Source organism: Prunus avium, chromosome 1, assembly GCF_965620075.1.
Source record: "Prunus avium chromosome 1, drPruAviu1.hap1.1, whole genome shotgun sequence".
NCBI lineage: Eukaryota > Viridiplantae > Streptophyta > Magnoliopsida > Rosales > Rosaceae > Prunus > Prunus avium.
This window is the reverse complement of record NC_142284.1, coordinates 13,923,840-14,061,356: the sequence shown is the minus strand read 5'-3', so window position 1 is coordinate 14,061,356 and position 137,517 is coordinate 13,923,840. Positions and strand designations below refer to the sequence as shown.

The 137,517-nt window shown below is 37.4% G+C and overlaps 15 protein-coding genes and 7 pseudogenes across 36 annotated transcripts in view; 14 read left to right on the top strand and 8 right to left on the bottom strand.

The window, feature by feature from the left end:
• Positions 1-2,656, top strand: part of LOC148297385 (toll/interleukin-1 receptor-like protein) — a 3,654-nt pseudogene extending 998 nt beyond the window's left edge. Inside the window, exon 2 of the transcript XR_015836676.1 lies at positions 990-2,656. The product of XR_015836676.1 is annotated as a toll/interleukin-1 receptor-like protein (transcript). The remainder of the gene's footprint in view (positions 1-989) is intronic.
• On the top strand, positions 2,532-7,579 carry LOC110774422 (putative magnesium transporter NIPA2). 2 transcript variants are annotated; one of them, XM_021978965.2, is made up of 9 exons: positions 2,532-2,762; positions 2,881-3,091; positions 3,274-3,330; positions 4,052-4,142; positions 4,363-4,523; positions 5,114-5,241; positions 5,334-5,471; positions 6,329-6,435; positions 7,041-7,211. In XM_021978965.2, exons 2-9 carry the CDS (start codon positions 2,965-2,967, stop codon positions 7,072-7,074), a joined length of 843 nt encoding a protein of 280 aa, XP_021834657.1. In that variant the 5' UTR covers positions 2,532-2,762; positions 2,881-2,964; the 3' UTR covers positions 7,075-7,211. The 2 variants fall into 2 exon arrangements, with proteins under 2 accessions (XP_021834657.1, XP_021834649.1); XM_021978957.2 differs by having other exon boundaries at positions 2,542-2,762; positions 6,329-6,421; positions 7,041-7,579.
• A 708-nt stretch (positions 7,580-8,287) lies between these two features.
• On the top strand, positions 8,288-10,346 carry LOC110744376 (uncharacterized). Its single transcript, XM_021944346.2, has one exon. It carries the CDS (start codon positions 8,726-8,728, stop codon positions 10,064-10,066), a length of 1,341 nt encoding a protein of 446 aa, XP_021800038.2. The 5' UTR covers positions 8,288-8,725; the 3' UTR covers positions 10,067-10,346.
• Positions 10,347-12,056: 1,710 nt separating this feature from the next.
• APO3 (APO RNA-binding protein (DUF794)) lies at positions 12,057-15,640 on the top strand. 5 transcript variants are annotated; one of them, XM_021947323.2, is made up of 4 exons: positions 12,057-12,323; positions 12,484-12,554; positions 13,416-13,812; positions 14,428-15,640. In XM_021947323.2, exons 2-4 carry the CDS (start codon positions 12,497-12,499, stop codon positions 15,317-15,319), a joined length of 1,347 nt encoding a protein of 448 aa, XP_021803015.2. In that variant the 5' UTR covers positions 12,057-12,323; positions 12,484-12,496; the 3' UTR covers positions 15,320-15,640. The 5 variants fall into 5 exon arrangements, with proteins under 5 accessions (XP_021803015.2, XP_088111392.1, XP_021803014.2 ...); XM_088255266.1 differs by having other exon boundaries at positions 12,484-12,790; XM_021947322.2 differs by having other exon boundaries at positions 12,458-12,554.
• Positions 14,764-22,542, bottom strand: LOC110747115 (cyclic nucleotide-gated ion channel 1-like). Of its 2 annotated transcripts, XR_015836659.1 has the most exons (8): positions 19,134-22,542; positions 18,355-18,838; positions 18,064-18,261; positions 17,345-17,661; positions 17,062-17,173; positions 16,696-16,944; positions 15,848-16,363; positions 14,764-15,562 (listed from the first exon to the last, which is right to left on the bottom strand). XR_015836659.1 is itself a non-coding variant. In XM_088255236.1 (7 exons), the coding sequence occupies exons 1-7, from the start codon at positions 19,331-19,333 to the stop codon at positions 15,929-15,931; spliced, it is 1,995 nt and encodes a 664-aa protein (XP_088111362.1). In that variant the 5' UTR covers positions 19,334-22,542; the 3' UTR covers positions 15,841-15,928. The 2 variants fall into 2 exon arrangements, 1 of the variants encoding a protein (XP_088111362.1); XM_088255236.1 differs by lacking the exon at positions 14,764-15,562 and having other exon boundaries at positions 15,841-16,363.
• A 1,607-nt stretch (positions 22,543-24,149) lies between these two features.
• On the bottom strand, positions 24,150-27,120 carry LOC110773948 (wall-associated receptor kinase 2-like). Its single transcript, XM_088255222.1, has 3 exons — positions 26,117-27,120; positions 25,743-25,904; positions 24,150-25,594 (listed from the first exon to the last, which is right to left on the bottom strand). The coding sequence occupies exons 1-3, from the start codon at positions 27,003-27,005 to the stop codon at positions 24,351-24,353; spliced, it is 2,295 nt and encodes a 764-aa protein (XP_088111348.1). The 5' UTR covers positions 27,006-27,120; the 3' UTR covers positions 24,150-24,350.
• Positions 27,121-34,249: 7,129 nt separating this feature from the next.
• LOC148297384 (flavonol 3-O-glucosyltransferase UGT89B1-like) lies at positions 34,250-35,790 on the bottom strand. The gene is made up of 3 exons (XM_088246727.1): positions 35,633-35,790; positions 35,389-35,517; positions 34,250-34,475 (listed from the first exon to the last, which is right to left on the bottom strand). The coding sequence occupies exons 1-3, from the start codon at positions 35,788-35,790 to the stop codon at positions 34,250-34,252; spliced, it is 513 nt and encodes a 170-aa protein (XP_088102853.1).
• Positions 35,791-37,364: 1,574 nt separating this feature from the next.
• On the top strand, positions 37,365-39,288 carry LOC148297383 (uncharacterized; annotated as a pseudogene).
• A 5,056-nt stretch (positions 39,289-44,344) lies between these two features.
• Positions 44,345-46,744, top strand: LOC110773346 (protein FAR1-RELATED SEQUENCE 5-like). The gene is made up of 4 exons (XM_088255312.1): positions 44,345-44,905; positions 45,227-46,180; positions 46,414-46,481; positions 46,571-46,744. Exon 2 carries the CDS (start codon positions 45,243-45,245, stop codon positions 46,098-46,100), a length of 858 nt encoding a protein of 285 aa, XP_088111438.1. The 5' UTR covers positions 44,345-44,905; positions 45,227-45,242; the 3' UTR covers positions 46,101-46,180; positions 46,414-46,481; positions 46,571-46,744.
• Positions 46,745-48,357: 1,613 nt separating this feature from the next.
• Positions 48,358-55,675, top strand: LOC110773938 (uncharacterized; annotated as a pseudogene). Its single transcript, XR_015836678.1, has 6 exons — positions 48,358-49,173; positions 49,976-51,071; positions 51,211-51,492; positions 51,611-54,167; positions 54,298-54,851; positions 55,543-55,675. The product of XR_015836678.1 is annotated as an uncharacterized LOC110773938 (transcript).
• On the top strand, positions 55,435-57,616 carry LOC110773942 (uncharacterized; annotated as a pseudogene). Its single transcript, XR_015836668.1, has 3 exons — positions 55,435-55,675; positions 55,782-55,966; positions 56,164-57,616. The product of XR_015836668.1 is annotated as an uncharacterized LOC110773942 (transcript).
• Positions 57,617-58,389: 773 nt separating this feature from the next.
• On the bottom strand, positions 58,390-63,145 carry LOC110773941 (uncharacterized). Of its 3 annotated transcripts, XM_088255280.1 has the most exons (13): positions 63,016-63,145; positions 62,830-62,941; positions 62,686-62,749; positions 62,459-62,560; positions 62,299-62,363; positions 61,766-61,861; positions 61,508-61,587; positions 61,187-61,403; positions 60,639-60,694; positions 59,945-60,040; positions 59,630-59,813; positions 59,256-59,293; positions 58,390-58,689 (listed from the first exon to the last, which is right to left on the bottom strand). In XM_088255280.1, exons 1-13 carry the CDS (start codon positions 63,069-63,071, stop codon positions 58,611-58,613), a joined length of 1,245 nt encoding a protein of 414 aa, XP_088111406.1. In that variant the 5' UTR covers positions 63,072-63,145; the 3' UTR covers positions 58,390-58,610. The 3 variants fall into 3 exon arrangements, with proteins under 3 accessions (XP_088111406.1, XP_088111399.1, XP_088111401.1); XM_088255273.1 differs by lacking the exon at positions 59,256-59,293; XM_088255275.1 differs by lacking the exon at positions 59,256-59,293 and having other exon boundaries at positions 62,459-62,557.
• A 9,600-nt stretch (positions 63,146-72,745) lies between these two features.
• LOC148297382 (uncharacterized) lies at positions 72,746-81,113 on the bottom strand. Its single transcript, XM_088255316.1, has 6 exons — positions 80,967-81,113; positions 80,817-80,883; positions 80,315-80,364; positions 74,185-74,226; positions 73,299-73,574; positions 72,746-72,837 (listed from the first exon to the last, which is right to left on the bottom strand). The coding sequence occupies exons 1-5, from the start codon at positions 81,111-81,113 to the stop codon at positions 73,335-73,337; spliced, it is 546 nt and encodes a 181-aa protein (XP_088111442.1). The 3' UTR covers positions 72,746-72,837; positions 73,299-73,334.
• A 3,764-nt stretch (positions 81,114-84,877) lies between these two features.
• Positions 84,878-85,411, bottom strand: LOC148297381 (flavonol 7-O-rhamnosyltransferase pseudogene; annotated as a pseudogene).
• Positions 85,412-85,648: 237 nt separating this feature from the next.
• Positions 85,649-89,336, top strand: LOC148297380 (uncharacterized; annotated as a pseudogene). Its single transcript, XR_015836657.1, has 2 exons — positions 85,649-85,976; positions 86,050-89,336. The product of XR_015836657.1 is annotated as an uncharacterized LOC148297380 (transcript).
• Positions 89,337-93,663: 4,327 nt separating this feature from the next.
• LOC110770034 (TMV resistance protein N-like) lies at positions 93,664-100,736 on the top strand. Of its 3 annotated transcripts, XM_088255219.1 has the most exons (8): positions 93,672-94,576; positions 95,533-96,625; positions 96,764-97,045; positions 97,164-97,249; positions 97,865-98,165; positions 98,291-100,162; positions 100,327-100,366; positions 100,543-100,736. In XM_088255219.1, exons 1-6 carry the CDS (start codon positions 94,074-94,076, stop codon positions 99,050-99,052), a joined length of 3,027 nt encoding a protein of 1,008 aa, XP_088111345.1. In that variant the 5' UTR covers positions 93,672-94,073; the 3' UTR covers positions 99,053-100,162; positions 100,327-100,366; positions 100,543-100,736. The 3 variants fall into 3 exon arrangements, with proteins under 3 accessions (XP_088111340.1, XP_088111337.1, XP_088111345.1); XM_088255214.1 differs by having other exon boundaries at positions 93,664-94,576; positions 97,164-98,165; positions 98,291-100,057; XM_088255211.1 differs by having other exon boundaries at positions 93,664-94,576; positions 97,164-98,165.
• A 1,646-nt stretch (positions 100,737-102,382) lies between these two features.
• LOC110773943 (uncharacterized) lies at positions 102,383-106,005 on the top strand. 2 transcript variants are annotated; one of them, XM_088247427.1, is made up of 5 exons: positions 102,383-102,718; positions 102,838-102,970; positions 103,091-103,261; positions 104,176-104,856; positions 104,976-106,005. In XM_088247427.1, exons 1-5 carry the CDS (start codon positions 102,525-102,527, stop codon positions 105,834-105,836), a joined length of 2,040 nt encoding a protein of 679 aa, XP_088103553.1. In that variant the 5' UTR covers positions 102,383-102,524; the 3' UTR covers positions 105,837-106,005. The 2 variants fall into 2 exon arrangements, with proteins under 2 accessions (XP_088103553.1, XP_088103552.1); XM_088247426.1 differs by having other exon boundaries at positions 102,384-102,718; positions 103,088-103,261; positions 104,176-104,580; positions 104,958-106,005.
• A 1,230-nt stretch (positions 106,006-107,235) lies between these two features.
• LOC148297379 (uncharacterized) lies at positions 107,236-112,048 on the bottom strand. Of its 4 annotated transcripts, XM_088254861.1 has the most exons (13): positions 111,925-112,048; positions 111,712-111,823; positions 111,567-111,630; positions 111,340-111,441; positions 111,184-111,248; positions 110,650-110,745; positions 110,392-110,471; positions 110,069-110,285; positions 109,520-109,575; positions 108,874-108,969; positions 108,514-108,697; positions 108,143-108,180; positions 107,236-107,529 (listed from the first exon to the last, which is right to left on the bottom strand). In XM_088254861.1, the coding sequence occupies exons 1-13, from the start codon at positions 111,978-111,980 to the stop codon at positions 107,451-107,453; spliced, it is 1,245 nt and encodes a 414-aa protein (XP_088110987.1). In that variant the 5' UTR covers positions 111,981-112,048; the 3' UTR covers positions 107,236-107,450. The 4 variants fall into 4 exon arrangements, with proteins under 4 accessions (XP_088110987.1, XP_088110983.1, XP_088110989.1 ...); XM_088254857.1 differs by lacking the exon at positions 108,143-108,180; XM_088254863.1 differs by lacking the exon at positions 108,143-108,180 and having other exon boundaries at positions 111,340-111,438.
• Positions 112,049-122,123: 10,075 nt separating this feature from the next.
• On the top strand, positions 122,124-124,813 carry LOC148297378 (uncharacterized; annotated as a pseudogene). Its single transcript, XR_015836660.1, has 2 exons — positions 122,124-122,442; positions 122,516-124,813. The product of XR_015836660.1 is annotated as an uncharacterized LOC148297378 (transcript).
• Positions 124,814-125,953: 1,140 nt separating this feature from the next.
• Positions 125,954-132,183, top strand: LOC110773927 (disease resistance protein Roq1-like). Its single transcript, XM_088246532.1, has 5 exons — positions 125,954-126,349; positions 128,819-129,911; positions 130,051-130,332; positions 130,446-131,519; positions 131,656-132,183. The coding sequence occupies exons 1-5, from the start codon at positions 126,000-126,002 to the stop codon at positions 132,181-132,183; spliced, it is 3,327 nt and encodes a 1,108-aa protein (XP_088102658.1). The 5' UTR covers positions 125,954-125,999.
• On the bottom strand, positions 126,695-128,167 carry LOC148297377 (uncharacterized). The gene has a single exon (XM_088246545.1). The coding sequence runs from the start codon at positions 128,165-128,167 to the stop codon at positions 126,695-126,697; it is 1,473 nt and encodes a 490-aa protein (XP_088102671.1).
• A 1,571-nt stretch (positions 132,184-133,754) lies between the features above and the next one.
• LOC110773947 (uncharacterized) lies at positions 133,755-136,975 on the top strand. 3 transcript variants are annotated; one of them, XM_021978457.2, is made up of 4 exons: positions 133,755-134,067; positions 134,212-134,344; positions 134,468-134,635; positions 135,531-136,975. In XM_021978457.2, exons 1-4 carry the CDS (start codon positions 133,880-133,882, stop codon positions 136,812-136,814), a joined length of 1,773 nt encoding a protein of 590 aa, XP_021834149.2. In that variant the 5' UTR covers positions 133,755-133,879; the 3' UTR covers positions 136,815-136,975. The 3 variants fall into 3 exon arrangements, with proteins under 3 accessions (XP_021834149.2, XP_021834148.2, XP_021834147.2); XM_021978456.2 differs by having other exon boundaries at positions 134,465-134,635; XM_021978455.2 differs by having other exon boundaries at positions 133,756-134,067; positions 134,462-134,635.
• Positions 136,976-137,517: the final 542 nt, after the last annotated feature.

Sequence of the window (137,517 nt, the reverse complement as noted above, 5' to 3'; positions counted from 1 at the left end):
TTACATGGGCTTTCAATTTTTATTTATTTATATTCTTTATCCTGATTTGGTTAAACCAAACCAAATGTTCAGTGTGTTTTCTGGTTTTGCATTTTTCTTTTCAAAGTTCTGGCCTTTTTTTAATTTTTTTTGTATATATATAATTTTTACTTAGGGTTTGTTTTCTCCATTTGATATACTGGCAATATGCTCTATTTCTTTTTCCTGTTGTATAAAAATATCTGATATGATATTAGTTACATTCTCGTCATGGTTTTATTTCTACACTGATGCTTGTTTTTATTGAGGTAAACGTTTAAAAGCCACAAGCTTCGTGCAGATGATCAGATTTTGATTCTCAATGCATTACACTAATCACATTTATCAATTCTAGATATTATAATGTTTCAGTTTATCACACGATAGTTATCTTTAAATTTGGATTTTATCCCCAAAAAAACTACAATAGAAGGAATTAGGGAATTATGAGGTTTCTATTTCATTTATGGAACTGTAAAATGTTTGTTTCTTTAGTAGAGTGTTTTGCTGAAGGATACTTGGGGAGAGCCACAACCTTGACTAAGCCTCTAAGAAAGAATACTCAAACTCTTGTAATTGGTCATTAATCACATTAGCTTGTAAGTTTTCTCAAATATATGTGTGGGGCTTTAACTGCATTGTGGACACGCAGTTTAAGTTTTCCCAAATATATGCCAGTACTTCAGGCATTTGAACGCTTAGTGCATATTTTGTGTATCTGCACTTGGAAATTTCGAATATCATGTAGAAGGTTTTAGTTATGTAAAACGTTTTTTCTCATAATTATTATTATTTATTGGTATTTCTAGTTTGTCGTATGTAACAACAACATTGCTTGCCAACAAGCTCAAGACTCACGTTATTAGCCTGACTAATGCTTTCTTTCGTAGCTATGCATTTCTTAGTTTCTTTGTATGTGCCTAGATTTGAAGTTTGGAGCTTTAAAGATTAGAAAGTTTGCTTGTATCCAGTGTTTGGTGTAGTTTCCAATGGTGTTGAGGAGCCCAAGAGCCGGCATGTCTCTTCCTTCACCTTCTCAGTGGAAATATGATGTGTTTTTAAGTTTTAGAGGTGAAGACACCCGCATAGGTTTCACAGACCATTTATATGACAAACTGCGGTGGCAAACAATCAAAACCTTCAGGGACAATGAAGAACTTCAGAGAGGTAAAACTTTTGCTCCAGAGCTTTTGACCGCAATTGAACAATCAAGGTTTGCCATTGTTGTTCTCTCGCCGAATTATGCTTCTTCCTCTTGGTGCTTGGATGAAATTACAAAGATTGTTGAATGCATGGAAACGAGGGGTACAATTTTGCCAATTTTTTATCACGTGGATCCGTCCGATGTACGCAAACAAATGGGTAGCTTTGCAGAAGCCTTCACTAAACATGAAGAAAATTTTAGGAAAGACATGGCAAAGGTGAGGCAATGGAGAGAAGCTTTATTCAAAGTGGCTAATTTCAGTGGGTGGACTTCTAAGGATAGGTATGAAACAGAGCTTATCAAAGAAATTGTGGAAGTACTATGGAATAAAGTGCATCCCATCCCACATTGTTAGGTTCCGCCAAGAACATGGTTGGAGTTGATTTTAGAGTAAAGGAAATAAATTTGCTTTTAGATGCTGAGGCAAATGATGTTCGCTTTATAGGGATATGGGGGATGGGTGGGGTGGGTAAGACAACCATTGCTAGATTGGTATACGAGAGAGTTTTCCATAATTTTGAAGTTAGCAGCTTTCTTGCAAATGTAAGAGAGGTTTCTGCAAAACATGGTCTAGTTCATCTACAAAAAGAAACTGAAATTAGACCAAACCAGTTTGGTTTGGTTTTTGGTAAACTCAGTCTTGTTTTTGGTCAACTCGATTTTTTACTGTTTTTTTTGGGCCCAATTCGGCTTGGTTTTTCGGTTTGAATGCCCACCCCTAGTTTTTTTTCCTCCAATGTAACAAACAAAAAGAAACTTAATGCAAACATTAAAATTTAAAATTATTAATTAAATAAGAATAATATAGTAAATTCACATTTTTTAATATAAAAAAATTAAAAATTAAAAATAAGGGAGACTCACTATTATACCAAATATAGGAGAATGAACTTTAGAAACACACCCAAAGCACATTTACAACATAACAAAAAAGTTTTTAACTTCTTTTAAATTACAAAACTGCCATTGATTTCTTAAAACAAACCCAAACCCAAAACCTCATAAAAAAGCTTAAAACACTTAATAAGGCATCAAAGTAATTTAATAATCAAAATTAAATTCAATAGGGTCTGCTGTCATTTTTTAAGTTTGTTTATAGAAATTAAATTGTGTAGGGTTTATCTATATTATTAGTGCTAAGAATGGATATATGACTAAATATCATAAAATAATAGATCTTATTTTCATGTAACACAATTACCTATTGTCTTTTTTAATTCTAAAATAAAAAAATAAAATAATAAAAAGAAAACCAATTGGGGCTAGTAAATAATAACAGCACAAGGCATTTAAAGAAGAACGCGGGATGCGGAGGGCATTCGTTTCTGAGACGCCAATGTAACGGACATACAGTTTGCCTCACAATCCAGCAAAGACTCCCTCTCCTCTCTCTCTCTCTCTCTCTCTCTCTCTCTCTCTCTCTCTCTCTCTCAACACATCCCAGAAACCCATTTACCATTTTCACCAATTCAATCACATGACATCATAGTGGTGCTGGGTTTTTAACTCCCATTGCCTATTTTGCAGTGTGCCAAGAAAGGTATGACTTTGTATTTAACACCTTTAATATATGAATGTGTTTATATTTATGTATATGCACGTGTTTATTAATTGGGATTGTGTTTTGTGATCTGTTTTGCGTGATTCTATGGATGTAGGAAGTAATTTGGATTTGCAAATAGTATTTCTTGGCCCTGCAAGCTTTGCACTTTCCTTCTTTTTCTTCATCCCTTGTGTGATCAATGGGGTTATCGCGTGACAATTTCCATGGACTCACTCTGGCGGTTTCTTCAAGCATTTTTATTGGGGCTAGTTTTATTATGAAGAAGAAAGGTCTTATAAAAGCCGGCACTAAAGGAATCCGAGCAGGTTTGATCCCAATTCTATTTTGGGTCTTAATCACCATATAGTTTTGAATTCCCAAATACCTTGTAAATTGGCAAATAATTTTGTGTTCATGTATTTTTATTCAATTATGTTGTTATGGAGGTCTTGGAACATTGGTTTCATCGATATCTTGTTAACTGTGTTTGTGGCTCTATGGCAATCAGGATCTGGAGGGTATACGTACTTGTATGAACCCTTGTGGTGGGTTGGGATGATAGCAAGTAAGTTTAATCATCTCTTCAAATGCTTTGTTAGCATGGTTGCATTCCTTATTTTTTATCGGATTATTGTTGAATGTATTTCTAAATGCAGCCCTTCTTTTTGTCTCTCTCCGCCAATCAAATAATAAAGAAAATTATTATAACTTTCTCTTAACTACAGTTTTTTATGCTGCCGACCTTTTTTTTTGTTAGACAATTTTTCTTTTGCTTACGATGCCCGGCCACATCTGCCATAGCACAACCATGACAGATAGCCAAGGCATCATGACGATGGCACAGATGGCACCTGTGGTGTCTGCCATTGTCTAGCATGAATGACCATGGTTTTTTGTTCAAGGATTATAGTGAGTGTGGAGAGAGAAAAAAAAAGATTTTTTGTATGCAGACCCAAAAAATTAACAGTTATGGATCACTGGACCACAATGGGCGGTTGGATTACATGTGATCATTTTCTTTTCTTAAATAGAGGGATTCGATCTTAGAAACTTCTTATATATATAGCTTTTATCTCACTTATTATCCTTATGTATGAGTTTTCATAAGCATTTTAAAATGCAACTTCAGTCTAAGAGTCATCGTCCAACGTATTGTGCCTGTGTATGAACTGCAAGTCTAGGGTTTTTTCTAGCATAATTACTCAAATTAGCTGCCTAGAGCTATGTTTGGAATTTCTATTTCTCTTTTGCTCTTAGTTTTATGCTGATCTTATTTTCTTTTGTAGTGATTGTTGGGGAGATAGCTAATTTTGCTGCTTATGCATTTGCTCCAGCAATTCTTGTAACTCCCTTGGGAGCTTTAAGTATTATTGTCAGGTATGAAACACCTTAGTATTGCCCTTGTTGATTCAAGAGAAGCTTTCTTGGTATATCATTCTTGTACAGGTTCATGCATGAGCACACATTCTCTTGCACAGTAAATGCAATGCATGTTTTTATGCAACACACGTGGGAATGTGTGTGTGTGTACATGCATGTAGTTGTGATAGTGGTTTTTGTGGTAGAGTGTTTTTATCAAGATGACATTTTTATTCAGTGCAGTGCTTGCTCATTTTGTTTTGGAGGAAAAATTGCATATCTTTGGTGTGCTTGGTTGTGCTCTTTGCGTGGTGGGTTCAATAAGTATTGTTTTGCATGCCCCACAAGAGAAACCAATACATTCTGTTAAGCAAGTGTGGCAGCATGCTACGCAGCCAGGTATTTGCAGATTTACTGGTCTCTTAATTCAAATTTATTTTGGAACTTAACATTTGCTCTTGATTTGTCATTCACACTGAAACTACATGGGTTTTTTTTTCTTCTTTTTTGTGGCACGGTAATATATGTAAACTTGTTAGCTTTAGATTTCTTTTGCCGTGTTAGACTTTGCTTTAACATTATACATTGATTATCGATAAGGGGTGGTTGAGCTTCTTTATCCACTGCTCCTATATTATAGAACAGCTAGATAGGAGATGAGTGTGATCCGGCAACCCGAATGTGAAGATAGCACAGAAAAGCATTTGCTTAGAAATTCTAATATTTGTGTTGTATGGAGAAATATGAAATGCTGGGAATGTTGGTGTTTCAGTAGAGACTCAATCAGGCATGTTGGCTTGTTTTGAAACAACGAATTTTAAAATAAAATACCATTTTTTTACTGAAATGGTGTGCATGAGGAAAAATGAGGAGTACTATAAGAGTAAGTCAAAGGACACTGCTTGAATGTAGTATGCATAGTTCCTTGGACACACTCTATGCAAACATCCTAGACATGGTTAGTACAAAGCTAATTTTTTTATTCACAGGTTTCATCGTCTACACCTTTTTAGTATTGATTGTGGTTGCTGTCCTCATTTTCCGATATGTGCCACGTTATGGGCATACCCACATGGTCGTATATGTTGGAATTTGTTCACTCATGGGGTCTCTTACGGTCTGTTTCAAAATTTTGAGCTTGTTGATGTAATTACTTTAGGTTTATGTATACCTAAAGATATTCTTCGATTATCCTTGATTCGTCTGTAGGTTATGAGTGTGAAAGCAGTGGGAATCGCTTTGAAGCTGACATTTTCAGAAACGAATCAGTTTAAATACTTCGAGACTTGGGTTTTTGTATTGGTAGTGACAGTATGTTGTGTTTTCCAGATAAACTATTTAAACAAGGTAAATACGTACTGAGCAATAATATTTATTCTGTCCTATTCCTGTTAGGGAAAGCCTTTTTTATTTTTTGATCACCATTATATTCGAAGTCCATACCGATTCAGTATGTTGTGGGATATATGATTTTGCTTTAATATTTAATTTCCAAATCACACCAATAGTTACAAGTACTTCATTCTAGGGAACTTTCTGCTTAGGATTTTTAAGTCAGACTGGTATTTAATCCTGGAGGCAACTTGGTGCTAGATTTGAAAAAGTCTTGTAACTAATATGGAAGAGTTTATCTTACATACAAAGCTAATTAGAGCTGTTGGTTTAGTGTTTGGACAATTTGAAATTACAAAATAATCAAACTTTTGAACCTGGTCAAAATGCGGCGCTGCTAAATTGAGAACCACAGGCCAAAGCTTCAGAAGAAAATTTAGATGCTGGTTGGACTTGGAGAAAATTTTCAACTGTGGTTGACCTTTCAGAATATTAATTCTTGGTTCCGGCAGCTCTAAGAACCATTGATGGAGAAGCAAGCATATATAAAATGAAAACCTTTTCAAGTAGACTCTAAGATTTTCTGGCAAGTTGTGAAACGAAGTTATGAAACTTCATTTAGGGTGTTTACTAAGATGTGATATTTAAGGAATACTCTGATCTTTTAACCATAATTTTCATTCAATGGATTTTGCTATAATTTTTCATTCTTATGGCAGATAGCACATAACTTAAAACTATTTTTACAATTGTGGTTCTGAAAAACCGGTTATTTAGTGTTCAATATTGTGCATGTAATTGACTCTTAATTGTCTCTCTCAATATAGTTTTTAGGCGAATGCTTAATTTATATTGTTGATGCATTTTTGCAGGCTCTTGACACCTTTAACACTGCTATTATAGCTCCAGTCTACTATGTTATGTTTACAATATTCACCATTCTTGCCAGCGTGATCTTGTTTAAGGTGATTTACTACATGTACGTTTAAATGTTTGCGTTCTTTGGTTTTTTTTTTCCCAAGTACGGATGAGAATCATTTTCTATCAATGCTACATAAAGATCAGGTTTCTTTTCTTAGTGTTATGGTAAATGAATGGCTTTGCCGTAAATAACAATGCAATTTAAGGTCCAAAAATGACATCATTCAGAATGGAGTTTGTTATAAGATGACATTGGTGACCAGAACGTCTATGATCACTTCAAGGGTTTATATGCCTTAAATGTTTGAAGTCTATTGTTTGATCAAATATAGTTACCAAAACCTTAGTCATGGCTAGTGAAAATCTCATGGTAAAACTTGATTTCATTCTTTGTGAAGAACACAACTGCTTGCACTTCCAAATTCCAATTAATGCAAGCCTACTGGAACTGATAGATAACAAATACCAAAAAATAAAAGCATTAGGTTAATGGAAGTTGAAAATTTGAAATTTTGGAAAAGATAATGTGTAATTTGCTGTTCTCATTACTGTTTGTGCAGGCAGTTCCTTACAGTTTCATTGTGGTCATTATATCTTTTGAAACATTAGTATTATTTTAGGCTTCACAAATTCGGTTTTTTTTGTTGCTCCTTTTTTCTGCAGGACTGGGAGTCACAAAGTGGAGCACAGATTGTGAATGAATTGTGTGGTTTCATCACAATTCTATCTGGTACCTTCCTCCTTCACAAAACCAAGGATATGGGAAATGATGCATCTAAGGATAAGGACCCCCCTCTCGTCGAAAGTCCTAACCATGTTGATACACCCTCAAATACTGATAGCCACAGACAGTGAAGTTTATGCATCGGTACAGCGTCGTTGTTCAGTTATTGGCACCCTCTGCAAGTAATGCTCGTTCATGCAAAGTGGAAAACTGGGGGAATAGTATTTAGCTAAAAGATACTTCATTTTTATGAGGGCACATGAGATGGCAAAGTCTAAAGGGGAAAAGGAAGAAAAGAAGTGAAGCTGACCTCTTTAAGGCAAATATAATCAGGAATCAGGATGCAGTTTGTTATTTGTAGGGATTCCCCGATACTCGGTTTTTTTTAATTTCTTTTCTTTAACAGTGTTTCTTGTATGAGAGACAACTTATTGGGGGAATCTATTATAAATTATTAATGCAGAACAGTGCTTCATACTCCCTTCGGCCAAGTTCACTAATCAAGGTAGGAAGACCCAAATTAATTTGTTGAGAGTGAAAGCCAGAGAGGCAATTAAGGAACCTTTCCCTTATGTGGAAATGATGTGGAAACTAAAAAAAATTACAAATCCGTGCAAAGATCCAAAACAACCAAAAGCAAATAAGAAGAAAGAAGTGGTCAAGTGACCACTTACTGAAAGATAATGGGGTCAAAGTAGGAAATGGACTAGAGGGGTGTAAACCATCTTCTTTGATCAACATAACATAACGTTCAAGAACTCGATCTGTTCAAGAAATTGCTCATGTGTTCCATCAAGTTTTGCAACCAGGCACTGCAATGAGTCCGCAAGTTATAGCTTATGCAAGTTGGGCACGACAATGAGTCCGCAACTTTGAATAAAGTTGAAGCACAAACTTGAGGCAAAAGAAATTTAAGAACCAAATTGGAAAGAGTGGTGATTTTCCCACTCCCCTTTTATCCACCTACACTTCCATTTGTTTTTTAATACTTTTTACTATAAGATAAAATGGAGTGTAAGTGAATAAAAGAGGAGTGAGAACATACAATTTTAAAAAAATAGAGTGTAAGTGGATAAAAAAGGAGTGAGAAAATCAGTACCCAATTGGAAAACGTCTAAAAGTTTGGGGTGGTAATGTGTAATTAACCATTTCTTTTATTATTAATAACAGAAAAAAACTGAAAAAAATGAAAAAGAAAAGAAAAGAAAAGAAAAACGATTTCGGACAACCAAATCTGCTGTCCCTGTATCTACTCTGGTGGATTGCAAATAAAATTCTCAACTTCGCAGTTGGAACTATTGGTCCTTCTATCTCAAACAAAGGATTCACAACTACACTAACCCATCAACTTTCCACCACAACTTCCCCGCATTTTCTCTGCCAATTTTCCAAGAAAATGCCCACCAGAGATTTGCAATCTCCTTCTCAAGGTAAGTAAAGTACTCAACTTATTCTGTACTTTGATGAACAATTCTGATGCTTTCTCGATCTGGGTATGTCCAATATTAGCTGTTAGCTATTAGCCTGTAGGATTTGGACTTTTAGGCCTTTGTTCCATGCCACACAACTTGGTCTGAAATAAGGTTGGGATTGTTTGGATAGTAAAGATTGGTGCTTTAGCCCAATGATGCCCTCAAGAAGAAAGAAGTGGACAGAGGCCGAGGAGAGAACTCTGATTGACAAATACGGTGAGATGGTATCTGATGGGACGCTTGCTAAGATGAAAACCAGAGAGAAAAAGTTTAAACCCATTGCTTGTTATGTGAATTCTGTGCACCATGTTCAAGACCCAATTGCCTACCGTTGGCAATGGTCTTGGAAGGATGTTTCCACCAAGGTCCAGAACATGAGGCACCAGTATCTTCTTGTCAAGCAGAAGATCAAGAAACAACAACCCGACGGTGGTGCTAGCAGTGGTGGTGGTAGTGGGGAGTGTAGTGGGGAGGAGTTTGACTGGATGGAGGGCCTTACCCATTGGTCGAATTTCTTGAGATATAAGGAGGTTTTTGGGGATGTGGGGATCGTGAATAGCAATGGTAATGAACTGATGGCATCTGTGAATGGGGATGGTGAGAGTGGTGGGGTGTTTGTGGGGAGTGGAAGGGGAATGGGGCTTGTGGATTTTGGGCAAATGGGCCATTCCGATGGGGATTTCGGGGCAGGGATTGATGGGGTTGAGAATGGAGTGATGGGTTTAGGATTTGAGTATGATGGGGAGGAGGGAGAGGAGAATTTTAATGGCAATGATCGGGTTAGGGAGGATGGAGATGACAGGTTTGTGTGCGAAGAAGTGGAGCAAAATGGTCATAGTTTAAAGAAGAAGAAGAAGAAGAGGGAGGCGTCGATGGGGTTGAGAAAGAAGGCATGGGGATTTCTAGGTAACCAACTAAGCAAGTTGAAGGAAATGGAGGCCCGGTTGGAGCAACGTGAGGCGGAGAGAGAACGGGACAGACAGAGGAGTGAGAGTTTTAGAATGGAGTGTGAGCAAGAACGGGAATGGAAATGGGAGGAATGGGTAAATAAAAAGGAGGAGAAAGAAAAGACAAGGGAGAAGTTGAAGAAGCAGAGGATTCTAGAATGGGAAGCATTGGAGAAGGAGAGTGAGGAGAGAGAAAGAAGAAGAAAAGAGGAAGAGTTGATTCATGAGAGGGAATGGGAGGAGAGGATGGATAGGAGGAGATCAGAATGGAAAAAGAGGATTGACGAAATGTTGGGTCACCACCGCGCAGAGATGGGCCAGATGCAGACTCGTATTCTTCATGAGCAACAAAACCTTACAAGCCAGTTACTAGGGATTGTCTCTCAGTGGACTGCTCATCCAGCTGGACTGTCTGATCATGCAAGTGCTAGTAACCATTATTTATCACAAATGATGCAGAATTTGCACCATGTGAATAGTTTGGTTCATGAGGATGCTAGGGTTGAGGGAGAAAATCAAGATGATCAATTCATTGTTGATGGGTAACGTCTTTGCTTGAAGAAACTGCTCTCTGCTTAGTAAGCAAGAATGTTTGCAGTGTTGGTGAGAACTGTAAAGGTTAGCAAATTGTTTAATGCATATGTTGTGTACTGTGTTCAGTTAGGTATGGTTATAGACTGGTCTGTCGAGCTTGAAATCAAGTCAATGAGGACTATAGATTTCCCAATTCCAATTTTTTATGTAACTATCTTGTTTAAAATGAATAAAGTTTCTTTATCCTTCAATAATGTGTTGGCAATATGAGCGTGAGATCAGATCTTCTTCATCAAGTGTGTATTAATGTTTATGCATTTTGATATGGAGCTCTTTTGGCTGGCATATTTGACCTAATTCGGTGTCAGTAGAAATTAGCTTTGTTCTCTATGCTTTATTCATGTTTCTTCAAGTATTTGAGTCCAAGGGAAGTACTTGAACAGAGACTATTCTTCCAATGCTAACTTTAATATGGACTTTATGTAGTTGCTGCAACACAACTTGCCTTTAGTATGATTCTCTGTGTGAATTTGCTTGTGAAGGAGCATGCATGCATGTGCGGGTGTGCCCTTGCACATGTGTGAAAAGAGGAGGATTAGAATCATTATGGTTTTCAGTATGTAATACAAAAATATACTTAATTACATACTTGCATGCTTTAAGTGTAATTATCTGTCGAGCAGATAGAACTTGTCTATGCAGTTCCATGTAAAAGAAAAACTGGATGGATTTAGTTCTTGTTGGCTTCCTGAAATTGACATAAATCTTTTATTTCTCCAAATGGGGTGGCATTCCAACTAAGCCTTTAGCCCAAAAAATGGGTCGGCTATACGACTACTTCGCTTCTCCTAGATGAATGTAACTATTCTTACCGAAATACGTTTTTGATAATTGTATATTTTGTTGCTACTTATATCCATGTAATTTGGTTCTATTCTTGCTCTGGGGGTGAAATTATACTTTGCAGTTAAGGTAATCAACAATAAAGCTAAGCAACTTAAAGATGAGGGATTTCAGTCCTTTCAAATTGTTTTGAGGAATTGTGCTTTTGGAAATCGCTCGTGTTTCTTAACAGCAGATAATCATTTGCCTGCGCTTATTACAATATTGATTGCCTATTGACCTGGAAGTGCTGTTGTCTACTTGTAGTGGAATCTCAGATGCTTGTGAGATTTGATTCATGTATACTCATGCATATATGCATCTAGCTTTTATCTGCAGATCAGGTTGTTTTTACCAGGCTGTTGCTTCTTTAGGAGTAGGATATTTGGGTGTGCTTTTTTCCTAGTCTCTGCATAGCAGAGTAGGTTTTAAGAACAGACCTGGACTGCTAAGAATTGACCCATATGAAGATAAAAGCAAAACTAATTACTGTTGTGGTAAATGGTACATGATTTGTTGATGTAAATTGAAATTCTACTGTGTATGTATGTATGGTATGGGAAAAAAGTCCATATTGTTTACAGTGTGGAATATAACTCAGTATAAATTTAGAATCAAATTTTCACTTCAGTGGCATCATAAATTTTGGGTCTAATGCAGAACTTTTCTATAACTTATTTTGGCATTCTTCAACTACAATAGGCCCCCGGCCGTCCAAATCCATCCACCATCAGTCACCGATACAAAATATATGGGGTATACGTTAGAAAAATGTTACAAACTTATAGAAATTATATTGTCTAAGAATGTATATAATTTTCAAAGGCTTTGTAATTCAAGTGGTTAAGAGCAGTGACCCTATACTCGGGATCATGTGTCCCAAACCATCCTCCCCAAAATCGACTTGTGAAATTTTATAAATATTTCATTAAAGCCCCATTATTTCTCAATTGTATTTTTCTGATTTTCTAATGAATTTATATTCTGATGAAAAATTATAAATGTAAGAAATAGAACCCAACACTCCACAGCTAAGCCCGACTTTGGCAAAGCCTTTCGTCTCACCCTCCTGGACTGGAAGTGCTCGCAAGCCCAACCCAAAATCAGAATAAAACTAAAATAAAATAATTTCACCCAATTCACAGTCGCTTCCCATTTCCCGTTCTCCCCTCCCCTCTCTTCTTCTTCTTCCTCAGGCTCTTGTTCAGTTTCGTTTTCTTCATTTGATTGGTTCTTGCTCTTCATTTTCATTTTTCTCCAGTTCTTCTTGTGTATCCAGTTACCCAGCCCTCCCCCTTCTTCGGCCCTTCTTCTTCCTTTTCAGTTCGTCTTCTTTGGAAGTTGATGCTTGAGGTGTTAAATATCAGCATTTGGTCATTTTGAAGAGGTAAGCGCATTGTATCTTGTGTCCTTTCGATGCTGTTTCAATTTCTTGCTTTGAGTACATTTTCTAATAAGTTTGTAACATTTTTCTAACATTTGCTTTGAGTGTATAAATTTGAGAAAATTTTATAAATACAGATGAGATGCTGCTGAAATTTTGACAGATGTTTTCACTGAATGAACAAAAAATTGGCCAAAGCTTTTGCCCGAAAAATTGTGATCCTGGCGGGCCCTGGTTCGATCTCTCTTTTCCCTCTGACTGCTAATCTCAGTCGCTGTGTTTGGTTTGAAGAAACACAAAGCTACTCACTCTTACCCACTTCTTTGCCTTACAGCTAATGTCTATCAAAAGGCTGAACCTCCATCAGCTGCTGAGCTAATTTCTTTTATCTTTCTGGACTTTCCTCTCTGTTTGTCATTAGCTTTGACATTATCAATTCCCATTAGAGTGCTAGGGAGAGCTTCATTAAGGTGTCAAAAGGATCTGACTCAATTTCTTTTGTTGTTTTATAGAATAGAGAAACCTTTATTAAGAAAACAGACAATACGACAGGGGAACAAGGTGTTCACCGCTAAAGAGGACAATGAAAATAAATACAACTATTGCCAACCTTACAGAACCTAATTCACAGCTTCTTTTCTGTCTAATAAAATCATGGACAAAGATATACCCCTAAACTCAATGGAAATCGAAGCCGACATTGAGGAAAAAAGTCTGTCTCATGACTCCTACAACCCAAGTTCCTAGTAATCTTCAAATATGCTCATGTTTCTGTCCATCCAAATCATCCAAGTAACTGCCAGCACACTACAACTCCATAGAATTTTTGCCTCCTTCCCACCACCTATTTCTATTATAGGGCGCCTCTGTCAGAAAATGCTTAGCAAATCTTTTTGTTTAGATGATGCATTCAGTAATATCAGGTGTAATATCAGAAGTATTTCAATTGAATTGAACTATATTTTCAGTTTAGAAAGATGGAATTAATTGATCCTGATAGCCCAAAGCACTGTTAATAAATCTACTTTAGTTCTGATTTCTATTTCAAATCGCACTTTAGTTCTGATTTCTATTTCAAATTGTGTAATTGTGCAGAATCTCCACACAATATGCAGAGAAGAATAATATGGAAAACTTGCCATTTTACAAGATTTCATTGTCGACTTGATCAAAAGGCGTGTTTTGAATCGGAGAGAACCCTTACCTTAGTAGGTGATGCAGATGATCCTTTGTATGCGGATGTACCAAGACCTCCAAGAAAAATATCAGAGAGGAAGCCTTACTCTACACCTATGAAGGTTTTGATTCAAAGAGCGAAGGAGGAGAAAGAAGCCAGAAAGGCCCAGCCTTGTAGGATGCTTGAAGAACCTCCTGATAATGGATTGTTGGTCCCTGAATTGGTTGAGGTGGCTCATCAAGTTTACCGAGCTCGACAATCAGTCCTGTTTGGCTTGTCAAAGCTTCTTCAAGTTGTTCCTGTCCAACGGTGCAGGTAGCCAGAGGTTGCCTCTTTTATTTATGTTTGCTTGTGCTCATTCCTTTAGTTTGCTTACGAGTTCACATGTCAACTCTAATTTTCAGTTTCACCTTAGTAAACTAAACTTACTCGTCCTTATACATTGTGGTTCCTCTCTTGTCCAAATCTCTTGTAAGAGTGAAGTTTGTGATTTTTAGTCCCCTGTACATTGTGGGCATCTCTTTTGTCAATTATTTGGCTTAAGGATTTATATCCTTTTAGGGTTTTAACAGTTAGTTACTGGCGGTGACTTATGTTGATTATGTAGGCAGGATATGTTTTGTAGATGTCCATATTCTCTTCCTGGCTTGTAATCTCAATGTTGTATGTGTACTGCTTTGATGCATTCAACTTGCCCAAGCAATTTCCAATATGCACAGTCGTATATACAGCTAATTAGGGAAGATAATCAGAGTCTATGGAAAGAAATAGGGCACATTTTACTGAAAATATGAATTACTAACATAATGATGATTCTTAATCTGCCTTTTGTAGTAATTGGTTGATTTACTGAGTTTCGTTCTGATCAGAATATCTAACACTTAAGCTTGTTAATTGATTGTCTTATTGAAACAAGGCTTTTAATCTCAGGTTTTGCTCTGAAGTTCACATTGGCCATGCAGGTCATGAAATCCGAACTTGCACTGGCCCAAATAGTGGTTTTCGGAGTGCTTCACATGTTTGGAAGAAGGGAGGAGTTCAAGATGTGGTTTCCTTTCCTAAATGCTTCCATCTTTATGATCGTGTTGGAAAACCAAGAGTTGGGCATGACGAGAGGTATCGAATCCCACGGATCCCTGCCATTTTGGAGCTCTGTATACAGGCTGGTCTAGAGATTGACGAGTACCCAACAAAGAGAAGAACGAGACCTGTATATTGTATTGAAGGAAGAATTGTGGACTTTGAGATGGTTAAAAAAAAGGATGAAATGGATAGAAACTCATATCCGGGGATTGTTGATCCCCTAGTAGATCCTGATGTAGGAACTAATGTGGAAGAATTGATAAATTCAGCTTCACTGAGCCATACTAACTGTGTAAATAAATCAAGTGATAAAGTGGGGAAATCTTTGACCGAGTTGAGTGGTATTACAATGGGCTCATGGTTTGAGATGATATCCGGAGCAAAGAAGATCATGGAGAAATACAGTGTGAAGACTTGTGGATATTGTTTAGAGGTCCAGGTGGGTCCCAAGGGGCACAAAGTGAGGATGTGCAAGGCATCAAAGCATCAATCTCGTAACGGTTTGCACGCATGGCAAGAAGCAACAATGGAAGATCTTGTAGGTCTGAACTATGTTTGGCATGTCCGAGACGTTAATTGTCCTGCTCTGGATAACAACCTAAAGAGGTATTATGGCAAGGCTCCAGCTGTGGTGGAGCTATGTGTGCAGGCAGGTGCACCTGTTCCGGATGAATATAGGAGTATGATGAGATTAGATGTGGCTTCTCCTGAACGTGATGAGGTTGATCTTGTTGCTTGATATAAAGTTCCTGTATGCAGATGGATGTGATATACTAAAGGGATGTTAAAAGGGGTTCTGCTGCTCTTCCATATTGTGTCTGAAAGCTGCGAGTAAGTAAAGGGGAGGAAAGCTTATTCGAAGACATATCTACTTCCATATTGTGGCTTATGAATGTGAATGTTCTCTCTGCAGGTTTAGGTAGTCATAGGTTAATTTGATTGCACTGCCCTTACTTCTGTAGTTTCTGTTGCTCGAATTTGTCTAGCAAAAGAGAGAACTAGGATGAATTAGTAAAGAAAAATGTATCTGTGCTTCGGAAGAAGCCATAAGATTGATTTAGATGCAGTCTCAGAGGTGTGAGCATACAAATGTATGCATGATATGTGCATACAAAATATAATGAAAATTTGGTTAATCAGTAAAATTTTGCGGTTTTGTAGATTGAGGAGCTGTTGTACTTCAGTCTTGATAAGCTGATATCATACCCCTAATAAATCATTTTTTAGGTCATTAGGAGGGTAATTTTAGACATAAGAACGATACAACCTTTATGCATATAGTACAAGAAGTAGCATTTAACAGATGATTGTTTTTGGGTGGAGTTGGGTGTAGAAGGTGGGAGATCAATCAAGGGTCATTGTTTAAGTTCCACCAGCGTCGGCATTTGGAGGCTACACTTATCAAGTCCTTGGCTGAGAGAGCAAAGCCTTCTACTTTTGTATGACATTTCACAATTTCGGTGGAGGTAGGAAGCTTGTCAACCCTAGATTTGTTGGGCGATGCCCACGTCAGAAGCTCTTCTCCATAAATCTGCCCTCTCCCAAGTTGCTTGGTGGCAATTGATGGGGAGGCACCGTTATTTGTCGTCGTTTTTCCACCATGTGTACGACCAGGATCAGAAGTTGTGCTGTAGGTCAAGACAGTGCCTTCTATAATGAAGAGCATGCGATCAACTGGGTGCCGCATTTGAAATATGATTTTATCTTCGGGGAATGTCACTGGCGTCGCATAGTCGCAAATCATTTTCAGCACTTTTTCATCCATAACCTTAAGGAATTGTACCTGCATTTATACATAGTTTAGCTTACATTAATCCATCGATGCTTTTGGCACTCCAAATCTCATCTCCCACGCTCTACTCCTCACAAATGATGAGTGTATAAGACGGATTAAGGGTGATTTCAGAGTGCCTCTCAGGATACAAAAGAATTGTCCTACATCCGAAAGTTAAGAATAAAGAGTTGGATCACTCTCCTAATTGTCAATTGATTTTGAGGTTAGAAGCTCAACTTTCTTCAGTGATCAATATTTAAACACAAAGCAAGATTCATTCATCTATACAAGTACAATGTTGATAACTTATGAGAGAGAGAGAGAGAGAGAGAGAGAGTTACTTGTGATAGAATATCCCAGCAAAGATGACGCTTCAGAATTTTTTTGGTATACCAGGGAAGAACATCGAATAGATTCTCCAGATCGGCATCTTTGTCTTTTTCCAATTTTTGATGTATGTTTTTCATGATTTCTTTCTTCAAATCTTCAGGAACATGATTTTTCTCCATCCATGTTTCTAACACTTGCTCTTTTATTTTAATCTTTTGCCTTATGTCCTCCGATTTTGTGGTTGTCAACTGAATGAATGTCTGTACGTACATTTCACCACAAACAGTAAATTAGAAGCTCAATGATCATCAGCCCTGAAGCTGAAGGAAAATAAACGGGAACTAAACAGATATCTAGCAGAGAGATTCATTACCAACCTGCACATTTCCAATGAGATATACAAATAGTAGCACACCAGTGATAGAAATAAGGATTGCAAAGAAATTTTCCCACACATAATTACTTGTTGTGAGATTCGTGCCAAAGTTGCTGCAAAAATTAAGCAAAGGATCAAGCAAAATGTGGGACAATAAAGCAACTTATTTTCCCACATTAAGTGGTATACGAATCCGGCTTCGAACTTATGTTTAGTTTGAATATATATATACAAAAGAAAATGCTGAAATTGTCAAATAATTAATTATGTAAGTGCAAGCAAACCTTAGATTTCTCAAGCCCCACCAAAAAGAGAAGCATAACTTGGTTGGAAAATTTATATCCCCCGTGTTACCATCATTCTTAAGGGAATCAAGAAATATTCCATAATTAAATGGCGGCTTAGTGTCCCCTGGAAATTCTACACCACAATGTTCATTGAAAAATGTAATATTTCTTAAAGTAGTACTGCGATCATCACAATAAAAGGTACTCATGCATCCTGTATAATCTAGATCTGTAGTACTATTTCTTTCACAAGCTCGGTGCCAACATGATGTCTCTCGTTGAACGGAAAAGAAATACCAAAAGGCTCCAAGTACCTAAAAGTTAAACCAGTACATAAGCATTATAACAAACACTATGATACATTAAGGAAAACTCTCTGGGAGGAAGATGTTCATAATGAGAAGAGATGTATTTGGAAAAAAAAAAAAAAAAAATTTAAAATAACAGTACTCTTGTGGAGAGATGGGAATTTTCAGCTTAATTGCATTTCAGAAAATTAAAACAATTATCTAATTATGTGGTAACAGTAGTTGATAAGATGGAACTAGCTAGTGCTCAATAATTGAATTTTACACTCACTCTACTAATTATATATATTACCACATCAATTAAGCCAGCACCATATGGATATGGTCACTTTTATTGTAAATGAAGTTCAAGTTCATCAAGCATTTTATTACCAAAATAAATATTAAAATGAAAAAAGTAAAACTTACATGGCTGGCAAGAATGTACAAAAAAAAATTGAATATGGCTTTGACTCGTATTCCAGTTGTCTTTATAAGTTTCTTGGATGATAAGATAATTCGAAAAATCCTCGGCAAATACTGAATGAGAAGAAAAATGTTCAAAACCTTCCTGTGTTCCAAATATTCCGGCCCTTTCATTTTGAAGAAAAGCACTACTACTAAAATCTGACATAATGAATAGTATTGGGTTAGAAATCTATTTTTTAAACCTGGAAAAACCTACACACAAAAAATAAAATAAAATAAAATATCTCTTACTTGTGGCATGGGAAGAACAGAGAGAAGGTCAGTTAAGAAAGAGAGCCATGACAAATACCCAGCAAACTTCTTAGCAAATGGAATTATCTCATTTTTTTTCAACGTTGGTTGCCAATCCAATTGCCACTGTGACTTTCCTTTTGTGATTGCCTTGTAGGCCTTATTGCCAGCTTCCCAAATTTGATATCCAATATGCACTAAGAAAGTGATGTCTGTGAGAGATCGCAAAATAAGAGCCACATTCCTCAACTTTTTGTCCATTCCAAGACATTTGTTTTCCTTATCGATGAATGGAATGTAAAAGAACAAGGGATCTAGGGAAACTGCAATAACACATGAAATTACAATTATCTTATTCCACAGTGAAGCTGAAAGAAGTTTTGTTTCCCATTTTTCCTTTGGTCTAAGTCCTCCACTTTTGGATGTGGGATATTGTGCTTGCCCATTAGCATCTTCCGTATTGAAAGCTAAACCTGGTGTAATGCTGATTAAAAGAAAAATGCAATCTTAACTTAACGTAGAAATTAGAGTATCTAACCCAAAATCAAAATGAAAAGTAATACATATATATACTTGTAAAATCTTATGATACTCACTAGGCACCCCAATTAGTGTACAGAAAGAAAAATAAAATAAAGAAGAGAGAGATAATCATTTTAATACACGTGACAATTATAAATAAACATAACTGCTAACTTTTCACACAAATAGGATAATACTGTGATTTAAAATGTACAGTTAAATCCTCTTAAAATGATATCGGTATAAAAGAAACAAACCTTACAAAAACCATCGAATCATCATTTTCAGGCCATGTAGCCATAACTAGCCTTTTTATATGTTGGATAGGAGTGAATAGAGAGATTAGAAAAGAAGAAGAACCTTCTAGAAATAAGGATGATCTGTGAGGCAGAAACTGAATTGAAAGGGTTCTTTTGCTACCAAAAAAAAGTTGTGGGGGGTTACTAGGCAAGTTCATGAAATTTATAAGTAGGGGCAATGAGTTCTATTTCCCTCCGTTGACTATTTTTTGGACTGATTACGAACCCAAGTGTCCCTGTACCGGCCCGTCCATTTCTAATATCTTCTTCTGATGAATTCTTTCCATATTTTACAAGGAAATCGAGAGCCTATTTCTTATAGTTTTTTTATTCCTTACTTCCAGAAAATAAAACTAGATGTTTTATATCAATTAACTCCAACCCGGCCAAGGATTGCTTCTAGTTCGTTTTATTGATATGTTAGTATTTAGATGTTATTCTTGTGGAACAACTTTGGTCATTACGGGCTTATTTGGGAGTGTTTATGGAACAGATAAAAGTGCTTTCTAACAATTAAAAGCGTTTATAACTGCGCTTGAAACACCAATATATTTTTTAGTATGGAATATTCATAATTTTGAGATACATTTTCATTCCAATCCGATTCTTTTCAGAATTTTCGGTCATTGGATTTAATTTGGACATGCCAAAGTTGAAAATCTTTGGATCCAAATGGGTGGCAATAGGAATTTCCAATCAAACTTTCACCCTACTCATATCAATCCAAATTGGCGGCAATAGGAATTTTCAATCCAACTTGCACCCTACTCATATCAAACCACACGCATTAGGTAGGACATATATCACACTCAAGCACACAATAAAACCTTCTCTGAATTTTCTTATCCCTGAATCCAAGAAATCTCTCACTTCTATCAATTTCATTTCATTATACTCAAACATTCCAATTTCAATAAGAGACAAAGACCTTGACTCGAGTGCATGAAAAACGCCAAAAGTCTTTCTTCCCCAAACCGTCTTGCAATCAAAGAAAATTCATTGTGAAGACTTTTCACAATATGAAAGAAGATACTGGAAAGACTTTTTCAAAGTCTAAAATTTAGTGATGAAGACTTGTGAATTTATTGTGAAGATGAAAGAGACTTTAATGTATCAACACACATTTACACTCTCCCTTGCATGGATGGTGGAGATGAAAGAGATAAACATTATCACTGCTGTCTCGGATTTGTGTCGTGGCTACCAGATTTTGGGTCCAAGGTCAAATAGATGAAGTAGTGGGATTATATATCCCACCTTTTTGGTAGGATAAGTTATCCTACAAAAATACACATAATGGAAATTACGGCGAGATTATTATTTATCCTATCCACATTCATTATTGAGCACCAAACATGGCATTAGATTAAGCTAATACAATCCTACTACTTATCCTAATTACAAATAAACTTTTTTATAGTGACACACGCATGCACTGACTCAAGTAGCAAGTCAATTAACTGTTTTTTTTTTCTGCGGGAATATTTGAAAACAATTTAAAAAGTGTTTTCAGTTGTAGTTTTCATTATATGTAGGGCCAGTTTGGCATTGACGTGCTGTGAAAATAATCGCTGTCAGATTTGCTGTGAGAGAAATCAGTTGTGAGAGAAAGCAGTTTGGCGTTTGGTAAACTTTTTGTTAAAAGTGTTGTTGGTACAATAATCAGTTTATAAGGGCCAGTTTGGTATTGTTGTGCTGTGAAAATAATCGCTATCAGATTTGCTATGAGAGAAATCAGATGTGAGAGAAAACAGTTTGGCGTTTGGTAAACTTTTTGTTAAAAGTGTTGTTGGTACAATAATCAGTTTCTAAGTGTTCGGTAAATTTTTGTGTGGAAGTGTTGTGAGCTATGTATAATGACTAAAAAGGGCATTATGTTGAAATGACTTTCCGGTTTAATTGTTTGATAAAAGGGAAAGCACTTTCACTTTCACTTTCACTTATATATATATATTGTTAAATATGTTTCCATCACACCCTAAAAATTATTTTAATTATAAAATAAATAAATTATTATGTTGAAAATTAAATATTTGTATCCAAATGCTCTAAACTAATGTTTCAAGTTAAATTCAATATTTTCTATTAAAAATAAATATTGTGTCAAAGAAACAAAAAACAAGGACAGAAAAAAAAAAAACAAATAAAAACCAACAACAACAACTATTGAAGTTAAAACCCTAGAGATTAAAGAGAGAGTGAAGAATGAAATTTATAGTTAAAACCCTAGAAACCAAAGAGAAAGAGGGAAGAATGAAATTGAGAAGAAATAAACATAATATGCCTCTTACCTGAGTCTTGTGGCTTTTTAGGAGTGTGCTTAAATTGATTCAACAATAAAAAATAATAAGAAGAATAGAAGAGATTCAAGAGAATGAGAACTCTATGAAAGAGATGGCGTGAAGAAGCAAAGGAATGAAAAGGAGAAAAAGCACAAAGAGAAGAGATTGTGTGAAATATATTGGGGTATTTTCGAAAGATTGGGGTGTTTGAAACTGATTCCCGCATAATCAGAAAAATGTAAATCGCTTATGGTTTATAACATCACTTTCTGGAGAAGCACCCGTCAAAATGTTTTTCTAAGAAGCACTTGCATTTTTAACAAAAATTTCAACATTCTTCTAATAAAGGTGCTTCGAACAAAAGCGGTTATGAGCATAAGTACTTCTTATAGAAGCAGTCCCAAACAGTATATCATATTTAGTTTAAAATAAAGTTTAGTAATCCAAACTTGAAACACCAATATATTTTTGAGTCCGGAATATTCAGAATTTTGAGATACATTTTCCTTCCGATCCAATTCTCTTTGAAATTTTCGAACATCGTATTTAATTTGGACGTGCCAAAGTTGAAAATCTTTGGATCCAAATTGGCGGCAATAGGAATTTCCAATCCAACTTGCACCCTACTCATATCAATCCAAATTGACAGCAATAGGAATTTTCAATCCAACTTGCACCATACTCATATCAAGGACAAAGCTCAATAAACAACTAAAAAGATAACCACACGCATTAGGTAGGACATATATCACACTCAAGCACGCAATAAAACCTTCTCTGAATTTTCTTATCCATGAATCCAAGAAATCTCTCACTTCTGTCAATTTCATTTCATTATACTTAAACATTCCAATTTCAATAAGAGACAAAGACATTGACTCAAGTGCATGAAAAACTCCAAAGTCCTTCTTCCCCAAACCGTCTTGCAATCAAGAAAAGAAAAGTGACATGAAAGAAGATACTGGAAATACTTTTCAAAGTCTGAAACTTAGTGATGAAGACTTGTGAATTTATTGTGAAGACTTCTTCTTTTTTTAGGCTCTTACTTTGTCAACTTATGTTCTTATCTTTTCAAGAATCTTCCATACAATTGTGCGTTAAAATAGCTTCTTTGTTTTTGAGTGACCATACAAATGATTATGAGGGGAAAACAAAAGAAGAAATTATTGCCTGTATATATACTGAAACAGAAGATAATTAATCATCAGATAAGGAAAATGATAATTATAATTAATTAAAGACCATGTCTAGTTATCATCCAAATCATCAAAGCTGCAAGTCAATTAATTGTGCAGTAAAGACTGGTATAGGGTGGGTCATGAGACACGGACTAGTGGAATCAATTATGTTCTCGCGTCTACATTATCTGTTCCAATGGTCTAGTCTCCGGTGGAGTGATTGACCCGTATGCCTTAATAAAATATTTGGGAGATTTTTTATTTTTATTTTTTGCTAAAGTTAGAAAGTGTAGAGGAGAAAACTCACAAACAGGGGTACGACAAGGCTTGAATTGAGGACCACTTGGAAGCACACTAAAGACCTGGGCCAGTCCAATTAACACCCTTTGGCTCATACATCAATGAAGTTAATTACGACAAATTTTGTATACCTAACATTTATGGGACCATGGTAGAAGTAGATTTTTATGTTTAGCGGGTGCTACCAACTAAAAATTATAGGAATTTCTTTTAAAATCTATAGTTATGATCTATACATGTTTCAAAGAGTTATACATGGGTAAATCATTAGTTGGCATGTCATGCATGTTCACCTTGCCATATTATTAGGCCATATAAAAATGTTAGGGACACCAAATTTATTCCTTAAATTTGAATAATAAATTATGTGGTATACAACACATCATCATTTTTAAATTAATAGAATTTCCAATGTGTATTTAAAAGTGATCAGTACCACCTTATCTCATCAGCACCACCTAACATCCTTTTGCCGATGCGCTCCACCACCATGCAAGTCCGACTCCGACACAATCACAAGTGATAGTGTCTGTATATTTTTGCAGCTTCCCCTGCATAAATATATTTCACTACAATTCCCCCAAACTCACCACGACATGCTTTGACCGATGTGTCAAATTGTCACATGGACATTAAATAACAAAAATTGAAAGTTAAAGTTGCTCCAACCAAGTAGTCAAATCCTATATGGATTTGAAGGCTGAAAGAGATATGTCAAAACTAACATATCCAAAAGCTTGACGTCAAATATTATTTTAACATTTTTTAGTCATGGACTCCACTATCATTTACTCTCTTTTAAATTTTACGCATCATAGGCCCTATTTGCTTTTAAAAATATAATAAAATAATATGATATTTGACATTTCGAGTGGAGTTAAATTTGTTCCAAAATGTCAAATTGCCACATAAGCCATCAAATAAAAATTTAACATTTTGCATTTGACATCTCCTTGGATAATTGAAGGAAATGGGTTTAGGCCAGCACATTTGTTGCAAAAACTTGTGCTATAGAAAGAATGAAAATTGAAGACTAGAAAACACCAACTAGCTTTTAGTTTAATGGTACTTTTGGATCCTAATGTTGTAAGAAGCCTCAAATTCGAAACCCCGCAACCCTCATTGATTTAAAAATAAAATACTAAAACACAGAAGCCAGGAAACGTGGGTTATAGAAAGAATGGAAAATTAAATCTTCGGGTAAAACAGAATTTGAACATACCAAGTCTTTGTTATGCAAGCACAACATGAATATACACAACTTTATTTCATCGAAAAGAAAACGTACATAATGTTACGATCCAAACTACAAAAGTATGCTGGCAACTTTCTAACTTACAACTCCAAACTAAAACAAACTCATTCAGCAGTGCATCTACTGGGGTGGTAAGAAGGAACAAGTCACATACTAATAATTATCGCCCATTATCGTAATGCTTATGGATTTGAGTTGGTAGGCTTTTGTCGTAGTCTGCACTGGTTATAATGCCACTAGAACCACCATCATTCCCTTCAAGATCAACAATGTAAACAGGTGATCCAAGTAAGTGGTCGGTGTCTTTGGGAGATCTAGATGTAAAGTAATTAGCCTTCCCCGCAACTGGATGCCTTCCCTTGCTTATGATCTCTTCCAGCTCCATGGCTACTTGCTTCATACTAGGCCTTTCAACCCCTCTTAAGCTTAAACATCTCTTTGCCAGATCAACCACTTTGTCCACCGTCTCGAATTGCCCCTCCATTACTATTTCAGCATCAAGGATTGGATCCAAGCGACCCTGTTCCACTAAAGAAACAAACAAGTTTGCTAGGTTTCTCTCTGCCTCAGGCTTCTGAAAAGAAAGAGCCTTTTGGCTTGTCAACAGCTCCGCCAGGACAACTCCAAAGCTATAAACATCGCTCTTTTCTGTCAGTGTGTTTGACTGGAGATATTCGGGGTCCAAGTATCCCATTGTTCCTTGCACCAGAGTTGATACTTGATTTTGATCTTCAGGAACCAATCTTGAAGCTCCAAAGTCGGAAACTTTGGCCACATAATTCTCGTCTAACAATATATTCATCGCTTTCACATCTCTATGTATAATTGGTGTTCGACTGGAGTAGTGCAAATATGATAGCGCTTGTGCAGTTTCAGAGGCTATCTTCAGTCGTAACGCCAATGAAAGTGGTCGGCGTTTGCCGCCTTTTTTATGAATTTGATCGTAAAGAGTGCCATTGGAGACGTACTCGTAAACCAGTGAAGGCCTTTGGGTCTCTAAACAACAACCCAGGAGCTTCACAACATTTTTATGGTTGATTTGGGCAACAACAATCACCTCATGCACAAGCTGATTACTCTGGCCTGGGCTTGTTGGAAGTTTGGATTGTTTTATGGCAACCATTTTTTCATCTTCCAGTATTCCTTTGTATACGATCCCATAGGTCCCTTCACCAATTATTTTATCTTCATGGTAGTTGTTTGTGGCTTTCTGAAGTTCTTTATCCGTAAAGAGTCTGGGTGTATTATCAACACGTCCATTGTACCTCTTCAGTTGGTTTTCTAAAAATAAGCCACCATTTCTCTCAAAGTATTCCTTTTTAAGTTTACTGACCTTCCTCCTCTTCATGTAGTGCATCAATGAAACTACAACCGCCAGTAAAAAACCGAAGCTCCCAACAACAGCTGCACATGAAGATACAACCAAACTTATCTCATTACATTGACAAAGAAATTCTTTTTTAGCTAAAATAATCAGCTGGCTATATATGATCAAATATGTGAATGGATGTAATTTGGTAGGTAGCCAACTATATAGCTAGTGCGTACATACCGAATAAAACTTTTTTGGTTGTGTTGTCTGCTGCGGAATGTTTGACGCAGGTCCTGGGGTCTTGGTTTTTGAATCCTTTATTACATGAACAAGAGTAATTTCCAGGTGAATTTATGCACTTTCCATTGGTGCAGGGGTTTTTTCCGGCGCATTCATCAATATCTGAAAAAAAAATCAGCAAAATTCTAAATTATAATAGGAAGGGAAGGGGGAATTCTCATGCACATACACGGTGTCATGGAGACCGAACCGCAGACCACTGGCCTGCATGCCAACAGTTCTACCACTGAGCTAACACCCCATTGGAGTAAAATACATATATATTATACAGATATATAGCGTCATTTGAAGAAGCAGATATTAAAATATCTCACCTTGGCAACCATTTGGGTGGTACGGGTTTCCTTGGTAACCTTCCAAACATCGGCAAATGTAACCAGACTGATTGGGGCGGTTGGCACATGTGGCATTCGCCTTGCATGCATAATGCGGGCTCTTTCGAGCTGCATCACAAGGTTCTGGGTCATACCCAATTGCCCAATTAACAACAATTGGAAGCTTCTCTTTTGTGCTCAGCTCTTGAAAACTTTTTTTGGAGAATTTGAACTGGTCTTTCTCCACAACGAAGGCATAGCTGCAGGCGTTGACGTCCTTTACAAATTTATAATTGTTATAGCTCTTCAATTCGACTGTTTGATTGTACAGGCCACTGGGGATCTTAGTTTCACAACAACCAGCGCCAGAGCAAGAGTCCTGATCAACGCTGCCAAGGCCATCGCACCAGGCCGTGCACCCAGTGGCAAACATGGTTTGATTTCGGTAACCTTCGAAAATTACATAAGTATCACAACCAATGGCTACCAAATTGTTTTTGGTATCAGAGATTGTGAAAGGAAGAGGCACCTCGAGCGTAGCCATGAGGTTGCTGGTACTCTGACCCTCGGTGTCATAACAATCTTTCGCAACGAACTGCTGGGTTTGCATCTCGGCATCCGGAAGGTATATGTTGGTAACAATCACGTTACCCCAGTATGTTGTAGGGGGTACAGTGGACGTATTACAAGTGAGATTAAAGTATTCTCCAGCCATGGAACACCCTTCTCCTATGCCAAATGGGTATGGGATTGTGAGATTACCACATTTCTCTTGGCAACCAGGCAGGGCTTGAGGCAGAGCTGCTATTGTTGCAGCCGCTAATATTACAACTGCCACCATTTCCAAAGAGGCTTGCACAATGAGCAGCATCCTCCCATGCAAGGCCATAGCACACCTTAACTCCTTTTGGATATATTTGTATTGAGTATGAAAAGTGTATGCTACTTATGAGTAAAAGTAAAGTAGCAAGCCTGGATATTTATAGGCAATATACAATCAAATGACTAGTTAAGATGGGTATGCTCGCCGTGGCTCATGGGATCTAGACCTTGTATATATTATGCACGCCACAAAAGACAATAATTCAATACCATACATATGCATATAGGGAGCTTCAAGTGAGGGATTTATTAAAATATCTTATTTGAGGGACACTTTTATAACGCTCATTCCGTATTGTATTTCAATGATCCGAATTGTTTAATTTTCACGTATTCCCTCAAAGATTATCTATGCAAAAAGCCACTTATATATATATATGAAGCTATTTCACCATTCAATTATGTGGGGGTCATTTTTGTATTTTCTTGAAACACCATGTCAAAATATTTGAAAATAACCGGCTCCGGTCAATGAAGTAAAATTTGTAGTATACGACATAAGGTCTCTCAAATAATTCAATAAATGATTTTACGCCTTATCAAGTCTTTGTTATTTAAGTTTGTAGCTCAAGTAATCATGGAGCCACAATATATACTCATGTCATGGTTAGCTAGGGGAAGTATAAGGTCTTCCCCTTTACTGATTTGTCTCTTCCAATTTTCCAGTCTACGCCGGGTCGTCTCTTCTCTTGTATAGTCCAGCCAATATCACATTGATAGCACAAGTCAATATCCTACAAGATTCGTTGGCATGTGAGAGAAAAACTAAGATTCTATGGAGATACTGGAAAGACTTTCTTCCCCAAACCGTTTTGCAATCAAGAAAAGAAAAGTGATATGAAAGAAGATACTGGAAAGACTTTTCAAAGTCTGAAACTTCGTGATGAAGACTTGTGAATTTATTGTGAAGACTTTTTTTTGGGGGTCAAATTATTGTGAAGATTAGTGATGAAGACTTGTGAGTTTCAACATTAGTCCCAGTCAAGACTCATTGGCATATGAGAGAAAAACTTAAGATTCTATGGAGATATGATGACTGAATGGATGAGGACGTGTGTGGCAAGCATTTGTATATGATATATTAGTTTTGTCTCCATTTATGCAGAAAAACTTTTTTTCTACGGGAATATATGAAAACAATTTAAAAAGTTATTTCGGTTGTAGTTTTCATTATGTAGTACTCTATGAACACATTTTCTTTTACCTCTCTTGCACCATCTTTGGTCCATCTTTCTGAATATCTTCCTTTCTCCAATACATTTTCTCTGTACGCTTTAAAAATATATATAAAAACTGAAAATAAAAAACGAAAAGTTACAAAATGGGTCGTAAATCACCAGGTAAGTTGTATTATTTTTCCATATATCAACATGTATATACTTTTAGTTGATGATGCAGACCCAAATGGAAACAACCATTTATGATACATTGTTGTAATTTTTATGTTTTCCGAGGCTTTTACACTAAGAATCAATTAAAAAATAACAAATGGCTAGTTTTGAGTTTTTATCTCCAAATACATTCTATATGGATTTTTGTATAATATGTCCAGCTAAAATGGACTTAATTATGAAAAAAAACCTAAATATTTTGTCCCTTTGAAAAGTCAAATTATTTCTTCCTTTTTACTAATTTGTTTGTTCCAATGTTATCCAGTCTACGATGGCCGGGTCGTCACTGAACCAACGCCAAAGACATATAAACATATCAGCGTCAGCGTTTCTCATACGTTCATGTTGTCGTTTAGCTTCTATACATAATCTTATAGTTGTACATGGAGTCCACCCTTTGATAATGGTAGTCAGCATTCAGCTTGCTCCAGCACGTACTAATGAAAATTCCAACAGGACAGTAACTATGGCCAACATTAACTCACAGTTGGAGACAAACAACCAAGCAAACTAACATATATATATATATATTGCAACAGGAACAACTTCCCTTGGACATATAATTGGCGCGATGGAGAAGGGTGCATGTGGTTTAGTGTTCTATATCTCAAATAAATATTTGTGGAATCCCTTGTAAGGCTCATTCAGGGTTCTATTTTAATAATTCGAACTGTCTAATTTTCAAGTTTTAATGCATAAATCATCCTCGAAAAATATTGGACAAATCATAATTTGCAAATCATGTATGGTGAACATTGTTTCGAATGTAAAGAAACCAAAACACTGTTGGCGTGAGTCAACGTTCCTGTTAGGAATATAGTTTGTTCCTATTAGGAATAGAATTTATATTTTATTGTAATTATCTAATTTTAGTAGAATTAGGAGATTTTGTACATATTTCCTATTTGTACCCACTCTGTATGTAGTATATATATTCCTCCTTGAGAGAAGAATAAACATATCAGTTTAAACCCTAATTATTTTGAGTTGGTATCAGAGCGGGTTCCGATCCGTCTCTACAACATCAAAACCCTAATCCTGAAAAATACCTATTTCCGCTGCACCTAGCCTATACACCTAAGCCTGTGCCGTCTTATATCTCTTACTGTCGTCGTCGTCTAATCTTCTGTTGCCGCCGCCATCTATCACCATGTCAGATGTCACTGAATCTTCTTCTTCTACTCCTATTGGAACGGTTCATACCGAATCGTCTACCAATCTATCTATGGGATTCAAATTGAATGGATCCAACTATGAGATATGGGCTTCGATGATCGAACTCCATGCTACTACACAAGGCAAATTGGGTTACCTGACTGGCGACACTGATGCCCCTGATTCCCAAGACCCAAAATATGGGAAGTGGAAAATTGCTGATACTGTTGTGAAAAGTTGGATGCTACGAACTATGGAAACCCAGTTTGTTGAATTTATTTCATACTCTACCTACTGCTAAGGAAATTTGGGATGCTGTTAATCAAATGTTTTATGATGGCTCTGACATATCCCAACTTTATGAACTGCGGTGCCAGGCTACCCGTCTCAAGCAAGAGGGTCGTCCTGTCTCTACCTATTTTGCCGAACTTATGGCAATCTGGCTTGAATTGGACAAGAGACGTCCTTTTCAGATGAAGTGTGCTGATGATATGAAGACTTTTCAGGCTGCTGTTATGGCAAATCGTGTGTATAATTTTTTGGCTGGCCTGGACGATACTTACGACAAGGTCCGTAGTGATATTCTACGGAGTGATAAAGTTTCAAGTATCGAAAATGTATTTTTTATGGTCCGTCGAGAGGCTCAACGCCAGAATACTATGCTTGGATCCGGCACCAAGATTGGGGAACCTGCTGTTTTGTTTGCTTCCAAAAACACTGCTTTGGTTTCTCGGCATACAGGGTTTAGCTCTTCTGTTGTTCCGCCTCGTCGCCTGACTTCTACAGAAAAAGACAAACTGAAGTGTGATCACTGTGGTGAAAAGAGACATACTATTGACACCTGTTGGGCATTGCATGGGGTACCAGAATGGGAGAAGGAGCGGAGGCGTTTAAAGAAGGAACAACTTAACGGCAAAGCTCATGTGGTTGTTGCCCCCACTTCTATGGTTGACACCACCACTGGGCACGGCCACCTTCCTGCTACGCCTCCTCCGACCTTGACCGCGGTCTCAAACACTCCACCACCTCCACCTCCAGGTAATTTTGGCAAGGCTTTCCATGCCCATGACACACGCGATACAGGTTGGATTATTGATTCAGGAGCTACTGATCATAAGACGTATAATTCTGCTTTATCCTCTACTACTCTTCCGCCTCATCGTGATCATGTTCTGACTACTAATAATACTGTTGCTCCTGTCACGGGGGATGGTTCTATACTCTTGACACCTGCTTTACCATTGGACAAAGTGTTACTGGTTCCATATTTGTCTAGTAATTTATTATCTGTGCCGCAAGTTACTGAGCAGTTAAATTGCGTTGTACTAATGTATCCGTCTTCTGTCTTACTACAGGATATCCAACTCAGGAGATCTTTGGTCGTGGTACTAAAAATGGGGGGCTTTATTATGTGGATGATGTAGCAACTAGTCGGGTTCTTCATGCTGGTAGCGCCGAAACTTCTCAGCATCGCCAGATTTGGTTGCTACATTGCCGATTTGGTCATGCCTCCTTTGGATATTTACGACATTTGTTTCCAGCATTATTTAGTGGTGTAAACGAGTCTGCTTTCCAATGTCAGACTTGTATTTTAGCTAAGAGTCATCGGGTATCCTACCCTCCAAGTTGTAATAAACGATTTATGCCATTTGATTTAGTTCATTCTGATGTTTGGGGACCTTCTCCTGTTTTTATAGCCTTGGGAGTTCGTTGGTTTGTGTTGTGTTGTGGATGATTGCACTCGTATGATGTGGTTATATGGGATGAAAAATAAAAGTGATGTGGTCGAAATTTTTCAGCGTTTCTATCAGATGATTCAGACTCAATTTATGCTCCCTATCAAGGTTTTTCGATCTAATAATGGTGGAGAATTTGTTAATTCGGTGTTCTCCCAGTTTGTCCACACTAAGGGTGTACTCCATGAGACTACTTGCCCTCAAACACCACAACAGAATGAGGTTGTTGAACGTAAAAATGGGCAGATCCTTGCTGCTACCCGTGCTCTGCTGCTTGGTGCGTCAGTTCCAAAGCGGTTCTGGATGGATGCTGTTACCTATGCAGTCTATCTCTTGAATCGCCTACCTTCACGAATTTTGGATTTCCAAACTCCTATGCAGGTACTGACCTATCATATCTCTGCCTCTTTTATGTTGACTCTATCTCCAAAGGTGTTTGGTTGTGTCGCCTATGTTCAAATCCATCAGAATCAGAAGAGTAAGCTGGACCCTTGTGCTCTCCGCTGTGTCTTTCTGGGTTTTTCTCCTTATCAGAAAGGCTACCGATGCTATCATCCTGCAACCCGACGTCTATATGTCTCTATGGATGTTACCTTTATTGAGGATGAAATGTTTTTCTCTGATACACCCGAGCATGTCCTTCAGGGGGAGACTAGTTGTGAAGGACATAACTAGCTAGATTTACAAGGGGGTGTAGTATTGGATAGTTTGATACAAAGGGAAGAACCGACCGAACCTGTTGAACCAGCTGAACTTGCTACACTAGCTGAACCTGCTACACCAGCTGAACCTACTATTTTAACTGATGCCCCCCATGAAGCTTCTCTAATAGTACCCGATCAAGCTCCCCTAGATATTCCTGAGGTAAGTGCTTCTATTCATACTGCTGATAATTCTTATGTTTTATCGCCTAGAAGGAACCGTGGGGTTCCACCTGATCGTTACGCACCAGAAGGCAAAGCAAAATATGTTATTGCCCATTATGTGTCTGATCATAGGTTATCTCTTGAGTGCAAAGCTTTTGTGACCAGAATGGATAGTATTAAAATTCCAACCTGTGTTGAGGAGGCATTTAATGATCCAAAGTGGGCTAAAGCCATGAATATTGAAATGGAGGCACTGCAGAAAAATAATACATGGGACATTGTTGATCTACCAAAGGGAATGAAGCCTGTAGGATGCAGATGGGTGTTTACAGTTAAATATAATGCATATGGTACTGTGGAGAGGTACAAGGCAAGATTAGTAGCTAAATGGTTCACTCAGACATATGGAGTTGATTATCATGATACATTTGCACCTGTGGCTAAGATGAATACTGTCAGAGTTTTGTTGTCCTTAGCAGTAAACTTGGATTGAACCTTGAGGCAATTTGATGTAAAAAATGCATTCTTACAGGGTGAACTAGAAGAAGAAGTGTACATGAGTCTTCCACCAGGGTATAGCGTTACCGGTGGCACGGGGAACGTGTGTAAATTAAAAAAGGCGTTGTACGGGTTAAAGCAGTCTCCTCGGGCATGATTTGGCAGATTTACTATAGCTATGAGGAAGTTTGGTTACCAACAGGCCAATACTGATCATACTCTATTCATTAAACATAGGGCTGGTAAGGTGACTTTGTTGATTATTTATGTTGATGATATGATTGTCACTGGTGATGATACTGTAGAAATCGAGAAACTGCAGAAGCGTTTAGCATCTGAATTTGAGATGAAAGATTTGGGCAGTCTGAAATATTTTCTAGGAGTGGAAGTCACTCGATCTAAACATGGCTTATTTCTTTCACAAAGGAAGTATGTCATGGACCTGCTAGCAAATACTGGAATGCTTGACTGTAAACCAGCTGATACACCTATTGTTGAGAATCATAAACTTGGTGTTTATGTGGATTAGGTTCCAACTAACAAAGAAAGATACCAAAGGTTAGTTGGAAGATTGATTTATTTATCATTGACACGCCCTGATATTGCATATGCGGTAAGCGTTGCTAGCCAATTTATGCATTCACCTAGTGAGGACCATATGGCTATTGTGATGCGTATTCTGAGTTACTTAAAGTCTGCTCCTGGGAGAGGTTTATTATTTAAGAAAAATGGCCACTTGGATTTAGAAGGTTACAATGATGCAGATTATGCAGGGAATATTACAGATAGACGTTCTACATCAGGTTACTTCACCTTTGTTGGTGGTAACCTAGTTACGTGGCGTAGCAAGAAGCAAAACGTTGTGTCTCGGTCCTCTGCAGAGTCTGAGTACAGAGGGATTGCCCAAGGGGTTTGTGAAATATTGTAGTTGAGATGGTTTAGGTGGTTACTTGTTGAAATTGGGTTTAGACCGGATGCTGCTACAAAGCTCTACTGTGATAATAAGTTTGCATTTGAAATTGCTAACAATCCGGTGCAACATGATTGAACTAAGCATGTAGAAGTTGATCGGCATTTCATTAAGGAGAAGCTGGAGCATAAGTTAATTTCTATACCTTTTGTGCCTTCTTCAGAGCAACTTGCAGATATGTTGACCCATGCCGTGTCAAAGCGCCGATTTGAAGACTCACTTGACAAGTTGGGCATTACCGATATTTATGCACCAACTTGAGGGGGAGTGTTGGCGTGAGTCAACGTTCCTGTTAGGAATATAATTTGTTCCTATTAGGAATAGAATTTATATTTTATTGTAATTATCTAATTTGAGTAGAATTAGGAGATTTTGTATATATTTCCTATTTGTACCCACTCTGTATGTAGTATATATATTCCTCCTTGAGAAAAGAATAAACATATCAGTTTAAACCCTAATTATTTTGAGTAACACTTGCTCCTTCTAAACCACATCTTAATTACATGAACACTAAATTTACCAAGACTGGTAACCCCATAAACAATGGACATTAAACTTAATCCATTTCCTAATTCATTAGAAAATACATCATACTTAGTTTATTTCAATTCTGGCTCTCCTACATCAGCCAATTATGAGGCCGAGACTGCTTTAACAATTGCATCCAAATCATTGCAAGAACTCCCTCCTTCTTTAACGGCATCCAAAGCTTTCTTCCTCAGCTCCATCACTTGAACCCTCTTGGGCCTCTTCCCATTTACAGACTCAGCCAAGACCTTGCTTAAACTCACTGAGTAGGGAATTGTCCCCAATCCCTCACAAGCCTTGATGGCCACGCCAAGCTCATCCACCCAAAGCCTGGTGTTGTCAACTTGTCATAATGGTTAGCTTGCATGGGCTATGTGTTGTGAATTAAGAGAAACTTAACTCACACTCCCCTAATGATCTTGTTGTTGATGGACTTTGTGACAAACACAATAATGGATGAATCACACACACACATTTGAAAAACCAACCAAGCACAAAGTGACACAAGTATTTATAGAGGTTCAGCAATTGCCTATATCCTCTTGGTGATCCCCTTGAGAAATTCACTAATGAAAGAATAAGTTAAAATTTTGGTTTACAAAGAAACCCCCTTAGAACTCTATTCTCACCCCAAGCTCTCTTTTCACTCTCACCCCTTTACTCAACACTTTGATGCACTTGTGAACACTCTCACAACTCTTGGTGTTTCCCCCTTTTGGTGTCTAGACTTACAAGACTACAACTCAGCTATAACTTGAACTGATTTTCCTCTCTCTCTTCCTCCCTTGGTGAGTTAACCTCCTTTGAACATAATAGCTCCTAGCTACTTGACCACCTTGAGATTAACCACACCCTTGGTGAACTTAATCACACTTTGCTGTCTTGCTTCCTCTTCCCTTTAATACACAAGCCTTTGTACTTGAGAAAATACTCCTTCTTTTCTCCCACATTCTCCCCTTGGTTTCCAGACTTGGACCACAACTTGGGCAGAACAAAGGCTAGTCATTTGCAACTGCATCCTCAGCCACCCTATCTAGAGCTATAGGGTAGGTACTCCTTGAAGCAAGTCAACAAACATCATTCAATAGTGTTCCAGCTTTTCCAGCACCTTGCTAGACTTCCTAGAACCCATAAAACTCCTTGGAAGCTCGAGGGATTAGGTAGGGAACCGACACATGTGAAAACACCTCGAAAATAGCATGGAAAAAACAGCACAGCAACACTGACGACCGGTCGCGGATACCTTACGACCGATCGCTCCAGCTTTTCTCCAGCTTCTTCGACTCTGTGCAAAAATGCCCGGTCGCCCAAACCTTGCAACCGATCGCTGCCTCCTTCACTTGTAACCTTAATGTGAGCCAATTTTACAACACTATGCAACCATCAAAACCCCACCCAGAACCCCCTCCAGTGCTGAGTTCCAACCGCAGTGAGTCAAATATGATCCAAAGGCCCGATGCCTCAGTATTTCATTTTGCAGGGCACACCCTTTGATCACCAGGCCTCTCCCCGCCACACGATCTTCGAACCCATGTGGGATCATGCTCTGATTCTCTTCATCAACGCCTGTTCCTTTCATTGGGGCCCTCATGGCCCATATGAAGAGGGCCCCACTCTCCTCCAGTGCACTGGCTACAGCCTTCATCTGCCATCTATTTATTGTAGTGTTGTAAATTGGATTGGAATCCGATTCCGACGAATTCCGGATCGAAAATTTCCAAAAAAATTGGACTGCGATACATTCGATATCTGAAAGTGCTGAAATTCGAAATTTCCGATAAAATTCAAATCGGAATCGGAATGTATTTGTAAATTTTGAAAATTTCGAAATTCTGATCCGAAAATTTCTAAAGTTCTTCGAACCCTTTCCGATCCGATTTTTCCAATTGTTTCTGAAAAATTCCAACTTTATAATAATATTTTATGATTTATAATTTTAATTGCATTGTTTTTAGTTTATAGGTCCTATATATATTTCATTTCTTATTTGTTATATTCAAATGCCCTCCAACATACAAACATTCATATATACATGTATACTAAACATAGGAGTATATATTACTTTAAGACTATGTATTTTGGGCTAACATGTTTGTTTGAATATTACAAAAAATCATATGTGTGGTTATCATATCCAAACATACTATATAACAAAAATGCATGTATACTTATGTATTCTATATATGTGTATCTATTTTTTGTTATAATATATGTGAATATATAAAACACACATACATGTATACATCAGAATTATACACATGCCTATATATACTAAAGGTTTATTATATATACATATATATATATATATATATATATATATATATATATATATATATATATATATATATATATAAGAGTGCATATCACTTTAAGATTATGTATTTTTAACTATACTATATAACAAAAATGTATATGTGTGCTTGTTACTTATGAATCATGATAGGAGTATATGTGTGCTTGTCTAGAGCAAGACTAACACATTTTTTTTTTTTTAAGAATGAACAAATATACATATCACAAATTATTTTTCCATTAAATTGTTATTAGCTAATACCACGTGAAATACTTTCATTTGGTTTTAGATGTACGTGTGTATCTTTTTTTTTTTGTTACAATATATATGTATACATAAATCATAAAAGATTTCCCAAGTTATATTTATACAAACCAAGATTAAACATAAATTTAATTATATCAAATAGAAATTATCTCTCCCTATGTAAATTAAACATACATATAATCTATTATAAGTAATGGTGCTATCTACTATACTACTATTTCCTTTAAAATGTTAATAAATTTTTTTTAAAGATGAAATAAGATTTAATAAATAAAATTTACATCACAAAATATCATAAATTAATCAAGTGCATTCATTGTTAGTTAGTTTTAACATAATAAAAATTGTATAACATTTTTAATTGTGCAACTCTTATTCATGATAAGGTTTATATAATATTTCCAACAAAAACAGAAAAACAAAAAGGTTTAATATGCCAGCAGCCCCAATTACTTTTATCCCAGCCCATTTCCCAGCAGCCCAAATGCCAAATCCCAACTCTAATCCCCTATTTCTTCATATCTCCACTGCCGTTTATTTTCTCATCTTTGTTTCTGTTCCGACCAAATTACCGGCCCAAACAACACCAAAGAAAAGCCTCGAAAAATGTCCCTCGCACGAGCTCAGATGTCCAGGCCATATTGAACTGAGATTGACAATGATGAGGATGCTAACCACAAGCCCACGACCAGGTAATCGTTCTTTTATCACTCCCTTTCTGCTGAAAAGAAGTGAATTTCATTCTGATGGTGATAATAATGTTAGTGATATGGAGACTCTGATTCAAACACGGTTCAAATCTGGAACACTTAAGTCAGAGGAAGCATTGGGTTACTTCAATTCCATGATTCAAACGAAACCCATTCCCTCTAATTGGGCTTTTAAATGTTTGTTTGGGACACTTTACAAGATGAAGCAATATTCTGCCGTGTTATCTATGTATAAACAGTTGATGGGTTGTCGTCAATTCCAACCTGATAACACTACAATGAATATTTTCATGAATTGCTTGTGCCGTCTGAACAGGGGTGGACTTGGGTTTCTCTGTCTTAGCACTTACCTTTAAATATGGTCTTGAGCCTGATGCTTATTCCCTGAATGCTTTGCTTCAAGGGCTTTGCAAGAATAGCGCCCTGTCTGAGGCAGTGGAGTTGTTCCGGAAAATTGAAGAGAAAGGATACCCATGTGATGAATTCACTTATTCTACTATAATTAATGGGCTATGCAAAGCCAGGAAAATTTGTATGGCACTCAAGATGCTTAAGGAGATGCAGGAACACAGAAAGTCTAAGCCGAAAATTCGAGATATGATCAACAAAGGTGTTGGACCAAATATCGTCATTTACAATTCTCTAATTAAAGGATTATGCGACATGAATCATTGGGAAGACGTATTCTCTCTGTTTGAACAAATGAAGGATCACGGACTCACGCCAGATGTTGTCACCTACAATACTCTAATTTATGGATTGTGCCAATCAGGCAAGTGGGAAAAAGCCAAGAGCTTCTTGATTTGCATGGTTGATAGTGGAATTCCACCAGATGTATATACCTACGGTATTCTAATCAATCCTCTTTGCAAAGAAGAAAGAATTCAAGAAGCGCTTGCTCTGTTCGAAGACATGACTGGGAAAGGCATAAATCCTAATGTTGTCATTTTCAATTCCTTAATTTCTGCTTCATGCAAGTGTTGCAAATGGGAAGAAGCCGCACAGTTATTTCAAAACATGGTTGATAGTGGAATTTCACCAGATGTGTATACCTACAGTGTTCTAATCAGTGCTCTTTGCAAAGAAGAAAGAATTCAAGAAGCACTTGCTCTGTTCGAAGACATGACTGGGAAAGGCATAAATCCTGATGTTGTAACCCTTAACATTGTTATGAAATATCTTTGCAAGGACCGAAGGACCAATGAAGCCCTCACTGTGCTAGAGCTAATGACTGAAGGAGGTCTAAAACCTGACGTTGTCACTTACAACTGTTTAATATATGGCATGTGCCATACAGCTCAATCGGGAGAAGCCACAAGGTTGTTTGATGAAATGGTAGGTCGAGGGATCTTACCTGATGCCATAGTGTTGAGAACACTTTTGGATGCTCTCTGCCAAGTAAGGATGACAGAGGAGGCTCGCAAAGTATTTGAGGCAAAAATTAAGTATGGTATGGAGCTTGGCACAATATCTTGCAGTATGTTGGTTAATGAATACTGTTTGCTTGGCAGGATGGATAAGGCAAAGAAGGTCTTTAATTTCTTGGTGGCTCTGGGTCATGTGCCTGATATTGCTTCTTGCTATAACGCCTTGGTGAATGGTTATGTGCAAGATAAAAGAATGGGTAAAGCTTTGAGGCTTGCTAAAGAAATGATCCAAAAAGGATTGATGCCTGATCTAGAGACACAAAAAACTTTGAAAGGTTTCCGTTGTAGAAGGCATGTTGCATCTGCAGAATAAGCTTTTGACTCCTCTAATGCGAATTATTTCATGCTGAATCTCTTTACGTGGTATGAAATTTAAATTGTACATAGCAGTCATATGCCATTAAACTTCTAATTGATGTAATTGGATTCCCTAATTTGATGGAACATGTTAGATGGATTTTGATATCCTAATTTTAGGGATTATGCTGCCAATCCAGTCAGGATGCAATCCAAATAAAACCAATTCAACTATGCTGCAAAACGACATGCTTTATTTTCCTCTAACATTTCATACAACGCTAGTCATCATAGCGTTACACTCACAAGTATCACGAAACATTTTAAGCTTCAAATTGTTGTAAAGGTGAATCTAAAATTGGAGCTAATGAGAGAAGAACTCGAATATTGTTAATCTTTGCAACCAGAAATCTAGATAACCAACTCCACAAGTCTAACTGTATCCTTTGGCTACCAACGTTGCTTTATATATGGTGATGATCCAACTATCTTTTTTCCTATTGGAAGAGACATCAACTCTCATCTCATGTATTATTTTAATGCATAGAAAGGGGATAGAATTTGAGTGCAAGGGAATATACTGATCTAGCTTGACTTGTTAGCAGGCCTAACAAATAAGGACATGCACAAACAGAGCATTGGACAATTTTATTAATAAGTCAAGAGACAAAACACAAGATAATATTGCTTTAATGGTTCAACAACACAAGATAATATTGCTTTAAACAGAGCATTGGGCACTTATATCTTTGGTCACCAACCACCTAATATTGGTGCGAGTAATATTGAACATGATGAAGACTGTGACACAGAGTTTGATGATGCACATGAAGGTGAGATACAGCAAGAACATATGGAGATGTCTGAGGGACAAAATGAACCTTCACTTGATGAGAAGACTATTGAGAATAATCCCTTCATTATTGAAGGTATGCCTCTTGGCCTCTAAATCGGGTGTAGCCCATGGGATACGTATACTTCTGCTAGTGATTTATGGATTTAGTCTGCTGGAATGTTAGAGGTGCTGCTTGCACTAGTTTTCGAAATAATGTTGTGGAGTTGATTCGCACACATCACCTGGATCTGTTGTTTATTTGCGAACCGAGGATTAGTGGAAAGAAAGCTCTTGATATGGCCAATTCCCTTGGTTTCTCTTCTTTTGAAATTGTGGATCCTGTGGGCTTCTCTGGAGGTTTGTGGTTGCTTTGGAATGAAAACAAGATTAACATCCAGATTTTGGGCACTACTGACCAAGCTATTACTTCGTGTGTCTCCTGGCATGGTCAAGCTCCTTGGATTCTGACTACCATTTATGCTAAGCCTTGTGCAAGCAAAAGGGCTATGCTTTGGGATTACCTCAACTTTGTGGCTAGTTGCCATCAATTACCTTGGATTCTTGCGGGTGACTTCAATGAGATGTTATTTATGGAAGACAAACTTGGGGGTGCCAACCCGTACAGGCTGAAAGGCTTCAACAAGTGGTTTACGGAAAATGATATGATTGACTTGGGTTACTCGGGGCCTAAATTTACTTGGACCAATAATAGGGTTTTTGAAAGACTTGATAGAGCTGTTTGCAACCTAAATTGGAGGCAAATGTTTCCTGATGCGAATGTGTTGCATATTCCGAGAACCAAATCCGATCATTGCCCCATCAAAATTTGCTTACAGTCCCGCCAGATCTCCTCCCCAATTGCTAGACCCTTTAGATTTGAAGCGATGTGGATGCAGCATGGAAACTTCAAAGACTTTGTGACGCAGAAATGGGGACAGATTCCGGGATCTGCTCTTGACAAGTCCTATGGGCTTATTCCACATCTGAAACAGTGGAACCACAATACTTTTGGCCATTTGAAACGTAAGAAAACGCTTATTCTTGCTAGATTGGATGGTATCCAAAAAGCCTTATGCCATTGCCAAAGCACGTCTCTGTTTAAGCTGGAGGATTCCTTGGTGCAGGATTATAATGCGTTACTTGACCAGGAGGCATTATTTTGGCAACAAAAATCGCGGCTTCAATGGCTACAAGAAGGAGATAGAAATACAAAATTTTTCCATATGACAACTATAATAAGGAGAAGGAGAAATAAGATTGAGAGACTGAAAGCTGATGATGGTATTTGGGTGGAGGAGGCTAATGGCTTGAAAAACCTTGCTGTTAACTATTTTTCCAAATTATTTTCACAGGGCCACTTAGTTCCTACTCACATGGCCATACCTAATTTGTTCCCAGGTTTGGCACGTGCTGATCTTTCTAATTTGGTGAAGCCAGTTGATTTTTATGAGATTAAAGATAGCCTTTTTAATATTGGCAATCTCAAAGCTCCAGGAGTGGATGGTTTCCCAGCTGGGTTTTATCAAAATAATTGGTCATTTTGTGCCAATGACATTGGCGACTTGGTCTGCAATGTCTTCAATGAAGGGGTTGTGCCTACGAATCTGAATGAGACCCTCATTACCTTGGTCCCCAAAATTGACAGCCCGCAAAATATGACCCATTTCAGGCCCATTAGCTTGTGCTGTACTCTCTATAAAGTCATCTCCAAAATAATTGTTGCTCGGCTGCGTCCGCTCATGGTGGATCTGATAAGCCCTCATCAAGTCAGTTTTGTGCCAGGTAGGCAAATTTCTGATAACATTGTTATTGCGCAAGAACTTATGCACAAATTTCTTGCTTCTAAAGGAAAAAAAGGTTTCTGTGCTTGGAAAATTGACTTGTCAAAGGCTTATGATAGATTGAGTTGGAGCTTCATTGAGTATGTCCTGAATGAATTGTCTTTACCCCCGCAATTTATCAAATTGATTATGGCTTGTGTTTCTACTGTTAACTATAGAATTTGCATTAATGGGGAGCTTACTGAGGCCTTTACCCCCAAGTGCGGGATTAGGCAAGGTGATCCGCTATCACCCTATTTGTTTGTGCTTTGTATTGAAAAATTAGCTCATATTGTGCTGGATGCTGTGAATAGTAAAAGATGGAATCCTGTGAAACCTTCGCAGTCTGGCCCCGCTATTTCCCACCTGTTTTTTGCAGATGATCTACTTCTTTTCGCTGAAGCTACCCCTAAGCAAGCTCGGGTTATGAAACACTGCTTAGATACTTTCTGCAAAGCCTCAGGTCAGACAGTTAATTTTGAGAAATCCATGATCTATTGCTCTCCTAACACACGCAGTGTTGTGGCTAGTGAAATCAGCTATATTTGTGGATCTCCTCTCACTACAAATTTAGGCAGATACTTGGGCATGCCTCTGCTGCACTCCAGAATAAATAGAACTACTTATCATAGCCTGATCGATAGAGTTAATAAACGGTTAGCAGGATGGAAAAGCAAGTTATTATCTCTAGCTGGGAGGGCTACTTTGATTAAGGCAGTTACGGCCTCAATCCCTGTCTATGCTATGCAAACTATCAAACTCCCTGCAAGCACGTGTGATAGCTTGGACCGCCTAAATCGTAACTTTTTCTGGGGGGGAAGTGGGACAAAACAAAAGACTCACCTATGCCAATGGAACTTAGCTTGCCGCCCCAAGAACAAAGGGGGCCTGGGCTTCAAAAAAACTTCAGATATGAACCAAGCTCTACTGGCTAAAATGGGGTGGAGACTCCATCGAGGGGACCCGGGACTGTGGGCAAAAATTTTTGAAGAAAAATATATGAAGGGCCATTCTATCTTAGAGAACACTCTCCAAGGAAAAAAGGGCTGCTCCTCCACTTGGAGAGGTATTTTACATGGAGCTGAGTTACTCAGGCAAGGTATGATTTGGAGGATAGGTAAAGGGGACAGTGTCCATTTCTGGAATGATAGGTGGATCTCTAACATCCCTCTCATCCAGCATGAAGGTATCGTAAGGCCTGCCCAACTTGATTGTACAGTTTCTGAGTTCATGAAAGACGACTGGTGGGATGTTGATAAGTTGAGAACTATGCTCAGTGAGGATTTGGTCCAAAAGATTGTTAGTTACCCTATTGGTTTTGGTACTAACCCGAGGGACATTCATATATGGGACTCTACTGCTAATGGTGTGTTCACTGTCAAATCTGCTTATGATTTGTTGTTCAGAGACGTTGGTCGTTCTGATCCCTTCTGGGATGTGCTTTGGAAAATTAATGTTCCTCCTAAACTGAAAGTCTTCTTCTGGTTGGCGTACCAAGACAAAATCCTGACAAACGAACAGAGAACTAAAAGAAACTTAACCACAGACCCTTCTTGCAGCCTCTGTGGTTGGCACTCTGAATCTGTCCTCCATCTCTTCAGAGAGTGTCCTAATGCCATAAAGGTCTGGGACGCTGTCTGCACTCCTAGACAACTCTCTAACCTATCTACTACTAGTTTGCAAATCTGGCTTATGGGGAATTTGTGCTCTAAGGCTACTTGGGGGGCTGGTCTGCCTTGGTCCTCTGTGTTCTTGTTCACATGCTGGTTTATCTGGAAATGGAGGAACCATTATATATTTACTGATAAGAAGGAGTTGCCTCCTTATCCGCAAAGAATAATTCTCCACGCAATTAATGACTGGGTTGATTCTTCCACTGTACCGAGTGGAAAAAAACCCAAAGTGTTGATTTCGCTTGTTTGGGAGCTGCCTGCAAATGGCCTCTTTAAATTGAACATTGATGGCTCTAGGAAATCTCTGTCTGGAGCTGCTGGTGCGGGAGGGGTCATCCGGGACTCTATGGGAGATTGGAAGGGTGGCTTCGCTGTGAACTTGGGCAAGGGCCAGATTTTGGAAGCTGAAATGTGGGGTTTGTTCTTTGGTTTGAAGCTGGCTGTTGATAAAAGGCTTTTCCCTTTGATTGTTGAGATGGACTCTGCCATTGCCGTCCACTTAGCCAATAAGGCTGCTGTTGATGAACTACATCCTCTTGCTGGATTAATTGCAAGCTGCAGAAACCTCATGAATATGTTGAATATCTGTGATGTCAATCATATTTACAGAGAGAAGAATCGCTTAGCGGACTGCCTGGCCACTTGGAGCTATAATATTGATCTGGGATTATGCGTATTTGATACTGTGCCTCCTTGGGCTGCTACAATCCTAGTGGAGGATATTGTAGGGGTTGCCCAACCCCGCTTAGTTTGTTTGTAGTCCTTTTTGTTAGGGGCGCTGCCCCTCATCCTTTAAAAAAAAAAAAAAAAAAAAAAAAAAAAAAAAGGTACTGTTTCTATTCAATATAATACTACTAGGGCACTAAATCGAGAAAAACTTCCCTGGCACGGGTATGCCAGGGTCAGCTATCCACCTCAGTGTCCCAGCCCAATGAGATCACGCCAGCTGTCAACAACTTTGACTCTATCTTTTATTCTTTTTTTAAATGAAACTTTCCATTTAATATTTTATCAACACTTTTAGTGGGGACAAAATCTCCAGAATACCCTCCCACTCATTCCAATCTCCTCTTCTGACCAAAAACCCACGTGATTTCTCCATTTTTTGGTTAGGAACGAAAATTCTTTCTTTTGTTGGGATATCTCTCCCTAACAAACCAGCCACTTGGTTTCTTTGGTTTTTTTTTTTTTTTTTTTTTTCTATTCTTAATCTTTTAAAGAATAAAAATTAATTTTTTATTTTTTTTAATGAGCTGGGGGGCCAAGCCCTATAAACAACACTTAAACAAAAAACCCTCCCACCCATTCCCGCCTCTAACAAAAAACCCTTCTTTGTTTTTGTCGACTAACAGGAACCCTTGGTGTTCCTGTGCTTTCTCTTCTCAGCACTACTTGGAAGTCCATCATCGCTCCTTGCTTCATATTCTACACACACCAGGTTCTCTCTCTCTCTCTCTCTCTCTCTCTCTCTCTCTTTTCGTTCCAACCCCAATTTTGTGGTTTGATTGTTGTGTTTGTGTTATCTTTCTGTGGGTATTTGTTTTTTAAAGGTTCAATATACTTTATTATTTTGATTGTGCGGTGTGGGTGGATGTTTGAGATTTCCCTAACTTTAGAGTTATTAGTGGTTACGCTATTGATTTTTTGGGGGTTTCAGATAACTTTCAAGCCTCCTCTGTTCTCCTCTGTTTGTTAGTTTTTATTCCATTTAAATTTTATTGTCCTGCTATATAAAATAGAAACCATGATTATTTGGTAGGTTTTTTATTTGGAGAATGGAATCTGACTGCCAAAAGGAAAAGTTAGAAACAAATAAAGAGGAAAAGTTATTCGAAGGTGATGAATTAAGAGAGGGCATGGAGGTGTGTAATGAAGTTGAAGCATATAATCTATGTAACTCTTATGCATTGAAGAAAGGTTTTAGCATTCGAAAAGGAAATATTCGAAGAGATACAAAAAGTAATATTCGACAACGAGATTATTTGTGTTCAAAGCAAGGGTTTTATGATGACTTTGGCCAAGTGAAGACAGCTCATAAGTTGGATACAAGGACAGGTTGTATGGCTCGAATTCGATTCACTGTGGAAGATAAAGTGTGGAAGATAAGTCATCTAAATTTAGATCATAATCATGAGTGTGCTAAGCCTGAAGAAAGACAATTTCTGAAATCGGGTAGAAAGATACGAAAGGTTCATGCAAATGTTATGTCTTCTATGGTTGAAGCAGGTATAAGGCCAACAAAGTCATATTCATATTTGGCAAAAGAAGTTGGCGGTGCTGAGAATGTCGGGTTTACTAAGAAAGATTGCCTAAATTATTTGCACAGGAAGAAAGAAGAAATGATTGAAGGGGGGGATGCAGAAAGTTTGATAAATCATTTCAAGTATAAACAAGCTAAGGATCCTAATTTTTTCTATAGTGTTCAAGTGGATCAGTTTACTCGCATGACAAATTTTTTTTGGAGAGATGGTAGATCAAAGTTAGACTATGATTGCTTTGGAGATGTTATATGCTTTGATACTACATTCTGGACCAACAAATACAACTTAATTTGTGCTCCATTTGTGGGAATTAATCACAAAGGGTTGAGAGCACAAACAACATCTTTCACCAGATTTCTACAAAAACAATGACTCTCACAAGTTTTGTGCATCCAAACTTTCGCTTTACAAGCATGCTTCAAGGAAGTGATCAAATGTCTTTTTTGAGTCAGGTATTACATGAGATCATGGAATTAAGAAATCTGAATTTTTTTTTTTCCTAACATGAGATCATGTCATGATGCATTAGGATTCATCAAGAACTTTGAATGAAAATGTTGCATATGGACCATCAAGTAATTTAAGTCAGGCTTGATTCATGATATTAACTGACTCTTATATTTGCTTTAATATCCATGTGGATGAAATTTTAAATGTGATCTCATGTGGTTAAGTTGTGGTGTAGGATTTGTATTTCGATGGTTTCAACCAATTTCGTGGATGTTAAGATTGATATAGGCTGGTTGACAATAGGTAGAGATCGTCCTTATAGTTTCTAATCCTATTATGACAAGGCCTTATATTAATTTTCTAATTTTTAGTTGAATATCTTATTTGAACAGGGGTATCCGAAAATTGGATCATTTTGATGTGTAGAGGACATTGTTACACTTTGCAAAGAAGAAGATGTATATCATCTGAAAATTACACTTATATGTATGTGCTGGCTAGTGTGTTCCATTTCCTTTTGTTTTGTTATTTGGCAAAGGTTACACTTTTGTATAGGGGAACAATACCACCCATATTTCCTTTTGAAGTGTTGTTTGAAGAAAATGATTTTGAATGATTTGAAAGAATTACATTGCACTTAAAGAAAATGCAGCCTTCAAGAATACATCCAAATAGCTAAATAAAGTATTTCTTGTTTGCTTTGTGAGAAATTTGAAACTTTGCTCTCACAGATGATATTGCTGGGGTTCACAGAACTCGCTTAGTTTGTATTAATCTTGTCTAAGTGTTGTTTATGGGGCTTGGCCCTCCAGCTTTTTTTTTATAATTTTTTTAATAAATTTAAAAAAAGCAACAATTTAATTTTTATTCTTTAAAAGCCATTAAGAATAGAAAAAAAAAAAAAAAAAACCAAAGAAACCAAGTGGCTGGTTTGTTAAGGGAGAGATATCCCAACAAAAGAAAGAATTTTCGTTCCTAACCAAAAAAAGGAGAAATCACGTGGGTTTTTGGTCAGAAGAGGAGATTGGAATGAGTGGGAGGGTATTCTGGAGATTTTGTCCCCACTAAAAGTGTTGATAAAATATTAAATGGAAAGTTTCATTTAAAAGAAGAATAAAAGATAGAGTCAAAGTTGTTGACAGCTGGCGTGATCTCATTGGGCTGGGACACTGAGGTGGATAGCTGACCCTGGCATACCCGTGCCAGGGAAGTTTTTCTCCACTAAATCACACCCCTTGCGAAACCACATAAATATTCAATGTCTACTCAGCAATGACATCTGTGACACAGAAAAAATAACATTTAATGAGCATTATATTATAACTTTAGTTTTGGTCATCCTAATTACAGCGGCTAGATCAAGTGTAGCCAAAGTGGGAGAGTTTGTCACCGTTCTAGAGATTTAAGTGAACCTTTATTAGGGTGTTAGAGAGCTTAAATCCGATTACAAAAATTGATCACATAAACTACATGCGCATATGAAAGAATTCATATTTATATTTTTTAAATTTTCGTGTCAAGAAAGAAAGAGAGTAGAGTAAAATTGTCCATACACCAGAGCTCAAATTTGACAACATAATTAAGGTACTAAATTTTCATATGTTTCTCAACACACTCATAAATATAATAAGTCATATAATCTGCAAACTTTTTTGTTGTCTCTCTGCGTGGAAACTTTTCTGTAAAATCGTTAAGATGTAGACATTTTCCAATAACTTCTTCAGCACATTTCACTCTTAAAAGATTGTACTTTTTTGTATTTTGTAAGGAAATGCTTAACAAATAGAGATTCAATGGAATCAGCTAAAGACTGGGATAAAGATCAAACATCCCAATATTAATACTTTAAAAACTCGTATATGATTTTCTTAAATTACTTTTATACCTAATTATCTTTATGAAATGCATCTTGCATAAGATATATTTATATACATAAATACACAGTATGACGTTATTTGAAAATAATAAATAAAAAATAAAAAATTCTATCTTCCTTTATCTTAATTTAGCTTATAAAACGTTATTTGAAAAAAAAGTCACTTGCTAGGAAAAGCACCCTTTTAAAAATAAATTTTATTAAATTTTAATTTTGGATTTTTTAAAATCAAAATAAAAAATTCACAATGGCGAAAAGCAAATTTAACCAAAAGCTGGTCGTCCCCTTTTTTTCCTCCATTCCACTCCCCTTTGTGTTTCTTTTCTTCCCCCTCCCTTTCTCTCTCCCCTCTTCCCCGCAACTTCCTCACCTTTTCATGAATTGAAGACTGGAAAATAAAACATAACCCAAAAGTAATTGACAGCTCGTGTCAGGGAAAACGCGTCAATAATTGAAGACTGGAAGTTTCAGCGACACTTCCTCACCATTTCATGAATTCACATTGGATTCAAAGCAAAGAAAAAGCCTTTTACATTTTGGTCACTCACACCCAAAACTCTTCAAGTAAGACTCATCTTTTTTCTGATTATAGCCAAACACTGAAACAATTATGTTGGCTTCCATAGCCAACCAACGAGCCTCTTCTTCCTCTGCTTCCTTCACCAATTCATGGAAACACCACGTCTTCCTGAGCTTCAGAGGTTTGGACACTCGCTCCAATTTCACAGGCCATTTGTATAGCGCTTTATGTCAACACGGCATTAACACCTTCATGGATGATGATAATCTCAGAAGAGGAGAAGAAATATCAAGGACGCTTCTCACAGCAATTGAAGAATCAAAGATTTCTGTCGTTGTGTTCTCTAAAAACTATGCCTCTTCAAAGTGGTGCTTGGATGAACTTGTTAAGATTCTTGACTGCAAAGAATCAAAAGAACAACTTGTCATCCCAGTTTTTTACAAGGTGAATCCATCAGATGTACGGAATCATAGAGGTAGTTTCGGGGATGCACTGGCTAACATGGAGTGTAAATATAAAGATAATATGGAGAAGGTCAACAGATGGAGGGCAGCTCTTTCACAAGCAGCAAATTTGTCAGGGTTCTCTCTCTTGGACGAGTAAATTTCTAACCCCCTTACATAATGCTTGTTATTTTGTTTTGTTTGTAATAAGTATAGCTGTACTCTGGTTCTTAGTGTAGAAGAAAGTTCTTCATTTTGATCCCAAAAAAAAAATAAAGTAATTACTATTTATTTGTTAAAAGAAATCAATGAACATAATTTTTTGATGTCAATAATTAATTAATAGTGTGAAAATTATTAAGGTTATACTACTAATATTGTCAATTTTATTTTACTATTTTTTGCTGTTTTTTGTTACTATTTTATTTTACTACTAATATTGTCAATAATTGAATTTGGATTTGGCCTTTTAACTTTAGTAAAAGGCATGTATTTATTTAGTTTTATGCTTTTCTCTGTTTTAATTAATGACTTAGCTAATCCTAGTCCTGTCTATCTTAAGGGCATTACATTTTCATTTGCGAAGAACTGCTTTTGTCAATGGGGTGTAATTTTTTTGAAAAGATGTTCACTCTCTATCTCTGTCTCTATCTAAACTAGGGACAAGAAGTATGTAGTTCTAGTAGCGACTGGAAGTTTCAATCTCTGTCTCTACCTACTTATAATAAATTAATTTTCTCCGTTTCAAAAATTATACTACTAAATAGTTGAAAAATATAAGATCGTGTATTTTAAAAATAAAACTAGTTTTGATTCCAATTCTTGACAAACTTTAATTGGAATCAGTTTTATAAGAGTTAATTTATTCATGGTTGCTCAAAATTCTCTTCTTTTTTCTTTTCTATTTTATATAGAAATGCCATGTCACTAAATGCTTCATATTCTTTTCAATTGGCAGGCATCAATCTGAATCTAAGTTTATCCAAAACATCATTGAAGAGATTTCAAAACACGTATTAAACCGTGTGTGTTTGGAAGTGGCAGAGCATCCAGTTGGAATGCAAGCTCAAGTACAAGTTATGAATAAGCTTTTAGATTTGAGGGAAGAAGAAGATGTTCGTATGGTAGGGGTATGGGGAACTGGTGGAATTGGTAAGACCACAGTTGCTAAAGCTGTTTATAATTCAATTGCCCATGAATTTGAAGGTTGTTCCTTTTTGGCAAACGTTAGAGAAAGGTCAATGTCGCATGAAGGTTCAGTCGGATTACAAGAGAATCTTCTTTCTGACATTCTAAGGGTAAACAATTTAAAGGTGACCAATGTTGATAAAGGAGCTGTTGTGATACGGGAAAGGTTGAGTTGTAGAAAGGTTCTCTTGGTTCTTGATGACGTGAATGACATGGACCAGTTACAAAACTTAGCTGGGGCATGTGAATGGTTTGGTGCAGGCAGTAGAATTATCATAACAACAAGGGATAAGCAACTGTTAACTGCTCATGATGTTAATTTAATACATGAAGTCAAGATTTTAGATGATGATAAAGCTCTTGAGCTCTTTAGTTGGTATGCCTTCAAAAGAAGTGGGCCTCCTTTTGGTGATTATGTGAAACTTGCAGAACGTGCAATACGCTATGCTCAAGGCCTTCCTTTGGCTTTGAAAGTTCTTGGTTCTTGTCTATATGGTGGAAGTATTGATAAATGGGAAGCTGCATTGGATGGTTTCAAAAGCAAGAAAATTCAAGATGTTCTCAAAATAAGTTACAATGCATTGCATCGTAGCGTACAGGAGGTTTTCCTTGACATCGCATGTTTCTTTAAGGGTAAAAGTAGAAACTATGTGACAGAAGCTTGTGAGCTAAAAACTAGATATGGCATTGATGTACTCATACAAAAGGCCCTCATAAGTGTTGAACATGGAGTTTATATTCAGATGCATGACTTACTAGAAAAGATGGGTAAGGACATAATTGAGCAGGAGTCGCGCATTGAACTCGGAGAACGTAGCAGATTGTGGTTTCATGAAGATGTCGAGCATGTCCTAACTAATAACACAGTAAGTAAATTAAATTTTATATGTGAGTGTATTGTTTTATTTAATTCAATAACTAACACATGTTGTGTGTTAAGTATAATAATTTTTTAAAATTATAAATACCTTTTAACACCTAGTACATTTTTCTTTTTTCTATTAGGGAACAAATAAAATCACAGGCATCGTGTTAAATTTCCCCAAACAAGATGATGAGATATTCTTGAATGTTGGCAGAAGCTTCTCGAAGATGAAAAATCTTAAAATTCTCATAAACTACAATGTATACCTTTTTGGAGACCCCAGTTCTATCCCAAACAATTTGAGAGTGCTTGAATGGCATGGATGTCCGTTCCAATATTTTCCAGGCAATTTTCTTCAAAAGGCACTATTTGTGCTCAATCCGTTCCGCATGCGCATCAAACAACTAGGGGAGGGGTTGAAGGTACTTTAAACTCTCTCTCTTCCCATATTATGTTTAAGAGGTCTCGTTTATTAACTGATGTATGCTGTAAATTTCTTTAATGCTATCCATTTGATTTTTATTATTTTTAATTTCACAGCATTTGACAAAGTTGACATCTCTGAATTTCGAGGGATCGAAATTCCTAATTGAAATCCCCGACCTTTCCAACAGCCCAAACTTAAGGTACTTGAATGCGAGTCGTTGTAGGAGTCTAGTCGAGGTTCATCCATCTGTTGGAAATCTTGATAAACTTGTAGTATTGGATTTTAGTTTCTGCAGTGAACTTACGAAGTTTCCAAATAAAGTTAGGTTGAAATCTCTGAATTTTTTTGGTCTTTTCCGTTGCATAAAGTTGGAGAGTTTCCCAGAAATTGTAGACAAAATGAAATCCTTAGATGAATTGGACTTAGGGATAACTGCTATAAAAGAGTTGCCTTCATCAATTGGAAATCTCATTGGGCTGCAAATGTTGTACTTATCTGGAAGTGCTATAAAAGAGTTGCCTTCATCAATTGGAAGTCTCATTGGGCTGCAAGAATTGTACTTATCTAAAAGTGCTATAAAAGAGTTGCCTTCATCAATTGGAAATCTCATTGGGCTGCAAAGATTGGACTTATCTGCAAGTGCTATAAAAGAGTTGCCTTCATCAATTGAAAATCTCATTGGGCTGCAAAGATTGGACTTATCTGAAAGTGCTATAAAAGAGTTGCCTTCATCAATTGGAAATCTTATTGGGCTGCAAGAATTGTACTTATCTAAAAGTGCTATAAAAGAGTTGCCTTCATCAATTGGAAATCTCATTGGGCTGCAAAGATTGGACTTATCTGAAAGTGCTATAAAAGAGTTGCCTTCATCAATTGGAAATCTCATTGGGCTGCAAAGATTGGACTTATCTGAAAGTGCTATAAAAGAGTTGCCTTCATCAATTGGAAATCTCATTGGGCTGCAAGAATTGTACTTATCTAAAAGTGCTATAAAAGAGTTGCCTTCATCAATTGGAAATCTCATTGGGCTGCAAATATTGTACTTATCTGAAAGTGCTATAAAAGAGTTGCCTTCATCAATCGGAAATCTCATTGGGCTGCAAATATTGAGCTTATCTGAAAGTGCTATGAAAGAATTGCCTTCATCAATTGGAAATCTCATTGGGCTGCAAATATTGAGCTTATCTGAAAGTGCTATAAAAGAGTTGCCTTCATCAATTGGAAATCTCATTGGGCTGCAAAGATTGTACTTATCTAAAAGTGCTATAAAAGAGTTGCCTTCATCAATTGGAAATCTCATTGGGCTGCAAGAATTGAGCTTATCTGAAAGTGCTATAAAAGAGTTGCCTTCATCAATTGGAAATCTCATTGGGCTGCAAATGTTGTACATATCTGGAAGTGCTATAAAAGAGTTGCCTTCGTCAATTGGAAGTCTCATTGGGCTGCAAGAATTGTACTTATCTAAAAGTGCTATAAAAGAGTTGCCTTCATCAATTGGAAATCTCATTGGGCTGCAAAGATTGGACTTATCTGCAAGTGCTATAAAAGAGTTGCCTTCATCAATTGGAAATCTCATTGGGCTGCAAAGATTGGACTTATCTGAAAGTGCTATAAAAGAGTTGCCTTCATCAATTGGAAATCTCATTGGGCTGCAAGAATTGTACTTATCTAAAAGTGCTATAAAAGAGTTGCCTTCATCAATTGGAAATCTCATTGGGCTGCAAATATTGAGCTTATCTGAAAGTGCTATAAAAGAGTTGCCTTCATCAATTGGAAATCTCATTGGGCTGCAAAGATTGTACTTATCTAAAAGTGCTATAAAAGAGTTGCCTTCATCAATTGGAAATCTCATTGGGCTGCAAGAATTGAGCTTATCTGAAAGTGCTATAAAAGAGTTGCCTTCATCAATTGGAAATCTCATTGGGTTGCAAGAATTGTACTTATCTAAAAGTGCTATAAAAGAGTTGCCTTCATCAATTGGAAATCTCATTGGGCTGCAAAAATTGGACTTATCTAAAAGTGCTATAAAAGAGTTGCCTTCATCAATTGGAAATCTCATTGGGCTGCAAAAATTGGACTTATCTCACTGCGCTTGAATTATTAAATTTAGAAGGATGTGACAACCTTGCAAATCTGCCACAAAGTATTTATGGGTTGCAAAATCTGGAGCATATTAATCTCAATCGGTGCCCAAAACTTGTCACACTTCCGAACAACTTGATCTCTGAAGTTTTATCGAGCGCATAATCACTTCCTTTGGAGGTTCGAACCAAATCATACAGTTCATTCAAGGGCTGCTCGTTGAAATTGTGTTTTGAAGAGTGCAATGTATCCTACATCAATTTTTGTTGGTGGTCCCACTTATTGAGTATTAATCTATCCTACAGCAATTTTGTCAGTCTTACTGTGTGCATTAGCAAATATGTCAACTTGCGGTATCTTGATTTGAGGGGTTGCAAGAGGCTTGCAGAAATTCTAGTACAACTTCCAGCGTTTATAGCAACGATCGATATGGGTGATTGCATATCACTGGAAAGATTTTCAAAATTGTCAAAGATATTGGAAGACGGAGACATGCAAGGCATTAGTTACATGGACTTGTCTAATTGCCATAGGCTATGCGATAATCTAGGGTTGGACGTTTCAAAGATGGCAAAATTATTTATTGAGGTGACTTATTTATCTCTTTTCTATATAATTACTATGCATACATTACATGTATTGTTAATACTATACTATGTACGCTGCACGCATGACTAATTAATAATAATATATATGTCTGTATTGTGTTGTGTTACAGATGAAGAGGAGTGAGTGGATTACCGTTAATCTACCTGGCAATGGCAGTGAAGTTCCAGAGTGGTTCACTTTTAGTAATTACTTTGATGACTATGATGAGAGTAAATTTGATTACATTGATGATGGAGGCAGGACTGTTCGTAAATACAAACTTCCTATTGAAATTCCTTGGACTTCCGTATTGGAGAAGACAAAATTGGTTTTGTGTGCTGTTTGGGAAATTATGGAATCATTTGTTAGCCCTTGTGACCTTGAATTGAATTGTATGATTATCTTGATACGGTGGATGTGTCTGGAGGAGAGATAGGGGCAGGTAATGTGTGGCTGGAATGGATTCCATTATCATTTGCTCACAGGCAGCTGTCTCGTAGTTTTCGAGTTACTGTTTACGGCAAAGGGTTGCGCATCAAAAGCATTGGGGCCCACCTGGCTCCTATCAGTATGTCAAGGGATGGTGATGATGATGGCAAACATAGAAGAATTCTAAGTTAATTACGTTTTGTGTACTCTCTTAGGTGTTGATGCTGAAAACTTACTTCGACTCTAGACCAAAAGGTGAGTGGCTTTCCTACGATGTTGAAAACTTACTTTGAATCTAATGCCACGAGTTTATTTTAACAATGTGAGAGCGCTTTTTTTTGTGATTCAGTTGGCATGTGATCTTACATGACTGATATAACTGAGTATATGAGTAGGCTGTTCGCTCACGCCTCATTTGTTTTTATCTTGCAGATCATTAAGTGAGTCATTTTCCTCTAGGAAGAGATTATAAGCTGGGTGCCCCAAGTGTCCTTTTTGTATCTTTAGCATGTCCTTACTTTCAGATATTTCTATTTTTGAATGCCTCTTGGCGAGACACCTCAAGACGACTTCCTCTTGATATAATGACCTTGTGTTGTATTGTTAGTCCTAATATGAACCCCGTGATGTCTTTACATTTATTGTTTTGCTATTTTCTTATGTAACAATGTCAGTATGTATGTGCTGAAGAATGTAAAAATACATAAATTCATACAGATGACATTTGGTAATTGGGTGTCACACGTAAGTAATCAAGGCGCCGGTTTGATTAACTAAGCGTGAATTATTGAACACAAAACTACCACGTACATGTTATAGGTGGCCTCGTCCCGTAACCAATTCTAATCTTATTCCTTTTTCTTTCTTCTTAGGGTTAGGTTTTTTTTTTCTTTCTTCAAATTCGTCAATTAATCTTTAATCAACTGCAATTGATTGTTATTTGCAGGAGGCAAGAGCGGTTGGAGTTCTTGTATGATTCGGGATTGGCCGTTGGGCGCCCTGGTGGTTCCGATAGTTTCAAAACCCTTGAAGCCTTACCCAAGACCGAAGAAGCGCCTTCCTCCTCTGCCGCCTCCAAGGTAATTGTATTTATGATCTTTAATTTCCCATTTGTGTGCATCAATGATATTGCATAAAATGTAGTGCAACTACAAAATCATGTTTCTTATGATCCTTTGTGACTAGTGATTCTCCAGCAGCAGTCATCAGCATCTGTGCCAGGAGCTCTGTTCGAAGAAAAGCCTCAATCTGCCAATGATGCTTGGAGGAAGCTCCACTCGGATCCTTTGCTTATGATTCGGCAGCGTGAGCAGGAAGCCCTTTCTCGTATTAAGAACAATCCTGTCCAGATGGCGATGATTTGCAAATCTGTAAGTTTGTCTTTTTTTACTTTTCTCTTGCTCACTAATCAAGAATAAATTAGTTATGCCAGACAGCATAGTTAGACATGACTTGATGATTTTGGGTCTTTTGCTGAGTTTATCAGGGTTTTAGTAGATGTCCATGATTAGTTTAAGAGAATGTTTGACGTGTATATGCTGATCATTTTTTTTTTTTTCAATAAAAGGTTGAAGCAAAGAAGCCCGCAGAGAAACTGCATGACAAGAAGGAACATCAGAAGAAGAAGCACCATACTGGTGCTTCAAAGCATAGCAAACATTCATCATCCATACAAGCATCAGATTCAGAAAATGACACTGCTGAAGTGGAAAGGAGGAAGAGTGGTCATCGTAAGATATCAAAGTATGTTCAGCATTCAGATTCGGAAGATGAATCACGTAAAAGAGCACGTCGACATGAGAACACTGTCAAGCATTCAGATTCAGAAGATGAATCACGTATCAGAGCACATCGAAGTGGGAAGAAGCCTGTTAAGCATTCAGATTCTGAAGATGAATTCCGTTACAGAACACGGAGAAGTGAGAAGAACCATGTTAAACATTCAGATTTAGAAAATGAATCACATAACAGAGCACGTCGAAGTGGTAAGAATCCTGCTAACCATTCAGATTCCGAAGATGAATCGCATTACAGATCACGGAGAAGTGTGAAGAACCATGTTAAACATTCAGATTTAGAAGATGAATTACATAACAGAGCACGCCGAAGTGGGAAGAATCCTGTTAACTATTCAGATTCCGAAGATGAATTGCGTTACAGAGCACGGAGAAGTGAGAAGAACCATGTTAAGCATTCAGGTTCAGAAGATGTATCACGTAACAGAGCACATCGAAGTGGGAAGAACCCTGTAAAGCATTCAGATTCCGAAGATGAATCCCGTTACAGAGCACATCGAAGTGAGAAGAACCATGGTAAACATTCAGATTCAGAAGATGAGTCACATAAAAGAGCAGGTCGAAGTGAGAAAAACCTTGTTAAGCATTCAGATTCGGAAGATGAATCACGTAACAGAGCAGACTGAGCTGAGAAGAATCAGTCCATAAAAATTGGAAGAGATGATGGTCAAGGTGATGCCAAGGGAAAACATGACAATTTAGAACTAGAAAAATACCCCATGAAAGGTCGGAATGAATCACACTACAAGCGTCGAAATGTTGCTCCTAAACTTTCAGAAGAAGAAAGAGCTGCTAGGCTAAAGGAGATGCAAATAGATGCCGAGTTGCATGAAGAGCAAAGATGGAAGCGATTGAAGAAGGCCGAGGAGAATGATGCACTGGAAGCTACCCAGGCTGTCAAATCCAGTGGTAGGAACTTCTTGGATGCTGTTCAAACTAGTGTTTATGGTGCTGAGAGGGAAGGAAGCTCAACAATTGAGGAGAGTGTACGCCGCCGAACACATTATTTGCAGGGCAGATCTGAAGCAAGTGAATGCAATGCTTTTCGTCGGTAATGCTGTTGTGTTTTGTTGTTTATCCAGTTCCATTAATCCAGGTGTTCTATACTTTACCCCATTGTTCTGCGTATGTTTTCATATAACAATGGTTGTTTCCTCTCCGTGTGTAATGATTTTTATTGAATGTTAAGTTGCAAAAATGATCGAATTTTTTTTCCTTTCTATTTTTAATTAAATGGAAAAGAAAGATATTAATCAATTTCTCCACCCAAACATAATTCCGGCCATTTCAATTAGCTGTAGTGAATTGATGCGTGTTTAGTTCTTGTTTGGTGTTTCTTGTTTTGGCTTTGTGCCTTTCCTTGCTGGTTGTTTGCAGGGTTGTTTTTGTTTTGTTTCCTGTGGCTTCTGTTTTTGTGGGTGGATTTCCTGTCCACTCTTTTGTCCCCTTTTTCCAAAAAACAAAAAACAAAAAAACAAAAAAATTATCCTCTTCAGTCTTTGAATAAAAACGGGAGCCGTTATCCAATCATTGCGTTGTTAAATAAAATGTTTCTTAATAAAAAGGAAAATCACAGGTTTAAATATAAAACAGAAATCGTGAAGTTACTGGCTTACAGGCAACCTAAGACCAAAGCAAATTCCTACGGAAGTTTTTACAATGGCTTACATTTACCATTCTTTGCACTAGTTTGTAAAGTGGGAATTGAAAATAAGATTCTGCACTTTTTGGGTTAAATTAAAAGATTAAAAAAAATGCTTTACGAAGTCGCGCCTAATATCAGTCCAGGCCAAAGGTCAAGACATCAGGAAAAATTAGTAAAAACCCCCCAAGAACTTCCAAGTTTTTCTCAATGAACCTAGGAAATACTCTTATGCGACCCTAAATGGGTCTTTTTGATGAGTTTTTGGGGCTCAAGTTGAGGGCTTACTGCTAAATGCCTCAGCAAATTGAGGGTTTAAAACAAAACAACAACAAAAGTCAAGGGCTTAAAAATATTTATGACAACGTGTTGCTCTGGGGACTTACTTAAAAACCCCTTCCTTTTCTCATTTCAACAATATCGTTACAATACTCCGAATAATTTCAGTCTGTTAATTTGTAAACGTACGGGACAACACTGGAATCTGGAAGCTATTTTACATGTGTGATTAGTATCACAAGTGTTACACAAGTCATTGTTCAGAAGCATCACCATGGAGTTCTGAGCGCATCTGCTCTACAAGTATTTTTTCAATAGCATCCACAAAGGTCGATGGAGTCTGTCGAATTCGTACAGCCAACGAATTTGCCAATTCCTAAACAATCAACAATTATGCAACCAAAAGAAGGGAAAAGTTCAGCAAAAAAGAACCAGGCATTGCAGTGGACTTTACCATTTTTTATTTTATTTTGTGAAATTTTGAATTTATACATGTAACAGAAAGACACGACACTAGGAACCAAAAGAGACCACAAGAAAACATAATGCACAATTATTTGAGAAAACACATAGTACGAAGAAACTATTATTGTAGAGACAATACATGAATGTCTGCAAGAACAATTACATGCTTAGAGGATCTGAGTTTGCATCAACACTTAGCCTTTCTTTCATATTATTGAAAATATAATAAACTTGTATGAAATCTAATAGCTTTTTTGGTATGAACAATTCACATTTTTGTATATTTTTACATAAGCTCAAACTGGTTCAAAAGAAACCAAAATATCCAAATTTTAAGCTCACTAGGCATGCTGGCTACTGCCATCAATTTGATGAAATTTCTCAAATATACACGAAATAGTCAACAGCATTGTAAACAAAGATCTGTCAGTTTTTCACCCTAGCATTTCTGCATATGTATTTTCTTATTGTTCTTACATTTTTAACGCATACTGCTTGTGTACTTTGGTTTTTCCCTGCTAAAAATAAACAAATTATTGCACTATCCAAGAAAATCTATATAAAAAACTCCACGATTAAATTATGTTGTTTATTTACTTTTCCATCCAGGAACCAGACCTTAATACAAAAAGGTCGGCATGTATGCTTATGACAAGGAGACAGCATATTAGAACAAAATTAATTGGAGATAACATAAAATATAACTACTTGATTTAGGTGACTTCGAGATATAAAATTCATGGGCAAATTGATGCATTCCAAATGAGTCTTTTAACATATGAGAATTTGAAACTAGATACATCCACCCCGAAGTAAGGAAACTAGTAAGAGATAAGGAGGTGTACACTGACCTGAACCTTGCACAGAAAACTTAAAGAAATTCCCTTTGAATGTTGATCAGAGCTCTTGAGGTATATCAGTTTCAATGGAGAACTTAACAATGGCCAACACTGAGGGACCTTGATGAATGCATCAACTCCTCCAACCACATGAGCTACTACTGTCTCATCTTTATCCAAGTACTCCAATGAGTGTCTGCATGGATTGATGCATTCCAAATGAAAATATTCGGAATCATTATTAAAAATATGGAATTCAATTATCTTGGAAAATATTTAAGAGCATAATGAATACATAGACTAAAATTGCTAAGGAAAATGTCTCACCTTGATTTGTTTGCACTTTTTACTACCAGTCGCCTCATGGTGCATAGAACTATTCTGTCTTGCACTTTTGTTACAAACCACTGCAATGAAGATTTCCTGCAAAGTGGATTTGATGAACTCAATAAAACAATATACTGAATTTTTTTATTTTTTTATTTTTCATAAATCGCACCTTTTGTGGAAAAGTAATCAGAAATAAGGTCACCAAGTATTTATACTTATTCATAAGAATATTGAACCCTACACTCACTCCCATATTCAGCAGATAGAAGAACTTGAGCCAATTGAGCAAGTATAGAAAGATAGAAAAGCCAACAACTACTATCTGATCATATGACAGGAATCAAGTTGAGAGAGCACATAATTCAAAAGAAATGTCAAAGATTAAAAAAATTAAAAAACTTTAGAGAGAGAAAACCTATTAAAAATATGACTAGGTAACGCAAGTGTGCGTGTGTGTTGTGATTGGGTCGATAGTTTCTGCTGTCTGCCAGGTCCTGAATTCAATCACGGAAATCTGTCCTTTATTTTAGAGGGATTTGTTTGCTAAATGCCTTTTAATTATTGAAGTGCTACCAGTTGCAGTAGAGGAAATATATATATTTTTTAAACAAAAACAAAGAATACCATGACAACAACAACAAAGAAAGAAACAAATTTTAGAAATCATAAGACGGGTACTGGAAAAACAAACCTCAAAAACTTTGCAGCATCAAGAACATCGTTTATGTATACATCATTTGGAAAAATCTGGAAAATGAGATATCATCAGCAATGTATTTAAAAGATCCAGAGTATAGTGCTCATAATAAATTCGAGAGCAGTACCAACTCATTTAAAAGATGCACAGGGTGTTGAGATTACTTCTTTCTTCATTGTCATGTCACAATGAAAAAATACTCACCCCATCCACCTTTGACAAAGCAAAAAAGAAAAAGAAACATAATTGCAATTTCATCCCTCTATGAAATTACATAAGAGAAAATTTTATATTTTTTTTTGGAAAGAACATTGAAGGGCCTGGCATGGCATCACCCTTGGGTGGAGCACTGCAATGTCAGCCCAAGCCATGTAGGCACTGCCAACAGTGGCCAGCACCTGCCACCATGGTTCAGCAACAGATGGGCGCATCCCATGAGTGCTATATTGTCTTTGATGTTATAGTAATACCTCTAATTGTAAGCTTTATTAAACAATGACACTAATGAAGAAAGATGTCCTGAGATAATCATGTTTTGATACCTCAACATTCCTTAAACCCATAGTCCCCTCCAGAAGTTCAATTAGCAGCTCATGATTTACTTCAGATGGCTCAGTGGCATCTCCAACTTTTTTTGGGGAGAAAAGGTCTTCCAACTTTGGAATGTATGTCCTAAGTGACAACCTAACGCAGTTTCCCTCAAAAGCAATGACCTTAAGACCTGTAACTGCATCCTCAATCTGTTCTGTGTTGTCAAGCCTGCATCAATCAAACAAAAAACTTAAAGTATAAGAGAATAACTCTATAACAAGCTAAATGAAATACACACTCACACAAAAATAAGGTCAAAGTGGCATAATTACCATTTAAGTGTACAATCTAAATCCTGTAAAGACTTCAAAATTATATTGTTCTTCTCAATCTGATTTTCAAGTTCCAGTAGCTGCAAGTTAAACACAAGATATCTTAAAATGGTAAAAAGGTTATGGAAATTTCTTTAACAAGCTAACTCCTTACATAAGAATCAAGACCCTCAAAATGTCTGTATGTATTATTTCAGCCTGAACTAATATAATACCCTAGAAGCAAACAGTGTTGAATAATATGATTTTGAATGAAACCTCAAACTTGTCTGCATTCACATTCATCGGATCCAACAGATCTTTCCCACGTTTATGGTAATCAACATCTGCACCCAATTTTGCATTCTCCAGATCCTACAAATGGTACACAGCTATTATCTTGAAAGATTTCATATGTGATTTCCAAATAAAATTCAAACATTCCCAACTTATGGAAATAAAGGTATCATATACAACCTGGGGGGTGAGGTAGTCAAGCAAAAGTGAGAAAATGATAAGAACAAAGAAACAACCAACAAGGGATCACATAATGTGCAGATTACTACACCAAGGAAATCTAGGAACCTTCAACAACTGTAACATTAAAGGGATAAAGGGATAAATTACAACATGTGTATACACCAGATAACTGTAATTAAATTCAACCTCTATTCACAGACTTGTAAGAAAGAGCAGGTTATAGGTCTCCATTCAAACCCATTTGTATCAAACAAATTGGCTTGCATGCCTTGTCATACTACCAAAGACTGATCCAAAAAAAACTAATAATGTTTCACCAACGGAAAACCAACCTTTTCTTCAACAAAATCTAATGAACATTTCAACTGTGCAAGATCAGTGCCAAGTCGATTAAAATCTGCATATACGAAAGAAAAGGTCGAAAAATAAAAAAACATCATACATTAAATATCAATGCACATTGGCGTGGAACACTAAAGACTGAATCTTCACCTTCCCCATGGGATCGAATGAGATCCTCAATTTCATTTGAGACCTTGGTGCTCTCAGCCTCCACAGAGTTGAGCTCCTGCTCAAAACGTCCTAAGTATGCTTCTAACAAAAATTGGACAAATCCCATAGTGCAGTAAGTTCTAGTACTAAATGTCACAAACCCACTAGCAAAATCGATTGCCCAGTAAAGAAAAACACAGTGACAGAGAGATTAGAGGAGAAGTTACCAAATTCTTGATCCTCTAAGAGACCAACATCAGAGCATTCTGATACCATCTGTTCAACTCTGTTCTGCACATTCACATGGAGAGTTAGGGAAATGCAAGGAGTTGTGCAAATTGGACGAAAAATGGGATTAATTTCAAGAAAACCTGGAGGAGGAGACCGCAGTTTCTGATTAAATCATCAGAATCTGAAGGGGATAATTCTGAGGCATCGTCTTGGCGACAACTTTCGATAATCTCTTCCAGCTCTCTCACTTGTCTTCAAATTTAAACACAAAATAAACAAAAAAGTAAATCCAATATACACAGACAGACAGACAGACAGACAGAGACCTCTGAATGGTGTTAAGGTCGAGTGGTTCTGAAGAAGGAATTGGGTCTTCTTCCATGTTCTTTTCTCTCTTTTTTGCTCCCGCCCCGTGTAGCTCCCGCCCTGTGTAGTGTACACACCGAAATGCAGCGAGCGAAATTCAAAATTAGAGAGAGAAAGAGAGAGAGAGAGAGAGAGAGAGAATTTACCGAAAAATCTGCCAATTTTTGGGCTTGGGTGGAAATTTGGGCCGACCAGTTGGACTTAGAATCCAGAGGCCGAACTTTCTTTTGATCCAATTTAGCCTTTTCTTTATCCAATTTATCCCCTTTTTCTTATGCAATCTTAGGGCATGTTTACGTATCAGTAATGGAGAAAGTAAGGAATCAGAGAATTTAGGAATCGGGGAAGTACTGAATCGGTATGGAAAGAATCATTCTCATTAAGCTGTTTACTAAACATATGGAATTAGCAAAGGAATGAGGTTGATTCCCATTGTTATTGTTTACTAATTTTCATGAATCAGAATTCAAATTAATTTGATTACTAAAATGTCCTGCACATTTTCACCATAGAACATATATAATTCTCAAATTGGCTAAGGAGACCAAACTAATCTTGCAGCAAACCAGTAAGGCGGTGTAAACATGATGAATCAATATGCTGAACAAAATGAATAGCAACAACCCAGTTCAATGATAATGTTAATAACACCTTTGTCTAGAGCCAATTTCCAATGAAAAAATAAACTCCTATATATATATCTTTCACCTATATGACTAGTAAACAATCAAATAATAATACCTACATAATCTTCATACTACCAAAAAAAAAAAGATATACAATCTCCACAAAAGTCATTCACCCATTACTAGTACTCATCAATCACAATCACTGTAAGCCATGCTCCATAAAATTAAATACACAATCTTGTTTTTCTTCATCAGTCATGGTAAAGAAGACCCGCAGCAAATCGTGCTCTTTGGCTAAAATGTTGGTGACACACACACACACACACACACATATATATATATATATATATGCATTGAAAAAGAAGTTGGTCTTTGAACTTCTTAGCGTGAGTTTTTTTATTTATTTAAGGGTTTGGGGTGTTTTGGAATTATGGTAAAGTGATAAGGGTATTTTTGGAAGTTAATAAGGGAAAACAGGAATGGGAATCATATTGACTACCCCCAACTAGTTGATTTGATACCTAGTTTTGAGGGGATGTGATTACGGATTTTGAGGTGGGGTCCACTTATTTTTTCATTCCTGATTGCAAGTAAACGCAGGGAAAGTCAAATGGAAATCATTCCATTTCCTCTCATACCCATTACTGATACATAAACATGCCCTTACATCTATAATAAGTGTGGGTTCCAGCACTACTTGATCCATAAATGTTTATTTTATATTTTGGTATACAAGTGATATTAGGGAGTGGGAATCAAACATAGGACTTTAGGTGTATGGGTAAATGCTCTTAACCACTTGAGCTACAAGACTTCAGAAAAACTGGTTAAACATGCCAAAATTGGTTTAGTTTTGGAAAATTTCCTTCTTTTTCTTTTATTTTTTATTTTTTGGTGCTACGGAGGGCAAAAGCCCAAACAAACTTTTTCTTTTATTTTAATACAACACCCTTTCAGTTTTTTTTTTTCAGTTTTGGCAGGAAGCGGGCATTCAAACTTAATATCTCAATTAATATTGGGAAGAAAAGTATCACTAGATTGAGACACGGTTGCAACTTGCAACAAGAAGGGAACTTCCATTTATACTGAATGCCAATTACAATTTGTAATAAAACAATGTCATCACACCCTATGTGGGTGAGTGGGAGATGTAATAAAACAATGATTATGCACTAATCCTTGTTTTATGGCACTACACAAATTAAGGCACTTAGCCTTGTTTTATGGCACTACACAAATTAAGGCACTTAGCCTTGTTTTATGGCACTACACTAATCCTTGTTTTAAGGCACTAAACCTTGTTTTAAGGCACTACCAACTTAAGCACTAGTGTATGTTTTATGCTCTCTTGAGATGAGCTAAAACAACTCCTATAAATAGATGGAGTGTGTGCAAGTGAAGAGATGATGAGAAGCATTAGTGCATACTCTCTAAGTTGGTGTGTGTGAGACAAGAAGTGTGAGTGCATATCAAAGAGTTGTAGTGAGTTTTACACCCACAAAGAGAGAAACCTCATATCTCCCTAAACACTCTCCTTTAGGCAATTCACCAAGAGCCTTGGTCTTGGGTACGTGGAATCAATGGAGTAACTTTCATAGCCAATCCAACGACCTTGGAGACGAAGAACGTGTAGAATCTTGTTGGCGTGTTCGTGACGTGGAAGCATCACGGTGGGCTAGTAATTGCAAGCGGTTTTTCACTTGGAATCTTCCGCAAGGTATGCAGTACCTTATTCCGAATATATATTAACGATTATTAACAGTGGTATCAGAGCTTGTATGCTTGCTTTTCGCCATGTTATGATGCATGAGAATGTGTTTTTTTTCTTCCACAAGAACTACCATGAAAGCATGAACCAAGAAACTTCGTTTTTTGTTTGATTGTTTTTTTGATGTTTTCTTTCCATAAAGTATGTTCCTCTATGTGATGAGAACTTACCTTTAAATTTTCGTACAATTTAAAGAAGTGGTTTAGGAGAAAAATTGAAACCAAAGAGCATGAAAAACAGTTTGTTTTCGAGTTTTTTAGAGCATGTTTGTATGCTGTTAAATTGTTTTTCAATGCTGTTTCTTTGCCTTAGCATATTCTCTGTTGCATGAGCTTTCCAATGATATATCGTATGCGTCATTTGGATGCATAACGAAGGAGATAGAGGTCTCCAAAGATGGCCAAATGATCATGAAAATCTGGAAATTTTTTCTGGAAATTTCAGCAAGATGAATAGTGTTCTTCGTGAACAGTGTTTTTTGTGAATACATCCTCTTTGAAGGCGCGTGAGAGCACGTATGCCCTTTGTAGAGCTTCATCTTAGACATACGGAATCCAATCGTGGACTCCTTCCGTCTATTTTTCTAAAAATCATTTGGCTAAGTATCACTTGGAATAAATGAATAATTGTTTGTTTATGAAGTTGCAACATAATGACATGTCATTTAGAAACTAAATATGTTATTAAGTTGTTCATATTTAGCATGCCAAATATGGACTTAAGATTGGTTGAGTTAATTTATGGGTCATACTAGTGGAATTGACTACCCAAAAATGTGTGATGTCTAGGCAAGTTATTTAGGAAACACCTTTGGTGTTTAAGAGGAAATGGTATTTAAGCGAGTTCATCTCCACCACTACTCCCGAAACTTACCTGGTCACATTTTTTCGGTGGACTTTCATTGGTTAACCTATTAAATGGATTCCCAATTTTAGATCTATGAGAGGCCCATGCGCTTTTATGAAACTGCGCAAACATTTGTTTGGTTGGAAACTTTGTGTTTTCTAAGTAGAAATTTGTTTAAAAGTAATTGAAAATGTTTATTTAGACTTGCTTTTTTGGGTGATGATTATAAGCATAGCAAATTTTCGAGTCCAAATTTGTAAGGAAGGATAATTCTTTTCAATTTATTTTTGAAACAAATAGAAATGTGCAAAACACTAATACTAAAGTCAATCCTTGTGTGTTATAGATAATGGCCACCAAAAATGTTGTTGCTGACCTAAATAAGGGAGACAAACTTGAGGGTACCAACTATGATATTTGGCATAGGAAAATTCAATATCTCTTGAATGAGCAGGAGTTATTGGAAACATTAACCAATTCAATGGTCGAACCTGAGGTTGGGCAAACGGCCCAACATCGCCGTGATCTTGAAGCTTATCAGACTTGGTTCAAAAAGGATCGTTGTGCGCGCTTTACTATGCTAAGCAGCATGCACAATGATCTTATTGGGGGATATGAAAGCTACCCTACTGCCAAGGCTTTATGGGATCAACTAAAGTTTGATTTTGGTGGTACGTCCACCACTCGACTTAGAAGTTTGGTCCTGAAGTTTGAGGTATACCGCAAAAATCCTAAGCACACGATTCATGAGCACTTAAGGGTGCTTTCTAGCATGATACGTGACTTAAAGGCTGCTGGAAATACCCTCACTGATGAGCAGCAAGTGCAGGCAGTCATCAGATCCCTGCCAGATTCATGGGGCTCCATGAAACAAATCATGACACATAATGAGAATATCAAGAATTTTTCTGATATTTCTCGTCATGTTGAGCTAGAATCGGAGCGCCAAGAGGCGACCAATGCTACTGCCCTTTTCGCCCAGGGTGGCACGTCTAAGACTAAATGGTCTAAGCGTAAAGGAAAAGGAAAGACAGATAAGCAGGATGGGGCAAACAAGCTTGCACCAAAGGATGACAACAAAACCAAGCGCCGTCGGGGCAAGCGTGGTGGGAAGAAAGACTTGTCCAAAGTCAAATGCTATAACTGTGATAAGAAGGGTCACTTCGCTCGTGATTGTACTGAGCCGAAGAAGGTATCTTTCTTGACTAAACCTTCCCACATATATGTATGTGAACATGTTTTAGTTGCTAATACGTCCTCTGGGTGGATTGTAGATACGGGAGCAACCAAACATGTGACTCGAGATCGAGAAGGTTTTTTGGATTATCGACGAATTCCAAAGGGCACCTCTGGTGTGTTCATGGGTGATGGAAGCCATATAGAAGCTTTGGGAGTTGGTTCATATCAACTTCAGATGCGCAATGGGCGCACATTGCTCCTCAATAATGTGCTCTACGTTCCTGGAATTCAGCATAATCTATTTTCAGTTTTAGAGTGTTTGCGTGATGGATATTGTTTTAAGTTTTCTTCTTTTGGTTTGAATGTGTTATTGGATGGTACAATTGTTGGTCATGGTTTTTTAAGGAATAACTTCTTTTATTTGGATTTGAATGATTCCGATTACTCATCTTCTTATATAGCTTATGCTGATGTACATGTTGATTCTGCAACTTGGCATGCTAGACTAGGACATATAGGACGTGATAGGATGACAAGGTTAGCTAGAGAAGGTCTTTTAGGCTCACTCGCTAAAGTTGACCTACCTATATGTGAATGTTGTCTGGCTGGTAAAGCTATAAGAAAGCCTTTTGGTAAGGCTAAGAGAGCTACTCAACCGCTAGAGTTAGTTCACTCGGACATTTGTGGACCTATGAGTGTGAAGGCACGTCATGGCGCCTCTTATTTTCTCACATTTATTGATGATTACACGCGATATGGTTATGTCTATCTGATCGCTCACCGCTATGAAGCCTTGGATTGTTTCAAGCGTTTTATAGCTGAGGTTGAGAATCAGACAGAGAAGAGTTTAAAGGCTCTTCGCACAGACCGCGGACGCGAGTACTTATCTGAACAGTTTAAAGAACTATGTGAAAATAAGGGGATACGCAGACAACTTACTGTTCCTTATACACCGCAACAAAATGGTGTTGCGGAGAGAAGGAATAGAACTTTATTAGACATGGTTAGGTCTATGATGGCGCAAGCTAATCTCCCAATTTCGTTTTGGGGAGATGCAATATTAACTGCTGCCTACATTCTTAACCGAGTGCCTTCCCAATCAGTCACTTCAACCCCTTATGAATTATGGAAAGGCGAAAAGCCCAATTTGGGGCATTTGCGCCCTTGGGGATCAGCTGGTTTTGTTCATAATACTTTCCACAAGCATGGAAAGCTTGGCCCTCGAGGTAAAAAACATATCTTCATAAGGTATTGCGAGCCCTCGAAAGGCTATGTGATGTATGGTGAACATGCTGATGGAGGAATGACTGAAATAGATTCCCGAAATGTGAATTTCATAGAGAATGATTTTCCTAGCATTGGTGATGCCCAAAAGAATCTTGACCTCCATGAGTTGGAAGGAAGTGAAGATATTTCACAATCTTTAAGCGAGGATGGGGAATTGACTCCTAATCCAGTAATCGCTAAAGAAAGTGACAATGATCTGCAACCTAGTGGGAGTATACCAAAGGATGGTACACCACTAGAAACTCAAGATTTAATGGTGCGCAAGAGCAAACGAGGAAATATTCCCCGTCGATTTTTTGAAATTGAAGGGGAAACTTTCTTGTGTACTCCAATAGATGAAGAAGAGCCTGCTTCTTATAAGGAAGCGCTATCATCTTTAGCTAGTAAAGAGTGGATGACTGCTATGCAAGATGAGATAAGCTCAATGGACAAAAACAAGGTCTGGGAGTTAGTTGACCTTCCGCCTGGGCGCAAGACCGTTGGAAACAAATGGGTCTTGAAAATCAAACGCAAAGCGGACGGTTCAATTGACAAATACAAGGCACGTCTTGTGGCGAAAGGCTATACTCAAAGAGAGGGTATAGACTATGATGATACTTTCTCCCCTGTGGTGAGATTTGCATCTATTCGCCTAATCCTCGCTATTGTCGCACAAAAGGATTTGAACCTTTTTCAAATGGATGTTAAGACTGCATTTCTCAATGGAGATCTAGACGAAGAGATCTATATGGATCAACCAATGGGTTTTGAGGTCAAAGGACAAGAGCGCAAAGTTTGCCGTCTCAAACGTTCTATTTATGGCCTCAAACAAGCGTCTAGACAGTGGAACATTAGATTTCATACCTCAATCATCTCCTTTGGTTTTGAGATGGTTGAAGAAGACCACTGTGTGTATCTAAAACGATCCAAGGAAGATGTTCAGATTCTTTCATTGTATGTTGATGACATTCTCATAGCAGGAAATGACATGGATTCCATTGTCGCCACTAAGAAGTGGTTGTCCGCAAAGTTTGAAATGAAGGACATGGGTGAAGCAAATTATGTGCTAGGAGTGAAAATCATAAGAGACCGTTCAAAAGGACTTCTTGGTTTGTCTCAAGAGACTTACATTAAGAAGATACTTGAACGTTTTCGTATGCATCACTCCAAACCCATAGACACACCAATGGAAAAAGGATGTGTCCTAACCCTTGACCAATGTCCTAAAAATGATGAGGAAAGAAACCAAATGACCAAAGTTCCTTATGCATCTGCGATAGGAAGTCTAATGTACGCTATGTTGTGTACACGGCCAGACATCTGTCATGCAGTTGGTATGGTGAGCCGTTATCAAAGTAATCCTGGACCTGCTCATTGGAAAGCAGTAAAGAGAATTTTTCGATATCTGCAAGGTACCGCTGATCTTGTCTTATGCTACCATGGTGGCGATTTGAGACTTAGAGGTTACAGCGATGCAGATTGGGCCAATGACAGAGATGAACGCAAATCCACCTCTGGTTATGCTTTTATACTTGGAGGTGGAGCTATCTCTTGGTGTAGCAAGAAACAGTCTTGCATAGCCCTATCCACAATGGAGTCGGAATATGTTGCTTGCTCAGCAGCAGTTCAGGAAGCTGTTTGGTTAAGAAGATTCTTGCAACGACTAAACTATACAGCCAAAACTTGTGAGGCAGTACTTGTTTACTCAGATAGTACATCTGCTTTGGCATATGTAAAGGATCCAAAATACCATGGAAAATCCAAACACATAGATGTCAGATATCACTATATCAGACAGAGCGTAGCACAAGGAGAAGTTATATTAAAGCATATCTCAAGTGGCAATATGGTTGCTGATCCTCTCACTAAACCCATTGCTAGAGATGTGTTCCTTTCTCATATTAGGAGTATGGGACTACGAAGGTTTTAATATACCTATTTTGTAATTGACTTTATTATTAATGCAATGTTAATCGTTTTTTCCATGGTACTTGTTCTAGAATGATTGATATGGTTTTTGCACAAAGATTTGTCACCAGGCTTGAGTCAGCCCACTCACATGGGAGATTCACCTTGGCGCTGAGATAGCGAGCAAGATGAGACATTTGTGTTATGTTCTAAAAAGCTTAGACAACATATTATGACATATATGTATATCTGCGCCCAAGTAGGCAGCAAGATAAAACACTTCTCTAAATGTCGCCTTAGTTGGAGCTAAGATGAGACCTTGAAAAAGGAAAGAGGTCGATCATAGAAAATTGCCATAAAATCTATGAAGCCTGTATTGAGCCGAATGTGAGATTCCAGACAGGCACCGAGAGGGTGACTGAGACTAGAACTCAAGTTAGACATTTGTGTAATGTCTAGACTAAGATTCGTATGACGTATGTCCAATTCTTGGACAAGTGACATGCTCATTTTATGAGAATACGTCATAGCATACATTTTATACTGTATGTGCTAGTTGCGATCGACAGTGGGAGCGATGAATGAATCCCTGCTTCATCACTATGTGAGCCACTTGGATCATTAATTAAGATCCTAAAAATGTACCCTTAGTTGACTTTAGCCTATGTCATGAAGAGGATGCTTGATGTTGCTACTTTAGCTTGTTTTCCTAGGATCAATTATAAGGTCTCAAGGGGCATGTCTAAGAAAGCAGTTAAGTCTAGTTGGATTGATATAAGCGCTTAAGGAAGGCTGTTCGACAATACACCATGTTTTTGTGACTCATAGCTGGCCAGCGTCTATGTCATATTTGTTGTTGACGTGTCATGAGTACAAAACATATTTGGGGTGAAGCACTGCTTTTATGAGGGGTTAAGAGTGCTGATACTGGTGTAGTCTGAATAAGTCTGGGGTATGTACGAGATGATTTCAAATGATGCACTTTTATTAGTTTGGTGATGACTTAATAAAATGTGCTCTTGTAGCTGTACGTTTTTTCTTGCAAGGTCGCACGACCCATTTCCTGTATGAGAAGAAGAGTGTATAGAAGAGGTTTAAGATGATTATGAGGTTATCACACCCTATGTGGGTGAGTGGGAGATGTAATAAAACAATGTCATCACACCCTATGTGGGTGAGTGGGAGATGTAATAAAACAATGATTATGCACTAATCCTTGTTTTATGGCACTACACAAATTAAGGCACTTAGCCTTGTTTTATGGCACTACACAAATTAAGGCACTTAGCCTTGTTTTATGGCACTACACTAATCCTTGTTTTAAGGCACTAAACCTTGTTTTAAGGCACTACCAACTTAAGCACTAGTGTATGTTTTATGCTCTCTTGAGATGAGCTAAAACAACTCCTATAAATAGATGGAGTGTGTGCAAGTGAAGAGATGATGAGAAGCATTAGTGCATACTCTCTAAGTTGGTGTGTGTGAGACAAGAAGTGTGAGTGCATATCAAAGAGTTGTAGTGAGTTTTACACCCACAAAGAGAGAAACCTCATATCTCCCTAAACACTCTCCTTTAGGCAATTCACCAAGAGCCTTGGTCTTGGGTACGTGGAATCAATGGAGTAACTTTCATAGCCAATCCAACGACCTTGGAGACGAAGAACGTGTAGAATCTTGTTGGCGTGTTCGTGACGTGGAAGCATCACGGTGGGCTAGTAATTGCAAGCGGTTTTTCACTTGGAATCTTCCGCAAGGTATGCAGTACCTTATTCCGAATATATATTAACGATTATTAACACAATTATTACATTGTCTAAAAATGTTGGAAGACTACTCGTCTCAGCCTTCTCAACTATTCTGCCTGTAACTCCAAACTGTGTCAGGAAGCTAATGATAACAAGATCTAAGAAGCCTAATTTCAAAAGTCAGTCTCAAAACAAGACCCTCCGAGAGGAAAACAACTGAACTAGTCCATGCAAGTTTTAAAAGAAAGTTCAATAACTGTAACTGTAGAGACTTGATAAACCAATGTTCTCTTCACTGGAAGCCTAGGATCTCGACAGTTGAACAGCCAGAGGAATTACCCTAAGAAAGGGCAGCTGAATCAGTGTGCCGTATCAACTCACAATGCCTAAGAATTCACACCTTTCCTAGGAGCTTATCAGTTTAATGACCTGCTTCGTTTCCTGCATAAAGTGACAATAATATGCATCAGACTAAACTAGGATTGATGGTCACCTTCCTTCATATACAACACTTGGATCTAGTGAATGAACAAATATGCAGAAAAAGCTTCTAGTTTGATAATTCAAAATCTTCATTTACTGAATTTTCAACCAAATAAGAAAAAGAGCAGTTCATAAGTTGGAACAAATATGTATAGAGAGAGAGATATATATATATATATATATATATAGAGAGAGAGAGAGAGAGAGAGAGAGAGAGAGAGAGAGTTTCATGCAGTCAAAATCTTCATCGATTGCATTTTCTACCAAATAAGCAAAAGATGAGTTCACAACTTTGAAACAATACCTAAATTATTGCTTTTTCTAGTTCACTAAAAAATAAAGGAAAATAAAAGCATTTTTTATCATTAATTTTATACCAAATAAGAAAACTGAGAAAAACAAGAACACAGTTACAACACCTCTAGAACTTCGCCACTAGGAGGTACATAATCCATTTAACTGCTGTTTGGAAGGTAGATCCTGAGGATATCTCGCTTTCTAAGTTTATGCCTGCAGGTAGGGCATTTGTGTTGAGTAGCTATGGCTTTCTCAATGCACTTCTTGCAGAAGATGTGACCACACTTTGTCGATGTTTCTTCAATCAACTGGCCTATGCAGATTGCACAAGTGAAACCAGGTGCCTCTGGCAGGAACTCACTCTGGGGCACAACTGGAGGCACGGGAACATTAGTTGCCTGCCATCAGAAACTTCCAAGCTTAGTTCCAGAAATTTGCACCAATCTGCCGGTTAGATATACGTAATTAACAGTTTCATGCATACTACTCATAAATTCAACATGAGCTGTTAAAAGAAGTGCTAGATAAGTTCTTCAAAATAATTTGGAGGGGTCCGATAATCACTTTCTTGTCTTTCAAAGACAAATTACCAAACAACAAATCTGGCATCTAACCAAATATGTCAGAGATCTGCAACTATGTGCCGCTACTATGCAAAGGTAAAAAAGAAAAAAGAAATGAGAAGAAATGAACATTTAAGTAATTTAAACTTCAAAAGCAGTTGTTTGAACTTCAAGTTAAATCAGGTGTCATCCCCACTGAAGGTTGACATGTAATCAGTTGAAAAGTAGGATGTTCAAATTCAATCTTCTTTTTTTGGCTATTTTATACATGAAACATATGTATGTTCATAGTGATGTTATTTAGTAGCTGTATCATATATGCAACATAAGTGCCAATGTGCTACTCTATATAAAGTGAGAAGAGAAGTGGATATACTAAAGCAAGGAAATAGCATCATAAGAACTTAGGGAAGATTCTTACAATATACTCTGGTTTGTTACGAACAGTATCCTCTGGTTTGTTACGAACATCAACATTGACCGAAACCTCCCAGCTGGAAGCTCCAAGTTGGCTAAAGGCACGGAAATTTGTCAATGTCAAATTAGGAAGAGATATTGAAGGTTGAGTAGAGATAATGGAGAGTGTAGAGAATTTGGGAGCTATGCATATTTTCTGATTTCAACTTATGTTAATTCTATTACACATCAAAACATATATACATGTAATAACCCTAAAACATTCCATGAAACATTCCCTAAGACATTCCATGAAACATTCCCTAAAACAAGGATTACATTGCTCAAGAAAAGTATTCCCTAAAACAAGGAATGAGACAAGTGCCATGAGACAAGGGGTGTCTTGTGTTTCATGTCTTTGTGTTCCACAAAGGACAATCACACAAGAAGCCAATATTGCTAACATTCCCCCTCAAGTTGGTGCATAGATATCACCAATGCCCAACTTGACCAGTGAGTTGTGGAATACCCGGCTAGAAACTGCTTTTGTCAAAATATCGGCCAGCTGGTCTTCGGACCTGACAAACGAAAGCTGAATTTCTTTATTGTCAAGTTTTTCTTTAATGAAGTGTCGATCCACTTCAACATGTTTAGTACGATCATGTTGGACTGGATTGTGTGCAATGGATATTGAAGCCTTGTTATCACACTGTAGATGCATTCCTAATGTAGGTGCATATCCAATCTCTGTAAGCAATTTCTTTAACCAAAGGAGTTCGCAAATTCCTTTGGTCATGCCTCTGAATTCGGCTTCTGCACTAGACAAAGCAACAACATTCTGTTTCTTGCTTCTCCAAGTAACCAAGTTACCACCAACAAATGTGAAGTACCCTGATGTTGATCGTCTATCAGTGACATTCCCTGCCCAATCTGCATCTGTATAGCCACTGATATTTAGATGACCATTCTTAGAGAACATAAGTCCTTTACCCGGTGCGGACTTCAAATATTTAAGAATTCTAAGAACCGCATCCATATGATCTTCACTCGGACAATGCATAAACTGACTAGCAACACTTACAGCATACGCAATGTCGGGTCGGGTATGGGATAGGTAGATCAGTCGTCCCACCAATCTCTGATATCTTTCTTTGTTAGTGGGTACTTGATTGGGATATTCCCCAAGGCGGTGATTCTGAACGATTGGAGTGTCCACAGGTTTGCAATCCAACATTCCCGTTTCTGCCAATAAATCTAAAACATACTTCCTTTGTGAGAGAAAAATGCCTTGCTTTGATCGAGCAACTTCAATGCCCAAGAAGTACTTGAGTCCACCAAGATTTTTCATTTCAAACTCCTTTGCTAAACATTGTTGGAGTTGAGAAATTTCCTGCTTATCATTCCCAGTAATAATCATATCATCAACATAAATGATAAGAGCTGTTACCTTTCCTCCCTTGTGTTTTAAGAACAGAGTATGGTTAGATTACTCTGCTTAAAACCATAATTCTTCATTGCCAAGGTAAAACGCCCAAACCATGCCCGGGGAGACTGTTTCAATCCATATAATGCCTTCCGTAATCTGCACACCACATTAGCAGGAGTAGATGTAACATATCCTGGTGGGATATCCATGTAGACTTCTTCTGTGAGTTCTCCATGGAGAAAGGCATTCTTCACATCAAATTGGTGGAGAGGCCAATCAAAATTTGTTGCAAGGGACAATAGCACTCGAACAGTGTTAAGTTTTGCAACCGGGGCAAAGGTTTCTTCATAGTCAATACCATATGTTTGCGTGTAACCCTTTGCCACAAGTCGTGCTTTGTAGCGTTCAATTGACCCATCAGTATTGTATTTCAAGGTGTAAACCCATCTGCATCCGACAGTCCTTTTTCCCCGAGGTAAACTCTCCAGTGTCCATGTGTGATTTTTCTCCAGAGCATGCATCTCTTCCTTCATTGCGTGAACCCATTTTGGATCCTTCAATGCCTCACTCACTTTGGTTGGAATATAAATTGCAGATAATTGGTGTACAAAGCCTTGGAGAGGTGCATATAATTTTTCAGCAGAAACATAGTTTGCAATTGGATACTTCGATGCTTTGCCATTATCCGGTGAATACCGAATTGGTGGTTTTCCCCGGTTCTGTCTATTGGGTAATTGATATCTAACAGTTTCATCAACTAAAACATTAGATGTAGTAGAATCACGTACCTCAGGAGTATTCTCAGGAGATTGATCAGCTGGTACTGAGATGTGAGGGGGGTCTTCATCACTATCGTCGGCGAAGTAGGAAAAAATATTGTGCTCTCTGCTGTGGAGCGACCGGTCGCTGGGCTCCTGGCGACCGGTCGTTTTTGTACAGATTCGAATTTCAGCTTCAGCGCTTGGAAGCGACCGGTCGATGGGCTCCTGGCGACCGGTCGTTTCTGGACAGATTCGAAACTCAGCTTCAGCGCTTGGAAGCGACCGGTCGCTGGGCTCCTGGCGACCGGTCGTTTTTGTACATGTTCCAATTTCAGCTTCAGCGCTTGGAAGCGACCGGTCACTGGGCTCCTGGCGACCGGTCGTTTCTGGACAGATTCGAAACTCAGCTTCAGCGCTTGGAAGCGACCGGTCGCTGGGCTCCTAGCGACCGGTCGTTTTTGTACAGATTCGATTTTCACCTTCAGAACTTCTATGCGACCGGTCGCTAGGCTCCTGGCGACCGGTCGCTTTTGGGCAGGTTACATTTTCTTCTGGACTTTTGGGATCCGTTTTGCTCCAATCTTCAAGTTCTTGAATTTCCAGGGCCTCCTTGCCCAGTGGTTCTCTTTGTATGTCTCTGTGAGGCGGAGAGTTGGACATCGGATCATGAAAAAACATTTCCGATTCCATAAAAGTGACATCCAAAGTGACATATGTACGACGACTGGAGGGGTGATAGCATCGATATCCCTTCTGATGGGCAGCATAGCCTACAAAAACACATCTGATAGCACATGGATCAAGCTTGCCACGTTGATTCTTATGGAGGTGTACGAATGCCACACAACCAAAGACTCGGGGCGGAAGCATCTGAACAGAGGGCAAGGGCCCATGTTGGGCAAGTGCTTGTAATGGAGTCCGGAAGTCTAAAACTTTGGAAGGCATTCGGTTGATGAGGTAGACTGCAGTGACTATAGCATCATCCCAATGATGGCGAGGAACATGAGCTCCAATCAAAAGAGCTCGTGATGTTTCAAGGAGGTGTCGATTTTTTCTTTCCGCAACACCATTCTGTTGAGGAGTTTGAGGACAAGTGGTCTCATGAATGATGCCATGCATTTGGAAGTAGGTCTGAAAATCATGGTTGATATATTCACCTCCATTGTCAGAACGGAGGACTTGAATCTTGGTAGAGAATTGAGTGTCAATTTGCTTATGAAATGACTGAAATATAGGGAACACATCAGTTTTATTTTTCATCATGAAGAGCCAAGTCATGCGGGTACAATCATCCACAAAGGTAATAAACCATCGGAAGCCAGAAGTTGTGGAGATAGGTGAAGGACCCCAAACATCAGAATGTATCAAAGCAAATGGAGCAACACTTTTATTTGTACTTAATGGATAAGAGGCTCTGTGGCTCTTGGCCAAGATACAAGTATCACATTGGAAATCAGTGGTACAGGAATTTGAAAACAAATCTGGAAATAGATGTCTCATATAGCCAAAAGACGGATGCCCCAAACGTCGGTGCCATAGCCAAAGTTGTCGATCCTTCCAAGTCGATGAGTGCTTCACACTATGTGCCTTTCCCATACTGAAATCATCCACATAGTACAACCCCCCTCTCTTAGTACCACGACCAATGATCTCCTTCGTGAGAATATCCTGAAATAGACAGAAATCGGGATACATGAGTACACAACAATTTAGTTGCTCAGTAGCTTGGCCAACAGACATCAATTTATTAGACAACGATGGGACAAGCAAAGTATTTTGAAGAGTAAGGGATGGAGAGAGGCCAATGGTTCCAGCACCGACCACGGGAGAAGTAACACCATTTGCGTTGGCAATACTTGTTCGTTGTGGTGTAGTTGTACTTAGAAAATCAGTTGGATCGAACGTCATATGATCTGTGGCTCCTGAATCAATAATCCAACATGTGGAGTCACTTGTATATGATGTATGAAATACATATCCACAGTTACCTGAGTCACTAAAAGATGGAGAGTTCTTTTCTGGTGCTGAGGTAGATTCTTCATGAGGAATTAATGTTACCGGAGAGTCCATGGTGACAAGGGCAGCACGACCCGTTCCTCCAGTAGCAAGTTTACGAGCCTTGAGACCCTCCCACCACTCTGGATAGCCATGTAGTTTAAAACAGGTTTCTCGAGTGTGTTTTGGATTCCCGCAGTGAGTGCAACCATTCCCATTTGTGGGAGCCTTGGGTCGAGAAGATGGTGGAGTAATCGTCTTGTTGGTAGTGGTCTGTAGTTGGAGAGAAGCAGCAACTGGGGTTGAAGTTGGGCGAGAGGGTCGGTATGTTCCTTTTGTTGACAATCCTACTCCGGTTGGTGTTGGAGCTCCTAACATCACAGCTTGTCGAATATCTTCTCGTCGAACATGAGCATAGGCTTGCTCTACTGTAGGGAATGGACTCATTTGGAGCACATCACTTCGGGCTTTGTCAAGTCGGTCATCCAAACCATCCAAGAAAATATAAACTCGATCTTCTTGGATGATATCATAGTATTTCTTGATATCCAGCTCACACTTCATTTCATTTGGACGACGAAAATCGATTTCTCTCCATAAGTCTTGGAGATCATTGTAGTAAGTTTCAATCGAACCTCCCCCTTGTCGCATACGGGAGATTCGCCTTTTAAGATCATACACCTGGGAGGTGTCAGTGCCATCAAAGTAAGTTGTGGCAATTGCATCCCATACTCCTTTGGCCGTCGGGAATCTAATGAAGTTGCCAATCAACCTTGGCTCCATGGAGTTGATTAGCCACCCTTTCACAATTGCATTTTCTGTCCGCCATCGGTTGAATGTAGAGTCTGTCTGAGGAGGTGCTGGGAGCTCACCCGTGAGATATCCCAGCTTGTCTTTGCCAGCAACATACATCTCAATAACTTGAGACCATAAGGCATAGTTGGAGCCATCCAATTTAATGCCAATTTGTACAGAGGAGGTTTCGTAGGTAATTGTCGGAGTCGGAGTCGTAGTCGATGTTGATGCTTGTGTCTTCATCAACTCAGCCATTTGAGTAGCAAACTCTGTGAAGGTAGGTTGATAAGGAGTAGCCGGATCGGTGGTGCTACTTTCAGTGGGAAAGAAATCGTTTTCTCCCATGATTGCAGCAACGATTCGAGACTAGAGTCAGCAAGATCGCTGCTCTGATACCATGTCAAATTAGGAAGAGATATTGAAGGTTCAGTAGAGATAATGGAGAGTGTAGAGAATTTGGGAGCTATGCATATTTTCTGATTTCAACTTATGTTAATTCTATTACACATCAAAACATATATACATGTAATAACCCTAAAACATTCCATGAAATATTCCCTAAGACATTCCATGAAACATTCCCTAAAACAAGGATTACATTGCTCAAGAAAAGTATTCCCTAAAACAAGGAATGAGACAAGTGCCATGAGACAAGGGGTGTCTTGTGTTTCATGTCTTTGTGTTCCACAAAGGACAATCACACAAGAAGCCAATATTGCTAACAGTCAATTCTGTTGATAGTAGATTCTGTTGGAGGGGTCCGATAATCACTTTCTTGTCTTTCAAAGACAAATTACCAAACAACAAATCTGGCATCTAACCAAATATGTCAGAGATCTGCAACTATGTGCCGCTACTATGCAAAGGTAAAAAAGAAAAAAGAAATGAGAAGAAATGAACATTTAAGTAATTTAAACTTCAAAAGCAGTTGTTTGAAGCTTCAAATTAAATCAGGTGTCATCCCCACTGAAGGTTGACATGTAATCAGTTGAAAAGTAGGATGTTCAAATTCAATCTTCTTTTTTTGGCTATTTTATACATGAAACATATGTATGTTCATAGTGATGTTATTTAGTAGCTGTATCATATATGCAACAGAAGTGCCAATGTGCTACTCTATATAAAGTGAGAAGAGAAGTGGATATACTAAAGCAAGGAAATAGCATCATAAGAACTTAGGGAACATCAACATTGACCGAAACCTCCCAGCTGGAAGCTCCAAGTTGGCTAAAGGCACGGAAATTTGTCAATTCTGTTGATAGTAGATTATAAGGTCAAGTGCAACCAAGAACACTTCAATAAGACATAACTTACATTGTACCTTCAATATTGCAGAAATGGGTAGGAAAAAAATTCACCTTAAAGTATTTAATTAAACTATGAAAAACTTTAGACTAATCAAGAGAGACACTGAACAGAGAATCTCGGTAACACGACCAAAACAGAATAACAATTAACTACCTACGTGAACTGTTATTTTAACTGAGGAGCATAGCTCAAGAAATATATTGAAAAAATATCATTCCAGAGACACATAATCTCCTACAAAGCTATGGTCTCTTGCAAGTAACATGACGATGAGAATGTAAAGAACTAATCAGTAGTGTAGCGCAACTGTCCGAATTTGATGCTTGGATCATGTAAGAAGTACATGCAGAAGGGAAAACATTAATAAACCTGAAAGCCTGCTATAGAATTCTGCACCTTCAGAAAGACCTTCTATGACTCTACGGCTTCTCCGAGAAGGATTTCGTCGTGAATTATTCGTGGCCTAAAACGAGTTGGCACCAGAAAATTAAAATCAACTTTAAGCATTTTTCATATAACATTCAATAGTAAAGATAAATATCATACTTCCGCAAATTTCCTTGGTGAGATTATAACAACTTCATCATCCACAAAATTAGGAGGTGGATAATTAAGGTCCAAATCTATTATCCTTCCCATTGCAACATCTCTCACATTCCACCGTTGAAATTCACTAGATCCTTCTATGCTCATGCTAACAAGCTGATTTATCAGTTTTCAAACAAAAACCTGAACATTCAGAAAGACATTTTAATTTGAGATAACCAGTTCTGAGTTCACAAACAAATTTTCCCTGATGTTATCTAGTTACTGAGGAAAAATAAAAAGGGGTCTCAAACATTGGTCTTAACAATTAAAGAAATATCACTTGCACTATTTTATCTTTTTTGCCAAGAACTTAAAAAAATCTTTGCATCGTTTTTGTTCTTGAACATGAGAAGAAAAATTCATCAGAATGCATTCAATTTTTTTTTTTTTTTTTTAAGTATATTCCCTAGAAGATTTGGCCCCTTCTCTTTTTCCCCACAAGAAAATATCCACCGTGTCAAAAACACAATTCACAAACTTAAACCACCTAAACCCTAAAAATATATTCCCTAGCTTGAATTCTGCTTTTGTATCCAAAAATCAATCAGCCAACATGGCAAACAGACTAATGCAAGATAATACAATGACAGCAATAGCCGTAGCACACACACATACATACAAAAACACATATATTTCAGAATTTTTTAAAAACTATATATAAAAATTGATCAAATAACGAATAAATCAAAACCCAAAACCCAAAATTTCCAAAGTCAAAACTAAAACCTAAATTGATCATATAATCTGTAGTATTTCTTTTACAAGCCCGGTGCCAACATAATGTCTCTCGTTGAATGGAAAAGAAGTACCAAAAGGCTCAAAGTACCTAAAAGTCAAACCAGTACATAAGCATTATAACAAACACTACGATACATTAAGGAAAACTCTCTGGGAAGAAGATGTTTATAATGGGAAGAGATGTATTTGGAAAAAAAAATTAAAATTAAAATAACGAAACTCTTGTGGGGAGATGTGAATTTTCAGCTTAATTGCATTCAGAAAATTAAAACAATTATCTAATTATGTGGTAACAGTTGTTGATAAAGATGGAACTAGCTAGTGCTCAATAATTGAATTTTGGAAGTGCATTGACATCTACACTCACTCTACTTATATATATTACCACATCAATTAAGCCAGCACCATATGGTCACTTTTATTGTAAATGAAGTTCAAGTTCATCAAGCATTTTATTACCAAAATAAATATTAAAATGAAAAAAGTAAAACTTACATGGCTCGCAAGAATGTACCCCAAAAAAATAAATTGAATACAGCTTTGACCCGTATTCCAGTCTTTGTAATTTTCTTGGATGACAAGATAATTCTAAAAATCCTCAGCAAATATTGACTGAGAAGAAAAAAGTTCAAAACCTTTCTGTGTTCCAAATATTCCGACCCTTTCATTTTGAAGAAAAGCACTACTACTAAAATCTGACATAATAAACTGTAATGGGTTAGAAATTGTTCACCCGTTTTTTATATGATCCTGTGATGGTAGGGTAAAGTTCCCCATTGGCTTGAAAACCATTTATGGTCAACAAGTCAATTTTCTTTTATGTATGAGCGTGTCACTGCTAGCAGTTTAGAACCCTAGCAGACTTCTAAAAAATAGATAACTTGTGCCCCAAGTTACTGATTCTAAATAAGCAATTGTGAATTTGGGTGAGGAATATCTCCCAAGTAAGTTCTTTTTCTTGCCTCAAACTGGTGAGGACTTCACAATTTTTCACAGTACAAAAACTGGCAGTTCTTGGCCAAAATAAAAGTTGAAAATGAGTTCAAACTGTTTGAAATAATAAACACAAACTGACTACTGAACAAAAATTAAAACAGAGAAAAGCTACCAAGTCTGGAAAGGTAGAACACTGGGCTTCGACTTCTGTCTGTTTTGGTGACTTTTGTCCATTCCAAGACATTTCTTTTCCTTATCGATGAATGGAATGTAAAAGAACAAGGGATCTAGAGAAACTGCAATAACACATGAAATTACAATTATCTTATTCCACAGTGAAGCTGAAAGAAGTTTTGTTTCCCATTTTTTCTCTGGTCTAAGTCCTCCACTTTTGGATGTGGGATGTCGTGCTTGCCCCTTAGCATTTTCCGTATTGAAAGCTATACCTGGTGTAGTGCTGATTAAAAGAAAAATGCAATCAGAAAATTAAAAGAAGTAACACGACTTAACGTAGAAATTAAAGTATCTAACCCAAAATCAAAATGAAATGTAATATATATATATATATATATATACTTGTAAAATGTTATGATACTCACTAGGCACCCCAATTAGTGTACAGAAAGAGAAATAAAATAAAGAATAGAGAAAAATAATGATTTTATTATTACACTGTTTGTAAAAACTAACTATATAATCATAAAATGCACAATCCTTTAAATGGCGAAATTATGAAACTCTAGAGATGTTAAAACTGCAAAAATACACGTGACAATTACAAATAAACATAACTGCTAACTTTTCACACAAATAGGATAATACTGTGATTTGAAATGTACAGTTAAATCCTTTTAAAATGATATCGATATAAAAGAAACAAACCTTACGACAATGATCGAATCTTCATTTTTAGGGTGCCGTGTGGCCATGACTTGGGCCTTTTTATATCTTGGATAGGATAATTTGAATGGATTCCTCAATTTTCTGAACGAGTTCTGAAAAATCGAAAAATAAAGAACCTGCAAATAATTAGTAAAAGGCTTAACCATTCAAGTAATTTAATTTTTTGATCTCGTTGGATGGCTAACCTCCCCTGAATTGATCAGTGTCTCATCCAAACGTGACCTTCATTTGAATCCACGTGTATGTGTATCTTGTATGGATTCAAACATGACCTTCATTTGAATCCATACAAGATAAATATTGTAAGATGAAGAGAGATTAGAAGAGAAGAAGAACCTTCTAGAAATAAGGATGATCTGTGAGGCAGAAACTGAATTGAAAGGGTTCTTTATGTAGACCTTTTACAACTGGTAACAAAAATTAGGCCTTAAAACAAATTTCATTTTACTTGTGGAAATGTTTAAAAAATTTATATATAAAGCAATGATTGAACAAAAGAAAAAAAAAATGAAAGAGATTGGAAGAAAAATATGACATTTTAAGTAGTAGAATGCACCAAAGGAAGAAAGAGGGGTAGAACATTATATGTTAATTATATCAACTACAAATTACTCCTTCTAAAGTCATTTATAGTCGTTATTTTTTTCCCAAAGATAGTCCATTTGATACATTATAACCAGAACATCAACTCATCAATCATCATTATAAAAAAAAGTATTATTTCTTCACCCTAGTAGGACTTGAACATAGATGTGGTTTATATAAAATTTTAAAAAAAACCATTAATGCAAGATGGAACTTCAGAAATCTTGATATTAGCTTCTTATATATACTAGTATACTATTGTACCTCATATTAAGAAACTATTTTAGATGCAGCTTTTAAAAGAACAATAAAATAAACAAATATTCTGAGGTCCTCTTTGAGATGGGCCCCAAGGCAGTAGTCCTTCTCGCCCTGCCTCAGGGCCAGGCCAGGTTCTTTTGCTAGTAAGAAAAAGCAGTGGGGGTTACTAGGCAAGTTCGTGAAATTTTTAAGTAGGGGCAATGAGTTCTGTTTCCCTCTATTGACTTACCAAGACTTTGTTTTTTGGATAGATTACAAACCCAAGTCTCCCCGTACCAGTCGGTCCATTTCTAATATCTTCTTCTAATTAATTCTTTCTATATTTTACAAGGAAATTGAAAGCCTATTTCTTATAGTTTTTTCTTCCTTACTTCCAGTTCGTTTTATTGATATGTTAGTATTTAGATGTTATTCTTGTAGAACAACTTGTCAACTTGTCATAATGGTCAGCTTGCATGGTAATCCAACAGCTCATCCACCAAATACGATCCAACGGCCCGATGCCTCAGTATTTCATCTTGCGGGGCCCACCCTTTGATCACGAGGCCTCTCCTCTCCACACGATCTCCGAACCCATATGGGATCATGCTCTGATACTCTTCATCAACATCCGTTCCTTTCATTAGGGGCCTCACGACCCAAATGAAGAGGGCCCCATTCTCCTCTAGTGCACTAGCTACAGCCTCCATCTGCCTTCTGTTCATTGTGATATGACTTCCAAATGCCACGTATACAATCGACAGGTCCCCGTGGTGCGAGTCGAGCCACTTGATGACCTCGTGGGTTGGAACGGACGAGCCAATTGTTAATCCAACTCTTTCATTCTTTCCAATTGGGCTCGACTGGACTGGCAGCAGTGGCCCGAAAGCCCAAACCCGATCATGCTTCATGAACTTCTTGACGAGCTCTAGCTCCTGAGTCTCCAACTCGGTGAATGAGTTGAGAATGAGTCCCCAACTCTCCAAACTCAATGCACGCATCTTGGAAATTACATGAGCGCAAATGTTTGGCATGTCAACTGGGCCACTGCCACGTTGCAAACAATTTTGGCCCATGAAATCACCTTGTGTGCATTCACAGGAACGAAACCAATATGACGTCGGATCCCCAGCTGTTGGGCCAATTTCTGTGTCCAAGGCCCAAGAAAGAAGTTGGAAATGATTACTGTGGGAGGAGGAGAAGGGTTGAACCACTCCAAAACGGGGTCGTTTAGTTTGCTCAATGGGGAGGTTTTTGGGATTCTTGAGAATGGAGGGCTGGTCGGGTGGAAAAGGGAGGACTAGGATTTGGATTGAAGTTGGGTGTGTAGAGAGAACGGGGTTGAGATAGTGGAGGCTTTTGGGTGTGACTAAAATGGTGATGGTTAGGCCACGAAGAGCGAGCTGGTGTTAGGGTCATGTAGTCGGTTAATTTTAGGGTTCGTTCACCAAAGATAAGCCTCGGCAAAATGTCCCTCGCACGAGCTCAGATGTCCACGCCATATTGAACTGAGATTGACAAAGATAAGGATGAAGATGAGGATGCTAACCACAAGCCCACGACCAGGTAATCGTTCTTTTATCACTCCCTTTCTGTTGAAAAGAAGTGAATTTCATTCTGATGCTGATAATAATGTGAGTGATATGGAGACTCTGATTCAAACACGGTGCAAATCGGGAACACTTAAGTCAGATGAAGCATTGGGTTACTTCAATTCCATGATTCGAATTGAACCCATTCCCTCTTATTGGACTTTTAACTGTTTGTTTGGGGCACTTTACAAGATGAAGCAATATTCTGCTGTGGTATCTATGTATAAACAGCTGATGGGTTGTCGTCAATTCCAACCTGATGTCAGTACAATGAATATTTTCATGAATTGCATGTGCCGTCTGAACAGGGTGGACTTGGGTTTCTCTATCTTAGCACTTACCCTTAAATATGGTCTTGAGCCTGATGCTTATTCTCTGAATGCTTTGCTTCACGGGCTTTGCAAGAATAGCTCCCTGTCTGAGGCAATGGAGTTGTTCTGGAAAATTGAAGAGAAAGGATACCCATGTGATGAATTCACTTATTCTACTATAATTAATGGGCTATGCAAAGCCGGGAAAACTTGTATGGCACTCAAGATGCTAAAGGAGATGCAGGAACACAGAAAGTCTAAGCTGAACCCATCATGCTACACTCCAGGCATTGGTAACCTTTGTAAAGAAAGGCGAATAGAAGAGGCCTTGACCCTATTTCAAGATATGATCAACAACGGTGTTGGACCAGACATCTTCAGTTACAATTCTCTAATTAAAGGATTATGCAACATGAATCATTGGGAAGACGTATTCTCTCTGCTTGAAAAGATGAAGGATCAAGGACTCATGCCAGATGTTGTCACCTACAATACTCTAATTCATGGATTGTGCCAATCAGGCAAGTGGGAAAAAGCCAAGAGCTTCTTGATTTGCATGGTTGATAGTGGAATTTCACCAAATGTATATACCTTCGCTGTTCTAATCAGTGCTCTTTGCAAAGAAGAAAGAATTCAAGAAGCGCTTGCTCTGTTCGAAGAGATGACTGGGAAAGGCATAAATCCTAATGTTGTCATTTTCAATTCCTTAATTTCTGCTTCATGCAAGTGTTGCAAATGGGAAGATGCCGCACAGTTTTTTCAAAACATGGTTGATAGTGGAATTTCACCAGATGTATACACCTACGCTGTTCAAATCAGTGCTCTTTGCCGAGAAGAAAGAATTCAAGAAGCGCTTGCTCTGTTCGAAGACATGACTGGGAAAGGCATAAATCCTAATGTTTTCATTTTCAATTCCTTAATTTCTGCTTCATGCAAGTGCTGCAAATGGGAAGAAGTCGCACAGTTATTTCAAAACATGGTTGATAGTGGAATTTCACCAGATGTATATACCTACGGTGTTCTAATCAGTGCTCTTTGCAAAGAAGAAAGAATTCAAGAAGCGCTTGCTCTGTTCAAAGACATGACTGGGAAAGGCATAAATCCTGATGTTGTCATTTTCAATTCCTTAATTTCTGCTTCATGCAAGTGTTGCAAATGGGAAGAAGCCGCACAGTTATTTCAAAACATGATTGATTGTGGATCCTTGCCTGATATTGCAACATTCACCGCTGTGTTGGATGCTTTGTGCAAGGAAGGGAAAACGGTAGAGGCACTTAATCTTGTGGTAGAAATGACCCGTAGAGGTCAAATGCCTAATCTTGTGACTTACAACTCCTTAATTAATGGATTGTGCCACAAAGTTGTTGAATAAAATGATGGGTGAAGGAATCCCACCAGATGTTGTAACCTTTAACATTGTTATAAAATATCTTTGCAAGGACCGAAGGACCAATGAAGCCCTCACTGTGCTAGAGCTAATGACTGAAGGAGGTCTAAAACCTGACGTTGTCACTTACAACTGTTTAATATATGGCATGTGCCATACAGCTCAATCGGGAGAAGCCACAAGGTTGTTTGATGAAATGGTAGGTCGAGGGATCTTACCTGATGCCATAGTGTTGAGAACACTTTTGGATGCTCTCTGCCAAGAAAGGATGACAGAGGAGGCTCGCAAAGTATTTGAGGCAAAAATTAAGTATGGTATGGAGCTTAGCACAATATCTTGCAGTAGGTTGGTTAATGAATACTGTTTGCTTGGCAGGATGGATAAGGCAAAGAAGGCCTTTAATTTCTTGGTGGCTCTGGGTCATGTGCCTGATATTGCTTCTTGCTATAACGCCTTGGTGAATGGTTATGTGCAAGATAAAAGAATGGGTAAAGCTTTGAGGCTTGCTAAAGAAATGATCCAAAAAGGATTGATGCCTGATCTAGAGACACAAAAAACTTTGAAAGGTTTCCGTTGTAGAAGGCATGTTGCATCTGCAGAATAAGCTTTTGACTCCTCTAATGCGAATTATTTCATGCTGAATCTCTTTACATGGTATGAAATTTAAATTGTACATAGCGGTCATATGCCATTAAACTTCTAATTGATGTAATTGGATTCCCTAATTTGATGGAACATGTTAGATCGATTTTGATATCCTAATTTTAGGGATTATGCTGCCAATCCAGTCAGGATGCAATCCAAATAAAACCAATTCAACTATGCTGCAAAACTACATGCTTTATTTTCCTCTACTTGCTGTCTGGAGTTGAAGACACCTCCCCTACCTTCTTGGCAACGGCCTGGGCATGGAGTTGCGAAGGCCAATTGTGATGGTGGTTGTCCTCGGTTCAATCAGCTTGCACTTTTGGGTAGGTGTTTCGAGATAACCATGGTTGGTTCAAGGCGAGGGGTTGTCAGGGGCTCAGTTCATGTGTTTGTAGTGCCATGTCTGAAGTGTAGGCTATTAGAAGAGCTTTGGAGGTGGTGACTCGACATGGGTGGAGGAAAGTTATTGTAGAATCCGATGCTAAAGTGCTCATTGAGGCTCTACATGGTAAGTCGCTCATTTATGCTCTCTTGCGGGGCTTGTTACATGATATAAGGGCTCTTTCCAGGAAGTTTGTTGCTGTTAGTTTTGCTTTCATTCTGCAATATTGTACTATGGCTTCTTTTCCTTCCCAACTTGGTCAGTGTTATGAGTGGCTGGGGTTGCCGCCATTTGGCTTCTCTGCAACATGGGTAATTGGGAAGAATTACTTTCTCTACTTGAAAAAGTGATAGATCAAGGAGTCTAGCCAAATGTTGTCTCTTACAACACTCTAATTTGCATGGTTGATGTAGGAATCACAAGATGTATATACCTGTAGGCCTTGTTTGGTAGGCTGAATTGGACTGGACATCTCCAATTAGATTGGACAAAAGTCATTGCTGTTGTTTGGTGTACTTAAGTGTGACACAGACTGGATTTTGGAGCCAAATCCAAAATAACCTGGACTCTTATTATCGATAAATAATAATAATGATAAATAATAAATTTATTGTCTTTTGATTAAGAATAACAGTAATTGTCTTCTTATTATCGATATTGTTATGCTCTGTTTTTCGTTACATATGAAGGTGGAAGTGGGTGCCAAGATCTGCAAATCGTGCGGCGATTGGTTTAAGAGCTATGGAACTGCAAAGTTGGGTCATTCGACCACCATTGTCTCTTGTTGGGGTTCTGAATTCTGACGGCTTACCTTGTCCCCCAGATGGGATATATCTGTTTTGAACTAGGTTTCTTTTACTGTTTTTCTGGTGGGGTTTGCACAGCTTTGCTAAGCTCCGACGGAATTTAGGTCTGTCTAGCCCCTGTTGTATTTTGCTTCTGTTTGTTTTTCTTGCTGACTCTCTCAGCATTGTTGTATTCTCTTCCCATTCTGGGCTGTTTCAATACAACAATCCTTTTCAGACCAAAAAAAAAAAACAAATGAAGGTCAACTGAATCATGGTTTATGTTGTGTATTTTCCCCTCTGTTGTCTCTTTCCCTTTTTTTGTATTTTTTTCAATTGAACTTTGAAGCCTCTCTCTTTTCATTCCTGAATTATATCACACAAATTATAGTTTAAATTCAATTGAACCGGCTCTGATACTCTTTTTCTGGAATGGAATTCATAAACTTAATTCAATTGAAGAATATAAACAATGAATCTTCTGACTTTCCAGCAAAAAATATGAAAAAAATGAAAAAATCAATATGCCTATATTGGCCTTATTTTGTTTTATTAGAAAATGGTGAGATTTACTCTCAATTCTCTTCCACGGTCAAAACTAAACCTATTCTATCCCACCTCAGTTCTCTCTAGCACTTTCTTCCTCCCAATTCCCATTGCTAACGTTAATCTCTCCTTTTCTCCCACTAACACAGATTTCTAATTTTCTCTCTAAATATTTTTTCAACATTTCATACAATGCTAGTCACCATAGCGTTACACTCACAAGTATCACGAAACATTTTAAGCCTCAAATTATTGTAAAGGTCAATCTAAAATTGGAGCTAATGAGAGAAGAACTCAAATATTGTTAATCTTTGCAACCAAACAAATATAATGTATCTCGATAACCAACTCCATAAGTGAACTGTATCCTTTGGCTACCAACGTTGCTCTATTACGCTCAATTGCCGTGAACTTTGTGCTTTTACGGTGAAGATATCCACCAAATCCAACTCTCATATATGATTTTCTTCCATTACTTTTATACCTAATTATCTTTCTGAAATGCATCTTGCATAAGATATATTTATATACATAGATACACAATGGTATGACGTTTCCTTTGACATGGTCCAATCAATAAAATAAAAAATAAAAATTCTGTCTTCCTTTATCTTAATTTAGCTTATAAAACGTTATTTGAAAAAAAAAAAAAAAAAAAAAAAGAAAGTCACTTGCTGGGAAAAGCACCCTTTTAAAAATAAATTTTATTAAATTTTAATTTTGCATTTTTTAAAATCAAAATAAAAAATTTAGAGTACTGCTAAACGAACCCTAAAATTAAATGAGTACACCATATGATCTAAGTACACCCTAATATTTTAATCAAAATGTAAAATTAACTAAGTACACCCTATTTAACTACAAAAAATATCCATGATACACCCTAATACAATCTATCACACAACACCCTAATACCAATCCTAAACAAGATTTCTCTTTTACATGAATTCGTGCCCTCTTTTCAGATTTTGAGTTTGCATCAAATCTTTAATTTCGTAAGTTGCTGTAGATTTACTAGCTCCTCAATTCAAAGCTTCATCATTTTACTTCTATTTTCAGCGGAACACCATATCTTTCATCACCAATCATCTTTTGTTTCTTTATTTTTGGTCGAAGAGGTAGATGTGATTTCATAAAAGGCAGCAAGCCAATGAGGAGATACAATGATAAGCAAATACCAAAATGGAAAGGCAAGATAAACAATTGGAAAGAAAATGGGGCTACAACTCCAACCAGTGAAAAGAAGAGAGGGCCAAATTGATTTAGAGAGAAACATAATCCAAGAAGTGACCCCAATAAGCCAACGTCAGTCTTCAAACCAAAATACAGTTACAGTTCTTGAGGTGGACATGGAAGGCCATCATTGTTAAGCACTAGTAATCTTGAACGAAGGAATTCGATGAGAAAATCTATATAGCTCATTAGGTGGTACTTGAAATAAGATAACCCCCATGATTCACTTTGCTGAAACAAGCTAACAAATCCTTTTACTGGCACCAAGCAACACGAAAATTTATTTGCGTTTGATTACGGTTGAATATGGTGAGTAGGGTGTATTTATTAAAATTATTTTTGTTTCACAATTCAATATATCCTTTTTGGTCATTTTATATTAGGGTAAATTTGTAATTCAATAAATAGTTTGATAGTAGGGTGTACTCAGTTAATTTTAGGGTTCGTATAGCAGCACTCAAAATTTACAATGGTGGAAAGCAAATTTAACATTTTTTTTTTCCTTTGGTATGAGAGTTGTTTTATTGTCAACTAGCTTTTGATTAAACCAAAAGCTTGTCGTCCCCTTTTTTCCTCCATTCCACTCCCCTTGGTTTTTCTTTTCTTCCCCCTCCCTTTCTCTCTCCTCTTCCTCGTAACTTTCTCACCATTTCATGAATTCAGATGCAAAGCAAAGAAAAAACTTTTGCATTTGCTCACCCATTGTGACCAACATTCCTACGAAACCCAAGAAGTCCTATTGTGGGCTCTCCATCACGTGAAAACGCGTCATAATTACAGGAGAAAAATTATCATTGTAAACTGAAAGTAAACTTCCTCAGCTTTTCATGAATTCACATTAGATGCAAAGCAAAGAGAACGTCTTTTGTATTTGCTCAAACCAAAGTCTTCAAGTAAGATCGATTTATTTGTTGACTATAGCCAAACATTGAAACAATTAGGGGTTCTTAGATTTAAGTCCAAAATGATTAGCTGTTCAGTTTAGTCCATACATTTTATTTTTTTTACATGTAGATCCTTTGACTTTTATTACTTTTTTATTATGTTGATTTTACCCATCGTTCCAACTGTGAATCGAAAGAAACAAAAAAAAGGCAAGTTTTTATCAGTAATAGCCACTAGAAAAAGTTGAGTTTTACTGGAATTACTTTCGCATGAGAACAAGTAATTCTCTTACCGAATATTGTCTTTCAAGGAAAAAAAAAAACAAAAGCAGAATCATTAATTGGTGAGTTTTGTAAAAATTTTAAAACAATTTATAGGTAATATCTTTAAGTTTTTAAAATCATTTTCCTTTTCCTTTTTCTTTTTCTTTCAACAAAAGATCGTTTTGTTGAATTTAGTAAAATATAAATGCAGACCAGTAAAAACTTAAGGTTTGAGGAATTTTACTCGTGGTTGAACTTGAAGTTTTAGATTTTGTACTTGTTCTTCTCTTCAACTGTAACGTTTTCCACAATCGAAAACCTTTAAATATGTTAATTCAATCCATTCGGTGAGGACATAAGGGTAAGTTTACATTAGAAAGGAATTTGGGTGTAGGGTAACTTTACTCTGGATGCCAATTTAATTTCCCAAAAAAGTAGACATGTGTAGGTTAGAAAGGAGCGAGTGTCATTGCTTGCGACTGCTGTTAGCAAACCTCGAAAAAGTTTATTAAATTTTGCCACAAGGAAGACCTTGCCATTGAAGACGCGTCAATTATGACTGGAGAGAAATCATATCATTGAAGACGAAGTTTCACCGACACTTGCTCATTTGCTCACAACATTCCTACTTCAGTTAAAATTTCTAAGTTTGGCCCTTTCCAACTCCAATTCCAACAATCACCCTTCAGCCAAATTTGCCATTGACTACGTTGCTTAGGCATAGTTTCTTTTATGGAGGTGTTTTTTTTATAATTAAATATAGGCATTTTTGGATCAAGCAAATTTTGAGTTGTAAAGTACCGGAATGAAAATAAATCTATGATCTCTCCTTGCCTAGTAATAAAACGAAATTAGGCAATAATAGATTGAAGGAATTACAAATGAGAGTACCTTTTTTATATCGATATTTGAACGAGAAAAATTAGTTCTATTAATAAACACTTACATGAAGTGAGGATAACACTATTTTACTATGTTCGATCAATTATGGTAAGTCATATGTGATTAATTTTTCACGCGTCAGCCTGTGATTAGCTAGGGATATATAAGTTTTTCTCCATCAATTGGCTTCCAAGGAAAAAAAATAAAGCAAAAACTGAATGATTCCTTCCCAATCAGTAGAAAAAGTACCAAGTTGAAATTATCATTGTAGACTGGAAGTTTCACCAACAATTTCCTTCACCTTTTCTCGCCCATTGTGAGAACCCAAACTCTTCAAATAAGGCTGACATTCTCATGTCAGGACGTTGAAAGTTATTTTGGAGTTTCCCCTTTGTTTTTCTTTTCTTCCCCCTCCCTTTCTCTCTCCTCTGGAGACTAGAGAGCACTCCACCGAAAGCGTGCCTCCTAGAGTGATACAAAATTAGCTACAGGTGGCAATAAACAAAACATATCCGGTGGGCGTGGTTTAACTTTCAACGAGCACTGACAGGTCGTGTCAGGGGAGTTGTGGGCTCTTCATCATGTGAAAACGCCTCAATAATTGAAGACAGGAAGTTTCACCGACACTTGCTCACCATTTCATGAATTCACATTGCCTTTTACATTTGCTCACATCCAAACTCTTTAAGTAAAAAAGACTCATATTTAGCTTAGCGAATCCAAAGAGAGAAGCAAACACTGAAACAATTATGTTGGCTTCCATGGCCAACCAACGAGCCTCTTCTTCCTCTGCTTCTTTCCCAAAGTCACGGGAAGACCAAGTATTTCTGAGCTTCAGAGGCGAAGACACGCGCCACAACTTCACAGACCATTTGTATAACGCTTTATGTCAACGAGGCATTAACACCTTCAGGGATGATGAGCTCAGAAGAGGAGAAGAAATATCAAGCGCGCTTCTCACAGCAATTGAAGAATCAAAGATTTCTGTGGTTGTGTTCTCCGAAAACTATGCCTCCTCAAAGTGGTGCTTGGATGAGCTTGTTAAGATTCTTGATTGCAAAGAATCAAATCAACAATTGGTCATCCCAGTTTTTTACAAGGTGAATCCATCAGATGTGCGGAATCATAGAGGAAGCTTCGGGGATGCACTGGCTAACATGGAGCGCAAATACAAAGATGAGATGGACAAGGTCAAGAAATGGAGGGCAGCACTTTCACAAGCAGCAGCTTTGTCAGGGTTCCCTTTGGACGAGTAAATTTCTAACCCCCTTATATAATGCTTTTTCTTTTGTTTTGTTTGTAATAAGTATAGCCACTATTTATATTTGTACTCTGGTTGTTAGTCTAGAAGAAAGTTCTTCATTTTGATCCCAAATAAAAAGTAATTACAATTTTTTTGTTAAAAGAAATGAATGAAAATAATTTTTTGATGTCAATAATTAATTAATAGTGTGAAAATTATTAAGGTTATACTTATTATTAATAAGGCTTTTTATCACAAATGGTCCTTCACGTTTATGAAATTATCACGAATGGTCCTTGAGGTTTTTTTGTGACACTAATAGTCCCTAACGTTTAGGTTTTTTATCACAAATGGTCCCTGCCGTTAAAACATTCTGTTAAGTGTGACGTGGATGATAAGTGGAGCCCACCTGTCCAATTACATTGTGACATATGAATAAAAAAATAATTAAATTTTTTTTTAATGAAAATTCCTTTTATTTTTTCATCCCGCTTTCTTACTCCGTCTCTCTCTCCCGCAGAAAAAATAAATAAATATGGGATTTTCATTAAAAAATTATTTAATTATTTTTTATTCACATGTCACAATGTAATTGGACAGGTGGGCTTCACTTATTTTTCACGTCATACTTAACATAATTTATAACGGCAGGGACCATTTGTGATAAAAAGCCCAAACGTTAAGGACTATTAGTGTCACAAAAAAACCTCAAGGACCATTCGTGATAATTTCGTAAATGTGAAGGACCATTTGTGATAAAAAGCCTATTAATAAATTAATTTTCTCCGTTTCAAAAATTATACTACTAATTTTCTTGACAAACTTTAATTGAAATCAGTATTATACTTATTATTCATCGTTGCTCAGAATTCTCTTCTTTTTGTGTGTATAATGTTCTTTTTATTTTTTATTTTATGTAGAAAATGCCATGTCACTAAATGCTTCATATTCTTTTCAATTGGCAGGCATCAATCTGAATCTAAGTTTATCCAAAACATCATTGAAGAGATTTCAAAACACGTAGTAAACCTTGTGTGTTTGGAAGTGGCAGAGCATCCAGTTGGAATGCAAGCTCAAGTACAAGTTATGAATAAGCTATTAGATTTGGGGGAAAACGATGTACTTATGGTAGGGGTATGGGGAACTGGTGGAATTGGTAAGACCACAATTGCTAAAGCTGTTTATAATTCAATTGCCCACAAATTTGAAGGTTGTTGTTTTCTGGCAAACGTTAGAGAATGTTCAATGTCGCATGGAGGTTTAGCCAAACTGCAAAAGACTCTTCTTTCTGAGATTCTAAGGGGGAAAAAATTGAAGGTGACCAATGTTGATAAAGGAGTCACTATGATAAAGGAATGGTTGAGGCGTAGAAAGGTTCTCTTGGTTCTTGATGACGTGGATGACATGGAGCAGTTACACAAGTTAGTTGGGGCATGTGATTGGTTTGGTGCAGGCAGTAGAATTATCATAACAACAAGGGATAAACAGCTGCTAACTGCTCATCATCATGTTAATTCAATATATGAGGTGAAGATTTTAGATAACCATAAAGCTCTTGAGCTCTTCTGTTGGTATGCCTTCAAAAGAAGTGAGCCTCCTTTGGGTGATTATGTGAAACTTGCAGAACGTGCAATACGCTATGCTCAAGGCCTTCCTTTGGCTTTGAAAGTTCTGGGTTCATGTCTCTGCGGTGGAGATATAGATAAATGGAAAGCTGCATTGGAGGGTTTCAAAAGCCCAAAAATTCAAGATGTTCTCAAAATAAGTTACAATGCCTTGGATGATATTGTCAAGGAGGTTTTCCTTGACATCGCATGTTTCTTTAAGGGTAAAAGTAGAAACTATGTGATAGAAGCTTGTGAGCTAAACACTAGATATGGCATTGATGTACTCATAGAAAAGGCCCTCATAAGTGTTGAAGGAAGTTATATTCAGACGCATGACTTACTAGAAAAGATGGGTAAGGACATAATTGAGGAGGAGTCGCGCACTGAACTCGGAGAACGTAGCAGATTGTGGTTTCATGAAGATGTCAAGCATGTCCTAACTAATAACACAGTAAGTAAATTAAATTATATATGTGAGTGTAATGTTTTATTTAATTCAATAACTAACATATGTTGTGTGTTAAGTATAATATTTTTTTTTATTATAAATACTTTGTAGCACTTAGTACATTTTTCTTTTTTCTATTAGGGAACAAACAAAATCACAGGCATCGTGTTAAATTTCCCCAAACAAGATGATGAGATATTCTTGGATGTTGGCACAAGCTTCTCGAAGATGAAAAATCTTAAAATTCTCATAAACTACAACATATGCCTTTCTGGAGACCCCAGTTCTATCCCAAACAATTTGAGAGTGCTTGAATGGCATGGACGTCCGTTCCAATCTTTTCCAGCCAACTTTCTTCAAAAGGCACTATTTGTGCTCAATCCGTTCCGCAGGCGCATCAAACAACTAGGGGAGGGGTTGAAGGTACTTTAAACTATCTCTCATCCCATATTATGTTTAAGAGGTCTCGTTTATTAACTGATGTATGCTGTAAATTTCTTTAATGCTATCCATTTGATTTTTATTATTTTTAATTTCACAGCATTTGACAAAGTTGACATCTCTGAATTTCAAGGGATCGAAATTCGTAACTGAAATCCCCGACCTATCCAACAGCCCAAACTTAAGGTACTTGAATGCGTATAATTGTACAAGTTTAGTCGAGGTTCATCCATCTGTTGGATATCTTGATAAACTTGTAGTATTGGATTTTAGATTCTGCCGTGAACTTACGAAGTTTCCAAATAAAGTTTGGTTGAAATCTCTGAATTTTTTTGGTCTTTGCGATTGCATAAAGTTGGAGAGTTTCCCAGAAATTGTAGACAAAATGAAATCCTTAGATAAATTGGACCTTGGGAGAACTGCTATAAAAGAGTTGCCTGCATCAATTGGAAATCTCATTGGGCTGGAAAAATTGGACTTATCTAAAAGTGCTATAAAAGAGTTGCCTTCATCAATTGGAAATCTCACTGCGCTTAGAAAATTAGATTTACAAGGATGTGAAAGCCTTGCAAATCTGCCACAAAGTATTTATGGGTTGCAAAATCTCATGTTTTTAAATCTCAATCGATGCCTGAAACTTGTCACACTTCCAAATAACTTGATCTCTGAAGATTTATCGAGTGCAGAATCACTTCCCTTGGAGGTTCAAACCAACGCAAACAGTCCACACCATGACTGGTGGATGATGTTTTTTGAAGAGTGCAATTTATCAAACATTGACTCCTTGGAGAATTTTTGTAGGTGGTCCAACTTAACAGAAATTAATCTATCCAAAAGCAATTTTGTCAGTCTTCCTGTGTGCATTAGCAAATGTGTCAGCTTGCTGTTTCTTGATTTGAGGGGTTGCAAGAGGCTTGTAGAAATTCTAGTACAACTTCCAGTTTCTATACAAGAGATCCATATGGCTGATTGCATATCACTGGAAAGATTTTCAAAGATATTGGAAGACGGAGATATGCACCATATTCATAAGATAGACTTGTCTAATTGCCATAAGCTAAGGTTGGACGTTTCAAAGATGACAAAAATTGTACTGAATCAGGTGACCTATTTATCTTTTTTCTATATAATTAATATGCATACATTACATATATTGTTAATACTATACTATGTACGCTGCACGCACGACTAATTAATAATAATATATATGCCTGTGTTGTGTTACAGATGAGCAGGAGCGAGGGGATTATCGTTAAACTACCTGGCAGTAAAGTTCCAGAGTGGTTCACTTTTCGTAATTACTTTGATGACTATGATGAGAGTAAATTTGATTTCTTTGTTCATGGCATGGGTGCTCATTATTATGAACTTCCTATTGAAATTCCTCCGACTTCCGTATTGGAGAACACAAAATTGGTTTTGTGTGCTGTTTGGGAAATCACGGAATCATTTGTTAGCCCTTGTTCTGTTCAATTTAGTTTAGCGATTTATTTTGAAGGTATGTGGGGTGTGTCTGAAGGTAAAGCGTGGATGAAATTTTTTCCACTTCATGATCATCATAAGCCGCCTATTTCTGGAGTTACTGCTGTCGGCAAACGGTTGAGCATCAAAAGCATTTTGGACCACATGTCTCGTATCAGTATGTCAAGGGATGGTGATGATAATGGCAAACATATTGATGAAAAGCATATGGATGATGATTTTTGTCTAGATACGTTGACGGTGTTTGGAGGAGAGACAGGGGCATGTAATGTGTGGCTGGAATGTAGTCCATTATCATTTCCTCACACGACGCTGTCTCGTAGTTTTCGAGTTACTGTTGTCGGCAAAGGGTTGCGCATCAAAAGCATTGGGGCCCACCTGGCTCCTATCAGTATGTCAAGTGATGGTGATGGTGATGATGATGGCAAACATATTGATGAAAATGAATTAGATGATGATGGTACTGTAGGTGATGAAGTTCGATCCATAAAGAGAACAAAAATATGACCTCTCTCTGCATTTCAAAGTGAGTTCGCATTGAATTTCCCATGTCCTTAAAAACCCTAGCTGAAAGAAAAACTCTCTCTCTGTGAAAGCTCAGCCGCCGCCCCTTTGGGGGTTGGTGGCCATCTTTTATTTCCATCCCGTTTTCCGTTTCCCCTCCCTTTCCTTCCTCTTAACCCTCCTCTCTTTCGTCTCTCTCTCTCTCTCCCTCTGTTGGGATTTTTTCTTTTTTCACGCACTTTTTCTCTTGTTTTATTTCTAGTTTGATTTTGGTCCAGATCTCCCCTTGCCCTCTTTTCTACAGTTTCTGTGGCTGATCTTGGTGGGTTTGTGGTTTTCTGGTTTGTTCCATCGGCGGTCTGCACAGTGGTGGCTCTGATTTTGGTCCAGATCTCCCCTTGCCCTCTTTTCTACAGCTTCTGTGGCTGATCTCGGTGGGTTTGTGGTTTTCTGGTTTGTTCCATCGGCGGTCTGCACGGTGGCGGCTCTGATTTTGGTGCTCCTGCTCCGATCTTCCCCGATCTTTTCGCCCCTGGGGACTGCCCATCGGCCTGGTCGTTTTGGGTCTGCTCTGCCTGGTGCTGAAGAGCTTGCTGTGCGGTTTTCTTTGTATTTGCAGTTTCTTGTTGTTTTTTGTGCTTCAACTCGTTTGAGTTGCTGCTTGTTACAGTCTCATCGGGTATTTTACTTGTGAGAGTTGTGCTGTCTCTTCGGGTTTTTACTTGTGAGAGTTTACGTTTGTTGCATCTGTAGTTTGAGTGCTTAGGCTTTTGGCTTTAGGCGGTTATGGGTTCTATGCCGGATTTTTCCTGGCTCGCGGGTTCTTTACCGCTTTCTCTCTGGCCTCCTGTGGCCATGACTGGAGTTCCCGATGTTATCGATGTCCTTCCCCTCTGGACTACTGTCCACATTTGTACTATCCCTGTTTGGGAGTTACTCGCGGTGTCTCTACCGCTTCCTCTCTGGCCTTCTGTGGCCATGACTGGTGTATGTCTTAACCTTATATGGGTATGTGTAACTGTTACTGATCTTGTACTGGCCTTCATGGCTTTTAGCCTTTGTGCTTGATTTATGAATGCAATATATCGTTCCCTTTCAAAAAAAAAAAAAAAAGTGAGTTCGCATTACTTTATTTTATTTTATTTTATTTATTATTAGCCTCCTTTTCAGCACAAAATTGGTAATGATTTATTTTTAATATTTTCGCGTGTTGTATTTTTAGTGTGTTTCAATCGTAGAAGAATTCTAAGTTAATTACGTTTTGTGTATTCTCTTAGGTGTTGATGTTGAAAACTTACTTTGAGTATGGACCAAAAGGTGAGTGGTTTTACTACGATGTTCAAAACTTACTTTGAATCTAATGCCACGAGTTTATTGTAACAATGTTAGAGTACTTTTTTTGTGGTTCAACTGGCATGTGATCTTACATGACTGACATAACTGAGTATATGAGTAGGCTGTTTGCTCACGCCTCATTTGTTTTTATCTTGCAGATCATTAAGTGAGTCATTTTCCTCTAGGAAGAGATTATAAGCTTGGGGGGTGCCTCAAGTGTTCGTTTTTGTATCTTTAGCATGTCCTTATTTTCAGATATTTCTATTTTTGAATGCCTCTTGGCTAGACACCTCAAGACGACTTCCTCTTGATTATTTTGATGCCATAATAATGACCTTGTGTTGTATTATTAGTCCTGATGTAAATCCCCTGATGTCTTTATATTTATTGTTTTACTATCTTCTTATGTAACATTGTTAGTATGTGCTGAAGAATGTAAAAATATATAAATCCATACTTATGACAGCTGGTAGTTGGATGTCACGCGTAAGTAATCAAGGCGTTGATCTGATTAACTAAGCTTGAATTATTGAACACAAAACTACCATGTACCGATGTTATGGGTGACGAACATGAATAATTCCAAAATCGGGGCGTCCATGTTGAGAAAGGAGAAGGCATCTCTGTTTGGGTATCTATTGCCCATATCCAATTTCTATCATTCACCCCCAATATGTTTCTAAGATCTCTTTTTGTTTTTAGAAATGCAAAGTGTGTGACCCTTCTTAATAGAATTTGAGTGAATTTGAGTTTGACGGTAGGGAGGGGATTTGATATATATATATATATATATATGTATGTTGGTGGGTTATTCTAGTAATAATAAATATAATTTTTCATATATATTTTAAGGTACTTTTAGTAATATATTTCATATCAAATTAATTTAATTTCACCACTTAAGTCAAATTATGATTTTTGTTCTAAGCTATTGTATGTCTTTTTTATTATTTTCCTACTTGAAATTTGAGAGTCGGAATTGAATTGAGAAAATTATAGTTTAAGGTGGGTAATCCAACGAAAATTATATATTTTAAGGGGAAAAAAAACCAAAATACGAGACTATTGCACATTCCTTTACGTAAATGCATTTTTATTTTTAATAGTCTTCTTTTTTTTGGTCGAAATGCAAATTCATTGAAAACCCACAAAAGGGCAAGGAACACAACAAAAGGGCCAAGTATGAGCACCCGCAAAGGACTAACGCAACAACACCCAAACAGGACCAGATCTAACTAAAACCCCGGTATAGGCATAGCATGAAGATCATGATCCCGTCCGAAAGAAAATTAAACAGGCATAAAGCCAGCAGTAAAACAAAATCCACACCTAACATGTGGTAGTAACACCAAATTGAAACAATAAAAATTACAGATAATACAGACCCACATCACAGATCTAACCCAAAATCCAGTAACTCTCAGAGCAGTCCAAAGGCACAAGAGTAGTAACCAAGTAACAGGAAGGAGGTGGTGCAGGCACCAAAGTCGGAACGTTGTCGCGGCTTGACACACCTTCCGAGGGGTACGCGAAAGCTCGCGGTTTGGGTTGACCGTAGTCTCCAAGTGATGAAGTCGGTTAGAAAGGGAAGTGGGGGGATCTGGGTTTTGACCAGCAACAACCCAAGAAATCGCATCTTCACCGGAATCGTAGACACCGACGCACCAAGGGGAAACCAGCAACCGAAGAGACGACGGCCACAGGACAGCTCTGAGGAGGATGGAACGGTGGATATATGAGGGATCTTAATAGTCTTCCAAATCATACAAATGCATTTTTCCATGTACTACATACGGATTTTTCAATGATGCCCATATTTTCCAACAACAAAAAAAGTATGCCCATATTTATATTTTTTTGTTGTAAAAAAAAGCATGCCCATATTGAAAAATACACTATAAACAAAACAATTAAAAAAAAAGTTATAATAAAATATCATCCGATTTGATCTTTTTTTTTTCTTTTAAATTAATCCACCTAATTTTTCCCAAGATATAACGGCGACAAGGATGGCGAAGGACAACCTTTTCGTTCTTTCATTCGAAATTGAAATTGAAATTGAAATTGATCGTTTAAATTCAACCTTTTCGTTCGTTCATTCGAAAGAAAATATTGAAGCAGAAGGAAAAGAAGAAGAAGAATGGCGTTGAAATTTCTGAACAAGAAGGGATGGCAGTGGCACACAGGGAGCCTTCGGAACATAGAGAACGTGTGGAAGGCTGAGCAAAAGCACGAGGCCGAGCAGAAGAAGTTGGACGACCTCCGCAAACAGATCGTTGAAGAGCGCGAGCGCTCTGAGTTCCGCCTTCTCCAGGAGCAAGCCGGCCTCGTCCCGTAAACAATTCTAGTCTTATTCCTTTTTTTTTTCTTCTTAGGGTTAGGTTTTCTTTTTTTTCCTTTCTTCAAATTCGTCAATTAATCCTTAATCAACTGTAATTGATTGTTATTTGCAGGAGGCAAGAGCGGTTGGAGTTCTTGTATGATTCGGGATTGGCCGTTGGGCGCCCTGGTGGTTCCGATAGTTTCAAAACCCTTGAAGCCTTACCCAAGACCGAAGAAGCGCCTTCCTCCGCCGCCGCCTCCAAGGTATTTGTATTTCTGATCTCTAATTTCCCAATTGTGTGCATCAATGATATTGTATAAAATGTAGTGCAACTACAAAGTCATGTTTCTTATGATCTTTTGTGACTACTGATTCTCCAGCAGCAGGCATCAGCATCTGTGCCGGGAGCTCTGTTCGAAGAAAAGCCTCAATCTGCCAATGATGCTTGGAGGAAGCTCCACTCGGATCCTTTGCTTATGATTCGGCAGCGTGAGCAGGAAGCCCTTTCTCGTATTAAGAACAATCCTGTCCAGATGGCCATGATTCGCAAATCTGTAAGTTTGTCTTTTTTTACTTTTCTCTTGCTCACTAATCAAGAATAAATTAGTTATGCCAGACAGCATAGTTAGAGATGACTTGATGATTTCGAAGTCTGCCAATTATATAAAATTCTACCTCTCACTATACTGACAAAAAAAAAAAAAAATCTGTAGATATAAAAATATGGTCGCCGGCGCCATTTTGGTGTGCTGCATAGGTTTTAGGACCTGAAAGACAGGATTGGGGAATCATGATGTCTGATATGTGGAAGAAAAAGTAGTTTGTTGAGAAAATTAACGAGTTGGATGTGGAAGAAGTGTGTATGAAGGCAGGCTGCCAAGAAGAAAAATGATGTAACTGGCTCCGAGAGGATGAAAGTTTGAAGAAAAAAACAGGGAGAAGAAGAAAAAGAGTATAGCTAAGACCAGAACTTTTCAGTGTTAACTAAATGCTCCCTCCAGAGAGCATTTCTGGACCAACCATTCACGGGGAGCTGATGCAGAAGTTAAAGGTTAATGGAATTAAATTAACTTGATTGTAGTAATGGGGTAGTTTTTATTCAAGTGATGCAGCCATTGCTGATTAGACAAGACTCGTTAATTACAGAAGCCTATAGCTAGCCTCTTATTCTGAGGAAGATCTTTTTGTCCCTTGGATCATGACCTCGGTAGATCTATAAGGCTTCACGATTTCTTTTTAACTTGAGTAAATAATTAGAGTTCTTCTAGCAGTAACTTCAAACAGCAGTAGCTGTGTTTCTGTTCACGTGGCATGGATTGCACCCACGGTTTACACCACAATAGCATTTTATTACTAAGGTTTTTTGGGTCTTTTGCTGAGTTTATCAGGGTTTTAGTAGATGTCTATGATTAGTTTAAGAGAATGTTTGACGTGTATATGCTGACCAAATTTTTTATTTCAATAAAAGGTTGAAGCGAAGAAGCCCGCAGAGAAACTGCATGACAAGAAGGAACATCAGAAGAAGAAGCACCATACTGGTGCTTCAAAGCATAGCAAACATTCATCATCCATACAAGCATCAGATTCAGAAAATGACACTGCTGAAGTGGAAAGGAGGAAGAGTGGTCATCGTAAGATATCAAAGTATGTTAAGCATTCAGATTCGGAAGATGAATCACGTAAAAGAGCACGTCGACGTGAGAACACTATCAAGCGTTTAGATTCAGAAGATGAATCACGTATCAGAGAACATCGAAGTGGGAAGAATCCTGTTAAGCATTCAGATTCTGAAGATGAATTCCGTTACAGAACACGGAGAAGTGAGAAGAACCATGTTAAACATTCAGATTTAGAAAATGAATCACATAACAGAGCACGTCGAAGTGGTAAGAATCCTGTTAACCATTCAGATTCTGAAGATGAATCGCATTACAGAGCATGGAGAAGTGAGAAGAGCCATGTTAAACATTCAGATTTAGAAGATGAATCACATAACAGAGCACGCCGAAGTGGGAAGAATTCTGTTAACCATTCGGATTCCGAAGATGAATTGCGTTACAGAGCACAGAGAAGTGAGAAGAACCATGTTAAGCAATCAGGTTCAGAAGATGTATCACGTAACAGAGCAGATCGAAGTGGGAAGAACCCTGTTAAGCATTCAGATTCCGAAGATGAATCCCGTTACAGAGCACAGCGAAGTGAGAAGAACCATGTTAAACATTCAGATTTAGAAAATGAATCACATAACAGAGACGTCGAAGTGGTAAGAATCCTGTTAACCATTCAGATTCTGAAGATGAATCGCATTACAGAGCACGGAGAAGTGAGAAGAACCATGTTAAACATTCAGATTTAGAAGATGAATCACATAACAGAGCACACCGAAGTGGGAAGAATCCTGTTAACCATTCAGATTCCGAAGATGAATTGCGTTACAGAGCACGGAGAAGTGAGAAGAACCATGTTAAGCAACCAGGTTCAGAAGATGTATCACGTAACAGAGCACATCGAAGTGGGAAGAACCCTGTTAAGCATTCAGATTCCGAAGATGAATCCCGTTACAGAGCACAGCGAAGTGAGAAGAACCATGTTAAACATTCAGATTCAGAAGATGAATCACGTAAAAGAGCAGGTCAAAGTGAGAAAAACCTTGTTAAGCATTCAGATTCGGAAGATGAATCACATAACAGAGCACGCCGAGGTGAGAAGAATCAGTCCATAAAAATTGGAAGAGATGATGGTCAAGGTGATGCCACGGGAAAACATGACAATTTAGAACTAGAGAAATACCCCATGAAAGGTCGGAATGAATCACACTACAAGCGTCGAAATGTTGCTCCTAAACTTTCAGAAGAAGAAAGAGCTGCTAGGCTAAAGGAGATGCAAATAGATGCTGAGTTGCATGAAGAGCGAAGATGGAAACGATTGAAAAAGGCCGAGGAGAATGATGCACTGGAAGCTACCCAGGCTGTCAAATCCAGTGGCAGGAACTTCTTGGATGCTGTTCAAACTAGTGTTTATGGTGCTGAGAGGGGACGAAGCTCAACAATTGAGGAGAGTGTACGTCGCCGAACACATTATTTGCAGGGCAGATCTGAAGCAAGTGAACGGAATGCTTTTCGTCGGTAATGCTGTTGTGTTTTGTTGTTTATCCAGTTCCATTAATCTAGGTGTTCTATACTTTACCCCATTGTTCTGCGTATGTTTTCATATAACATTTACAATGGTTGTTTCCTCTAAATGTGTAATGGTTGTTCTTGAATGTTAAGTTGCACAAAATGATCGAATTTTTTTTCTTTCTTTATTATCTATTTTTAATTAAATGGAAAAGAAAGATATTAATCAATTGCTCCACCCAAACATAATTCCGGCCTCTTCATGAGCAAAAGAAGCCATGACCTCCTCCTCATCCATTTTTTAACTTAAAAGTGCAGGGAATTTACCTAATTACATGTGAGGAGAAAGGTCAACGAAGGCATGCAATTATGATATTGTAGGAATCTGCTCATCAATCTATGAATAAAAATGGGAGCCCCTATACAATCATGGCGTTGTTATATGCCCCTCAATCTTTTTCTTTCTTATATCAAATGTTTTTAATATAAGCAAAATCACAGGTTTAAATATAAAACAGAAATCGTGAAGCTACTGGCTTACAGGCAACCTAAGACCAAAGCAAATTCCTACGGAAGGTTTTACAATGGCTTACATTTACCATTCTTTGCACTAGTTTGTAATGCCAACTAAAATTTGCACCAATAAAGTGGGAATTGAAAATATGATTCTGCACATTATTGGGTTAAATTAAAACATTAAAAAAATTGCACTCAAAACTCAAGCGTAGGTTTAGAAACCACGGTAAAAGGTGTCACCCATTTATGCCAATCAAAGGTGTCAACCATTTATGGAGATAAAATTCCAACCCCAAGATGAAAGTGTAAAATTATAGCAAACATAGCGGAACCTAGATTAGACCTTAATCAAATGAGAGAACATTTGACCACGTCTAATCAAATGAGAGAACATTTGGCCAACGTGGTCTAGTCAAATTGAAAAGGACGTTGACTCGCATATCAGTTTTCTCATATTCGAATCTCAATGGCACCTTAACAGTGTATGTGTGAAACTCCTCTCTCCTTATAATTTAGACTATCATTTATGCGGAATGGACAATATAAAAAGTTAATTTGCAGGGCCTATTATCGATATGCATGCATATGATCTATTTTCTGATGAATTCACAATTTGTTAGTGTACAACAGTACAAGATGTACATGACCAACAATGCTTTACGTGGTCGTTCTAATATCAGCCCAGGCCAAAGGTCAAGACATCAGGGAAAATTAGTGAAACCCCAGTAAAAACTTCCAAGTTTTTCTTAAAGAACCTAGGAAATACTCTTATGCGACCCTAAATGGGACTTTTTGATGAGTTTTTGGGGCTTTAGTTGAGGGCTTACTGCTAAATGTCTCAACAAATTGAGGGTTTGAAACAAAACAACAAAAGTTGAGGGCTTAAAAATATTTATGACAAAACGTGTTGCCCTGGGGACTTACTTAAAAACCCCTTCTTTTTCTCATTTCAACAATATTGTTACAATACTCCGAATAATTTCAGTCTGATAATTTGTAAACGTAACACCATGGATTAGTATGAAGCTATTTTACATGTGTGATTAGTATCTCAAGTGTTATACAAGTCATTATTCAGAAGCATCACCATGGATTTCTGAGCGCATCTGCTCTACAAGTATTTTTTCAATAGCATCCACAAAACTCGATGGAGTCTGCCGAATTTGTACAGCCAACGAATTTGCCAATTCCTAAACAATCAACAATTATGCAACCAAAAGAAGGGAAAAGTTCAGCAAAAAAGAACCAGGCATTGCAGTGGACTTTACCATTTTTTAATTTATTTTTTGAAATTTTGAATTTATACATGTAACAGAAAGACATGACACTGGGAACCAAAAGAGACCGCAAGAAAACATAATGCACAATTATTTGAGAAAACGCATAGTACGAAGAAACTATTATTGTAGAGACAATACATGAATCTCTGCAAGAACAATTACATGCTTAGAGGATCTGAGTTTGCATCAACACTTAACCTTTCTTTCATATTATTGAAAATATAATAAACTTGTATGAAATCTAATAGCTTTTTTTGTATGAACAATTCACATTTTTGTATATTTTTATATAAGCTCAAACTGGTTCAAAAGAAACCAAACTATCCAAATTTTAAGCTCACTAAGCATGCTTGCAACTGCCATCAATTTGATGAAATTTCTCAAATATACACGAAATAGTCAACAGCATTGTAAACAACGAAATTTCTCAAATATACGCGAAATAGTCAACAGCATTGTAAACAACGATCTGTCAGTTTTTCACCCTAGCATTTCTGCATATGGATTTTCTTATTGTTCTTACATTTTTAACGCATACTGCTTGTGTACTTTGGTTGTCCCCTGCTAAAAATAACAAATTATTGCACTATCCAAGAAAATCTATATAAAAAACTCCACAATTAAATTATGTTGTTTATTTACTTTTCCATCCAGGAACCAGACCTTAATACAAAACGGTCGGCATGCATGCTTATGACAAGGAGACAGCATATTAGAACAAAATTAATTGGAGATAACATAAAATATAACTACTTGATTAGGTGACTTCGAGATATAACATTCATGGGCAAATTGATGCATTCCAAATGAGTCTTTCAACAGAGGAGAATTTGAAAGTAGATACATCCACCCCGAAGTAAGGAAACTAGTAAGAGTAAGGAGGTGTACACTGACCTGAACCTTGCACAGAAAACTTAAAGAAATTCCCTTTGAATGTTGATCAGAGCTCTTGAGGTATATCAGTTTCAATGGAGAACTTAACAATGGCCAACCGTGAAGGACCTTGATGAATGCATCAACTCCTCCAACCACATGAGCCACTACTGTCTCATCTTTATCCAAGTATTCCAATGAGTGTCTGCATGGATTGATGCATTCCAAATGAAAACATTTGGATTTACTACGCTTTTGGTAATGAGCCCTTATATAATACTATTTGGAATCATTATTAAAAATATGGAATTCAATTATCTTGGAAAATATTTAAGAGCATAATGAATACATACACCAAAATTGCTAAGGAAAATGTCTCACCTTGATTTGTTTGCACTTTTTACCACTAGTCGCCTCATGGTGCATAGAACTATTCTGTCTTGCACTTTTATTACAAACCACCGCAATGAAGATTTCCTGCAAAGTGGATTTCATGAACTCAATAAAACAATATACTGAATATGTTTTTTTTTCATAAATAGCACCTTTCATAAGAATATTGAAATAAACCCTACACTCACTCCCATATTCAACAGATGGAAGAACATGAGCCAATTGAGAAAGTATAGAAAGATAGAAAAGCAAACAACTACTATCTGATCATATGACAGGAATCAAGTTGAGAGAGCACATAATTCAAAAGAAATGTCAAAGATTAAAAAAATAAAAACCTTTAGAGAGAGAAAACCTATTAAAAATATGACTAGGTAATGCAAGTGTGTGTGTGTGTTGTGATTGGCTCGATAGTTTCTGCTGTCAGCCAGGTCCGGAATTCAATCATGGAAATCTGTCTTTTATTTTAGAGGGATTTGTTTGCTAAATGCCCTTTAATTATTGAAGCGCTACCAATTGCATTAGAGGAAATATTTATTTATTTTTAAACAAAAAAAAAAAGAATAGCATGAAGACAACAACAAAGAAAGAAACAAATTTTAGAAATCATAAGACGGGTACTGGAAAAACAAACCTCAAAGACTTTGCAGCATCAAGAATATCGTTTATGTATACATCATTTGGAAAAATCTGGAAAAATGAGATATCATCATCAATGTATTTAAAAAATCCAGAGTATAGTGCTCATAAGAAATTCAAGAGCAGTACCAATTCATTTAAAAGATGCACAGGGTGTTGAGCTTACTTCTTTCTTCATTGTCATGTCACAATGAAAAAATACTCACCCCATCCACCTTTGACAAAGAAAAAAAGAAAAAGTAACATAATTGCAATTTCATCCCTCTATGAAATTGCGTAAGAGAACAATTTTTTATTTTTTTTGGAAAGAACATTGAAGGGGCTGGCATGGAATCACCCTTGGGTGGAGCACTGCAATGTCAGCCCAAACCATATAGGCACTGCCAACAGTGGCCAGCACCTGCCACCATGGTTCAGCAACAGATGGGCGCATCCCATGAGTGCTATATTGTCTTTGATGTTATAGTAAAACCTCTAATTCTAAGCTTTATTAAACAATGACACTAATGAAGAAAGATGTCCTGAGATAATCATGTTTTGATACCTCAACATTCCTTAAACCCATAGTCCCCTCCAGAAGTTCAATTAGCAGCTCATGATTTACTTCAGATTGCTCAGTGGCATCTCCAACTTTTTTTGGGGAGAAAAGGTCTTCCAACTTCGGAATGTATGTCCTAAGTGACAACCTAACGCAGTTTCCCTCAAAAGCAATGACCTTAAGACCTGTAACTGCATCCTCAATCTGTTCTGTGTTGTCAAGCCTACATCAATCAAACAAAAAAACTAAAAGTATAAGAGAATAACTCTATAACAAGCTAAATGAAATACACACACTCACACAAAATAAGGTCAAAGTGGCATAATTACCATTTAAGTGTACATTCTAAATCCTGTAAAGACGTCAAAATTATATTGTTCTTCTCAATCTGATTTTCAAGTTCCAGTAGCTGCAAGTTAAACACAAGATATCTTAAAATGGTAAAAAGGTTATGGGAATTTCATTAACAAGCTAACTCCTTACATAAGAATCAAGACCCTCAAAATGTTTGTATGTATTATTTCAGCCTTAACTAATATAATACCCTAGAAGCAAACAGTATTGTATAATATGATTTTGAATGAAACCTCAAACTTGTCTGCATTCACATTCATCGGATCCAACAGATCTTTCCCACATTTATGGTAATCAACATCTGCACCCAGTTTTGCTTTCTCCAGATCCTACAAATGGTACACAGCTATTATCTTGAAAGATTTCATATGTGATTTCCAAATAAAATTCAAACATTCCCAACTTATGGAAATAAAGATATCATATACAACCTGGGGGGTGAGGTAGTCAAGCAAAAGTGAGAAAATGAAAAGAACATAGAAACAACCAACAAGGGATCACATAATGTGCAGATTACTACACCATGGAAATCTGGGAACTTTCAACAACTGTAACATTAAAGGGATAAAGAGATAAATTACAACATGTGTATACACCAGATAACTGTAATTAAATTCAACCTCTAATCACAGACTTGTAAGATAGAGCAGATTATAGGTCTCCATTCAAACCCATTTGTATCAAACAAATTGGCTTGCATGCCTTGTCATACTACCAAAGAGTCTGATCCAAAAAAACTAATATTGTTTCACCAACGGAAAACCAACCTTTTCTTCAACAAAATCTAATGAACATTTCAACTGTGCAAGATCAGTGCCAAGTCGATTAAAATCTGCATATACAAAAGAAAAGGTCGAAAAAAAATAATCATACATTAAATATCAATGCACATTGGCGTGGAACACTAAAGACTGAGTCTTCACCTTCCCCATGGGTTCGAATGAGACCCTCAATTTCATTTGAGACCTTGGTGCTCTCAGCCTCCACAGAGTTGAGCTCCTGCTCAAAACGTCCTAAGTATGCTTCTAACAAAAATTGGACAAATCCCATAGTGCAGTAAGTTCTAGTACTAAATGTCACAAACCCACTAGCAAAATCGATTACCCAGTAAAGAAAAACACAGTGACAGAGAGATTAAAGGAGAAGTTACCAAATTCTTGATCCTCTAAGAGACCAACAGCAGAGCATTCTGATACTATCTGTTCAACTCTGCTCTGCACATTCACATGGAGAGTTAGGGAAATGCAAGGAATTGTGCAAATTGGACGAAAAAGTGGCATTAATTTTAAGAAAACCTGGAGGAGGAGACCGCAGTTTCTGATTAAATCATCAGAATCTGAAGGGGATAATTCTGAGGCATCGTCTTGGCGACAACTTTCGATAATCTCTTCCAGCTCGCTCACTTGTCTTCAAATTTAAACACAAAATAAACAATAATTCAGAAAATAAACAAACAAGTAAATCCAATATACACAGACAGACAGACAGACAGACAGACAGACAGAGACCTCTGAATGGTGTTAAGTTCGAGTGGTTCTGAAGAAGGAATTGGGTCTTCTTCCATATTCTTTTTTCTCTCTTTTGCTCCCGCCCTGTGTAGTGTGTTCACCAAAAAAATGCAGCAAGCGAAATTCAAAATTATAGAGAGAGAGAGAGAGAGAGAGAGAGAGAGAGAGAGTTTACTGAAAAATCTGCCAATTTTTGGGCCTTGGTGGAAATGTGGGCCGACCAGTTGGACTTAGAATGCTGAAGCCGAACTTTCTTTTGATCCAATTTAGCCTTTTCTTTATCCAATTTAGCCCCTTTTTCTTATACAATCTTAAATCTATAATAAATGGGTTCCAGCACTATTTGATCCATAATTTTTATTTTATATATTTTTATACAAGTGATATTGAGGAGGTGGGAATCGAACATAGGACTTTAGGTGTATGGGTAAATGCTCTTCACTACTTGAGCTATAAGACTCCAGAAAATTTGGTTAAACCACTGGCCGGCCAAAGTTGATTTAGTTTTTGAAAATTTCCATCTTTTTCTTTTATTTTAACTAGCCTCTCCGCACGCGCTTTCGCGCCTGCGAGAGGCTTTTTAAAAAAAAATTAACATTTATTTTAGAATTAAAAAAGATAATGGGTAGTTGTGTTCCATAAAAATAGGCCATTATCTTATTTTTCTTTTAATTTTAATTTTTTTAAATATGAAAAAAAATGTGAATTTACCATATTATCCTCATTTAATTAATAATTTCAATTCTTAATGTTTGCATTAACCAAGGGCATTTTCTGGTATTTTGAATGTTTCACCATTCTCTGCCTTTTGCTTTATATATATATATACAACACCTAAATTGATATAATCTGTAGTATTTCTTTTACAAGCCCGGTGCCAACATGATGTCTCTCGTTGAATAGAAAAGAAGTACCAAAAGGCTCAAAGTACCTTAAAGTCAAACCAGTACATAAGCATTATAACAAACACTAGGATACATTAAGGAAAACTCTCTGGGATGAAGATGTTCATAATGGGAAGAGATGTATTTGGGAAAAAAAAATTAAATTATATTAAAATAACAGTACTCTTGTGGGGAGATGTGAATTTTCAGCTTAATTGCATTCAGAAAATTAAAACAATTATCTAATTATGTGGTAACAGTTGTTGATAAAGATGGAACTAGCTAGTGCTCAATAATTGAATTTTGGAAGTGCATTGACATCTACACTCACTCTACTTATATATATTACCACATCAATTAAGCCAGCACCATATGGTCACTTTTATTGTAAATGAAGTTCAAGTTCATCAAGCATTTTATTACCAAAATAAATATTAAAGTGAAAAAAGTAAAACTTACATGGCTCGCAAGAATGTACAGGAAAAAAAAATTTGAATACAGCTTTGACCCGTATTCCAGTCTTTGTAATTTTCTTGGATGACAAGATAATTAATTCTTTCTATATTTTACAAGGAAATTGAAAGCCTATTTCTTATAGTTTTTTCTTCCTTACTTCCAGTTCGTTTTATTGATATGTGTTATAATACTAGATGGAATGGATGCCTACCACACTTAGAAATGCTCTAATGACTCACCCCAATTTCCATTCTATAATGTATAAACCTACCACTATAGTTATTATTTATGTATTTCCTATGCCTATAAATAGGCTTCTAAGATGAATAAGAATAAGAAGATGAACGGGCCTAGAGAACATTTCTAGCTCTTTCTCCATATTCATACTCTCCTAAATTCTCTCTCAAATTTCCTTAGTTTTATAACACGTTATGAGCACGAATATCTCTAAAATATCAGCCGAGATATTCAATCAAAACCTTCTACTTTATTATACTCTTCTTCTTCATAGCTGGGTTTTAGGCTCTCCAAGCTCTGTCATGTCTTGTAGCTCTTCAAGTTCTGGACTTGTTTTCAAATGAATCAGAGCATGGTGGCTTTGCTTGGACTCTGTCTGCAATAAGGATAAGTTGCCTCTTACCTTTTCTATTATTTTATTATTTCTCTACACAATTTAATACTCATGCTAACTAACATCCAAAAGCTAGTGAAGTTTGCAGGTGGAAAGAAGAAAAGCCAACATGATATGTCTAGCTTTCAAACTAATATATTAGTATAATAATATTATATTATTTTATCATGGTATTGAGAAGAACCCACCGAAAAAAAAAAAAATAGGGGTGTTGATGTTGCCAGCCCAAACTATATATATATACCTACCTTATATACTATTATATAATATGTATACTATATAGTTTTATGGTTCACTAAAATATATTAAAAGATAACTTGAATCATGGTGACTATTTAATATCAAATATTAATTGGTTATCACTTTACAGTTATATGTTCATTATGGATGGTTTTACCTCATATTTATTTTCAGTGGAGCGGTCTTTTTGTACCCCACATTTATTTTTTAAGTGGCGTAGTTTTATTATCCCCACATTTATTTTATTGCTTATTTACTTTTATTTAAAAGTATGGAGTAGAATTAGTGCTCATACAAGCACATTTACTTTATCACTCATTTACATTTAAAGTATGGTGCGGGTTTATCATCCATACTAGCAATTTACTTACCAGCAATTTATTTACAAGCAATTTATTTTATGATTAATTGTGCAATATGATGAGTTTTTACAGTATATAGATCAGGACCGGAAGTTCCTTGATCCTCATCATGAAACTACATCAGGATTTGAAGATCCTTGATGATGATAATGATATGAGAGCTGACAATCTCTCCAGTACTATATTTGTAAATAAAGTGACCGGACTTGAAGGATCCTTGATCCTTGATCCTTGACATGTAAATAAGGACTTGAAGTTCCTTGATAATGTAACAGTACCGTATACGTGAAAATGCCGTACACATGAATACTATATATATTGGCAAAATGTATTATGAATATTAACTGTATACGTGAATAGTGTCGTACACATGAATGATGACTGTACTGGCAAACGTACTGTATGCATGAACAAAAATCATATTCATGAATTGATGAACAGTACCATATACATGAATAGTGATGTATGCATGAATAGTAATCATTTTTTATAAACCGTCACTATATACAAGAAGGAACATGCAATTCCTTAAACTCATGAATGAGCAATTAAATGAGATGCCAGAAGTTCCTCAAAACATGGATAATTATGAAAGGGTCTGAAGTCCCGAAATGTGAACATGAAATTCCAAGAATGTCCATATAAGATTTTGGCCTGAAGCTCAGAATCTAAACAATCTTGAAAGAACTTAAAAGTTCTAAATGGATAAGCCTTGAGGTATTATTGCAAGAAATCGCATACCACATGTTTCTTTGGTATAAGAAATTGATGAATTTGGCAAAGAACGATTTTGCCACAATCGACACCTCACGGGATGAATTAAAACTCCCCATATTTTGGTATGAAATATGACCTGGGCCGGAAGCTCATGGATCTCAATATTTCATAAATCCTCAAACTAAAAAGTTTTGAGTGCAATCACATAAGTGTGAACCTGGAGTTCAAAGCACAAGCATTAATTCATGGATAAATCTACATGTTCGAACCAAAAGCTTCGAATTTATGACAGTAATTCATTGTCAATAATATGAACATAAAGTTCACTAATATGTCCATTTGATATTTATAGAACCTGAAATTTTACACTGGTTATATCAATGGAGGAAAAATTAAACAATGTTGTAGCAAGAGTTTAGTGCCTCGAAATTTGGGCTTCAACTGAAGAACTTTTGTGTCCCTCGGGTTCTTCAGAAATCTACAACACAGACACCTGTTCCTCCAAATATTTATTGCTTTTCTCAAGTCTTCTGATTTTTTGATCAGCATCACTAAGCTTTCTCCGCAGTGTTATGACTTGAGATCTCAGTGCTTGAACTTCTTGGGATCTGGCCAGCAGCTGTTGTCCCAAATTGGTAATTGATGCAGAACACTGCATGCTAGCAACTAGAGAGTCATTGACAGCACCACTGTCTGATCTCGCTGCTAACAATATTTGCTCTCGGGGAGCAATATTCAAATCCAAATCATTTTGGGGATATGAAGACATTTTTGGAATAAGGGTGTGGCAAGGAACAAATGTGGTAAAGAACCCCTTAAATATTGGCAAAATTAAGGAATTTACTCCACTAATATGAATGAACCGTGCCTTGGAAGCTTTGTATGTTAAAAGGGTGAAAATCCCTAACATACGAGTCTTTGTTTCCAAATTTCATTCCCTCCACTTGAGATTGTCGGCCACTTTCAAATATTGGATTCGACATTTGTGATATTTGTCAAAGGCATTATGACAAATTTGAGGCTAACGTGTGGTTGTACGTGGGACCATATATTCCTACTTTTGCTATGTTACCCCATTATCTTGAGTATTTTATCATACCTCTTATTATTGCCTTCCAATGATGGATGAGGTACATATCTGATTCCTCCCAAACAATGCTTGGCATGCTTAGAAATCCTGCAGATTTCCTTGAAAGCAAGATTATCTTTGATCAAGACCTTCAGAAGCAAGATTATCTTTGATCATGATCCACTACTCTGTTTGAGTAGTTGTTTGATCATGGATCAACCTCGTTCATTGAGCTTCTGGGTCCATTTATGATAAGAAAGAGAGGACATTGTTCATCAGAACATATACGCCTCTCTCACATTGTTCACCCGTTTTAATTTGTTTCCTGAGATGATAGGGCAAAGTTCCCCATTAATTCAAAGACCATGTTTTGGTCAGTAAATTAACTTTCTTTAGTGTGCGAGCGTGCCACTGTTAGCAATTTTTCAACCCTAACAGACTTATAGTAAAAATAACTTGCGCCCCAAGTTACTGACTTTGACCAAACGATTGTGAATTTGGGTGAGGAATATCTCCCAAGTAAGTTCTTTTCTATACCTTAGACTGGTAAAGACTTTTACAATTTATCTCAGTATAAAAACCGGTAGTTCTGGCCAGAATAACTGACAATAGATTGAACTAATTTCAGGCAGAACTCCCATTTACAAGACTCAAAAAGGGAAAACTGACTATATGAGGACAAAAGGAGGGCTGTGCTTCCATTTCTGCCTGGTTAGTTGCCTCTGTTCTGGGCTGGACTGGGTATGTCTGTGCTGGACTGGACTCTGAACAGCTTCAAATGCTAGGCTTCGGCTGTAAATCGATACCAAAGCTTGAGTTTGGCAGAGCTTTAATCTATTTCAAGCCCTGGACGGCTTTTGGATGGGCAGAACTGGGACTTCTCCAGTCTGAAAGGGGCAGAAGTGGCTGGACTTGAGCTGGGGATGTGCTGTAGTACCTGTGCTGCTTAGCCAGGACTCTTCATAAATTTGTTGAGGTTTTCATATTTGAGAAAACTCGAGCTCTGCTTAACTTGGCTTTTGCTGAACCAAATTTGTAACGAGAGAAATCTTGTTATTGTTGACTAGTGAACTGGGATTCAAACCAGAGGTAGTGATCTAAACTGCCTTTGCTGGGAGATAACAGGATGATTCTGCAAGCTTGTTGGAAAGCTTTTGGATTTGAAGTATTTCAGACTCGAAATCTGTTGGAATTTGTTTAGGATTTTTGTGATCAAGTGATCATTTGAGTGTTTGTCTTTTGACTGAGTTTTTGGTTGGTTGATTGATTGTGTTTTTCTGTTCACCCCCTCTTATATATATATGAAATTCTCTTTGGGAGTGGGCGGCTAGTAATCAAAAGATCTTTCTTGTTTTTAATTGAAACAAAACAGGGGTTCCATCCATTTCCTGGAAAATAAGCACTCAACGATCAGTTCTTGAGGTGACTGCTTTCTGTATTTTGATGGGGTGCCATGCTTGTTCTTCCATTCCACCTGCTTCTGCAAGAGTCTGGAGTTTTGAGATGGTAAGTTCTCAGCTTTTGAACAGCTCCCTGTTTCCCGCTTATAAAAGCAGAGCCTGCTTATCCTTGAAAATGGTGTTTCTCCAAAAATATCAGACTATTTCTAGATAAACTAAGCGGTATTTGATCTCCTGGCATCTGAGTTTTCCGCAGAGATGTTCTCCTTTCATACCTGCCCCTGTTCGAACTTTAACTCGAGCCGATTTTATTGACTTTCCCAAGCCAGGGTCACGTGGGATTGTTCCGTTTTGAAGACCAGCTTGATTTCAGTTTACTTTTGAGCCTAATTTTGATTTTCTTCGAGGTCCAACTCTTTCCTGATTCCTACTGTTCCCATGCCTCTTAACGTTTTGGGCCGTGTTCATTTGTTTTGATCCGTTTAATCGTTAACGGGCCAGATCGTGTTAATGGGCTGAGAGCTTCGGAACAAACGGCTTGGGAAATGTCGTGGGCTTTCTTCTTTTGGCCTGGGCGCGCCAAATTTAAGCCCAAACACACATATGATAGAAGAGAAAGATCCATATGCTTCATGGATCGGAATATGGTTGATATATCATCAGAAAATGGAGCATGGTACGTTTCCATCAAAACATGTATCTCTCCAGTATATTTCATGTTCTTCATATAACCTCTCTACATCCTAATGATCAAAGAAAGCTTGTAAGCCTCACACTTTTTTATAGATTGTTGTGAGTTTGCTTTTATATTATAAGCATTTTCCCTATCACTTGTTGTTGAGAACCAGAGATTCTCTGATATACTGTATCTTACCTTGTGATTCTATTAAGGGAAATAGAAGTTTCTGTTCTTTGTTGTCTCCGAAAGACTATGCTTATAATACTTTTGGAATCGTTCAGATGAGACCATTTTCCCGTCGTTAGGGGGAGAATTGGGGTTGTTTCTGAAAAACGACGTGAATTATTATGGAATATATTGTCTCATCAACACATGATTGTACTATCTAATATAAGCATGAAAGATGTAATAGGTATGAAAGATTAATGCAAATTCTGAAAATTGCAATACACTGCATATATTAAAGGCTCCTGAAGAGTAACTCATGGGTATGACAGTGTTAATGAAATGCACGCCTAATGTGTAGCAAATGGAATGGATTAAGGTCCCCGAATGACAATCCATTAACATGTCAATATTAATATGGTGCACACCGAATGCGTAGCAAATTGTTTGAATTTACGTCCCAGAAAGACGATACATTGACATGTCAAAATTAGTCTGTGGCATGCCTAAAGCATGACAGATATATGTGTTTGTTTGTACCATATCTGACCCTCCACTCATTCAGTGACACGTGGATTAATAAAACTCCCCAACTGCCCAAGGCTCCTAACGATCGGTATCGGCTACCGATGGTGTGGCCTCAAGGCAGCGAACGGTCGATGCCGCCTAAACAAAGTTCACAATCGGTACCCCCTACCGATTCTGCAGAATCAACCTCGAAGGGCCAGCCCGAAATATCTAAAGACTCGCGTCAACCTCATAGGGCCCTCCCACGAGTCCCACATCGAAATTAAGTACTAAGAGCATACCAAATGCCCTCTATAAATAGGCCCCTTCACTACAATACAGGGGTAAGACTTTTCAGCTTGACTTTTATACTAAATATATTATCAGCAGCAAAAGCTCTTAGAAAACAAACTTACTTTGGCATCGGAGGGTCTTAGGCTGGTTCCACACCGGTTCCATAGACCTTACGAATCTCGGCCTCCTTCTATTCAGGATCAGCATCCGAGGACAGGAAGAATCCGCGTCTAGCACTCAATCGATCTCTAGATCGTCCACATCACTTATAAGTTGCACTCATCTCTATCTGTTCAGTTTTAGTGCCAACAGTGTTCTAAATGTTCCAACTCCTGGAATGGAGATTATTCACGCCCTATTTTAAATAAACACTCCAGAGGAGGTTATGATCCACATTCTCACATATTCATCTTATAAGATATGTATGTCTAGAAGGAGACAATGAAAGTCCCTAAAATGCCTTGGGTACCCGGAAAAGGCAAAGAAATGCTTATAACTGATGCATGCGCATGCACATAAGAATGGTGAGATCACGAATTGATGAATGATAATTTTGGTTTTAAAGTAGCTACTCAAATCATCAATGGGCTATGTTGAAAGGAACCACGTTCAATTATTAAATGTCGACAAAATCATTGGCCAAAATGGACAGAGGCAATTACATTATAAATGAGAATGAACGTGAAAGAACATATACGAACCCCAAAAGATGTTAACCCAGAAGATTATACATGGGTATTTGAAATAAATTGGAATACACTCACTTATATATGACATAGAGTTTCTGGAAGAAACTTGAAATTATGGGATTCTCCATATTTGTAGATGCAACTATGTTGAAACATGATTATTGCACATTTACGGAGACCAACACACTATCTTTAAGGGTTATTAAGTGCACGGAGCATATCGCGATAAGCAATGCATAAAAGGGACAAAATAGCTGGGTATAAAGCTATATAGTGTGTCATGAAGTGTAATCCCTGAAGGATTCTGGAAATTTCTCTAATTTGCATAGAGATTATTCACTTGAAGTATATTTACTTATAAAGATATATTAATTTCATGTCACTTACAAGAATTCATGATAGTTATATCCTCCACGCACTCCGAAAAGGTTTCCTCTCCAGAAAGATATTCATGAAGATATCAGGGGGAGACAGTCATCTGACTAAGCATCCATAAATTGAAGCTACAAGAGCAAATATGGTGCAAGCATTATCAAAGCCTACTCTACGAGAAAAGAATGTGCTATCAATTTCATTTGTGATGGATCATCAAAATATGAAGTTATCAAAGGAAAGTAATTCTTCAGGGGGAGCATCCATCAAATTGAAAGTCAGATTTATTCACTAAAGGCGTATCAAAGCTGTGGCAACCACAACATTCAGAAGGATGGATTATCTTATGACTTAAAGATAATTTTCCCAAGCATCAGGGGGAGCGTGCTGTCAATAAAGGCCTTCACACACTGTACTCTTTTTCCTTCGCCCAGGTTTTTATCCCACAGGGTTTTTCCTGGCAAGGTTTTAACAAGGCAGTGTCGCACGCTTGTCAGTGATCAATATACACATGATAAAGTTTTACGTTGCACATGGTTATGTACTCTTTTTCCCTTCGACCAGTTTTTGTCCCACTGGGTTTTACTGGCAAGATTTTTAATGAGGCATATTCCATGTATGATGGCATCCAAGGGGGAGTGTTATAATACTAGATGGAATGGATGCCTACCACACTTAGAAATGCTCTAATGACTCACCCCAATTTCCATTCTATAATGTATAAACCTACCACTATAGTTATTATTTATGTATTTCCTATGCCTATAAATAGGCTTCTAAGATGAATAAGAATAAGAAGATGAACGGGCCTAGAGAACATTTCTAGCTCTTTCTCCATATTCATACTCTCCTAAATTCTCTCTCAAATTTCCTTAGTTTTATAACAATATGTTAGTATTTAGATGTTATTCTTGTAGAACAACTTGTCAACTTGTCATAATGGTCAGCTTGCATGGTAATCCAACAGCTCATCCACCAAATACGATCCAACGGCCCGATGCCTCAATATTTCATCTTGCGGGGCCCACCCTTTGATCACGAGGCCTCTCCTCTCCACACGATCTCCGAACCCATATGGGATCATGCTCTAATCCTCTTCATCAACATCCGTTCCTTTCATTAGGGCCCTCACGACCCAAATGAAGAGGGCCCCACTCTCCTCTAGCGCACTAGCTACAGCCTCCATCTGCCTTCTGTTCATTGTGATCTGACTTCCAAATGCCACGTATACAATCAACAAGGTCCCCGTGGTGCGAGTCAAGCCACTTGATGACCTCGTGGGCTAGAACGGACGAGCCAATTGTTAATCCAACTCTTTCATTCTTTCCAATTGGGCTCGACTGGACTGGTAGCAGAGGCCCGAAAGCCCAAACCCGATCATGCTTCATGAACTTCTTGACGAGCTCTAGCTCCTGAGTCTCCAACTCGGTGAACGAGTTGAGAATGAGTCCCCAACTCTCCAAACTCGCTGCACGCATCTTGGGAATTACATGAGCCCAAATGTTTGGCATGTCAACTAGGCCACTGCCACATTGCAAACAATTGTCATAGATTTTGGCCCATGAACTCACCTTGTGTGCATTCACAGGAACGAAACCAATATGACGTCGGATCCCCAGCTGTTGGGCCAATTTCGGTGTCCAAGGCCCAAGAAAGAAGTTGGAAATTATAACTGTGGGAGGAGGAGAAGGGTTGAACCACTCCAAAACGGGGTCGTTTAGTTTGCTCAATGGGGAGGTTTTGGGGATTCTCGAGAATGGAGGGCTGGTCGGGTGGAAAAGGGAGGACTAGGATTTGGATTGAAGTTGGGTGTGTAGAGAGAACGGGGTTGAGATAGTGGAGGCTTTTGGGTGTGACTAAAATGGTGATGGTTAGGCCACGAAGAGCGAGCTGGTGTTAGGGTCATGTAGTCGGTTAATTTTAGGGTTCGTTCACCAAAGATAAGCCTCGGCAAAATGTCCCTCGCACGAGCTCAGATGTCCACGCCATATTGAACTGAGATTGACAAAGATAAGGATGAAGATGAGGATGCTAACCACAAGCCCACGACCAGGTAATCGTTCTTTTATCACTCCCTTTCTGTTGAAAAGAAGTGAATTTCATTCTGATGCTGATAATAATGTTAGTGATATGGAGACTCTGATTCAAACACGGTGCAAATCTGGAACACTTAAGTCAGAGGAAGCATTGGGTTACTTCAATTCCATGATTCAAATTGAACCCATTCCCTCTTATTGGACTTTTAACTGTTTGTTTGGGGCACTTTCCAAGATGAAGCAATATTCTGCCGTGGTATCTATGTATAAAAAGTTGATGGGTTGTCGTCAATTCCAACCTGATAACACTACAATGAATATTTTCATGAATTGCTTGTGCCGTCTAAACAGGGTGGACTTGGGTTTCTCTGTCTTAGCACTTACCTTTAAATATGGTCTTGAGCCTGATGCTTATTGCTTCAAGGGCTTTGCTTCAAGGGCTTTGCAAGAATAGCGCCCTGTCTGAGGCAGTGGAGTTTTTCCGGAAAATTGAAGAGAAAGGATACCCATGTGAAGAATTCACTTATTCTATTATAATTAATGGGCTATGCAAAGCCGGGAAAAGTTGTATGGCACTCAAGATGCTTAAGGAGATGCAGGAACACAGAAAGTCTAAGCCGAAAATTCGAGATATGATCAACAAAGGTGTTGGACCAAATATCGTCAGTTACAATTCTCTAATTAAAGGATTATGCAACATGAATCATTGGGAAGACGTATTCTCTCTATTTGAACAAATGAAGGATCACGGAATCACGCCAGATGTTGTCACCTACAATACTCTAATTTATGGACTGTGCCAATCAGGCAAGTGGGAAAAAGCCAAGAGCTTCTTGATTTGCATGGTTGATAGTGGAATTCCACCAGATGTATATACCTACGGTTTTCTAATCAGTGCTCTTTGCAAAGAAGAAAGAATTCAAGAAGCGCTTGCTCTGTTCGAAGACATGACTGGGCAAGGCATAAATCCTAGTGTTGTCATTTTCAATTCCTTAATTTCTGCTTCATGCAAGTGTTGCAAATGGGAAGAAGCCGCACAGTTATTTCAAAACATGATTGATTGTGGATCCTTGCCTGATATTGTAACATTTACCGCTGTGTTGGATGCTTTGTGCAAGGAAGGGAAAACGGTAGAGGCACTTAATCTTGTGGAAGAAATGACCCGTAGAGGTCAAATGCCTAATCTTGTGACTTACAACTCCTTAATTAATGGATTGTGCCATTCTGGCCAATGGAGAGAAGCCACAAAGTTGTTGAATAAAATGATGGGTGAAGGAATCCCACCAGATGTTGTAATCTTTACCATTGTTATAAAATATCTTTGCAAGGACTGAAGGACCAATGAAGCCCTCACTGTGCTAGAGCTAATGACTGAAGGAGGTCTAAAACCTGACGTTGTCACGTACAACTGTTTAATATATGGCATGTGCCATACAGCTCAATCGGGAGAAGCCACAAGGTTTTTTGATGAAATGGTAGGTCGAGGGATCTTACCTGATGCCATAGTGTTGAGAACACTTTTGGATGCTCTCTGCCAAGTAAGGATGACAGAGGAGGCTCGCAAAGTATTTGAGGCAAAAATTAAGTATGGTATGGAGCTTGGCACAATATCTTGCAGTATGTTGGTTAATGAATACTGTTTGCTTGGCAGGATGGATAAGGCAAAGAAGGTCTTTAATTTCTTGGTGGCTCTGGGTCATGTGCCTGATATTGCTTCTTGCTATAACGCCTTGGTGAATGGTTATGTGCAAGATAAAAGAATGGGTAAAGCTTTGAGGCTTGCTAAAGAAATGATCCAAAAAGGATTGATGCCTGATCTAGAGACACAAAAAACTTTGAAAGGTTTCCGTTGTAGAAGGCATGTTGCATCTGCAGAATAAGCTTTTGACTCCTCTAATGCGAATTATTTCATGCTGAATCTCTTTACGTGGTATGAAATTTAAATTGTACATAGCAGTCATATGCCATTAAACTTCTAATTGATGTAATTGGATTCCCTAATTTGATGGAACATGTTAGATGGATTTTGATATCCTAATTTTAGGGATTATGCTGCCAATCCAGTCAGGATGCAATCCAAATAAAACCAATTAAACTATGCTGCAAAACTACATGCTTTATTTTCCTCTACTTGCTGTCTGGAGTTGAAGACACCTCCCCTACCTTCTTGGCAACGGCCTGGGGAAGGCCAAGTGTGATGGTGGTTGTCCTCGGTTCAATTAGCTTGCGCTTTTGGGTATGTGTTTCGAGATAACCATGGTTGGTTCAAGGCGAGGGGTTGTCAGGGGCTCAGTTCATGTGTTTGTAGTGCCATGTCTGAACAATGAATCTATATGCCTATATTGGCATTATTTTGTTTTATTAGAAAATGACGTGATTTATTCTCAATTCTCTTCCACAGTCAAAACTAAACCCACCTCAGTCCTCTCTAGCACTTTCTTCCTCCCAATTCCCATTGCTAACGTTATTCTCTCCTTTTCTCCCACAGGGACAGATCTCTAATTTTCTCTCCAAATATTTTTTCAACATTTCATACAACGCTAGTCATCATAGCGTTACACTCACAAGTATCACGAAACATTTTAAGCTTCAAATTGTTGTAAAGGTGAATCTAAAATTGGAGCTAATGAGAGAAGAACTCGAATATTGTTAATCTTTGCAACCAGAAATCTAGATAACCAACTCCACAAGTCTAACTGTATCCTTTGGCTACCAACGTTGCTTTATATATGGTGATGATCCAACTATCTTTTTTCCTATTGGAAGAGACATCAACTCTCATCTCATGTATTATTTTAATGCATAGAAAGGGGATAGAATTTGAGTGCAAGTGAATATACTGATCTAGCTTGACTTGTTAGCAGGCCTAACAAATAAGGACATGCACAAACAGAGCATTGGACAATTTTATTAATAAGTCAAGATAATATTGCTTTAATGGTTCAACAAAGTACTGTTTCTATTCAATATAATACTACTAGGGCACTAAATCACACCCCTTGCGAAACCACATAAATATTCAATGTCTACTCAGCAATGACATCTGTGACACAGAAAAAATAACATTTGATGAGCATTATATTATAACTTTAGTTTTGGTCATCCTAATTACAGCGGCTAGATCAAGTGTAGCCAAAGTGGGAGAGTTTGTCCCTGTTCTTGAGATTTAAGTGAACCTTAATTAGGGTGTTAGAGCTTAAATCCAATTACAAAAATTGATCACAAAAACTACATGAGCATATGAAAGAATTCAAATTTATATTTTTTTAAACTTTCGTGTCAAGAAAGAAAGAGAATAGAGTAAAATTGTCCATACACCAGAGCTCAAATTTGACAACATAATTAAGGTACTAAATCTTCATATGTTTCTAAACACACTCATCGATATAATAAGTCATACAATCTGCAAACTTTTTTGTTGTCTCTCCGTGTAGAAACTTTTCTGTTGGCATTTCTGTAAAATCCTTAAGATGTAGACATTTTCCAACTTCTTCAGCACATTTCGCTCTTAAAAGATTGTACTTTTACAGGCCATTTGTATAGCGGTTTATGTCAACACGGCATTAACACCTTCATGGATGAAGATGAGCTCAGAAGAGGAGAAGAAATATCAAGGACGCTTCTCACAGCAATTGAAGACTCAAAGATTTCTGTCGTTGTGTTCTCTAAAAACTATGCCTCTTCAAAGTGGTGTTTGGATGAACTTGTTAAGATTCTTGACTGCAAAGAATCGAATCAACAACGGGTCATCATCCCAGTTTTTTACAAGGTGACTCCATCAGATGTACGGAATCATAGAGGTAGTTTCGGGGATGCATTGGCTAACATGGAGTGTAAATATAAAGATAATATGGAGAAGGTCAACAGATGGAGGGAAGCTCTTTCACAAGCAGCAAATTTGTCAGGGTTCACTCTCTTGGACGAGTAAATTTCTAACCCCCTTACATAATGCTTGTTATTTTGTTTTGTTTGTAATAGGTATAGCTGTACTCTGGTTCTTAGTTTTATGCTTTTCTCCGTTTTAATTAATGACTTAGCTAATCCTAGTCCTGTTAAATTTTAATTTGCAGAAGAATGGCATTACATTTTCATTTGAGAAGAACTGCTTTTCTTTGTTAAATTTCAAGCATGGATGTCAACAGTGGCGGATCCAGGAATTTTGTTTGCAGGGGTCAACGTCTAAAAGGTTAAAAAATTCTATACAAAATAGAACAAAAAAATAAAATAAAACGATAATATTATAATTCTTAATTAGTAGAAAAAACCACATTACAATTGTCCACGACGGGTTTTCATATTCTGAAAACGTTGCATTATAGAGTCATTATCAATACAAATAAACACATCTTTCTCAATATAAACAAGTAAGCTATCACTCAACCATTGATCTCCCATTCGGTTGCGAAGTGGACCTTTCACAATATTCATAGCAGAAAATGCTCTCTCCAGAGAAGCTGTTGCAACCGGTAAAGTTAAGGCTAATGTGAGAAGCAAATAAACATAATTAAATGTTTTATGCAACCCTTTCTCCACCATTTTTCTTGCAAGGCTACCAATCCCTTTCAATTGAGAAAAATCGCTCCTTGTACGCATATGATGAATATAAATCCCAAGTTGATCTTCAAGTACCAAGAGGTCTCGGGGAGTAAAATCTTGAGGATAAAATTCAGCAAAACGAAGTAGCTTTTGTTTATCAAAAGCTCTGAATGAATCATCCGGACTCAAACATGCCAAACAAAGAAGTAACTCAGTATTTACCTCACTGAAACGATGATTTAGTTCCGCAAGTTGCCACTCAATGATCTGAATAAAGATATCCACACGATAATGATGGAGATGTGTTATTCTAGGAGCTTTCCGATGTGATCTCCATTGAGCTACATATGCATCATCCATGTTTGGAACCTCAATATCATGTTTGCCACAGAAGGAAGATACTTGATCAAGCAAGGCTTCAAATGCATTCTCTCTCATGTGTTGTAGTTGGTCTTTGCAATCTTTGACTAAAGCCATTGCATTCCCAATATCTTGGTCTTTCCTTTGTAATGCTTGTGACAAATCATTTGTGATTCCCAATATAGATCTCTTGAAAAATAGGTGAAATACAAACTCAAAAGATTGTATATCTCTCAATGACCTATTTGCTTCACCTATATTATCAGTGGAGCCATCCTCAATAATCAATTTAAGCACTTTCACCACAGATTTGAACATGGAAATGATACTAAGTAATGTACCATAATGTGAGTTCCAACGTGTATCACCGGGACGCTTGAGACAAGTTTCTTGATTTAAACCTCGCCCTGTTGGAAGAGTATCTTTTTCAAGAGCTTCCATAATATCCTCTTGTAGTTGATCTCTAAGCATGTCACGACGCTTACATGATGCTCCAACAATATTAACCAAGCTATTGCAAGATGTGAAGAAAGTGGCAATATCAGCATTTCCCTTTGTCACAGCCACAAGAGCTAGTTGAAGTTGATGTGCAAAACAATGAATATAATAGGCACAAGGATTTTCTCTCAAAATCTGTGTTTTAAGACCATTGAACTCACCCTTCATATTACTAGCTCCATCATATCCTTGTCCTCTTAGCATAGAAATGCTCAATTCCTCTCTTGAAAATAATGTGTCAATAGCCTCCTTCAGTGAGTTTGATGTAGTGTCGCTAACATGTTGAATGCCCACAAACCTTTCAATTACATCCCCACTTTTGTCCACATAACGAAACACCACTGCCATTTGTTCTTTTATTGACACATCACGCGATTCATCAACCAATAAAAAAAAACCCAAAAAAAAAAACCCAAAAAAAAACCACTTAAGTGGAACGACGTCGTTTTGACGTCAGGAACAAAAAAAAAAAAAAAAGTTCTGGCCTTGCGCGCGCTGCGCAGCTCCTGGCTATGGCTGCTCCTCTCTTTTGGGCATTTCATCAAACACATTTTGGGCATTTGCAGGGGTCAAGTTCTTTAGCTCCTATGGAGGATTCCGGGCTTGCGGGGGTCAATTGACCCCCCTTGCCCCTATGTGGATCCGCCACTGGATGTCAAGGTTGACAAAATTAATACTAGGGGGTGTAATTTTTTTTTAAAAAATGTTAACTTTCTATCTCTGTCTCTATCTAAACTAGGGACAAGAAGTATGAAGTTTCAATCCTCCTACTTATAATAAATTATTTTTCTCCGTTTCAAAAATTATACTACTAAATATTTGATAAATATAAGATCGTGTATTTTAAAAATAAAACTAGTTTTGATTCCAATTCTTGACAAACTTTAATTGGAATCAGTTAATTTATTCATCGTTGCTCAAAATTCTCTTATTTTTTATTTTTTATTTTATATAGAAATGCCATGTCACTAAATGCTTCATATTCTTTTCAATTGGCAGGCATCAATCTGAATCTAAGTTTATCCAAAACATCATTGAAGAGATTTCAAAACACGTATTAAACCTTGTGTGTTTGGAAGTGGCAAAGCATCCAGTTGGAATGCAAGCTCAAGTACAATTTATGAATAAGCTAATAGATTTGGGGGAAAACGATGTACGTATGGTAGGGCTATGGGGAACTGGTGGAATTGGTAAGACCACAATTGCTAAAGCTGTTTATAATTCAATTGCCCACAAATTTGAAGGTTGTTCCTTTTTGGCAAACGTTAGAGAAAGGTCAACGTCACATGAAGGTTTAGCCAAACTGCAAAAGACTCTTCTTTTTGAGATTCTAAGGGGAAAAAAATTGAAGGTGACCAATGTTGATAAAGGAGTCACTATGATAAAGGAATGGTTGAGTCGTAGAAAGGTTCTCTTGGTTCTTGATGACGTGGATGACATGGAACAGTTACACGAATTAGTTGGGGCATGTGATTGGTTTGGTGCAGGCAGTAGAATTATCATAACAACAAGGGATAAGCAAATGTTAACTGCTCATGATGTTAATTTAATACACGAGGTCAAGATTTTAGATGATGATAAAGCTCTTGAGCTCTTTAGTTGGTATGCCTTCAAAAGAAGTGGGCCTCCTTTTGGTGATTATGTGAAACTTACAGAACGTGCAATACGCTATGCTCAAGGCCTTCCTTTGGCTTTGAAAGTTCTTGGTTCTTGTCTATATGGTGGAAGTATTGATAAATGGGAAGCTGCATTGGATGGTTTCAAAAGCAAGAAAATTCAAGATGTTCTCAAAATAAGTTACAATGCATTGGATCATAGCGTACAACAGGTTTTCCTTGACATCGCATGTTTCTTTAAGGGTAAAAGTAGAAACTATGTGACAGAAGCTTGTGAGCTAAACACTAGATATGGCATTGAAGTACTCATAGAAAAGGCCCTCATAAGTGTTGAACATGGAGATTATATTCAGATGCATGACTTACTAGAAAAGATGGGTAAGGACATAATTGAGCAGGAGTCGCCCACTGAACTCGGAAAACGTAGCAGATTGTGGTTTCATGAAGATGTCAAGCATGTCCTGACTAATAACACAGTAAGTAAATTAAATTATATATGTGAGTGTAATGTATTATTTAATTCAATAACTAACACATGTTGTGTGTTAAGTATAATAATTTTTTAAAATTATAAATACCTTTTAACACCTAGTACATTTTTCTTTTTTCTATTAGGGAACAAATAAAATCACAGGTATCGTGTTAAATTTCCCCAAACAAGATGATGAGATATTCTTGAATGTTGGTAGAAGCTTCTCGAAGATGAAAAATCTTAAAATTCTCATAAACTACAATGTATACCTTTTTGGAGACCCCAGTTCTATCCCAAACAATTTGAGAGTGCTTGAATGGCATGGATGTCCGTTCCAATCCTTTCCAGCCAACTTTCGTCCAGAGGGACTAGTAGTGCTCAATCTGCCTGACAGTCGCATCAAACAACTAGGGGAGGGATTGAAGGTGAACTCTCTCTCATCCCTTACTATTTTTAAGAGGTCTCGTTTATTAACTGATGTATGTTGTAAATTTCTTTAATGCTATCCATTTTATTTTTATTATTTTTCATTTCACAGCATTTGACAAAGTTGACATCTCTGAATTTCGAGGGATCTCAATTCCTAATTGAAATCCCCGACCTATCCGGCTGCCCAAACTTAAGGTACTTGAATGCGAAACGTTGTACAAGTTTAGTTGAGGTTCATCCATCTGTTGGATATCTTGATAAACTTGAAGAACTGGACTTTTGTTTCTGCCTTAAACTCAGCAAGTTTCCAAATAAGGTTGGGTTGAAATCTCTGAGAAGATTTTTTCTTATTTCTTGCATAAAGTTGGAGAGTTTCCCAGAAATTGTGGACAAAATGGAATCCTTAAATGAATTGGACCTTTGGAGAACTCCTATAAAAGAGTTGCCTGCATCAATTGGACATCTGATTGGGCTGAAAAGATTGGGCTTAAGAGGAAGTGCTATAAAAGAGTTGCCTTCATTCGTTGGAAATCTCACTACCCTGAAAGAGTTATCGTTAGGTGGAACTGCTATAGAAGAGTTGCCTTCATCAATTGGAAATCTCACTGCGCTTGAACGCTTAGATTTAGAAGGATGTGAAAACCTTGCAAATCTGCCACAAAGTATTTATGGGTTGCAAAATCTCAATTCTATTTATCTCAGTCTATGCCCAAAACTTGTCACACTTCCAAATAACTTGATCTCTGGAGTTTTATCAAGTGCAGAATCACTTCCTTTGGAGGGTCGACTTTGGTTGTCGACTTTGGATTTTAGAGAGTGCAATCTATCAGACATTGATTCCTTGGAGAATTTTTGTTGTTGTTCCCACATAACGACAATGTTTCTATGCTACAGCAATTTTGTCAATCTACCTGTGTGCTTTAGCAAATTTGTCAACTTGCGGATGCTTGATTTGAGGGGTTGCAAGAGGCTTGTAGAAATTCTAGTACAACTTCCAGAGTCTATACAATGGGTTTGCGTGAGTGATTGCATATCACTAGAAAGATTTTCAACATTGTCAAAGATATTGGAAGACGGAGACATGCAAGGCATTAGTTACATGGACTTGTCTAATTGCCATAGGCTATGCCGTATGCCAGGGTTGGACGTTTCAAAGATGGCAAAAATTGTACTGAATAATCTGGTGACGTATTTATCTTTTTTCTATATAATTAATATGCATACATTACATATATTGTTAATACTATACTATGTACGCTGCACCTGCACGCACGACTAATTAATAATAATATACATGCCTGTGTTGTGTTGTGTTACAGAGGAGGCATGAGGGGATTCTCTTTAAACTACCTGGCAGTGGCAGTGAAGTTCCAGAGTGGTTCACTTTTCGTAATTACTTTGATGACTATGATGAGAGTAAATTTGATTACATTGATGATTATGGCAGGACTGTTCGTAATTACAAACTTCCTATTGAAATTCCTTGGACTTCCGTATTGGAGAACACAAAATTGGTTTTGTGTGCTGTTTGGGAAATTACAGAATCATTTGTTAACCCTTGTTCTCTTAGATTTGATTTGTATGATTATCTAGATACGGTGGATGTGTCTAGAGGAGAGATAGGGGCAGGTAATGTGTGGCTGGAATGTTTTCGAATTTCTTATTATGAACAATTAAAGACGCCTACTTTTCGAGTTAAAGTTTCGGGCCAAGGGTTGCGCATCAAAAGCATTGGGGCCCACCTGGCTCCTGTCAGTATGTCAATGGATGGTGATGATGATGGCAAACATATTGATGAAAATGAATTAGGTGATGAAGTTCGACCCAGAACGAGAACAAAGATATAACCTCTCTCTGCATTTCAATGTGAGTTCGCATCACTTTATTTTATTTTATTTTTTATTATTAGTATTAGCCTCCCTTTCAGCACAAAATTGGTAATGAGTTTTTATTTTTAATATTTTTACGCGTTCTATTGTTGTTTACCATTTAGTGTGTTTCAATCGTAGAAGAATTCTAAGTTAATTACGTTTTGTGTACTCTCTTAGGTGTTGATGTTGAAAACTTACTTCGAGTCTGGACCAAAAGGTGAGTGGCTTTACTACGATGTTGAAAACTTACTTTGAATCTAATGCCACGAGTTTATTGTAACAATGTGAGAGTGTTTTTTTTTGTTAAGCTGGTATGTGATTTTACATGACTGATATAACTGAGTATATGAGTAGGCTGTTAGCTCACGCCTCATTTGTTTTTATCTTGCAGATCATTAAGTGAGTCATTTTCCTCTAGGAAGAGATTATAAGCTGGGTGCCCCAACTGTTCGTTTTTGTATCTTTAGCATGTCCTTATTTTCAAATATTTCTATTTTTGAATGCCTCTTGGCGAGACACCTCAAGACAACTTCCTCTTGATTATTTTGATGCCATAATAATGACCTTGTGTTGTATTATTAGTCCTAATATGAAACCGTGATGTCTTTATATTTATTGTTTTACTATCTTCCTATTTTAACATCGTTAGTATATGTTGAAGAATGTAAAAATACATAAATTCATACATATGATAGTTGGTAGTTGGATGTCACGCGTAAGTAATCAAGAAGTTGATCTAATTAACTAAGCTTGAATTATTGAACACAAAACTACCATGTACTGGTGTTATGGGTGGCGAACATGAATAATGCAAAAATCTGGGCGTCCATGTTGAGAAAGGAGAAGGCATCTCTGTTTGGGTATATATTGCCCATATCCGATTTCTATCATTCACCCCCAATATGTTTCTAAGATTCTCTTTTGGTTTTTAGAAATGCAAAGTGTGTGACCCTTCTTATTAATAGAATTTGAGTGAATTTGAGTTTGACGGTAGGGAGGGGATTTGCTATATATATATATATATATATATATATAGGAGATTTGCTATATTTACCTACAAGTTCACAATAAGTTGGTGGGTTATTCTAGTAATAATAAATATATTTTAAGGTACTTCTAGCAATATATTTCATATCAAATTAATTTAATTTCACCACTTAGTCAAATTATGATTTTTGTTCTAAGCTATTGTATGTATTTTTTATTATTTTCGTACCTGAAATTTGAGAGTTGGTATTGAATTGGGAAAATTATAGTTTATGGTGGGTAATCCAACGAAAATTATATATTTTAAGGTGAAAAAAAATCTAAAATACGAGACTATTGCACATTTCTTTACGTAAGAGTAAATACATTTTTTATTTTTAATAGTCTTCCAAATCATACGAATGCATTTTCCCATGTATTTGATACGGATTTTTCAATGATGCCCATATTTATACTTCTTTTAAATTCATTTTTAAAAAAATACACATATACTAAAATATCATCCGATTTGATCTTTTTTTTTTTTAAATTAATCCACGCATAAAACTGTTTTTTTATTTTTCCCGAGATATAAAAATCATAGGAAGAGAGACTGCGCGATTGAAATTGAAATTGATCGTTTAAATTCTGCCTTTTCGTTCATTCATTCGAATATTGAAGCAGAAGAAAAAGAAGAAGAAGAAGAATGGCGTTGAAATTTCTGAACAAGAAGGGATGGCACACAGGGAGCCTTCGGAACATAGAGAACGTGTGGAAGGCAGAGCAAAAGCACGAGGCCGAGCAGAAGAAGTTGGACGAGCTCCGCAAACAGATCGTTGAAGAGCGCGAGCGCTCTGAGTTCCGCCTTCTCCAGGAGCAAGCCGGCCTCGTCCCGTAACCAATTCTAATCTTATTCCTTTTTCTTTCTTCTTAGGGTTTAGGTTTAGGGTTAGGGTTAGGGTTAGGGTTGGGGTCTCTGTTTTTTCTTCAAATTCGTCAATTAATCCCTAATCAACTGCAATTGATTGTTATTTGCAGGAGGCAAGAGCGGTTGGAGTTCTTGTATGATTCGGGATTGGCCGTTGGGCGCCCTGGTGGTTCCGATAGTTTCAAAACCCTTGAAGCCTTACCCAAGACCGAAGAAGCGCCTTCCTCCTCTGCCGCCTCCAAGGTAATTGTATTTATGATCTTTAATTTCCCAAATTTGTGCATCAATGATATTGTATAAAATGTAGTGCAACTACAAAGTCATGTTTCTTATGATCCTTTGTGACTACTGATTCTCCAGCAGCAGGCATCAGCATCTGTGCCAGGAGCTCTGTTCGAAGAAAAGCCTCAATCTGCCAATGATGCTTGGAGGAAGCTCCACTCGGATCCTTTGCTTATGATTCGGCAGCGTGAGCAGGAAGCCCTTTCTCGTATTAAGAACAATCCTGTCCAGATGGCCATGATTCGCAAATCTGTAAGTTTGTCTTTTTTTACTTTTCTCTTGCTCACTAATCAAGAATAAATTAGTTATGCCAGACAGCATAGTTAGAGATGACTTGATGATTTCGAAGTCTGCCAATTATATAAAATAAAAAATAAATAAATTATGTAAATATAAAAATATGGTCATAGGCGCCATGTTGGTGTGCTGCATAGGTTTTAGGACCTGAAAGACAGGATTGGGGAATCATGATGTCTGATATGTGGAAGAAAAAGTAGTTTGTTGAGAAAATTAACGAGTTGGATGCAGAAGAAGTGTGTATGAAGGCAGGCTGCCAATAAGAAAAATGATGTAACTGGCTCAGAGAGGATGAAAGTTTGAAGAAAAAAACAGGGAGAAGAAGAAAAAGAGTATAGCTAAGACCAGAACTTTTCAGTGTTAACTAAATGCTCCCTCCAGAGAGCATTTCTGGACCAACCATTCACGGGGAGCTGATGCAGAAGTTAAAGGTGTTAATGGAATTAAATTAACTTGATTGTAGCAATGGGATAGTTTTTATTCAAGTGATGCAGCCATTGCTGATTAGACAAGACTCGTTAATTACAGAAGCATAGCTAGCCTCTTATTCTGAGGAAGATCTTTTTGTCCCTTGGATCATGACCTCGGTAGATCTATAAGTCTTCACGATTTGTTTTTAACTTGAGTAAATAATCAGAGTTCTTCTAGCAGTAACTTCAAACAGCTGTAGCTGTGTTTCTGTTCACGTGGCATGGATTGCACCCACGGTTTACACCACAATAGCATTTTTTTACTAAGGTTTTTTTTGGGTCTTTTGCTGATTTTATCAGGGTTTTAGTAGATGTCTATGATTAGTTTAAGAGAATGTTTGACGTGTATATGCTGATCAATTTTTTTTTTTCAATAAAAGGTTGAAGCAAAGAAGCCCGCAGAGAAACTGCATGACAAGAAGGAACATCAGAAGAAGAAGCACCATACTGGTGCTTCAAAGCATAGCAAACATTCATCATCCATGCAAGCATCAGATTCAGAAAATGACACTGCTGAAGTGGAAAGGAGGAAGAGTGGTCATCGTAAGATATCAAAGTATGTTAAGCATTCAGATTCAGAAGATGAATCATGTAAAAGAGCACGTCGACGTGAGAACACTGTCAAGCATTTAGATTCAGAAGATGAATCACGTATCAGAGCACATCGAAGTGGGAAGAAGCCTGTTAAGCATTCAGATTCTGAAGATGAATTCCGTTACAGAACACGGAGAAGTGAGAAGAACCATGTTAAACATTCAGATTTAGAAAATGAATCACATAACAGAGCACATCGAAGTGGTAAGAATCCTGTTAACCATTCAGATTCTGAAGATGAATCGCATTACAGAGCACGGAGAAGTGAGAAGAACCATGTTAAACATTCAGATTTAGAAGATGAATCACATAACAGAGCACGCCGAAGTGGGAAGAATCCTGTTAACCATTCAGATTCCGAAGATGAATTGCGTTACAGAGCATGGAGAAGTGAGAAGAACCATGTTAAGCAATCAGGTTCAGAAGATGTATCACGTAACAGAGCACATCGAAGTGGGAAGAACCCTGTTAAGCATTCAGATTCCGAAGATGAATCCCGTTACAGAGCACAGCGAAGTGAGAAGAACCATGTTAAACATTCAGATTCAGAAGATGAATCACGTAAAAGAGCAGGTCGAAGTGAGAAAAACCTTGTTAAGCATTCAGATTCGGAAGATGAATCACGTAACAGAGCATGCCGAGGTGAGAAGAATCAGTCCATAAAAATTGGAAGAGATGATGGTCAAGGTGATGCCAAGGGAAAACATGACAATTTAGAACTAGAGAAGTACCCCATGAAAGGTCGGAATGAATCACACTACAAGCGTCGAAATGTTGCTCCTAAACTTTCAGAAGAAGAAAGAGCTGCTAGGCTAAAGGAGATGCAAATAGATGCTGAGTTGCATGAAGAGCAAAGATGGAAACGATTGAAAAAGGCCGAGGAGAATGATGCACTGGAAGCTACACAGGCTGTCAAATCTAGTGGCAGGAACTTCTTGGATGCTGTTCAAACTAGTGTTTATGGTGCTGAGAGGGGAGGAAGCTCAACAATTGAGGAGAGTGTACGTCGCCGAACACATTATTTGCAGGGCAGATCTGAAGCAAGTGAACGGAATGCTTTTCGTCGGTAATGCTGTTGTGTTTTGTTGTTTATTCAGGTCCAATAATCCAGGTGTTCTATACTTTACCCCATTGTTCTGCGTATGTTTTCATATAACAATAGTTGTTTCCTCTAAATGTGTAATGGTTGTTCTTGAATGTTAAGTTGCACAAAATGATCGATTTTTTTTTTTCTTTATTATCTATTTTTAATTAAATGGAAAAGAAGATATTAATCAATTGCTCCACCCAAACATAATTCCGGCCTCTTCATGAGTGAAAGAGCCATGACCTCCTCCTCGTCCATCTTTTAACTTAAAAATGCAGGGAATTAACCTAATTACATGTGAGGAGAAAGGTCAATGGAGGCATGCAATTATGATATTGTAGTAATCTGCTCATCATCCAAACATAATTAGCCTCTTCAATCTTTGAATAAAAATGGGAGCCCTTATCCAATCATGGCGTTGTAATAATTAGCCTCTTCAATCTTTATCTTTCTTATATCAAATGTTTTTAATAAAAAGGAAAATCACAGGTTTAAATATAAAACAGAAATCATGGCGGCGTTGCATTTACCATTCTTTGCACCAATAAAGTGGGAATTGAAAATAAGATTCTGCACATTATTAAAAAAATTGCACTCAAAACTCAAACGTAGGTTTAGAAACACATAAAACTGCAGAACAGTAGAAGATGTACATGACCAACAATGCTTTACGTGGTCGGACTAAT

What these genes read in the sequence shown, in the direction of transcription:
- LOC110770034 (XM_088255214.1), top strand. Translation starts at nt 94,074, where the DNA reads ATGTTGGCTTCCATGGCCAACCAACGAGCCTCTTCTTCCTCTGCTTCT. An exon ending in ATGTCCTAACTAATAACACA is followed by an intron (nt 96,626 to 96,763) that starts GTAAGTAAATTA and finishes TTTTTCTATTAG; the next exon opens with GGAACAAACAAAATCACAGG. An exon ending in AACTAGGGGAGGGGTTGAAG is followed by an intron (nt 97,046 to 97,163) that starts GTACTTTAAACT and finishes TTAATTTCACAG; the next exon opens with CATTTGACAAAGTTGACATC.
- LOC110773943 (XM_088247427.1), top strand. Translation starts at nt 102,525, where the DNA reads ATGGCGTTGAAATTTCTGAACAAGAAGGGATGGCAGTGGCACACAGGG. An exon ending in GAGCAAGCCGGCCTCGTCCC is followed by an intron (nt 102,719 to 102,837) that starts GTAAACAATTCT and finishes TGTTATTTGCAG; the next exon opens with GAGGCAAGAGCGGTTGGAGT. An exon ending in ATCGAAGTGGGAAGAACCCT is followed by an intron (nt 104,857 to 104,975) that starts GTTAAGCATTCA and finishes CGAAGTGGTAAG; the next exon opens with AATCCTGTTAACCATTCAGA.
- LOC110773947 (XM_021978455.2), top strand. Translation starts at nt 133,880, where the DNA reads ATGGCGTTGAAATTTCTGAACAAGAAGGGATGGCACACAGGGAGCCTT. An exon ending in CCTCCTCTGCCGCCTCCAAG is followed by an intron (nt 134,345 to 134,461) that starts GTAATTGTATTT and finishes CTGATTCTCCAG; the next exon opens with CAGCAGGCATCAGCATCTGT. An exon ending in TGGCCATGATTCGCAAATCT is followed by an intron (nt 134,636 to 135,530) that starts GTAAGTTTGTCT and finishes TTTCAATAAAAG; the next exon opens with GTTGAAGCAAAGAAGCCCGC.
- LOC148297377 (XM_088246545.1), bottom strand. Translation starts at nt 128,167, where the DNA reads ATGGCAGTGGTGTTTCGTTATGTGGACAAAAGTGGGGATGTAATTGAA.
- LOC110744376 (XM_021944346.2), top strand. Translation starts at nt 8,726, where the DNA reads ATGATGCCCTCAAGAAGAAAGAAGTGGACAGAGGCCGAGGAGAGAACT.
- LOC148297379 (XM_088254857.1), bottom strand. Translation starts at nt 111,980, where the DNA reads ATGGAAGAAGACCCAATTCCTTCTTCAGAACCACTCGAACTTAACACC. An exon ending in CTTAGAGGATCAAGAATTTG is followed by an intron (nt 111,442 to 111,566) that starts GTAACTTCTCCT and finishes AATTTTTGTTAG; the next exon opens with AAGCATACTTAGGACGTTTT. An exon ending in TGAATGCAGACAAGTTTGAG is followed by an intron (nt 110,472 to 110,649) that starts GTTTCATTCAAA and finishes TTTAACTTGCAG; the next exon opens with CTACTGGAACTTGAAAATCA.
- LOC110773927 (XM_088246532.1), top strand. Translation starts at nt 126,000, where the DNA reads ATGGATGAAGATGAGCTCAGAAGAGGAGAAGAAATATCAAGGACGCTT. An exon ending in ATGTCCTGACTAATAACACA is followed by an intron (nt 129,912 to 130,050) that starts GTAAGTAAATTA and finishes TTTTTCTATTAG; the next exon opens with GGAACAAATAAAATCACAGG. An exon ending in AACTAGGGGAGGGATTGAAG is followed by an intron (nt 130,333 to 130,445) that starts GTGAACTCTCTC and finishes TTCATTTCACAG; the next exon opens with CATTTGACAAAGTTGACATC.
- LOC110773346 (XM_088255312.1), top strand. Translation starts at nt 45,243, where the DNA reads ATGGAATCTGACTGCCAAAAGGAAAAGTTAGAAACAAATAAAGAGGAA.
- LOC110773948 (XM_088255222.1), bottom strand. Translation starts at nt 27,005, where the DNA reads ATGGCCTTGCATGGGAGGATGCTGCTCATTGTGCAAGCCTCTTTGGAA. An exon ending in CCACCCAAATGGTTGCCAAG is followed by an intron (nt 25,905 to 26,116) that starts GTGAGATATTTT and finishes TTTTTTTTTCAG; the next exon opens with ATATTGATGAATGCGCCGGA. An exon ending in AACCAAAAAAGTTTTATTCG is followed by an intron (nt 25,595 to 25,742) that starts GTATGTACGCAC and finishes CTTCATGTGCAG; the next exon opens with CTGTTGTTGGGAGCTTCGGT.
- APO3 (XM_021947323.2), top strand. Translation starts at nt 12,497, where the DNA reads ATGAACAAAAAATTGGCCAAAGCTTTTGCCCGAAAAATTGTGATCCTG. An exon ending in TGTGATCCTGGCGGGCCCTG is followed by an intron (nt 12,555 to 13,415) that starts GTTCGATCTCTC and finishes GTAATTGTGCAG; the next exon opens with AATCTCCACACAATATGCAG. An exon ending in GTTCCTGTCCAACGGTGCAG is followed by an intron (nt 13,813 to 14,427) that starts GTAGCCAGAGGT and finishes TTTTAATCTCAG; the next exon opens with GTTTTGCTCTGAAGTTCACA.
- LOC110774422 (XM_021978957.2), top strand. Translation starts at nt 2,965, where the DNA reads ATGGGGTTATCGCGTGACAATTTCCATGGACTCACTCTGGCGGTTTCT. An exon ending in CACTAAAGGAATCCGAGCAG is followed by an intron (nt 3,092 to 3,273) that starts GTTTGATCCCAA and finishes TATGGCAATCAG; the next exon opens with GATCTGGAGGGTATACGTAC. An exon ending in AGATAAACTATTTAAACAAG is followed by an intron (nt 5,472 to 6,328) that starts GTAAATACGTAC and finishes GCATTTTTGCAG; the next exon opens with GCTCTTGACACCTTTAACAC.
- LOC148297384 (XM_088246727.1), bottom strand. Translation starts at nt 35,790, where the DNA reads ATGAAGGCTGTAGCCAGTGCACTGGAGGAGAGTGGGGCCCTCTTCATA. An exon ending in AGAGGCCTGGTGATCAAAGG is followed by an intron (nt 35,518 to 35,632) that starts GTGTGCCCTGCA and finishes ATGGTTGCATAG; the next exon opens with TGTTGTAAAATTGGCTCACA. An exon ending in CTGGAGCGATCGGTCGTAAG is followed by an intron (nt 34,476 to 35,388) that starts GTATCCGCGACC and finishes TGACAACACCAG; the next exon opens with GCTTTGGGTGGATGAGCTTG.
- LOC110747115 (XM_088255236.1), bottom strand. Translation starts at nt 19,333, where the DNA reads ATGAACTTGCCTAGTAACCCCCCACAACTTTTTTTTGGTAGCAAAAGA. An exon ending in GATTCGATGGTTTTTGTAAG is followed by an intron (nt 18,839 to 19,133) that starts GTTTGTTTCTTT and finishes TCTTTTAATCAG; the next exon opens with CATTACACCAGGTTTAGCTT. An exon ending in TGGGGCTTGAGAAATCTAAG is followed by an intron (nt 17,174 to 17,344) that starts GTTTGCTTGCAC and finishes TAATTTTTGCAG; the next exon opens with CAACTTTGGCACGAATCTCA.
- LOC110773941 (XM_088255273.1), bottom strand. Translation starts at nt 63,071, where the DNA reads ATGGAAGAAGACCCAATTCCTTCTTCAGAACCACTCGACCTTAACACC. An exon ending in ACTGCGGTCTCCTCCTCCAG is followed by an intron (nt 62,750 to 62,829) that starts GTTTTCTTGAAA and finishes GTGAATGTGCAG; the next exon opens with AACAGAGTTGAACAGATGGT. An exon ending in GTTTTCTGTGCAAGGTTCAG is followed by an intron (nt 58,690 to 59,629) that starts GTCAGTGTACAC and finishes TTGATTGTTTAG; the next exon opens with GAATTGGCAAATTCGTTGGC.
- LOC148297382 (XM_088255316.1), bottom strand. Translation starts at nt 81,113, where the DNA reads ATGAGCATAGAAGGATCTAGTGAATTTCAACGGTGGAATGTGAGAGAT. An exon ending in CATAGAAGGTCTTTCTGAAG is followed by an intron (nt 80,365 to 80,816) that starts GTGCAGAATTCT and finishes TACTATCAACAG; the next exon opens with AATTGACAAATTTCCGTGCC. An exon ending in TTGGAGCTTCCAGCTGGGAG is followed by an intron (nt 74,227 to 80,314) that starts GTTTCGGTCAAT and finishes TCCAGCTGGGAG; the next exon opens with GTTTCGGTCAATGTTGATGT.